This window comes from Acanthopagrus latus, chromosome 8, assembly GCF_904848185.1.
Source record: "Acanthopagrus latus isolate v.2019 chromosome 8, fAcaLat1.1, whole genome shotgun sequence".
Classification (NCBI taxonomy): domain Eukaryota; kingdom Metazoa; phylum Chordata; class Actinopteri; order Spariformes; family Sparidae; genus Acanthopagrus; species Acanthopagrus latus.
The window spans coordinates 17,379,134-17,493,804 of record NC_051046.1 but is presented as its reverse complement, the minus strand read 5'-3'; the positions used below and the strand labels follow the sequence as shown (position 1 = coordinate 17,493,804).

The 114,671-nt window shown below is 41.4% G+C and overlaps 1 protein-coding gene and 1 long non-coding RNA gene across 14 annotated transcripts; both read right to left on the bottom strand.

The window, feature by feature from the left end:
- Positions 1-4,133: 4,133 nt before the first annotated feature.
- On the bottom strand, positions 4,134-77,400 carry cspg4 (chondroitin sulfate proteoglycan 4). 13 transcript variants are annotated; one of them, XM_037107884.1, is made up of 13 exons: positions 38,449-38,554; positions 37,604-37,770; positions 35,589-36,982; positions 29,561-33,115; positions 28,305-28,322; positions 27,358-27,546; positions 26,952-27,227; positions 22,125-22,301; positions 12,661-12,859; positions 11,985-12,116; positions 10,602-10,762; positions 8,234-8,417; positions 4,134-7,461 (listed from the first exon to the last, which is right to left on the bottom strand). In XM_037107884.1, the coding sequence occupies exons 3-13, from the start codon at positions 35,631-35,633 to the stop codon at positions 5,639-5,641; spliced, it is 6,759 nt and encodes a 2,252-aa protein (XP_036963779.1). In that variant the 5' UTR covers positions 35,634-36,982; positions 37,604-37,770; positions 38,449-38,554; the 3' UTR covers positions 4,134-5,638. The 13 variants fall into 13 exon arrangements, with proteins under 13 accessions (XP_036963779.1, XP_036963773.1, XP_036963771.1 ...); XM_037107878.1 differs by having other exon boundaries at positions 38,018-38,525; XM_037107876.1 differs by lacking the exons at positions 37,604-37,770; positions 38,449-38,554 and adding an exon at positions 77,310-77,400 and having other exon boundaries at positions 35,589-35,752.
- A 3,769-nt stretch (positions 77,401-81,169) lies between these two features.
- On the bottom strand, positions 81,170-88,799 carry LOC119024803. Its single transcript, XR_005076607.1, has 3 exons — positions 88,573-88,799; positions 85,852-85,974; positions 81,170-81,399 (listed from the first exon to the last, which is right to left on the bottom strand). It is a non-coding gene; the product is annotated as an uncharacterized LOC119024803 (long non-coding RNA).
- Between the last annotated feature and the right edge of the window lie 25,872 nt (positions 88,800-114,671).

Here is a 114,671-nt window from a genome sequence, read left to right as displayed (position 1 = left end):
GGAGCCTGCCTTTGAGAGCCGAAGCCAATGTCAACACAACGCGGCTCAGACCCATATTGAAGGTTAACAAGCAAGCTGATGCTCTGGGGCTGGGAATAATGCTGACTTAATTGCCCGGTGCTTTGCTCATGAAATAAGTTTGTTACAGATGAGTTCAAACATCTGTCAGATTTGGTACATTTCGAGCAAACACACTGACATATTTTGTGATCCTGGCAGCCTCCGTTGGCGCTGTATCTGAAACTTTAAAAGCAGTTTAATACAAAACAAGACAATCAGATGTAACACTTTGTCTTGTCCTGGATTTCCGCAGTTTAAGAGTTCAAGCGTCTATCTTCATGGCATCTCAGAAATGCTTCCGCCTCCCTGCTTTGTGTGTTTTCATTCCTTCTGGTCTTTTGGGAGAAAAGGAGGAGTCAGTTTGCTCCAAAGTGATGTTGGAAAACATCCGCCAATCAGCGGCTCATTCTCTCTTGACAGGCCAAATGCGTACAAAAGGGGGTGTCCTGCATTAAGTAACACGTTTCCATTCCAAAACAAGAATCTGGAGCAGAAATTGGTGATCCGGCGAAAAGACCTGTGGTTGCAAGGGAACATCCAAGCATGTCTGTGGCAGAGGACGGAGTCGTGTCAAGTTAGTATCAGGAGAAGGAAATCATGTCTTCTGTGTCTCTACAGGGTTTTGCATTTTTGGTAGTGAAGCTCACATTTAGAACTCCACAAGCAATCCTTCAACGTCAGAACATGACGTCCATCTCCAAGTTGCAAAAAACTCCTCCGACTACAAGCTTATAAAGGCATGACAGCTACACAATTTGCCTGCAGCTTTTGTTTTGACCTTATAAATGATTTGTTTTAGTTTAAATGTAGGTTTCCGAATCAGTCAGAAATGAGGCAATCAGCATTATTGTGAAGGAGTTTTATTCGCGTTCTTCGGAATATTTACTTTTTTGGTCCCATTTTGAATCAGGTTTGGTGTCAGCAGCAGTGACGTACACTGCCCTTATTGTCTTCCCTTCAACTTGAGAGTTGACATCCACTGCAGCACGGTGACATAAGCAGACACATGTGGAGGAACAGCTGTGCCAAGCAGCTTATGAAACCTGCAGGCTGGGCCGAGATGGACCAGCGGCGAGCCAGCGGCACCAGCAGACGACACAGGAGAGCAGGAAAGCTGAGAGAAACACTGAAAGTAAAAGGGCATTCATTGGAAAGAATGACGGATGGAGAGAACCTTGTAAATGCTGACGAGTGGCTGCAAGAACTTTTCTGGTCTGCTCGAGGGCCAGTTTGCACCCGGACGCCACCTGGTGGTCAAACACACTTAAAACATCTATTTAAAAGCAGATGACAAAAGATTGAGATAAAGTTGTTTCTCTGGGAGAAATGGGGAGCTTTCTTCACAATTAATAACCAAATATAGGATAGACGATGTTGTGTCTTTTACTTGGAAACTTTATTCTTATAGATATCTTTTGCTTAAAGGAACAGTCTCTTGTTTCTATTGTCCTCTCTTTGCCTGCATTTATCTCCGCCCTTCACTGTAGATAAAAGTGTTAAAACTAGTTACTACATTTACAATATGACTATTTATATTCCCTTATTCTGGAGTTTGGTTTTTGCATCCATTTCCATTACATTTCAACACAACAAACATGTACATAATACCAGCTTGAAGGTATACCATGGAATGAAAACTGATGGTTATCAGGTATCATATACATTTGCTATTTACCACATATGCTATTCAAAATATGTATAAATATATTCAAGTTTATATCAAGTTTCATTTCTGTCAGGACATAATAGTTTGTGTAATCATGACAAAGTGTTTGTTCAACTAAATAAGCCCTTCTGTTTTCACTGTTTTTTAGGGGTCATTGTAACTGTGTAATAATGTGGTTGGTGGCATGTTCTGAGATGGTAATCGTACAATAAAAATCTCATACTGTTGCAACCCCGTAAGTAAAATAAAATATAAATACAAATACATAACAGTTAATTCAACCACATGCAGAGTGTCATATTATGCTGATGGGTTTAAACTATATATCATGTAGTAATAATGTAGTAATAACATTTACAGAATGTTCTGCAGCAGTACAAATTGTTACAATTTTCAGGTTAGAATTATAGGAAAGTTTTCTTTTTATGTGGCCCTTTTCAAATCAAAAGACGGTAAGGGCACGATAGCATGCAATATAAAACAGAAAGACACAAGTTCATAAAGAAGAATTCGAACAGAAATAACATGAAACAAAAGAACAAATATGAATAAAATATCAGCTAATAAAAACAAGAGAATATGTTTTATTAATGTCAATTTATTTGAAAGATCTAATGATGAGAGGTAAAGTTAGCCAATTCAAGTCTGTCTGGTTGATCTGACAGATGTTAGAGCAGAAGTTATGAGCAAAACATTTTTTTTTTGTGCCTAAATCAGTGACTAATATTATTAAACAAATGTAAAGTGTCACATTTAACACAAACCTTTTTTCTACCACATTGAGTCAATGTGAATACATTAAATAACATACACTGATTAAATTGAATACAAACATCCATAAATTATTTAAATCATCCACATTAACTCAACATGATTGAACAACTTCACAGTAAATCTGACCCTTTACATTATGCAACAGAATTAGATGGAAAATGTACATGTAACTAAAAATACTTGAAGCCACTGTGTCCGGCAGGAGTGTATATGGACAGAAATATCCAGTTTGATCAGCAACAACTAAAACTCCATGTTACATTTTAAACTGCACTGCAGTGACAGACCAACACTGGAGAAATGTGCTGCCTGCACTTTTCCTGTGTATGCCAATGAGCTCCTGCATATTGATCCAGCTGAAGAGGAAGTTTGCTGCTCTGCTACCTGAGCAAGAGTTACGTTACAGTCATAAAGGCAATAAAACATGAACATCTCTGCACTTTCGAGTGACACAACGTGTCTGATCGTTAAAACATTTCTTAATTGGCCCAAGTCAACAACAGCAGATCAACAATGTCACTGATAAAACAATTTACGCAGGTTTTGTTGCTTGAACAATTTTATTTCTATTAGTGCCGAGAACAAGCTTAGAGGCATCCTGCAGCAACAGACATTGTTCCAGAATCTAAACATTGCTTTGTATTACCATTACTTTTATAGGCACATTACACTTTAATCTCTGGTAAAGCACATGACTCGTATGAAATGATGTATGGGGAGAGACAGAAATAATAAATAATGAAAAATGGGGGATGGAGATGGAACTCAGTCACTCAGATGAGTGACAGAGTGGAGTGATGGGCACCTGCACACACACACACACACACACACACACACACACACACACACACACACACACACACACACACACACACACACAAACAGGCATACTTTGTAGTTGATCAGTCTAATTAAATGTGGTTACATGTACATATACCTTTGACACAACACATGATATATATATATATTTCGAGACGTTAATCAAGGCCAAAAATCTTACTCAGTAACAGAATATCTACAAAAAAAAAAAAACTGTTAACATGTGGATGTGATGGCCTTAAGAGGGAACCAGTATTTTTTTTATTTCATCTATGTGTGAGAGATAATGTCACTGGAAATACACAAGTCTCCCGAAACACATCACTTCCTGAGCTCTGTGCTATCTGTAAAATCTCTACTTACATATTCCTGCTCTTAAAGCACTACAAAAATATTAGATCAATAGAAGATGAATACTGAAAAGAGATTATTGTATATTCAGTATATAACTAATGAAGAATAAGGAGTCATCGATATACAGTATGAGAAAAGAAATGTACAGCAAATAGTCAAACAGTTTTGAGAAAAATGAATGTTTGAGTCTCTCTTTTCTTTAGTGGATCAAAAAGGTTTTCTGACTCTTTCATTGTACACTTTCAACTTGACTTGACTTACTCAACATTCAACAGCCAGATAACCAGCACAGCTCAGACGTCTAAAGAGGACAAAGATGAGTCTGATTTACAGTAACGGTCTTATTAGTTAAACATACAAAACAAGTCTAAACAGTCGGAAAACCATCTGTATATTCAGCTTACATAAGGAATGCTTAAAATCAAAAATAGCTTTAAAAACTTAAAAAACTCTGTTGATGTCTTCATTTTTTAAGTCAATGCAACCTAACCACTGGAGCATTCTATTTACTTTTCCCCTCCCTAACACCAACCATTTTTTTTTTTTTTTTTTTTTTTAATGAATTCTTAATTGCAGACTTGGAAACTGGAAACATCCCAGTTTGTGATGACTTCATCCCTGCCTGTCAGCCAATACGGATGTGTTGAAGTCCAACACTACCGAAATAACGTCCTGCCTGTGGTCTGCAAACTGCGCGGTCAGTGCTGTGCCAGTCCAGTGAATATTTACAAGCACTTTGGAAGCATGCAGAAATAATAACATGACCTGACTCTGGCGAGCTAAATTCAATCAAACCTGTTGCAGCAACAAGTACTTTTTAAAACTGTTTTGAGCAGGCTATTAAACCATCTTCTCTCCACACAAAAGTCAAAATGCTAAAACGTTATTGTGTGACGACGTTAAAATAGTTTGACATTTTGGGAAGCAAGTTTATCCACTATCTTACAGAGAGTTACATGAAGAGATCAAAACTACTCTCATATTAATCGGTTCAATATGAAGCCCTAGCCAAGAGAACGTTAGCTTAACGTAGCATAGAGATCGGTGGCAGACAGAATCAGGAATTCACTGCATCTGGCCGAGAAATCGTCAGGTCAGCATGCAAGCCTCTGTTAAACCAAACATGTTGTTTTTACACTGTGGTTGGATTTTACATAAGAGACACAACATATAATTGTGAGCCTTTCCAGGTGCTAGTAAGTGATTATTTGTTGCCATTGGACAGGACCAAGCCTATCTGTCTCTCCTTAGTCATTATGTTTAGTTTAACTAATGTCTCCTAGCCATAGTTTCATATCTAACAGAGAGATATGAGAGTGGTATCAATTTTCATATCAAACTCTTAGTCAGAGGGAATTAGCTTCGTTTCTAAAATGTTGTACTATTCCTTTAAACTGAATTTAGCCCTGAGAAACATAATACAACGGTAGAACATAGAAAAAACAAAGAGGCAGTTTTTCATCTTCTCGATGATACAGCATATATTTACCTCAGCATCTATTTACAAGGCTTATCAACTTTCCTGATGATCCAAAAACTAAAATCAAACTATCACAAAGACTTTAAATTACCTATCCACTCAAATGAATAATAATGGCCTATGATATCATATGGAGTACAATGACAGAGCACACCCAAAAATACTTTTTGCAAACACATGGCATGTTTATGTCTTCATTTGTGCCCTTTGACAGAGAGGAATGATAAAACTAAAATAAATAGACATGGCATGAGCCTCCTTAGATCAGAAACTGCCTCTATCTTTGCCAATATGTATTCAGTGTTTCATTGCCTGAGAATTTGTCCACAGTTATAATGAGATAAGTAAATAACCAATGGTGTCAAAACATTATTTTCTTTTAAACTGGTGTGGCAAGAGGTCAATAATACTGAGAGGAATGATTTGAGGAGGCTTCCAAACACTTGAGGATCAACCTCCCTTTTGTGTCCAAATCTCCAAGTGTCTCAGACCCAGTATTGGTTCTTTTTCAGGGCCGGGTTCGTTGTCCGACAGTGCTGCAACAACTCCGGATCTGCATCTTTGGAGTCCATGTTGGACATGGGGATGTTATTGGCTGGGTCAGTTTTGCGAAAAGTTTCAGTGCCGGCCACCTCTCCATTCTTGGGCTTGATTGCTGCTGTCTGGACATTGTGCTTGCCTGTCTTGTTTTTACGAATCAGGTAGTAGGCCAAGATGGCTGCCAGCAACAAGAGGAGGAGGATCACCAGGATTGGGATAAGAATAGACCAGATGTTGCTAGGCCGAGAAATCTGTGGTGTCCCAGAAGATGTTGTAGTGGGGACATCTTTGCCCCTCCAGCGAGGGCTAGCTGGAGTGACCCGAGGGATCCCACTCACAACAGGGAGTTCATTACTGTCCTTTGACGGAGTCCTCAACAGAGTTGCGGGGTAGACACCAGAGGCATTGTAGGGACCTGTCTGGAAGGAAAGCACACATTCTGCAGGAGGCACCCCATGGGCTTTGAGAAGGAAGCGGGCCTCATCCTGAGTGACACCACCCCGTGATCCAGAGTTATCTAGAATTTCCATAGCTACACGGCCCTCATCCAGGTCCTTTTGGCTGAATACATCCACTGGCTGGCCTGCACCGGGACTTCCAGACCTCACAAAGCGAGCCCCTTGTGGCTGTTGGATGACAGTGAACGTTGGGGAAGTTCTGGTTTTGTTTGCCAGAGGAGTTGAATCCAGAAGCTTCCTGTCCAGTTGCACAAGCGCACCTTGGGGTAAGAGAGGATCCTGAGCAATGTTGGCCAGAGGTTGGACTGTGATGTTGAGGACCGAGGAGACATTAGCTGCCCGACTGCGGGCTACAAATGAGACACTGTCTCGAGGTGAAGTGGACTTGACAAAGCGGACGCTGACTCTGCCTTCTTTGATCTGCTTCTGGGTGAAGGCGGATGTTGGCTGTCGGTCGACCATGACAGCTGCATATTTAGGAACACTTGTGATCTTGTAAAGGATATCTTCCTCAACAGGGCCTCCAGTAGTGGCCTTCAACATCTCCTCAGTCACCAGGGTCTCATCATCGCCTTGCTTCACCTTGATCTCCGGGGCTTTGTCAAGTAGCAGGGTACGAGCTAAGACCCCAATGTGGAGTGTATGTGGTTCTGTTTGGTGTCCTCCATCTGACACAATAAATTCCACGAAGCCATCCGCAAGGCTGCCATCGCTGTAGAAGCCCACCTGCCCTCGATTGACCATCTCTTGTGTGAACTCAGAAATGGGGTCCATTGTGAGTAAGTTAACCAGTCGACCGTTGCGAGGGGCTTTGGTCACTTTGAAGTGCACCTCATCTGGCGGACTGTCTTCATCTTGAGTGTTAAGATGCTTCTGGGTTAAGATGGTCATTGAGCCTTGAAGAACCTCCAAAAGCATGTCAATAGTGACTAGTTCAGGGGGGTCAGAGCCCCGCCGTTTGACTGAGATGTTAAAGATCTCTTCCAGAACCACAGCCTCAGCAGGTGAAGCCACACCACGATCGTCAGACTTCAGACGGGCCCTAAAAGAGAAGCTATCAAAGGAGGCCCCCGAGTCATCATGGGAATACTCCAGGTTTCCTTGAGCTAGATCTTTCTGCATGAAGAATGGGGCATTACGTGGCAGGTCCTGACCATTCAGGGTGATACGGCCATGGTCAGGGAAACGCTTAATCTCAAATATTACATCTGCATCACCTCGCTGAGCTTCAGGTAGGCTAGCCAGGAGGTTGGAGGCATCAAGAATTGACTCATCAATGACTTTCATCTGGCCCTGCACCATGTCCAGACCTGAGCGGGAAACAAAGAAAACAAACAGAATATTTTAAACGTCGTCAAATTCAGTTTTCAAAAATACTTTTATTCAGTTTTGGCTGTCTCCTTTTGGAAGTTAATGAGGCAACACAGCACATTAAGGCTATTGGCACATTAGGAGAGACAGATGGAGCGGGGGGCTTGTTAGTTTGGAAGCAAAAGAAGCAGGGGTGATAAATCCCTTTATGACATTAGACTGTTCAGGCAATGAAATATTACACTATATTGAACACAAAAAGATATTAAATTAAATTAAATTAAAATGAAAATTCCCACCATAAAACATTCACAACTACACTGTGATTTTGACATGAATGGACATGTTTTCATCATGGAATGATCTGCAGTTATCTTAAGATCAGATTCAATTGTGACCCAGTTGTGACTGCTGGATGGATAAGGATTTTTAGCTAACTAGCTAACAGCAGCTAAAGTTGGCAACAAGTCTCAGTTACCCTGCTGATACGTTGCTCCTATTAGTTTGGATGGTGGCCAGGTGGCCAATTCTTGCATATAACACCGTTAATGGGGTTTTGCAGTAAAATAGCATGTATGCCCAGCCTGTCTACACAAATTAATGACAATTAAATACATTAATAAATGCACAACAGCTTTGTCAATTAACATTAACATCTGTGGAGATGTATATACAATAATTATGGTTTGCGTTTCAGTACTAATGTAGTGGTCATTTATTTAGATTCTCATTTGATTTTAAAAAACTTGTCCATCATTGATATTTTGTTACCTTTGTTCTCCCACAGCTGTGTGGAAATGTTGCTGTGAGCAGCATAGTAAGAGACAGTGATGGGAAGGATGTGACGGACATCTGGGGCTGGTTGGGATGACAGACTGAGTTCTATGGAGTCCCTCGCCACCCAAAAAGGATCCTCAGGTATCTGGTGCTCGTAGAAGACTGCTCCTGACTCCAGCTGCGCATCAGAGGAAACAAAATGTTTTTGCATGTTGAGTTGATCAAAATATATTGTGATATAATATCACAATTTAGAAGTTTTTACCATTTTGGAGTGGTAAAATAGTTACCTAATTCTGTCTTGGCATATGTGTCTTTTGGAATACAACATTTTTGAGTATAAGTATTGAGACACATAATATGAGTATTCTGGATAGAAATCATAATACTGCCAACAGTAGGATTGAATCCATCACTATCGTGTCAATATGAGCTTGATTTCAGACACCTCATTTGCATTCACAGACAGAGTGATTTTGCAGACAAAAACAACAACAAAAATATCTTCTTGCTCTCTTCCCTCTGACTTGTGTGTACCAAAGTAAAATGGGGGCTGAAATGGCCGCAGCAGTGGTTTGGCTCAGCTGGACTGGGATCTGGGTTTGAGAACTGGAATGTGACGGCCTGTGTTCACTCTCTGAGGTCAGTGTGTCCTAAACTCAACCCTCCTCTCTCTCGCTATACACAGGGAAGAGTATATTCATGCATGCATGCACAAACAAACACTGCTGAATAACTCAAATCCTGTTTTCAGCTCAACGTAGTGTAAGATTTACTGTCACACTCTAAACACAGCAGTTCGCAGGGAAAGAATTTGTTCTCATGCTGATCCAAGCAGATGTCAGATGTCAGGAAAAGGAATGAAGAAACAGTCGATAAGATGGAGATGAGAGTGAGAGCACACTGCCACTGTGCATGGCAGACTGGACCTCAAGTGGTACAACACGGTTAAGCAATGTACCCCTTAATATTACACCAAACCCAGTTAAAGCTTAAGATATATTAATGTTTTGATATTCTTAACCCCCCCCCCCCGGTTAAATAATCAGCGTAAACTGAAACAAATGGAAGACTTTTTTTTGCTTTACAGACAAGATAAAAAAACAAATAATAAAAAAACATATTTGATGAACAAAGGAACTGTTGAAAAGCAAAGACTACATCCTGACAACACACTTAAAAAACATTTCTATCATACTCAGGATTCAGAGAACCTTTCATATTCTTTCCTTTTTGCATGTAACCTGATTATCATCTTACTTACTGCCGATTGCGCAGTAACAGTAAAAAATTCTGTAATAATGTCCCTCAAATCAAAAATATTGTTTGCCTGTGCCCGTTGTGTACATTAAAGTACTCTCCACCCTCGTCCAGTATATATAGTGGCTTTGACAGAGACATAGCATAGCATCAGCATATTAGCATGAATGCTCCTGCTAAAGGTGAGCCTTATCCTCACATGGCACTATGGCAGATTCAATGAGGCCCCCTGCTGGTGAAGAGGAGGAACATTCATAAACTGTACAAATGAACAGTGACTACAGACGATCTACTGATGTTTGGTACAAATTCAAGTTTCGGAAAGTCAGTACAGTCCATTTTACAAAGACCTCTGTGTGCACTGTTGCAACATGTTTAAATACATTTCTTAAGTAACAGAAAGAGGCAGATTGTCTGTCAGTCTGCAGAAAATTAAAGGAAAATCCTGTACCAAAATTGTGATATAGTGGGCAGTAATCCAAGAAAGGGCAACTCACCATAATATAAATATGTAATGTAATAATACAATATGAATAAATATATATTTCATTCTGTGTCATTCTGAGCAGGCTTTAAAAGCATTCAGATGAAAGGAGAGAGCTGCAACTGTATGTGACTGTCTTCCTGAAAGAGTAGAGAGTTCTGCAGCAGCAATTTGTGTTAAAAGGAGGATTATCTGCATTTATATGCTTTAAAGAGTCATTACGTCTTCTTATATTTCTGTCTGGTGGTCTTCGCAGCATACAACTGGAGAGCCTTTAACAGCTGTGACTGCTTAGTTACACAAACCTTCTATTAATAGACGTGTGAGAGGATTTATTTGAAAAAGAAGAAAAATGAATAATAGTTGAATTTCCCCCCCAATTTCCCCCAAAATCCCACCAAAAGGTGCCTTTTCCTTTGATTTTTACTCACAAGTCCTTTGAAAAATATGTCTTGATGTATTTTGCTTTTTACTGTTGCTAAAAATGTACTATTATCATTAAAGTTTAATGTAGAACATTAATTTTAAGAGGGGAGGAAAGGTAATTAGTTAAATTCCTCCCTGAAGAAATATGTAGGAGAAACACACACTCGCAGCACACATAGAAAAAGTAATTACCTGTGATTGTGTGAAGCGGGTAATTTCCTCATACTGGTTCTTGTCATTGGCCAGGATGAGTCTTCCCAAACGAGGTGGGCGGATCAGCGAGTAGCTTATCTCATTTCCATCCTCATTGGTTACAGCCCCCAGATTGGCACTCGTAATAGGCTGCCTTGTTCCTGTTGAAACACACACACACACACGCACACACACACACACACACACACACACACACACACACACACACACACACACACAGTCCTCTGAGTGCTGAGATGATTCTGTGGAAAATGGCCTCTTGGAAGTTTAGCTCGTGAAATTAAGCGGAGTCTGGAGCTGCCTCAAACCTTCGCGGTTACAGTAACCGATGCACATCACCGTGCAGAAGAGTTTCCCGATGGTGAGAGTTTCATTCCAACAATTTTCTATCCAAGCGTTCAAACTCATCTCTTATGTCATGCTTAAGAGTGAAGTTTATTATTAATAGAGATGAGGTTATTTCCTGCACTCGCTCAGGAAATGCTTTCACCCTTCAAAACTTTGGGATGTTCAGCAACCACTTGAACAAACTGACATTTCATTTCCACAGTAGAGAAACAAAACAACTTTTTTGTGCTACACACAAACATTTTAAATCAATTGTTGACTGTAAGAAGAAGCTTAAAATGTTTCGTAAGATGCAAAGACACAGTCCTCTTCTTATGAACTATAATGCACACTTATTGAGTTCAAAACACTAAGAGGGTTACGTAGCCACAAGTTTCCCTGGTCTGGTATGACCAGTAGTTTATAGGGACAAATCTGGGCATAGTTTAAGTGTAACTGATATTAATCAGTACATCTTCTAGGTCAATGACTTTTCTTTATTTGTGCCATTGTCAGAAAATGTGCACTACACATAAATCTGCAGAATATTCAGTTTTAATAGAAAGAAACGTTTTGCATAAGGTCATCTTCATTAAAAGTAAGAAGGGAAGCGGGACACTATATCATTGTTTATGGAAATGTCCTGTTATCAAAGATATATTTGATAACAAAAATATCATAAATGTCTTAGTTGTCTTATGTCTTAGATATGTTTATTTGGTTAATTTCCTACTATAGATCACTTGACAATTGAGAAGAAAAAGGGGATCTGTTTTTGTTATAAGCATGCCAAAGATACAATTGTTGGGTTTTGGAAATAAACACTGAAAGCATTTCTAAGTAAGTGGATCATATGATTTTAAATTTGCAAAAATAGGCAATCTTTGGACTATTTCTTAAAGACAAACTGCTTTACAATATTTCATATGTCTGACATAGATAAAAAAAAGAAAAACATTATAAATATACTGGTTAAAGAAAGAACTATCATTGTTTGGCTGTAATGACTGGGTCTGAGGGATATCAGGACCATACCTGGAAATACCATGAGTTCCTCCTGTGTTACCATGGTGATGGTGAGCGGCCTGGCTGTCACAACAAATCGGTAGAGGGGAGACGTGTGCTCTCCGTCTGTCACAGTGAAACTGAAACCTCCAGACTCCTCACCTGGAGGAACAGAGGAGATTCGGATGTGAGTTACAGCTCATTCATTTAGTTACTCAGTCTTCAATTTTCATTCCTGTTTGTTCTTTCCTCTTATATTTTGATTTATATTATGCCACATATTCATATTCATGTATTATATTACTAATTCTAGAAGAAGAATGTAATTTAAAACGTGCCTTACATTTGTAGCCCTGATGGTAACTGCACTTTTATCACAAAAATGTTCTTTTATTACTTTATTATTTTCCACTTTTATTACAGTTTCTACTGTTTCATGACACAAAATGGCCACAATGTATCCGTGGGGTTGATCAGGACCAGTAATTACTATAATTACAATCTGATGACTTTCCCAGGTATTGACAGTTCTGCAGACAAGCGCAGACATTGCAGAAGGTGCTTTCAGAAATGTACTTGTAATGCCCGTAGTGTAAGATAGAGGTCGCTATAGATCACAGATTCATAAACTATAATGGATGAAAAACCTTTCAAAAAGGCAGTTAGAGGCATCACAGTTACTTCCTGTCGTCCTCGTGGTCCTCACCCTCGTGAATGAAGATGACCTCCCCTCTGTTTATGTGAGACTGTGTGAAATTGAAGATGCCCTCCTCGGGCGCCTCTTTCAACGCCACCATCCCGTTGGTGGGCCCCTCGACGTTGTAAACCAGTTCCTCTGCAGGGGTATCCTCATCGTCTGCGTTCAGCATGCTGGAGGTGATATCAGCTTCCTCTCCAGCGAGAACCTGTGAAATATCAAAGACAGTGGGAGAGAGAGAGATGAATAGAGGCCACAGATTACTCAGTCTGAGTTATGTTGGGAGGATTGTGATTCCAGCCAGGAGGGTCAGGAGTTTATTTTGAAAAATATTAGAAGCAGATAAGTGTAAGAAAGACAATACGATGTTGTCTGAACTTCATAATAGATAGAAAGACGGATACAAACGATAGGATTAAAGCACAAACAGATCATACAAACATCCTACCTCCAAAGTAACTAGTGAAAAGGTTAATTATTTCTCAGTGGCAGTCTAGACGCTCCTGTTATCAGAAGATGGAGCACAGCAGCATGGGGCTGAATGACTCTGCCTGGTTGGAGGGGCTTTAATGGACTTCTAATGGTTGGCTGGCTGAAAGGAGCATTAATTGAAAGAAATGGGCCAGATCCCCACAAAGACATTCTTAAATAGCTGGATTCAGTTGGGAGAGTGAGCCGAGGGTGCCTGGCAGTGAGAGGTACATATTGATCTGGAAAGCCATTCGCCTGCTGATGCCTCTGCCGCTCGCCTTCTTTCTCAGGACATGGGATGAGGAAGGAGAAGCCTCCGGCAAAAGGAAGAGGAGGAGGAAGAGCAGAGGCCCCCGGTTGTGAATATTAAAGCTTCAGGTGTCAATCAGTGAGAGGCCGTTATATTTAGGAATTCATTTTGTGGCATATGTGTCAAGTGGTATTCTCAGAGGAGGCACTTGTAGAGTAATTAACTCTTTTTGGTGAGCTAAGTCTCTCTCAACCTGCCGTATCTACATTTGTGCCAGTTACTAATTCCCAAAGCAAACGATAATGGCTGACCGGCCTCAGAGAGTGGGTGTGTGAACCTGTGGCGTTCATCTGTGAGCTGCATTTGTAAGTAATGAGAGAAATAACCGTTGAGAAACAGCAAAGGCTTAAAAAGTCAACCTACCTGCTATGGTAGGCTGGAAACTACCCAGTGAGAAAAAAAAAGATATCTCTACTTCTATGAGGGATTTATCTGTAGGTTAATTCAGCTGCAACGCTAATGTTTATTGTTGATTTCTAAATGGCGGAAAATCACTGTTTTCTTAGCTGTGCTATACAAATCTTTACATGATGTCCGTTTGTCGACAGCACTCCGTGTTTATCTTTTCGTGGGAACCTGAAAATGCACTGCTAAATTGAGCTGAATAGGCATGGTGCATTAACAAAAGCTTATTAACGTACTAAATGCTTTAAGGTGAACTTTCCTCTTGACATGCAGCCTAAATACTTTGTTTCTAATCCAAAGATTGATGAAGTCACTGAAAACAAAATAGACTCGCTCCTGGGCAGAAAGTGCTCAGAGATACCATCATTAACAGAGGTTTTACACAGGCGGACTTGGGATATTTGAGGGGCAAGGGCCAAAACAAAAAAAAAAGAAATAGAACAGCAGATGTGTGAACAACCGACCTGAGAAAGTTGTGTTACATCTCACACAAGAGGGTACTTCACTACGTTTATTCCACTGGAAGGACACCCTTGAGAGCACTTTGTCACGTCAAGTCCAAGAGCCTACAGCCATGCTAGCAGCTCTGTGAGGCTGGATAGGCAGAGCAGCGCTTTTAGCTGAATGCTAATTTCAGCATGGCATGTGAATCAGCTCCCAATAAAAACAACAAGCTGATGCTGAGCATGTTTTAGCAGGCATAATGCTTAACGTGTCCGACAGTTTCATGTGCTAGCATGCTAACTTTTGCGAATTATCACTAAAATAGAGCAAAACCACTGATTTCCTTTATGATACAATGTCAAGTAAAACCAGACTTGTTGCTAATCCGTACAACAATGCAGAAAGCTCCTGTTGCTCGAACATCAACACACAAACTGAAGCTGAGACAAATGAATCATGGCACAGTTACTTTCTGTTATATTGCTGCTGCTGATAAAATAGTGATCTCTTAATATGAAGAGCGATCCTATAACAGAAATATTTGGGATCATTTATCATAAGTATCATTTCTGTATTGATCCACACATCAATAATTGGAATGTCCCTACTATTGGATATATTTTGTCAACAAAGAGAGTATAGGACAACTTTTGACCTGATTTAAGGGATCATCGAAAGTAAGACTCATTCTGAGGGAGGCTGATTCACTGCAATCCAGCGAACGTTTGTTGAGATAAATCTCCTCTAAAATGTTGAGCTCATAGTGCTAGTGGGAAAAGTCAGGGTGTAGCTGTTGAGGTCTTCTGAAGTGACAGCCCACATCTATACTGCCACACTGCTTATGTGGCTAAAAAACATGTGTTCCAGTTCCTCCTTTTATATACTTTCAAAGTCATAGATATTATTCATGTTTTGGAGCCAAACATAGAGACCAAACAAACCGACAAAATTGCTGTCTCTTCCAGTCCTCTGTGTCATTTCTGGTATTTCAGACCCATTTCGACTGGTTCAATATAACAAATATGTTGTGAAGTGTATAATTTGGTTGCCTTCCAGTCCACTTCTCATAACATTCCATTCAGTCCGACACTCCATCAGAGCTTTATCGCCGACATCCGTTCGAAGCTGTAATCCATCATTACAGTCTTTGATTGTGCCTCTGCTCCTCTCAAATGATAACTTTTAGAACTGGCGACGACTTCACAGACAAGTAGGAGTTGAGATTGTCTGTGTTCACGCACAGTTTCTCCTGCTGTACATTAAAGGGATCATTAGAAATCAGGATCTTGTATTCCGCCTGGAAGTTGTGTCTCTGTGTTCCTGCCTTAATGCGACAACAGTGAGAAATGTTGGCCTTAGCCTTTAAATGAATACTCAGGAATTAGACATAAACTTTTAGAAAACATTTAACATGACAAGTATTGTATCATTAAAAGTATATGTGAGGCTTGTTGAAGAAAACTCAATTGTCCACTTTGTGACATCTGGATGGAGGCAGCAGAAATAGAATGATGGTCTTTTAATGTGGCTATTGTTCAAACATTATGAGCACTGACTTGAAGATTAACATGTCACAATATGTCTAGATGTCTGAGACAGGATAAATGAAGATAAAATAAACCTTTATTGATCCCTACAGGGGGAAATTGATTGTTACAACTGCACAAGGACAGAAAATAAGCACAGAGAAATAGAGAAAGAAAATAAAAACAAGTGGAGGTTTATGAAACTAGACAGCGGTGATCAATAGCAGCAGAGTCAGTACGTCTGGGTGAAAACCAGACGAAATCTGGTTGAAACATTTTTAGACGTCTAAGTTACATATTACTATTGTTTCATCAGCATTTAAATGGCTATTTGCGAACATGTACTCAACCATGCCAGCACTGAATATAGTCATTTAGATGCTTCCTGGGCAGCCTTGGGTGTGGGTAAGCGGAGGTGCTGTTGTTTGGAAGTAAGCAGTTGGCTATATTTGGGAAAATCCCTGGACAATCAGGGAACGGACGAGTATGAGGCCTGCTGCTTGCATTCAAATCTGTTTGGGAACCCTAACCCTAACCCTAACCCGCTCCCAGACTTGGATTCTACCAAATAAGCTGTATGGCGTCTTCAGTTTCTTCAGCTGTTTGGAGTTGTGAAGCTCCAGAAATGTTTTGTGGACCACAAGACATCCGTCAGGACAAGTAGATAATGACTGAATTTTCACCTTTGGGTGAACGGTTCCTTTAACATTTGATTCACATTCCAATTTGAATGTGTTAATATTACCAAGAATTAAAAATAGGCCATTTATTGCTCTCTGAAAGGGTGCACTCACCTCATTATCCTAATGTATCATCATTATATTAATGTCATAGCTCTGAAAATGTCACTTATATATTGATGTTATTTTTGGGACAATACATTGCCCAGCAAACGAATGAAAGATGGAAGAATGTCACTTCCTCCCACTGTAAACAATACTCCGAGTCAGTGTTAGGCTGCAAGGATATTTTGATATCATAGGGGCCTACATCAGCATTTTATCCTCTCTGCTGCTGAAGCCTGCGGAGAACCTGTGATTTCAGGCTTTGTCGAGCCTCCACCTCCTCTGGGCTGTTTACATCTCGGGCCTGCAGAAAGCAGAGCTGGAAAGTTTTTCTGGGGGCACAGCCTCTGCTGGGGGTGTGGAGACTGAACCCAAAAACTCAAATCTGGACTATATTAGGAAGGTTAAAGTGGATATGCTTGCCTCGAGGCAGAACACCCACCATCCCCTACACATCAAGGATGAGACAGATGCTCTATGCTTTCCCTTCCCTCTGTTTTATCCCTCCCCTTATCGAGATACATGAGAGGCTGATAGTCCTTTTGGTAGCTCTGGACACGATATGCAGTGATGACTTAGCTGATAACAGTGCCACCCACCTGGCCAATTTTCTTAGCATTAAGGAGCACTGTTGCAGGAAAACTAGTGTTACAATACGTCGCCATTATTCTTCCACCGCAGCTAACAGAGCTGATGTTGTGGAAAGGGTGGGGACAAGATAAAATATAGTCTTAATTTGGAGCCCTTAAAAAGATTCAGAGACCAGATGCATGGGTGCCCCGATACAACCAGGCTTCTAAATGGGACACTCCGGGCTGAAAAACCAATTTCCACTGTTCTCTCCAGCTGAAAGTTTCAAGCGGGTTTCACCTTTTTACCACATGCTGCAGCCCTGATTGGTGTGGTCAGAAGTGTGCTTTGTAGCACCTGTTACCACTTCCAGCAGTGATATCATTTGGTCCAGCAGTGCACCTGTACATTACTGCAGGAGGGCGAGGAGCTGAACTGCAGGAGGTCAGGAGGGTGTGATGTCACTTTTCGAACTTGCAATTTGCTTTAGACATTGAGAGCAAAATTAAATTTGAGGAACCCAAAGCACCAACAAGTTTATGTACAGGATAAGACTTTATCAGGTAAGAAGTATGATATAGAGAAGCCAGTTATTTTACCTCTCTTTTCTTCCTAAAGAAAAATCATCTTTCTAACAAAGGCATTCGTAAAATCTGATTTCCTTAGGTGATAAGCTATATATTTAGTGTTGATATGTCTAAGAATCATTTGGACTATTTTAAATACAAGCTTAATCTTAAGGAATACATAAAAGATTACTAATTACGTGCTTAGTGCCAAACTATGCCACAAGAATTACAGGAAAAATGCCTTGGACTGTTTTTTTGGCTTGTTTCAAGTGTTTTCCATGACTTTCTAAGTCATTTTCAGGGAGTTTGAATTTGAAATGTTCGTTGATTGATAGTTGCTTTACCAATCAATTATGGGTTAATCATTATTAATATATCAAATATAATATGTTGGGCGTAGTTGGATGTATTGAGGCTAATAAACCGTATAATTAGTTTAATGTCTTTTAGGATTCTGGAAATTACAAATCACTTGAATGAGCTTCCCTGATCAACTGATGTGAGACAGTGCTTTAGATATTTTGGCATTAATGATTATTATAGCTTGTGATGTCCATGATGAGGCTGATAATACTTATGTGCTCAAAACTGATTACCTATTGTGCTGAAATGCAACTCTGTACTCTGGACTTTCATGGCAGGAATTATAATAAAAAAGGGCTTCAGTATTCAAAATGAGGTCAGGTCACTGGGTTTGAAATATCGTCTGTACTAGATGTGATGGGCACTCTTTACAGTGCAGAACTCACTCCCTGACACTAGATGGCCACATCAGCCCATGCTGCACTCCAGCGAGGCACCAGGCAATCTAGGGCAGGTAATCTGAAAAATGGCCTTGCAAATTCATGGTTTATATATAAATCAATGCGTTTAGCACCAAAGTAGAAGGGCTGCAAATTTAATTTGATCAGACACAATGGCCGATATTTCATTTGCAGGCAGTAATGAAGGAGCTGCCACGAGCAAATGACTTAGTTTGCTGATGACTCAACAGGATACCAAACCCGGCTCTGAAATCTTGGAGACTCTGAGGGGCGCCAGATGTCTGTATCCCAAGCTGCCAGGCAATCCGAAATCTTGTCTGGTTAAAGTATAGGGGACACAAGGGTGTGTTTCTAACTTTATATTGGGGAGTGGGCCAGTAAAGGTGTACAAACTATTGGAAAAAAACAACAAGGAAAATGATTGTCAACACCTCAGCTGTTGTGTACGTCCATGAAGAAAAGAAGAGAGTGGTGGTGATACATTTCAAGCTCTCCATCTTCAGCAAAGGCATATTACCACCCAAATACTTGGCGTAACGATTTTACATCTCTGTATTCTGATGAAGAATGTACTTCATCCATCACTAGCAAGATAGATCGATAGATAAACAGATAGTTGGAAAAAGAAGATAGGCTGTCAAAAAGTAACACTGACCCAGTGGGACAACTGTTCAGAGATACAGCAAAGTTGAGTAGAACCAGACTGAGACAGAATGTAAACCCTAATCGAGACCAGATGTATCCCACAGACTGGGCCAAATGGGATCAATGGTGAGCTTTAACAGAGGCCGATCACGGCCGTGTTAGTCATCTTGTCTGATCATCTGCTGAAGAGGTCACTACACACACACGCGCTTCCTGCCTTAAATCAATCCAAGTGCCGCTGGGTCAGCCCCGGCTCTGTGCGGAGAGACGTCCATATATTATTGTGTTACATTCTGCAGCCGCAGCAGAGCAGGCACAGGGATCGGATGCCGCCCTCACTCTGCCAGAAAGCCGTGGTCTTGTCGACCATCTTGGTTTTCCAAAAATACGGGTTGCCAGGGAGACGTGGAGCCGCAGGCAGAGCAGGGAGGGCTGAATGACACAGTCGGTTTCCAGTTCTGTGAGCTGATTATTGCTGGCTTTTTCCAACTGCCTGCCTACTCATACAGTAGAATCTACTTCATTGATGCCTCAAAACTTCTCCCTCATGATGGATGTAAATCACTTTCAAAGTGTGTGGCAAAAACTCTCTGAACCTGCTGTGGATTCAGTCAAAAAAAGATGCAGTCACATCAAATCCTTTATAATTACAACAGTTATTATGGTGTAAATGTTATTGAGATAGCATTAGAGAAGAAACATATACCTAAGTTCTGCCTACAATGTAGAAAATGTACATGTAACACTAGAAGGAGAGTAGTTTTATGCACATGTAATAGAGAGATTATTAGAAATCTGAAATACATCTATGTAAAGTTAGATTTTAATCTTATATGCTAGAGTACTTTGACAGAAAGACATTGTATGACATAAAATATGTTTTTAATACATGTTAAATATTTGAATGTTTTTTCAGAGGAATGTACTTCTAAATCATCATGCTGTTATTTATATTTCACCTTTAGTCTCCAAACACATAATAAGAAATTTAAAAGCTGAGTTTAATGAACAAATGTGTTTTACATGACTATGTTAAAAAGGGACTGACAATAATGAAAACCCATGAATTATACTCCTTTAATATAGTTGCATGGTGATAAAACACCCTCAAGCTACTCTATCATGGGTTGAAATCTGTTTCTAAATTACATGTTCCACATTTAAAAATGGCATCCTTTTATGTAAGTCGAGTGTTCAGTATGGGGTGTTGCACCAGGGTTGAATATAGACACTGTGATGATGACATGATGTTCCTTTATTGGCTGAATGCTCTGATGCTCTAATATTGCCATATTTTTAGGCTATATCACGATACACAGCATGTAATTAGCACATTCTCACTTCCAGCATGTCAAATGTGGCAGCCTAATCGGAGGTCCTATATTCTTGTCCTATGGCATCCTATATTTTGATGCTATAGGTCACTTTTTGAAGTGCCCCTCGAGTGCATCAGTATAAAAAAGTGACATTCTAAATGTCATAATGTGACAGTATGTGGACTCTTTGTCTGCTTGCACTATTTTCTTAGTCTAACTGGACACTGCATATGATGTATTAGTGCGAAATGTGACACCCTTAAAGTGGAAAACTAATGGGAGAGGGGTAGATAAAATGTGTAAGAGTCGGAAGCTTAAAGCCACTGACCAAGGTGCTGGGAGTGTGACTATACTGTATGTCTTGATATCCCCTCAAAAGCATTGCATACATGCTAGGATTGGGCAACAAAATCTAATACCACAATACTTTTGACCAACCACCTCAATATCATCTCATCACACATTATGATATTTGATTGAATTATCAGTAATGTGGATATAATGACTAAGAGGGTTGCTTTACTGTAGTGTGGGGAAAAGACAACACTTATGTCATGTCAATGATAACCAAGGTCTAAGCCAAAATATCGTCTCATATCATGTTGAATATATATTAATGTACTGCCCAGCCCTGGGATATCTGCACGTTTGCGACTGTGTTAAAATGTACACATGTATTGTTTAGCTCAAATTCTACTTGTTCACTGCCCTTGTATACTTCTAACACGATTCACTTAATCACCACATTCTGGAGCAGCCAGGTTGAGAATATGCTAATCCACTTCTATTTCATGGCTCTTTACAAAAACAAAAAATATGCTTCGGAGGTCGCTGGTGTACAGATGGAGCCCGCCTCACCGTCTGTGAGGAGGTCAGTGTTGTTCTGTGTCCCAGTGAAAATTCCCTGCATTTATTGTACACACTGCATGAAGTGAATTTAATTCTCAGTTCATACAGGATTCATGGCAGCGGACTGTAAGCGCAGCTAGGTCTATTCAGTATAGATGTGAGAAAGATCAGCAATCAGTTCATGCAGAGTTCAGAGTCCATTAGCTCTAAAAACTAAGATCTTGTCTCAACTTTAACCTCCAGTGGAAGATGTAGACATGAGATTTTATCAGCTGTTATGAAGCCCCTTTTCAGCTGTTTCGTATTTCGTATTTTTGTGTGGCGGCGGTGGGCGTTCGACCAATTGTGCAGTGTCTGGTACAGGTAGAAATGCCCCACGTCCTATCAGTCACAAGCACAGGCTGAACTGGTTCTCATTTCCACATTTCAGGAGAGAAAGCAAAGTTATTCACAAAAGTAACACGGCGGACTGAGCACCAGATCCAACATACAACCGTAGCAAAGTTATCTTTTCCACGGTTTCATCTTTTTAGGTGAAAAAAAATAAATAACAAAAACCCATTCTATTGTTTTGAAAGGTCAGCGAAAAAAGCTATTTCTTTCCTCTTTCACATAAAAAAGTGGCGGCTGTGGTCAGCTTGAATTCTCATCAGTTGCAACAAAACTGAAGGAAAAAAAGGGATCCAATAAACTGAAAGTTTACATTTTATAGGTATGAAAGACTTTTCCTACAGCAACATTTCCATCCAGTTCACCCACAGAGTTTGTTGGAGGAAAAGCTTACACTAACAAATGCACATTCAAAGAGCAAAACATTACCTCCAGTCCCGTGTTACGTGTCAGTTTTGGCGGCTCGTCGTTGACGGGTATGACAGTCACTGAGATGGTGACGGGGAGGCTCCGGCGCCCAATCTCATAAGCCGTGGCTGAGAGTGTAAAACTGTCCTCTGTGCTCTCGGTGCTGTCATGCATGTAGAAGATCTGTCCACGTTTCATCTGGAGGAGACAAAAAAGGGATCCAGGTGTCACTCAATTCTGAATCAGACCTGAATGGTAAGAAACAAAATAGGTGGACGCAAGAAGGTGGAATCCATAATTACAATGTGACTGTGTCTCTTAAAACTCTCATCCAAAGACCATTGCTTTTGAGAGAGCATGAGGCCGTCGCATCGTGTCCAACTTGGACAAACTCCAGTCAGAACTGGAAGAAGACAAACTGCCATGACATAGTTTCCATCTCTCTCTTAATTTCCTAATTTTAGCTGTCTGATTCCCCTTATTTCATAATATTCAGTTTACTAATTGTTCACATCACTTCTCAGCCCATGAAAACATTGTACAATGTCTCCTGTGGCTTCGGGGATCCTGACTGTCTCAGCTTTGGCTTGGAGAAAGTCTGCTTTTCACAAAGTGTCTGAAGAGTTTGAAACATGTGGGCGTTAACAAGACAGGGAATATCTTAGGAAAAGATTATGTCATTGCATCATGGGAAAGGTAGGATCAAGGATTTGGACATTGACTCATACTAGTCAAAAAGTCATGATGTCTTGTTCTCCACTGTTTTGTCTGTCGGGAGTCTGCGGTCTTTATGGGAAGCAGTAAATATTGACACTATTATATTGTTTTGTTTTGTTTTCTGTCTCATATTGTCTCTGTGCACAGTCCAAGAGGGTTGGTTCACTCAGTATGTTAATTTGCTTGATATTCATGAGCTAACGAAATTTCGTCTGTGAAAGAGACAAAGAGACATTTGATCTGGAGGAGCACTGTCACCGCAGAACAAGCATTTTGCATACAACAAATACATTTGCAAATACACTGCACAACTTCACACGGGATTATTTCCACAGCACTTTGTTACTTCTGCTGTTTGACAGTTAGTTTTGATATTTTGCAAGAATAGGCTCTTTTTTCTTTAACTATGTGCCTGAAAAACCTTACAGAGACAATTCCTATAGAGATGGACCTTATTGTTGACTAATAAGATCCGTTTTGTTGCCAGAAACACTGAAATCTTGCCAGAGGTGAGCTGTTGCAGGAGGACGACGAGGAAACATGAGTCAGCCTTAGGGGGAGGAGTCTGGAGTTTATTTCCCAAGTCATGGCTGAACATTTAAAGAATTTAGTCTGTCTAGATGAGGCAATACATGTGCTCACCTCGCAAGAAGAGCTCAGCGCAGACTAACAAAATGGACTTTATTTTCTCAAAAAAGGTCTCTCTCCTTAGGAATTGTTTCCCTAATGTTGTCACATGCTTCCAAAACATCCATAGCATATCAGTGGCCAAAACAGGTACTCTTAGTGGATGTAACTGATAGAAGGACTACATTGCAGCCACTGCAGATGTGTGGTAGCTGCCCGCTAAGGTGACCCACTAGACTGAATCCAAAACTCTTGGTCAGTAGAAATCATTTACACACCCAGACATGTCAACATTTTATCAATTTTATCAATCCAGTTTATCAATACTGGAATTCCAATTTGAAGGTCTTTACATTTTCACAGTCTGTTCTAACTTAGGGAGACTAACATCTCTGTGCACTCCACACAATATCTTTTGTTGTCTTAAGGAGATAATATACAGTATGTTTTCAAAGTTTTAAGATAAAGGCTATAATCAGATCTTGAAGTCTGGGAGCAGCACAGGAGAATGTCCCCTCAGGGACGAAACCTTGAGGGAAACCAGATGCACAAAGGAATCAGTCATCCAGTGTCAAGTGAGCTCAATGGAAAACAGCACCTGCGGCCGGGCCAAGCCAACTCTGTTGACTTTCTGCATACAGAGGAGGAATCTCAGCTCCCACCACCGTGTGTTCCCGTTTCTCGCTCTTGTTGTCCTATCTGAATCAAATAAGCTGCCTACATAATATTGTCAGCGTCCTTCTCTGCACGGAGACAATTGAAACTTTGTCTCGACAAAAGCCACTAAGCTGCTGCGATGACAGGACCTGCCTCAGAGAGCAGGAAGTGCCAAATGGATCCCATATGACTGACAAGCCTCTGGAGTAACAACCCCCATCATCATTACTGATCGGGGAAAGTCAGCGAGACAATCAGTCTGCTCGCTGGGACAATAAACAGTGGGTGGCTGTTGGAGACGCGGCTTTCTGTTTTTTTTTTTTTTCTGTTATACTGGCCACATTATTTAATTCATTTTCAGTTTAGATTGATGTGAAATCTTAGGTTCTGTGCGCCTACTGTTTTGTTTGGAAAATTTGCAACATAAACCTCGGAAAATTGATCACTTTGTCCTGAAAACATTGTGTACTCTGTTGAAAATAAAGATGCCTGTGTGGACTTTATGGAAGACCTAATTGAGACCTGATGGGAGAGCTGAACCTGATTAAAGCAAAGGTGTATCAGAGCAGAGTGACTCAGATTTCCTATATTTCCTTGGTTCCATATGTTACTCAGTGTGCACAGGACTTTATTGTTCAATCCTGGAGTAAATCACAGTTAACGCTATAGCTAGCAGAATGCCATGACTCAGATAGTCATGCGGCACATCTGGGCCACATGGCACGTAGAGTTACTTAACATTCTTGTGGTTGGTGTTCCTTCAGATCTTCTGCATGAGCCACTTTCATTTTTTTTCTCACTGTGCCCCCCCACCCAATGATACTGTACGCTTACATAACCTCTGTGAATCACCACTACAAATGATATTATCACAACATTTCTACACACGCCAGTAAGTCCAGTGTCCGTTCCCGCAGGCGAGGGGAGACTTTCTCAGTCGAGCTTGAAAGTTGAAGGGGGGGCAACAAAACCACATCCGACAATCATTTTGGAACGATTACAGTCTGGTTTAAATGATGCACAGATTTAGGCTTGGACATCATTTCTTCAGTATGGTTCTCATTCAGCTGACTTTTTTTTCCCACTCTCTGAATATAGTACATTAAATGAAACCTGAAAGAGAGTGGACACAGTACACACATAAAAAAAGTCTCAGAGAGGCAGTAAAAAAGAAGAGTTGGTTTTCTTCTTGACATTTCCATAGTGGCAGACGATGATATCTGTGTTCATTTTAGCCTCCCCGCCACCAACGTAATCATGGCTGTGCACTAGACCCATTCGAGGTTACTCACTGGGATCTTTGAGAGACAGCATGAGCGAGTCTGGCAGTAGCAAAGCGCGGGAGTTTTGTGTGCACTCACACATTATTATAGGAATATACCAGGCCAGTTTATTTTGGCTTCAGGCGGTCCAAAGGCATCGTCAGTTTTTCCACAATGGTTCAGCAAAATAGAGAGGAGTAGAGGCAGACCAGGGCTGGATGTAGGAGCTATAAGATGTGTTTCTAACTAGCTCCACTAAACTATGTGGTCTTTTCAGAATGCATGAGGTTTTTCCACCGGTAACTACTCATGCATTTTTGATATTTTCCTGAAGCTGGGGCCCCTGAACCACATGGAAGGAGACCAGACAACTGAGCTGCAGCAGCTCCCAGATTCCCCATCCACTCTCTATCTGGTACAACACAACAAATCCAAAACAGCTCAAAGTAGTAGCTGGGGAAAGTTTTATGGTGACGCTTTGCTGTGGTAATCCTCTTGAAAAAACCCCCATCATGATCTAGTCTTATGCTCCCTGGAGTTATTAAGAGTGGATGAATTATGGATTATTGGGGTTTTGGGTCTTCTGGGAAGGTTTTGCTCCCTGACTGATAAAAGTATAATAATCTTTGTGTGCTTTGTATGGACAATCATATTTATTTAATCCTTAAAGTGTTAGGTATTGGGTCCAGTGTTCTGGTGGATGGACACACATGCTAACCATCTGGCAAAGAAAGAGTTTTAATTTACAAGGCATCTTTCTTTTCAGTAAGCAGGGGCAACGAAAAGAAGATAGATAGATTTCTAGGGGAAACATCAATTGATATGGGACATATTGTGCTAATTTTCTGGGTCATAATTTCATTTTGGCTGCTACTAGAACAGAACATCACCCACTCTTCCTTGATTGGTCAGCTCAAACGTGCCTCACCCAGCACCAACAACAACAGAGCAACGTTGATAAATCAGTTCTTATGTGCAAAACCAGTTGTAAGGCATAAATTATGCAAATGTGTGACATGTAATGTGATAACACAAAGTCAAGGAATTGAAGGCGGAACAACTGATGAGTCATTTCTGTGGGAGAGAGGAGCTTCTGTTGTAACTTTCAAGACCTTTTACATGAAGAACTACATAAAACACTGAAGGAAAGCACAAAAATACCCCCCAAAAAGTACAATAGGTCTCCTTTAAGATGATCATATTTCTCCTGAATGGAGATATAGAAACTGGTACATGAATGCACCAAGAATAATCTATTTCAACTGCATATAGAGGAGAAGAGCTGGATCATTAGGCAAAGGCAAACAGTCAGTCCCCTCAATCATTACCCTGTGGCTAATCAAGCCAATAACAGTATAGCATAGCATAGGGTAACATAGTGGTGAGGAATGAGACTTTATGTGATTGTTGATTAAAAACTCGTTAAGACAGGCGAGAGGATGGATCAATCAAAAGTTAAAACCAATAGTGACGTATAAGGAAAAAGGCAGCATTATTGAATGAGGAGGAAAGGGGATGTGATTGTTCAGAGATCTTTGGTGAGACTTTCAACTCTATATTTTTATTTCATCATATCACTACGTACCTCATCCCATGTAAAGTACGTAAGTTCGTCTCCATCCACGTAGCGGAGGTCTCCGTGCTGTGGTGACTCTTCCACAATGAAGTCAATGTTTGCTGAGCTGTAGAAGGGATGTGAGATGTTAACAATCTGTGCATTAACTGCCCTGCTGAGGCCTTCCTTCACTGTAAAGTTGAGGGTCTGGAGGGGGATGATCCTTGGCACAATGTTCACAGAAAGGCGCAGGTCCTCCACTGTTGTAAAACCATTACTGACATCCACTGTGAAGGCGTCATTACCCTGAAAGAAACAGAGAATGTTATTGAGAAAGACAAACTTTAGCCACACCAGAGGCTGAGGCTGTCTCTCGCTGTGAATATGACAGGGAACACTGATTCACTACACCAGAACACAGCAAATGACAATCAACCTGGACGGATGCCGAAACGTAGAGAATGCGCCCCTGATCAACGTCCTCTTGAGTGAAGGTGTGAATGTAGTCGAGGACAGGCGAGGCTGTGCTGTCGGAGCTGTTTGTCATCTTGACCACATGACCGAGACGAGGGGGCTCTTTAATGGTGAACACCATCTCTGTGGGCACAATATCAGCCTGATCCACCTAAAAGGAAAACGTACGCAGTTGATATATGATGACTTTTATATATAATGATAAACTTGCAAAAGTTGGCTTAATCAACAGCATATGGTACAATGCAGAGATTGAAAATGTGAGAGGGAAATTGTGCTTTTAACACTTTTAACACAAATCTGTTAAGGTCCATATCATAAGCATTGATTAACAGACAATACAGCTCTTATAAGTTCTGACAAGATGTTTGTAAGCATTAATAAGGCTATATCAGTGTTAATAATAGCATGATGTTAATTATTAGATTATGAGACATATATAGACATTATAACGCTTGTAAGGCCAACCATAGTTAACAGTTAATAAGTGCATAGTTAATAGCTTGGTTCATCTTCTTAATCCATCTTAAGCAAGAAATATACTGAGTAAAGGTTCAACAATGACATAATAAGTAAATTAGTTAAACTTAATACATTTGTATTAATAGTAATACTATATATCTTAACCAGTTTATCAACTGTTCAAAAGTTTCTTAAAGTAAACATGATAACGCTATTATTAAAACTCATATAGTCAGTACATAATGTCAGTACTTATAAGGCCCTTATTGCCTATTAATGGACACTTATGACAAGGCTCTATTTATTTAGTGAGCTTGATGAGCTTTCTGACTAATCAGAAGTACCTCTGAATCCAGCACAAATATAAAACTGCCTAATTTTTGCAGACTGGCAAGGAGGAAGTTGTCCTCCAGTGCAATACAACATGAAAATAGAGGAACTACTTACATCTGACAAAAAAGCAGACTGTTGTGCAAATGTTCCAGTGACATTGGGTAAAAACGAAATAAAAAAAATAATGAGCCTTGGAAAAAAAATTGCCAATTTCCATTTAAAACTGGAAGTAGTGTTTCTAGAGTTATATCAGAAACATTAAAGTGCCATTTATCATCTCATTTTAGGACAAAGAGATTATTGTAAGATATGGCAATACACTACATTCATGTGTTGTATGCCTACCAACAGGCCACAGTTCAGTTACATTAAGTGCAGTCCAAACCGAATGGCAAGAGAATAACATATTATCTACTTGGGACACTGACTGTATTGTGAAAACTAAGTAAAAAGACATTTGTTTTATCTGGCAACATTAAAGCCATGTAGGACATTTACACACAAGCAGATTTATGTTCATCCCACTTTGAGAAGATGTAATAAACTCTGGAGCCTGGAGTGTTTAGCAGTCATGCTTGCATCTCACAGTATTTCAAAAGATCGTACTAGTTTTCATTTCATAGTAGGGACACATATTGGAAAAGCTCCCAGAAGCAAAGTCAATATTTTACCTCTTGTAAAGGCCACTCTGTCAAGACTTTGTTCTATACATATTTCAGTGGTATGCGTTTAGGTGTCTAGGTTATTCTCCATCTGGTACTACTGATGTAAAATGTGTGCACTATGGTGAAATTAAAGTTTAAAAGAAAGAGAATTTTACTCTCAGAAATGTTCCTAATCATTTTGAAAATTAAGTTAGATATACAGAGAATGTGTTATGAATAGACCGATAATTTAAACCTCATTAATTGCATTGAAGATGGAGTGCAGGCTGGCTCATCTTATAAATTACAGTGGGCTCCAGGAAGCTCCTCAGGGGATACTTAGTGCACTGTTTTCCACACTTAATAGACTGTAATTTAGTTCATAAACTAGATTAAAACCAGCAACTTTACAGACATATTTAGCTCTGCTTTCATGTGGTTATCATGTAGATTAGAGACAGGGTTCCAAAAAAGAGCAGTGTGATTGAATGAGTCATGTGAAAGATCTGTTTCAGAAAGAGAAAACAAACAAACAAAAAAGACAGTGTTGTGCCACACGATCAGTGCCACGCTGTGTGAATATTGTATTCTGTCTTGTTTAACGAATGCAAATGCAAGCTTCATAGATTAAATGTCCGCATAAATGTTAAATGTACCTTGGAATCACACAAAGAAACCTAAAAATCTTCCCGTTAGTAAAAACATGCTGTGATCAGTTAACAGTACCTTGAGATTATCCTGTGTGATGACGGTGTGCTCTCCCTCATAGGAAATGATGACCTCGTTGGTTATCACCTCGGGCTCAGAGAAGTAACCTTGCTTGAATATTTTAATCCTGAATGTACCCTTCTCAGAGTATCCTCTTGCTTGGACGGTGAAGCCGAAAGAGTCCTTGGACCTCAGACTCTCATAATTATGTTCATAAGACACAACACCTTTTTTCAGGTCCTCTTGGGTGAACGCTGATGCCTCAATGCCACTCACAATTATCCTGCCATCGCTGGGTGGCGACGTTACCTGGAACTTGATCTCACTATCGTCTCTGATGTCCAGGTTAGATTCAGCACTCAACAGAGTGGTGTTGAGTGTCTTGGTGCTACCATGGTCGATGACAATGATTGTGTTGTTCACTACTTGCAGGTAGGGCACACCCGCCTGAATCTGAAGCAGCGCAGTGGTCTTGTGGAAGCCATCTGACACCTGCAGGTGGAAGCGCTCCCGGTCTGCTCCGTGGTGAATGAAAAGGACATTTTTATCACGCAGGTCGGCTTGTGTGAACCGGAAAAGGGACTGGGAAGGATTAGACCTTGAGACGATGTTGCCAGAGAGGATTCCCTCACGAGCGTAGACAATTTGGGTGTCGTTGAAACCTGAGTCTTCATCCTTGAACTGGATGACATCAGTTGTTAGCAGACGCTGACCGTGGCGGACTACATTAAAGACTTTATCCACAACCCTCACAGGTGCATGCTCATTCTTGGATTGGATAGCAATTCTGAAAATGCCATCAACTCTTTCCTGATTGTCTGAATCTTCTGCTGCTTGGTCAAAGGTTGAAAAATGAAATTCATCACTGCTCGTCTTGGAGCCATCGTGCTTGTAAATAAGCCTGTCAAGCTCAAGGTCTTCATTGCTAAATACTCTTATTGCCCCCTCAAATCTAGGCTGCCCTGGTGGAGAGTCCCTTATCAGTCGGCCATGCTTTGGCTGTTGTATGATCTGGTACACATAATCTGTGGAACCTGAAGACTGCATCCAAAGATAGTTCTTGTTAAGAGTTTCTTCACCACCCTGCAAGACCACCAGCCTCTCATTTGTCAAGACAGGTGCATGTGCATTGCCGAGGATGTTGATGGGGAATGTGTACAGAGGGGAATATTGTTCATCAGCGAGGACTCTGAACTGGAACTGGTCTGTACTTTGCACTGCTCTTTGCACACGTACCTTGTAGCTAACAGTGTTGTCCATAATGTCCCTCTGTGTGAAGATGTCACCCTCAGCCATCTCTCTGTCTGACAACTTAAGACTGCCAAGTGTTGGAGGCTTGACAAGAATGTACTTGACAGTTTGTGGATCTGGGTTTTTCCCATTTACTTCGGCTTGAAGCTCTGTGGGTTTGATTGTTTGCTGCTCACCAGCCTGCATCTCCAGCGCAACCAAGTTAGAAACTTTCACTTGTGCAGGATTAATCTTGACTATGAAGGTGTTGTTCCAGAGGGAGAACTGTCCCAAGTGGACGCTGAACTCAATCCGCTCGACCACAATATCTTCTTGGTCACTGGAGTCTGTGCTGACATATCTCAGGCTGTTTCGATCCAGATCGGATTGATGGAAAGTTGTAACCTGCTTGTATGTTCCACCACTTGTCATTACCTGTAGCTCTCCAAACATCAGCGGCTGTGTGATGTTATAAATAATGTCTCCATTACGGGGATGAGCGATGACAGCCAGATTTTGAACACCAATGGATGCGTTGCTTCCTTGAGTCAAGACAAGGCCAATGTTGGTGACAACAGTCATATGTGGCGGTGTCACAGACAACTTAAAACTTGTCGAATGACTTACTGACTGTCCATCCGACACTTCCAAAGTGATTTCAGCAGCACTACCACCTCTGTGTACAAAGTAAATATTTCCATCTTTCAGCTCCCTGCAGGTGAACTCTGAGATGCTGCGTCCTGGATGCTGACCATTTTCCAAGTAACCAACTTCTATGGAAGGCTCTGAGGTTACAGTTACTACTATTTCATCACAACGGGTGTCAGAATCCATGATTTTAATGAGGGTGGGGCTCAAACGGGTCCTTCCGTTTTCAGTGATGGTGATTTCCCCTCCACCAAGTTGTGGTATATCATTGACAGGGAGAATTTCAATTGGGACGACATACTCGCGAGGAATTTTTAAACATTCTGGAAGATTGCTGTTAGTATTAACAACAACATCTAACTGGATCTGATCTGCTTGCCTCTCATTTCCATCATGCATATACTTGATTTTCTTATTGACAACATCGAGAAGGGTGAACTTTTGTGTACGCCTTGTGTTGGTGTTAATATCAACCAAGCCATACCAGGGATCATTCTGGAGAGAAAAGATGATCTCCGACTGACGAATTCCTGCAGCACTGAGGTCAAATGTCGGCTTTATGTGGCTTATATCAAGAAAATCTTCGCCACCTTCCGGCACTAGTAAAGGAGTGATGTCGAGAAGTCTTCCTACGTTTTTGAATATCTCCGGTGTGTCATCTGTTGGGTGGCAGTGCTGTTCATTGAAATCCATATTGACATATCGGATGCGAACAGGTGGAGAAGTTGTGGTTGACTCTGTGTCATAGTAACTTGAGTAGTCATAGTCTTCTCCTTCACATTTGACATGAACATCTTTGGTCACTAAAGCATCCTGCAGGCTTCGATCCTTCTGGTTTACTTTGATTTCCCCCAAGCAACCAATGAAGGATTCGGCTGTCATTTCCTCCTCTGCACGATTTAAGGAACCGCTCTCACGAAAGACATCCTTCATTTTCCCCTGGATACCTCCTAAATACAAGTTCCCAACCAAGTCCAATTTTTGTGACTTGTCCAGAGGCAGGGAGGAGGACTGGCTATCTACATTGATAACAAAAGATTCCTCACTGATTTGAACCTTAACTCTGTGCCACTGATCGTCATCCAGTTGCACTTGGGTATTGTCCAGTACCTCCGCCCCACCGCCTAGGTCCAGCATACCTCTGAGAAAACCTTTCACAACACCAACTGCAATGAAGTCTGACTCTCGGCCAGGGTGGAAAATAAGCAATGCGTCTTCAATGGTGGTTTTCATTAGGAACTCTAAGACCCTTGGAGCACCACTAGCCCCACTCCAGGTTGGGAAGGACACAAAGGAATCAGGGGTGCTGAAACTAGTTGCCTCCCCATCACCAGCCTCAAACTCACTGCTGCAAGATTCCTTTGTGTCTTGGCATTGTTTAAACAACATGCCGAGAATATCAAATTGATGGGACTCGAATTTGACCTGAGTCATGCAGCCACGGAAAGGGGGAATGGCATTGCTGAGGTAGGGAGTATCGAGGTCTCCTGTTCCTCCAAGCCAGATGCCCTGATCAATATTGAGCTCTTCTCCATCATCAACCACAGGAACATATGTTGGGTAGAGCTCGTCAATTGTCATTGTGAGTTTGCCATCTTGGAGCGTGAGTGAGATCTTGTGGTCCAGGAGGTTGTTTAGCTGTACTCCTTGGGATGAGGTCAGAATCACCTCCCCTGATCCCATATTCATCCGGGCCTATGGAGAAACAAAAACATTTAATTTAATTTAGTTTAAAACTCACAATACATTTTGCAAATACATTACATATATTACATGAACTGTAAATAATTTTGGGCTGTTCCAACCAAAAAATGCAAGTTAAACAGCTGCTTTAGCTTGAATAATTAATTCAAGGTCCTTTTTTTCGGTTTATTTACCAGTTATTAAAAAGTATAAACAATTTTGAGTCAACTAAACTTGAGACAGGTTGAATACACTTAAGATGAACCAACAACTGTTCAGTCACACTGATAAATATTACAAACAAATGTTTACTTTTTACATTTTCTAAATTTGAGCACTCAGTTCTTCATTTTGCACAATAAGCAGCTGCTTTTTTTGGAGCTACTTTGTTCCAGCATTGGTACAAAGATAATGTAAACCTGCGCCCAGTCAATTTATAAAAAATATCCAGGTAAGTGGTCATGATTTTCTTCATGACTTTCTGCAAAATATAGCCTTTCAAAGACACATGGAACATTTCTATTTCATATGTTTTCTTCATGCTATGAATAAGAAGTGTGTGTCTGCTAATATATCATGTTTCTTTGGTATCTTACTGCATTTTTTTTTTTCAGTGATTGAACTCTGTAACGTACATCCATCTGACTCATTACTTGAAGTTAAAAGAGAAGAACTAGAATTAGAATCAAATTAGAAGAACTTGTCTTTATAAGTTCCACAGTTGTATGACAAAATAATTGAGAAATTTTGAGTTTGATCAACTTCAACAAATAATCCTAACCCTAAATACAACTTGCATATTTACATGAAGTTAATAAGAAATGATGAGTTAATTTCAATAAGTTCTGACATTTGATGGGTTCAGTTTTTATGGACAGCACATTGATGGGTTTCAGGGCTAAAGGGAATGCTTTCTCTAAATATGAATGAACACTACAAGACCACATCTGTTATACGTAGATGAAAATTCCAATCCAAATACTTGGATCAAAGCTCACGAGGTCACTCTTCTCACTTACCCCTTACCTTTGAGTTAAAGCTTAATTTTACTGTAATATTAACATTTATGGTCTAGGAAGTGTGTCAGTCCCAGACAATTCCTCATATATGCTCAGAGTGTTGACTATGCCATACTTTATAAATTAACTAGTCTGTGTTTTGCTTGAATAAAGGTTAATGACATAATCCTTACCCATACATGACCAACAAGAAAATTTCATTTTTGCTCAGTTCTTCTAATATCACTCAGAGGAACAGAATAAAAAAGAGAGGTAAAAGTCATATTTTCTTTATTAGCCATACCCTGAGAATTCACCTCATTGGACATGTAGAAATGTTGTCCTTTGTGATGAAAATCTGTATGAATCTCTGTGATAGCACCCCTAATGCTAATTCTGCTGCTTTTTGAAGCTGTCAGGTCATTAATTATAGACGTGAAATGTCATGGTTCTCATTCCAGTGAGACAGCTAGAGAAGACAGCAGAAAAATCAAATCAGTTTAGGTTGTTGTCAAAGTGGCACCTATTAAATGTGTCAGAGATGTGTCCCGAAGCTGAGTGGTTGTCAAAACAACATTAAATGTAACACTACTCACAACATAATGTAAGGGATGTTTTGAGGATTATAGACAGAGAATGTAAGTAGGTTATTATCCAAGTGAAATAATAACATTGATATCATTTGTATGCATTTTCTATACTTTAAATGATCTTTCAGCAAAACAAGACAGAACAAGAACGCCTACTCTTTGGAAACTGAGAACATTATAATGGAAATAGTTTACTTTGACATCGAATTTAAATTTTTTTGTAGCACTCCAATTATTTTTGAAGTGTTTTTTCCACTTGCTTCTTCTTCTTGAAGGAAATAAGTAGCAGCATTACTTAACTTCTTCATGTATTAACACCACTTTCCCTATTTCAGGTCATTCTCTCGGGCTTCTTTAGTACAAAGCAGTCATCTTAATGCCTCTTATGAGGCAATTTAGTCATATTTTGCTCCCATATAAATTTTATTCGAGTAATATCCAAGTTCTCTGCTTAGTTTGACAGTATATTAGGTGCAGTCACTAGTTCCTAATAAAACAATAAAACATAAATAAATAAAAAAAATATTGCTACTCTAAGGGCTAATTTAGCTAATTTTGACATATCCACATGTGAAATCTCTTACCCAGATGTGAGCAAAAGGATGTTGCTCATTAATGTTTGAAATTCACATGCAACATTCTATATTGCTTATGTGGAAATTTTCATTCATACATTAAAAAAAAACAAATCACGTGAAAATGTGGAATTGACATGTAAATATGCTCATTATATCCATATATGTATATATACATATATGGGAAATTGTGATTATTTCACATGTGACAGTTTAAGGGAAAACTCTGCTTTACCAAGTAGCTAAACTCAAAGTGATGCAACAAGGCTGTATTGTAGTGTCTCTTAATACTCTAGGCTCCTCCAGTTTTTTAACCATTCACCTGTACTTTCCCGTTCTGGAGCTCTAGGAACAGGTAGTCCTCCATTCCTGCAGCCAGTAACAACAGCCCACTCCGCCGACTAGTCTTGATCTGTAGTGACAAGTGGAAGGTGGAGACATCCTGGACGGCTTGAAAACTGCAGAAGCTGTCCCCAAAATAGGATTCTGTGATAAATGAAATATAAAATACAACGATAAGAATGAGGCATCATGTTAGCCCATAAATCAAAGGCGTATGCAACTGTAACAGTCACTGAAACCCAAACACAAATTTTCTTTCACTGTTCAGTTTTTAAAAAAATGCACCACATTTGTCTTGGAAACAACTGCAAATTATAAGGTTAACTATTTGGGGATTGCGATAACAGAAGAAGACACCTATATATGGTTTTACACTCCTCATACAACTGCCAGATGGTTGCTCTGTGCATTCCAGCTGTGTGGAAGTTTGGAGAAACCAATTAGATGAGCATTTTTCTGCATCTCACGTTACAGTGCAACTTGCTCTGGACTGATTTTTATATTATCAGGTGTCCTCCAGCTGCTCCTGGCTGAAGAGGAGCTCCTCTGGCCTCAAAGGGATGCTCTTACTGAGACATCAGTCATTACCCCTGCAGAGGTTCTCTGGGCATATAGAGTCTTGGGGTGCAGGATTTCCCAGGCTTGAGCTGTCTCGTTTCCAATGATATGCAAATTCAGCCACCTGCCTAGGACCGTGCTCTCCGGGCCCTCGACGAAATGTAAACCACGGAGGAAGTCAATTATTTCCCCCTGCACACGCTCTGAAATTGAACTGGACCAGCTCCAAGACCCTGTTTCCCCAGCATTCGGTTTTCCATGGCCTTAGCCAGGAGATACAGAAAGGGGGCTTTCCATTAGCGACCCACTTGCCCTCAAAAAGCCCTCATGGGCACTGAGAGACAGAAGCGCTTCATCACTATGAAGAAGGCAGTCTTACAATACAATGCTAATGCTTTGAAATACTTGGGATTGTGAGGCAGGGAGCGACTTTTCTGTGTGAAAGTTAGAACATTCCTATGAGATCATGAAGATCCAGTAGCCTAGCAGGACTGTGGGCTCGATGCCATGAGGCAAAAGTCTCATAAAATAACTTCTCAGACACAGCTGAGTCAGAATATAGAAGGGAAAACACAATACTAAACATTCACATTCATAGCTATAAATGGAAAAAGTATTTTCATCCGCTCGAAGATGTCTGTGGGAGAGCCAATGTGTGTGTGTTTATGTGTGTGTATGCCTTTTAAAGGGCAGCTTGTGTCTGTGTTGCATCCACATTAACGCCCTGCTGCCAACTTCAAAAGACTGAAGGGTACTTTTGTCCTTTTGTTTCGCATCCTGTGAATGAACCCCTCCACCTGAGATCTGCACCTGAAACTGGAATGTGAAGACAATCATCTTGATGTCAGTGAAGACAAAAGCAAAGCTTTTTTTGTGTCTATCCTTTTGTGATTCCACTAAGAGGTATTTGTTTTTGGTTCCAAGGCTGCTCTGTCGAGAACAAAGTCAGTGATGAACGGTCTCAGTACCGGGCCAAAGACACAGAGACTATCGATTATGCGCTACACAGCATCTGTCTCCTGCAGCCAAAGAACAGCACGTTGGTGGCTCGGGAAACTGCCTCTAACATTATCACATGTTTAACTTTGTAATCCACATTGTGTGAATAACATGAAGTGAACAAAATTAGAGAAACTGTTAAAACTAAAGCAATGAGATTGTTCCTGGTACTTTAAAACCTATACAGAACTGAACATGCAAATATGGTTTGTATGACTGAACTGTATGGAATTATCACAGTTAGACATCATTCATTTTCAAAATGTCACTTTTCGGAGGCTATTGTCGCTAGCTGCTGCTGACTGTGCCAGAGGCTATTATGATACAGTTCAGAGAGTTTCTGGTAAGGAGAAGGTATTCCAAATGAAAGAATAGTGCTAATTGCACAGGAGCCTTCAGGCTGAAACTGAAAAATGGGGGAACAGAATCTTTTCTTACAGGCAATTGCATTAACAAAGAAAACCGCAATGAGCTCCATGGTTCTTAAACCCAAGCTTTTGTTGGATTGTTCACTGAGCATGGGGATAAAAAGCTGAAGGAGAGAGCGATGCCAAGACAATTCTGCCTGGGGATTTTCTGGTTCAAATTCAGCTTGCTGCTGTTGCCTTCAGGAAAAGAGAGCACATTTTCTAATGATACACACAATAGCTTTACTCTCTGCAGTGTACCTGGACCTGGAATTCATTAGTTCCCGGGCTAAGCTGTGTAAAGCTCAGGCAGAGAATAGGCTTCATGTAGGAAAAGCACATTTTCAATATGCTATCTGTATAAATGCCTGGCTCTGTGACACTTCTTTTGTCTCCGTGCCCTTGCTTGTGTCTAACAGGTATGCAAACAGGGACTCACACCTACAGGATGAAAGAAAAACACGTAAGCCTGAAGGTCTCCTGTTTCCCTGCTGCAACGTAACACTCTGCTGTCTTCTCCATCTTTCACAAACTCAGGGCTGGGTGTAGATGGGATCTTGCTGAGGTGATTTCGCTGACAAGACATCATTATCCGTAAAGGATCATCCCTGCACCTTAAGAGTGTGAGCTGGAGCTGTGAAGCTGCTGCTACACTGGGTGTCAGTCTGTGGGTGGAGGTTTAACCACCTAAGAGGACAGTCTCTGATCCCCTCTAGCTACCACGCCCCTCCTCACACTACTTTATTGTGCGTCAAGCAGAATCCTGGTCTCAGGCCAATGCAGATGGCTATAATTTGATGACTGACTGCGCTTGTATTCATAATGCTCAGAGGAAACCGAGTCTTCCTCTCTTTCACAGAGGACTGAATGAATTACCCCGTTGTCTCTCTTTCCCTTTCCTCCTCCTCCTCCTCCTCTTCTCCATCCTCTTTTTGGTCTCAATCTAGCGACACATGTCCGGAAAAGCTATGGGGAAGAGAGAGGAGCTGACCACAAGTGCAGGAAGATTGGAGACATTCAGATGACTTTGTGTCCTGTGACTTGTCTGCGCCGATGAATCAGAGTCAGCTCAGACTGATTTCAAGTGAGTGCGAAGATGTGCAGGAAAGACACGATTTGAGCCTCTGGGATGCTGATTTCTGTCGTCCTGACTGTCAGGTACTCATATCACGTGCACAGTATTCTTCAAGATGTGTCTAATGCATATTAGTCGGACTGATGTTAGTGTTACGTAAAACAGAGCGACACCCAACGCTGTCATTTCATAAACACGACGATCCACATTTCTTTCAAATGATATGATCTGTGTTCTTTTGCAGAAGTAAGGATACCCAAGTGTGTGTTCCTCTAAAACAATGTTGCCACGGCAACGCTGCCTTCAATCAAAACAAACCACCTACTTGCATAACCCATGGTTAAAACCACAGTTAGCTTGACTATAAATAGTCGTGATGCTGGTCATTTGTTTCCTTAGCTGGGCTGTGCCTACTACAACAGGGTATAATGGCTGCTGTGAGTAATTACATGAAGGATAGGGTGTTGTTAACCATAGATAGAACTGGAGAGCTTTGTAAGGGTCTAACTGTGTTTACCATATGGCAACACGGTCATTACCATAATGAGCAATTACATCTCCCATAAGGGTCAATAGCACTTGTGCTCGTGATAAACATCAGTTTCCTGGTGATGTCTGCTGATAGCAACCCAATGGACTATCAGAGTGGGGACTATAATAGGCAGGAGGAGTTGTGCATCAGCAGACTCAATATGTTTATTAGCAGAAACTGCTCAGCAATTGTGATAAATGGTTAAATGTCATTTATTAAGGAAAAGTGCCAAACAGTTGCTTGTTTCAGCTTCTCAATTTGCTATTTTTTCTCTGTTAAACATACATATCAAATTCCTTTCTGATTCAGGAGTCAGTGTTGGAAAAAAATAAATACCTTTGATAATCACATCAATTGATCAGTCAAACATATCATATTCACAGATCAATCCTCACTCAAAGTAACAATCTCTAAACTTGCACAATTGAATGTGATCCAGAACAACAGCTCGGCCAGACACAGACATTAATGTTCAGATTTGATTTACCTCATGCGGGTTTATTTATGTGTTGTTTATCAATTATGTAGTTTGCAGCGGTTTTGCAAAAGACTGCATTCATATTTAGCATACATACATCAGAAGGGCAGAATGTAAGAAACTGCTGTAGAATATAATGCATTCCAGAAGTAGATCACCATCCACTGTGACTCCAGTAATAACCATGATGCACAATGAACCTGAAAAATTCTCAGCTTTTTCAAAGTAGAAAAGTAAAGTAGACCAGTTTGCATTAAATGGTACAGGTGCACCAAATGAAGTGGCTAGCAAGTGTATCTTGTGTGTTATAAATCATGCACTGCACAGTCATCCAGTTTATTGTGCTGTATTGTGTGGGGACGACCAGAGCCAGAGTGCGTCAAGAAATAGTCTGCTGTATGTAGTAATAATTTGCAACATCAAATACATCTTGAGGATAATGCAATGCCACCAGGGTTGCATTTGTCAGGGTTACATTTGTCAATACATTTGCCTGCATCCATACTGTCACACTGTGAGAGGAAGGAAGTCGACCCAAATGCAAGAGACGGCACGTTGGCAGTCAACATTAATTCAAAATAAACCACGGGAACAGGATAACCGGAGAGCAGGGAAAGAACAGATGACTTGACAGAGACTGAACTAAAACTGGACTTACATACAGATGTAACTAACGAAAGGATGGGGTGTGGGTAGAGAGAGGCAGAGGAACATAGGTTAGGGTGATGAGTAGGGGACACAGGAGAGCAGGGAAGAACACCGGGAACAGGGCTGGGTTGACGAAGGTTATGCAGTGGTGGGAAAGCAGAATGAGGAGGGGCACAGCAACACAAGAGGGAAACTGAACACTGGAAACAGGGTAAGAGACACCACAAAAACCCAGAAAACCCAGAAATGACTGGGACATGACGAATACTTGCCATGCAAAATCTTAAAGCAGAGTGTAATGAATGTCCAGTTCAGCACATGAAAGGCCCTGCGGTCAAGTTAGCAACAATATGTAACACACAATGTGTGGTTATACTTTTAAAAATAAAGCTCGCTGACAAACACTTCACATATTGATGACACATCATGACTTTCGAACTGTTATTAACATTGTCAAACAGTCAGCGTTTGGTTAAGGCTAGGCTCCAGAACTACTTGGTTGGGTTCAGGAAATGATGATGCTTTGGGTTAAAATGACTACGTTTGGTCTCGTGACTCATGTGAGTTGTGGAAGTTGCCGTGACTCATGCAACCGTATTGGACACATAGGGTAATGTGTCAATCAAAGGTTGCTGATAGTAGCTATTGATAATCCTAAGTATTTAGTGAGACACACTTGCCTCTTTTATTGTTGTTTGGTTAACAGATGCAATGCATAGAGATGTACAGCGTACACACTATGAACACGTTTCCACTAATTATATCCCCAGCACTGATCAAAGCACACTGGCAGCTCTTAAAAGGATGCGATCCCGTCGGTGCAACATGTTTACAGACCTGACTCTGAATACAGCAGTCTGTATAGGAAAATACTGCTAACCCCAGCATTGTTAAACAGCAGAGAGCAGAGCCACAACTCTACATACCTTGACAGCGCTGCTTTATGCCAGCCCCCCTCCCCCCTTCCCCGCTGACTTTTCAGAAGTCACCAGGGACACACTTTTACAGGCTTTATAGAGCCATTTCTCAGACCAGACTATGTCAGTGTGAAAGCAAACACATCATCATTTTAGTCCCCTTTCAAATCCCCATCTACCGCTGCATCCCTCTGAGACGCTCCACTGTGCTAGCCGGAGAGAAGAGGTACAATGCATTAAAAAAAACAGGCTTGTGGAGCCACAGCAGGTGGCCTCCTCCCGGGCAATAATTAAAACTTTTCAGACTCTCTCTCGGTAAAACTCGCACTTACACAACAGACAAGAGGTGGCGGCAGCGACGAAAAATTATGACCTTTCCCTGTGAAAGGAGAATGGCGGGTGTAATGTAATTTCAGTTTAGGAAAAATGGACCTGTGAGAAAAGGGAGGGAAAAGTGTGGAATGGACGTGAAAAGACTCAGTGTTGTCTGGGGTTGTGCTGTTAATGCGAAGAGGGGGTCTGAAAGGCTGGGTCTCCATGCAAAATGAATAGGAAAAAGCCCACAAAAGGGTCTTTTTAAATTTTTTTTATGGTAGACTTGTTTTTGTTGAAGACAACTGATGTGTTGCATCTGCTGCCATTCTCCTGCTCCATCAATAGGTCGGGATGAGATGAAAACAGGAAATCAGGAGTTGGTGAAAGGCTTCAGGAGGAGTAGCTTAAAGAGCGCACGCCATCCAATCAGATCACTGGAGATGATCGTTTTATACATGAGAGAAACCCGACATGAACTCTTCTCTGCGGTCTGTACATTCTCTTGCGCGGCTGCCAGTGAAAATATTTTCACAAAATTTTTGGCTGTCTTTCAATTTCATGTTAACTTGGCTATATGTGACTCAAAGCATCAGCAGACAAAGAAATACTGTGCTACTTCAGAAGTCCACAATGGGACATTCTAAGGTTTTTTTCAAGATGGGTTTCAGCGTCAGGGTAAACATCTTTCATCAAACTCAATATGCCAGCCGTATAAGGCTTGTGACGAATCAACACTTTGTTGGCTCATCATGCACAACTAAAAGACTCGTTGCTCAAAATGACTTTGGACCAATGATCTCACTCACCTAACGACACTGTAAGACAAACACAGCCGTGAACAGGAGCATTGTGGTGACTCAGGGCTCTGCTGTAGTTTATGACTGGCTAATACAAAGCGCGCCTGTGTCAGCCCAGCCAAGCTACGGAAGCCATCAACCGCCAAGGTCCCAGTGGGTGGGTCCTGTTAAAATAATCCCCCCGTGACATCAGAGGAGTGACCCCCCCCAATACTATTTCAACCTATATTCCCTCCTCACACCAACTGACCCCCCTCCACGCCCATTCACACAGCTAGAGACGCTCTAACAAGTCATTGTTTATACATATAGCTGTGACTTTCTCTGTTTTCCCTCAGCTAGCGCAAGGCTGTTTATAGGCTGAGCTGAAAGACATTTTAACACACGGGTAATGAATTCCTGTGTGCGAAATCTCCCCATGTGAAAAAAAGTGAGTAGAACAGTGTGTCAAGGGAGAGGACAGGAAGGAAGAGAGTAGCGCCAAATAGCCGAGGAAATCATGTATAGACTATTAAAATAAGAATTTTACTGTGAGCCATTTCTCATCTTGCAGAGCAGAAAGTGTCCTGCGACTTTACACTCGCCTTATCCCTATAAATCTAATTAAAGGTCAATAAAGGATTTTCATTATCCCATCGTACTTTGTTAAAAAAAAGAACCTTAAAGGTGACAGCACAAACCGGGAGCCCTGCATGTAATGCATGACTGGCTAGACTGCTCTGGCTTTGTTCCACAGTACTGAGGGTTCAAGGTAATAGCAGCAGGAAATTAGACAGCAGTTAAGTACTGTACAGCCACTTGAGTTTCTAATATCTGCAATGTCAACACCAAATGGCAGAGTAAAGAGGTTCCGTGTCCTGTTGTTACATCGACTCATTAGCATGGGTAATTAAACTAAATTATTTCAATGGTGGTTATTTTAGGCCACCAGTTCGAGGGCTTGATTTTTCTGTGACACAGTGTGGTTGGAGGACATTTTGTTCACTTGTTATGACCTCTCCCGTTTAGCAAATTGTGTCGGTTTCCAAAATGCTACTAATGGGACTTTGTGTGCATTGTAGCTGATTTAAGGGATCCAGCTACTGAGCAACAAAACAACCCTTAGGTTTGAAAAGCGGCTCTAAAAACGTTTGTGGCTTCCTCCTTTACTCATGGCAACGCTTGTTTGTTTCTCCCTGATATGGCTAAATGCATCACTTCCTCGTGTTGCACCAACGCATAGTTTCAAGATTTCATTGGAAGCAGGACACTCAGCAGTTTTTTTATTTTATTTTGAACATAATGAATGTAAGTATCAGTGGCAACTAGACATTTTAATTTGTTATGACACATTTTGGCTGCGAATGGGATTTCCAAATTGAATCCATACGTGTCTAACAATTGGTGAGCCATCCAAGCAAAATATTAATGGCAGCAACCTCCAGGGCTGAAAAACAGCTACTCGAATGCTCCCTTGAGGCTGCCTCCAAAAGCGAGTCTGTCCCCATAGGCACATCAAAATGCCCAACTTTACAGCAGAAATAACCAGATTCACAGCTTGGCATGAGAAATGGTTTTGGTCTCCAAAGATAATCTCCCTGTTTATGCCAACTGTACATGGGGTGAACATTTTATATGAGCCACTTGTTTAATTTATGTTAAATGCTTTGAGTAACAGCTAGCCGCTAGCCTTTTTGCTAGCTGTCAGCAACTGGGCCTCACTTCCACCCACACTCCACCTCTTTGCCCATTTGTGAATGAGATGGGGGTAAGGCAGATGGCAACTGGTGGAGCCTTAGCACCGAACTTCACACAAGCCCCAAGAAGGAGCGTCAGGCATCGAAGCCAGTTTGAGTTCGAGCCATTTGGTCCAATGAAATTTGGAAAGTCAAGAAGTGTGGTGAGACTGAATCCAGCTGAAGTCTCTACTGTGCACACTCTATGGGACTATTGAAGGAATTATTTGAAATTTTGGGACACACGCAAATTAATTTTCTAGTTTGAAAGTTAAATCAGAATATCTATACCACCACAAGTATATACAGTGGCTCGGCAGAGTAAGCTAAGCTAATGGCCTTCAGGCACAAGCTCCATATTTAACCGAGAGCATGGAAACAAGAGTGCTACTTACCTTCTCACCAAACGCTTGGCATGAAAGCCAATCAGAGTATTTTGTGCTTCCCAAAATAACAAACTCTTCCCTCATATGAACTGAGGAGAGTGGAGAATTCTTTTAGTTCTGAATTTGGGATTTTCCAGCTTTGACGTCAGCAGTCACACATTCGTGGAGCTCGCTTGTGTTCCTTGTGTTGTGACTCAAACATCCCTCTGCAATTCCTGGTACTTCACTTAATGTCAGCACACTGCACTCTCGAGGTTTGTGCGTTCAGTTATTTCTGTGGGGTTTAAGTTTCCATTATAGGCAGCATGTGACTAGGAGGCTGTTACACACTATTGTGAGCGTCTGAGGCATTATTGAGACTGTCACAATTCTTTACGCTTGAGTGAGCAGAGAGTGTTTGACAGCAGTAGGGTTTGGTCCCATAATTTTCCACCATCAAACTCGTTTTTGGGGCATATTGAAATGTCTGCATGTTCCAGGTTCTTTCCAGGTCTGCCTCATTCACCGTTAACAGTCATTTCTGACATATCAATAGCTCCATTCAGCCTCCTCTCAGAGTGCCCTTATGACTGCTGTTATGAGTGCGAGCGCAGGCATCATTCACTCCACCACTAATTATCAGCATGACATTGGCTTTTCAGTGGGCTGGAAAACACTTTGCCGAGTAGCAGCTCACTATCATAAATCATTCCACTTAAACATCAGCGCACAGGGAGAGATTTAGGACCCGGGCCCTGAGAAACCTTGCTCAGCTGGGGTCCTTTGCAGGGGAACACTTGATAGAGATGAGGTTTATGTTGGACTTGGGCAACAGATTTTTCCCAGGCAGATCTCGTAAATTAACTTACTCTCTTTTGCTTTTCTCCCCGTTCTTTGTCCAGTTTATATTTATTACTCATAGGGGTCTCATCTATGTATTTTTTTTAATATATTAATGCTGATGTGGTACTTTACTTTGAGAAATATAAACATGTTTTTTGACAAAACCCTTTGTTTCATGGCTGCTGTGGCTCAGGAAGAAGGGCAGGTTGTCCTATAGCACTGATGCATGGCTTCTTGTATCCTCATGTCAGTGTTTACCAAAACCCCCAACCCCAGTATCCTTCCAACTGGCCAGACATGGCAGCTCCACTATCATTGCTGTTTGTGAGAGGCATTTATTGAAGCAGCTTCTATGCCAAGATAGCAGAGTACCAGATAACTGCAGTTGGATGTAGCCTCTCATACCTATCGCCAGAATAGGTAAGCATATTTCTGCAAAACCACAGATAAGTTAAAAACCGATTGTTTCTTTGTCGTGTTGCCACATTATGATTGTTTAAGTTGGATTTTCTATTTCTATTTTAGGAACCACTTGGTTAGGTTTGTGAAAATATCACGGTTTGGCTCAAAATAACTGATTTGGTTGCCATGATTCCAAATGCAGAGCGTCTGAAATCTTGTGACAAATAATATAATATATATATTGTGACTAAAACGGATAGAAATGCCCCTAGGTGTACTTATAAATAATATAAAAATACCCACTAGTGTTACTCAAACTGTGGTGGGATGTTTGGCAGCCTTGTTGGTTGTAACAACACCACCTACTGATGTGAAAGTCAGCTAATAAGCATTCAATGTAGACGTGATCTGCCACTTTGGCTATGAATGTCAAATTTAGACATATATGTGGTTTGCTAACATTATATCTTGGTGACTGGGCTGAGTCACTTGACCAGTGCTTGATGTTTGTGGACGGTGGATTGACCACACACAACATGGACCGGGACAGGAAAGGAGTATCTTTGTGGGAAAGGGATGGAAAAGGAGTAGAAACCACTCATGTGTCACCCTCTTTTTTGTAATTCAACCAAACATTTGATGCCAAGTTTTAGCCTTTGTAAGTTTTCGGAACTATTTCAGGCAATTTCACAGTAAGTACCACACCTGAAGACTCCCATAGGTTTCATAGCTCCACAGTTTTCCATGACTGAATTTGATAGTAAGGTCTCTCTATAAATGAGGCCCACAGTCTCCCTGTGCTCTAAGAGGGGAGACTGTGATACAGAAGCTCCAGTGAAGGGGCCTCCCAAAAACCCATATCCGGCTTTAACCTGGCTCTGCAAAGTCAGTGTGTGTTTGAGATCAGAGCGTCACATTAGCTCCGTAATGAGAACCAGCTGAAGGCACACACCACCAGACTGACCCTCTCCAGCTCAGACTGCCCCCACCCCAACCTCCCTCGCCATTTTACCCCTCCCCCCAAACCCTAGAGACACCTCTCTCTCGCTTGAGTCTGCTGCATTTAGTCCCAGATAAATGCCTTATCCAGATGTTCGCTCTGAAACCCTTCCATCAACCGGCGCTACTCTAAACCGTTCCAGCGCACACGCCCAAAGACAGAAGTACATGGTGCAAACATAAACACTCAGCCATGCACATATTAGTGGCCAGGAGCGCACACGCATGCACACTTGCTCACTCTCTCCATTACGGGCTAGACGCTCACAACCTAACAGTCAGTCCTCCGTGGCCCGCTGGCTGAGTCAGCCCACCGTCTCCCGCCATTCACACAACTGTTTTCCACCAGGCTACCGTTGAGGAGGCCCGCCCTGCTCCACCCAGCCTGTCCAGCCACTTTTCTCTCTAGAACAGCTCGACTCTCATTCAGGACAAGTCGGGAGCGCTCTCCGACTCCCCCCACCTCTCTTTCCCTCCCCTCCATCTGACTCTTCCTCTACCCGCCACTTTCAACCCAAAATAAACAGGCTCTACTGCCGAACACCCCGGGAACGCTGCAGCGTGACTTAAACAGCTCTCCAATCTTCCAGCTCCAACTTATACGTCCATTTAGTTTTTCCACAATTTGCACTGTTTGGTTTCATTATTGAAGTACTGACTTGAAGATGGATAGCAGTGGTTTCAGTGGAACATTTTGGTAGCTGGTAGATGAGGAGACCCCTTTTGGGATTTGTGCTTCAAGAGTCCTTCTTCCTTCTATTCACCACAAACAAATGCATTTTTAATACAAGCAGATTTGATTTCTGTTTTGGCTTTGAATCAATGTGATTTCGAGTTGCTGATCAGTTTATTTTTGTTTGTTGCAGCGACATGTGAATTATTAAACGCTTATATAAAGTATGACTCAAACCAAAACAGTCTAAACAGTAATGATTATTTGAAAAGGCACTAAGTGGCACAAGTAAGGATGCGGTCCAATGTGAAAGTTTGTACTTTGTTTATTTAACCTTTCTTTAAACAGACTGGAGTGTAACCACCTTTTTCCAAGGGACGCCCTGCTCCACAGGATTACATACACACACCTGGAGGCTAACAATGCAGTGGGCGCCGAGTTCCTTGCTCAAGAGCTCCTTAACAGTGGCGATGAGGAAGGAATGAGCACTCCCAGCAGAGAACCGGTTCAAACCGGCAGACTTCTGGTCACAAGCCAGCTTCTTTTTCACATCTCAATTTTCTCAATTGTGCCATCTGCCTTGTGAAGTCATTCCTGCCTACACACAACATATACAATGTACATTTAACGTAAACACTGGTTTTGTTAGGCCTGAACACTCATGCCACATCTGTAGTAATGGTTTAAACATGTGGTGACAAAAGTGCCCCAGGGGTGAAACAAACTGTGTCCTTGCCAAATCATTCACTGACAGTGGCCACTCTGCACACCGCAGTGGGCCTGGAGGGGCGTTGTGGCGACATGCGTCCTCCAACACAGGCCTCTGTTTACTGCACATAACTCACGCCCTGTAGCAGCAGTGCTGTGTACAGATGTAGCAACAGTTAAAGTCCAACCGTGTAATCTATGATGGCTGCACCAACCTTCACCTTGCTGGTGCAAAAAAATTAAACACATTCTTTACGGCCATCTGTCAAAGTTTTCAAAACACAGGCTCTGCAGTCGCTGATAAATTTACCAGTTTTTGTTGCCCTTCAAAGACCACACAAAAGCACCTAGATCAGCTGCTCACAGCTACTTTTACCCAACGTCTAAATAACTTCAATATGGCTGCCAGCCATTTCTTCACCTGGAAGCAGTTTATTAACATGTGAGACAGAGTTATCAATCTTGGCCAGTACCGTGCTGGGTGGGAAAATTCTATTTTTGCTGCTGCTGGGTCCTGTCGAAAATCCAAAGGTGTTATTGGATACAGAAAGGTGCAGATGCTGAGTAAGAAAGGCCTTATTCTTGTATAGGCTCTTAATGAGATAATGCAGTGTTGTCAGTGTTGTAAATGGGAGAGATGGGAGAGAAAAGTAGGTCAGACACCTGTATGGTTAGAGTTTGGTCGTGTGGTGACTATTGATGCTAAACCACTTTCTTTGATATTAAAGTTGGTTCAGATGCCAAATTGTCCACATCAACCAACAAAAGGTCATTTAATCAGGAAAATGCGGACATAAAATGATATGATAATCATTTTACAGAAAAAAAAAACAATGCTGTCTTTTTCTGGTGGACAGAGTCTTCTTGTCATTACGTGTGAATGTCCTGATAGAAGGGGTAACTTGTGACGAGGGTCATGAGTCACATCCAAAAGCCACAGTGCCACGAGTTCATGCGCATCACAGCTTGCTGAACCTCAGGGATGCCTCGAAGACAGAGAGCACAAGAAACCTCACAAAAATTTAGCAAGACAAAATGTTCAGACAGAAAGAGATATGATGAAAAAAGACGTAGAGAATCTTGGAACCATGCTTCTGGGAGGCTGAGAAAAAAAATCTTCAGAAATATAAAGAGTGAGTGCGTAAAAAAAAAAAAACTCAAAAAAACAGAGAGCTGCATCAGACAAGCCTTTTTTCTTCTTGCTGTTCCTGTAAATTGGCACAGAACAACAGCAGATAGACTGACAAGGTCCTTATTACATCCAATTTGCATTTAGATGATAACAAGAGCAGGGAGTTTGAATGGGCTGTTGTTCCAACAACTTCTCTGTGACTCCAACAGATGTAATTACGAGTAATGCACCTCATTGCCTCTGACTGATTACAGTGTTATTTCTTCATTTCATCTGAGAGAAGTTGCTCATAATCTTCTTTTGTGTAACCCCCCCCCAAATGTGCATGGCTGATTCAACTAAATGCTCATCGCTGTGTTTGAAATGACCGTATGCATTGCAGACGACAGTGGAGAAACCAAACTCCCTCCCCATGGTGTACCACCCACCTCGAGGATGACAACAGCTCAGCGCAGCTTTTGTTGGAGGATGACTGCTTCTCAACTACAGGACTGATCTATGGAGGTGTGTTAGTCCTGAAAGGGAAACTGTTGTACCGCAGTCAAAGATCTGTCAACATTGCCCGAACACTGGATCCAGGGGCTAATCGTCTGTGACAGCTGAATGTAGTCCTGAGGAATGCTCAGAGGCCGTGAAGCATATATACATGGTCTTAAATGGCAGACGACAACTGCTGTGTTGGTTGTAATGCACAGTGGGGTTGTTTAATCGGCACAAGTTGTTTAAATATTGCACCTTGCGCAAGTTCAACGAGATTTTGAAACGTGATAATTCCAGGGTCCAGGTTTCCAAGACGCACTTCAAAGGCTTGGATGGACATGAAACTATGAAAATATCTGGCAAAGTCAAAGGTACTGTTCAAACCTGCACACTCGAAACATATGGGCAGAGGTCAAGTTCCAACTCACCAACAGCATTTTGGTACGACGTCCATCAAAAATCTTTCACTTTCAGATATAGAAGAAGAGTTAAATCAACTACCTGTTATCAACAACATATTCCGTAAGTCTGTGCCCAAACAACAGCCAGTGCTGTGCAAGAACAGACCAACAGAGCGCAATAACTCAATGGGGTCATTTAAAAGAAAAAAAATGAAAAAGAAATGAACATGAAGTAGTTCATTTTAATATATATGAACCAAACTTTAAACCAGTTCTCATGAGTGTGTCATTTACATTTGTTTCTGTATATCAGCTGAGGTGATGCTGTCTGCTTTGTCTCTGCCGATCTTAATAATGGCCACTGTCTTGGATATGACTCACACTGATTCTGAATTGCCCGTGGGAAGAATGATCATGTAACAGTGTCCGTTCTTGATTAAATGCTCTGCCTCCTTTTCAATTTTCGGAGCATGGCATGTTAAATTCCTTTTCTCTGACTCAGTACTTCTCAGACTGTCTTCCCTCGTCTTGTCTCCACTTCTGTGTGTGTGTGCGTATGCAGAGAAGCTGTGAGAAAAGAAATTGTTCGGCTAGAATTGAATGATTCTCAGTAATTAATAAGTAAAAGGTCAGTGTGTTCGGGAAAGGAAGACATCGGCATCCAGACCCCAATCGCAATCCATCTGTTAGTGTCCTCGGGGTGGATGGAGAGGGGTGGCTGATTAACAGTTTATTTAAAATGATGATCATCATATAGTCATCATATACTGTTTGACCACAGTGAAATGAAAAAATAAAAAAACAACAACAACAACACAAAACAAACAGAGCTGTGTTTAAAGAGCCAGTGGAGCAGAAGCTAACTGGGATCTGTAGCCCTTGACATCTGCTTTCAGTGGACATGATTTACCATTCTGCACAATCCATTTCCCAACTGTCTCGATGCTTTTGTGTCTTAAGGCTGCTTCATCAATAAACTACCAAAGCATCCATTAAGATTCACCTGGGCTATATTTCAGAGCACATTTGCCTCAGACTTGTGTAACACTGTGTTGGAATGAATCTGCTAATCCAGATCTGCTGCATTCTGTGAGCTTTGTCATCCATCATCAGGTAGACTAATCTCGCCATGGCACAATTACGTGTACTGATGAAAGTGCCACACATGGGTGAGTAATTTGATGGTATAAGACATGCCATGGGCACAGATGGCTTGCACAGATTTTGTGCATAATTCCCACATCGGTACACATAGTTTTACATACAATGCTGACAGCTCCTCGGCTATATTTAGATTTATGAACACATTTGTTCATCTCATTCAGGGGCTAGATGGCTTTCTGCCCACTTTGCTTGGTGAATATTGACAAGGCTGTCAGATGTTGATGAATCCAGGAGTTGGAGGAGCGTTATGTTTGCAAACCCAGCATCACTGAGAGGGAGATCATCAACAGGGGTCAGTAACTGAGAAGCAGTCAGAGGCAAAATTGAGGAATGTCTTTTTTAGTCACTGCTGGGGGCGAAAGCTCAGTTCAGACAGAGTCACTGTCTCGACTGAAGACTAAAACAAAGCCCTGGACTAAAATCGATGCTTGCCGTCACAAAACTCTGCCGCCGAAAACAGAACAGAGCCTGATAGAGACAGCCATTGTAAACTTTGTGATGGAAAGAAGAAAAGAAACAAATAGAAAACCCCGGAGGATTTAAAAGTCTGTCCTGACAGCTGATAAGTCCTGTAGGCGTATTGATTCCATGAAAGCTTTTACTTGTTAAGTATGAGTCTGTTATTGAAATCTGTTGCTTCTTTAACGCAGATACAGAGATACAGAAACAGACAAAAACAGGCTTCTCAGTTCTAGCTGGTGACCATCTGGATGTATGAAAACTGTTGTTAGCCGTATTGAATAGGAATGTAACAATGTCAAAAACTCACAGTACGTATATATGTGTGTGTGTGTGTGTGTGTATATGTATGTATGTATGTATATATATATATATATATATATATATATATATATATATATATATATTTGATATATATATTATACATTTATTTGATTTTAGTATTGTTTCTTATATGAGGCTCCTTTTTCAACATCAAGGTCAATATTGTTTGTTTGCTAACAACAAAACAATGAATTATCCATGCATTTATATGGAACTAAGCTTTAGGAACGGTCCACCAACTGTCCTCCATGTTGCGTCGCATTCAGAGATCGATACGATCGATATGTTTACAACGGCTAGTGGAGGAAACATCTGCTAATGCGAGCTGTCCAAAAACTCTCTTTTTAGTAAACTCTGTGTACACAAAAAATGTTTTCAATGCTCGTGTTCATGTGTAGAGACCCTGGTGATACTGCGAGCAAAGTTTCATATTGTGTTGAGCCTTCTTAGTGTTTTGAAAATAGCGATTTTGATGCTATTGCTAATTTGCCCCAAGCACTCACACTGAAAATGAGCTTGACCCGAAAACAAAAATACGGTCAATGTTAAAAGTGTCTTTTTCGTTCAAATTATGACTCATATACATTCACAAAAATACCCTAGGTTGCATTTTGGTGAGAGTTTCACTTTTACAGTGACAGTATGTTAGCAGGTGGTCGAACTTTCAGCATACTGTGACACTGCATTACCTATTCTGTTTGCTAATTGCAAATTAAATCATAAAATAGGTCTACAGTATATTAGCATGAGGCATACTAAGAACAAATAGTGTACCTTGTTTAAAATATGGAAATGAATTCATTAAAAAGTCTACCTCTGTGCCCCTACTCCCTGTGGATGAGTGAAAGTATGTCATCATGGCACTATTACAGATAATGGGCCGCTCCGTCCTTCACCTTCTTCTCCATTTCCCTTCTAATTTTTTATGATCATGTGCGCAACATAATGTCATCTGGCAGACAATGGCACCCTGACAGGTCCGTCATACAGTATTTTGTGTGCACTTGATCACCGTTGGGGGTATAAAGCAGACTTGTACTCTCTGCTGTAAGATTTCTATAAGATTTAAAAGCTACAGACTTGTTGTCATATGCTGACTAGCTTAAAAACGGAAGCCAAGCCTGCTTCAAACTTAAAGATCTGAGTTTCGAGCTCTTTACCAATTACTCTGTGATCACTTCACATCAAATATGATTAGTTTAGCAAAAGTTATTTATTGTTCAGACTGCTCAGGAAACCTGATTTAACTTCAATCAAGCAAAAAACGCCATAGCTGAATTTCCAAGTGTCTTGAGAAGCAGAACATTAATGAGCAAACTTCTATGGAAATACAGTCAATACATGTTCTCCCACAAGAACTGATGGGACCAGTTGCAAATTCCATGCCTCCTAGCACGTGTCAAGATGCCAATTTTGACAATTTCTGTTTCATTAAGATGCTGTCCGGATGTGCAGAGGGTATCTTTGCGGGTTGTGTTGACTTAATTGACAGGTCTTCCAGGACTCAAGAACAAGACTTGTTAAGGGAAAAAAAAAGCTCCAACAGGGTTCATTTGCTGTGTGCCAAATTTGAATCTTATGACTAATAATAACTTTAGAATGTCCCTTTGTCACTTGGCAGAGCTACAATTTCTTGCATTCCTTTCTGTAACAGTTCCACTTTGGTTGCTTTACTTCAATAAGTAATTGATATATTAGCACACAATAACACCTAATTTAGCTTATGCAGATTTCACAGTGATTCACTTTAATCAATGTCTATTGACGTGTGACTTCTTAACTTCCTCGGCTCATCTGTAATCACACTGTGAGTGTTGAAATAAACTCAAGTGCCTTTAAATTCCTTCTCCCAGCAGACACAAAGGAGCACTTCAATCTGTGTAGAAAAAAGGAACAAAAAAACAAACCCTTGATCTCAATCACGGAGCCAAACATCCAAAAGTCAGGAAAACGGCTATAATCCCCTTTTAAGGTTAGATTTTTTGGGGCTTACAAGGCTTCAGGCAGGCTTCCACCGTTACACTCGCTTTTCTTTTGACCCGCTGCAGAAATCCCCCCCTGCACACCTGTATTCGGGACGTTCATTGCGATTCATTAGTTGTTACTTGAATGTTGGCCGCATAAAAACTATTTGAAATTTAGCCAAATCAAAAAAAACAAAATGCGAGGGGAATTATCATGCATTATCTTCCATGTGTCTCGTTTGCAGGGAGAGAGAGTTTGTGAAAATTGCACTTTTCCATCCTCTTTTCTGATTATATACTTTCACCTGTAAAACATGGGGGGAAAATGAAACAGGAGGCTTCCTACAGTACAAACCATCCACAGATGTGTTCACTGGTCCTTGTACACGCTAAGTAAGCAAACCCCGCAGAATGTCAATACGTGTGAGAAGTGATGCGCCACATGGTCTTGACATGCATATACTACATTCTCATACCTCACAGGGAGATCAGATTCCAAGCCAGCGGATATGGTAATCATAAATCTGAGGATTAGCTTTTTGTGTATTTCACAGATCTGGATGATCTGTCAAGCTGGCAACAAGCTTTCTGTAAAAAGTCTCTCACAGCGAGTTTCGAGCGTCAGACATACAAATGATAAAATCCAGGTTACTTCACGGTGTTAAATTTATCCGTCGCAACTTTTCGAACCTTTGATGAATGGAGAAATTGTAATTAGATTCTTCTTGTTTTTTAATCCAGTGAGTAAAAATAAAACATTGCGCCCATTTTCTCAAAGATGAATCTGTCAAACACAAGATTTGAAAAACAGAAATATACAGTGACATAAGACCTTTAAACACACTTTAATATGTCAAATGAAATTAACTGTAAGTTCTATGTCTGTCTAATATAACACATGACATATGCTCAAATGTTTTTTATTGACTTAAAGCATTCACTGACATCACCTGTGAAGTTGCTGTGCGCTTGTTTACTCCTGTCTGAGATTGCGGATGAAATGAAAACAGCTTAAGAAAACCATTAATTCACCATCCACACAACACAAGCTAACCCAGTTGAAAGCTATCTGAGTGTAATTAAAATTCCTCTGGATTTAAATACATTCTCGAGTGTGCACACTAACGGCTCTTTTGGGAGCTTCTTGGACTAATCGGAGAGACTGAGAAGTGTGTTCCTTTTGCTAATGGGTGAACACATGATTTCACAGCTCCCAATGCGATTATACTCTTATTAGGGTCAGACATTCATAAAGACTCATTAGCAATTTTTCCCATCGTGTGTGTGGGTGATATCATTTCTATCTCTTTTGGTGTGTGCAGCTGTCTTTGCTTTGATTCGGCTGCCTCGCTCCCTTTGAACCAATTTGTAAGCCAGCGAGTGCCTGCACTCAAAGTTAACCCAGACTTAATAACAAGCACAAAAAGACAAAAAGGCTAAGAGCCTCTCTTGGCTGGTTTGATGTCGCGAATGTTCAGACGGATGAGTTTTGAGCAGACTTTGAGTGGTCATGCGATGGATAGTTTTCTGACAAATTAAAAACTGTTAATTTTTGGACGGACAGCTTGTACACACTTCTGTTTCAGGCACAGAACATCCTGAAAAAACATATGTTGGTCATGTTGAGTAGGAGGGGAAAAGGTGCAAAAGCCAAGTTACCAGGCTCAATCAGAGAAAACTTGGCTTCGTACTGAAAGTACTTTTAATTATTTGTGACAAAAACATCTCGCAGGCAATTCGCAGCCGCTCTGTGCTCTCCTTTTCTGCTAGAAAATAAAGAGCCACACTTGTCTGAATATTGGCAGCACACCTGCAGAGATAGTTTACATTCGAGTTAATTGAACAATGTGCAAGTACTCAACGATGGCAGCGTAATTAACGGTTAACAAGCTATCGCTGCAAGTAGTTGGCTGTGTATGTGGCAGCCTTTCTCAGACAAACGAGCCCCGTTATTTCAGTTTTATGCAGTTTGATCAGCAGTGTTTTAAAAAGCTGCATTACATTTTGCTTCCCTTTATTTTGAGTCATACAAATGGTGGTGGTGCTGGATCCGGCACAGATTTTGCCCCTAAATTGACTGTATTTATTCGGTCAGTGTTTTTTTTTTTTTTTTTTTTAACTTTTAATGTGAACCTTGACAAAACAATAGTTGACATATTGAACGATGAGTTTTCTGGTGTAGATTAGCTAAACTTGGTTAAAAAAACAGAGAAAAAAAAATGCTTTCACCAAGCGTGTCATTATTCCAAGAAATAGTTTTAATTTAATTCTAAACCATCTTTTTGGCAATTGTTGTTGTTAAAAAAGTTTTTTCATAGAACAACAAAAGGATATGAATGTGGATAAAAATAAAACGACGGAACTGAACTTACTGGCAGCAACATAAGTGAAAAGCTTCAAATGTATGACTCATCCATCTGTTTCCATGCGTCGCATGGCCACACACGACAACTCTCTCTCTCTCTCTCTCTCTCTCTCACACACACACACACACACACACACACACACATAAACACAAGAGGATCCCCATTTCCTACTCTCACAGAATCATCTCAATGAGCCACAGACACGCTCAATTCAATCCACTCAGGCAAAACAGTCACAAACACACAGCCCTCCATGCAGATAAAGCACCTCCTGATCAACGAATGCATAAGCGTGCGCTGGTGGCATGAAGGTTAAAGAGGAGGGTTTTATGACTGCAGGGGTGCCAGTTTGAATCCCCAACTGAGCTGGGGGTTGAAGTAATGTCGTATCCTCCCACTATAAATGAGCTGCCTATGAGCAAGACACACAAGCTGCAGTTGACGCTGGTGGCGCCCCGTTGTGAAGGTGCCTAATGACATGAATGCAGGGGCTGCTGAGCACTGAAGAATTCCTTATCTCTGAAGTGCTCATCACCGATGCGTGCGTACCATATGGAGAGCGGATCGACATTTACAGTTCTGCGGCATGAAAAGCAAACACTTGGTGTGTGATGAGCAAACATTAAACTTTGAGACTTGTAGTGAGCCGACAGAACTTTGGAAAATTAAAGTGCACCACATGCACATACGAAAACCTCGCAGGCACAAGAGGCACTGTTTTGCGCCGCTGATGACATGGAATGTGTTTGCTACGTTTTACTGCATTTGTCCTTTAGCTCTGCCAAGCTTTGAGGTGGTTTTGGATTGAGGAGAAGGAGGCTCTTTTTTTAAACATTTATAAGTTGCAGGGCGACTCCGTTGCAAAAGGGAGGGGCCATCCAATCCAGGCCGCGGAGGAAACTGCCTCCCCAAAAAAAGCAAACCAAACAAATGGCACAAAAAGTTATTTTTCAGGAGGCTACTGTAAAAGGGAGCCTTTGTGTCCTCAAAAGTCTGCTCCAACACTTGACTACGCTTGACTCAGAAGCTGAAAAGGGAAAGGACAAATGGAAAGAAAGACTCAAAGAGAAAAGTACGCAATGTACCAAGTGGGAGGAGGGGATTTTCTGGTGAGCAGGGAAAGATGTATTTTGGGGGAAAAGAGCTCCTTCTGGAAGCTTCTGATCTGCTGTTTCACCAGAAGGCCCTGGCCTGGTGTCAGGGCGTTGGTCTTGTTTCCAATCGCGTCACTTTCTGTGCGACAGCATATTCATAAGGCCTTAATAATGTGTTTTATTTTTAACTGCTTCAGTTTTGTGATGTGGCAGCACTAACCGCGACAGTCATGTTCAATGAGAAGTTGCAGTTAAACTCAGGCACATTAAAAACTACAAGTGTGGATTTATTTTGACAGGAAACTCAGTGGAGACGCGTTGTACTGTGTGTCCACGGGGAAGAACTTCGTGTGCACCGAGCACCTCTCCTTCAGCTGCAGTGACGGATGATTGCTAATGGACATTAATGCTCTAGGCTGTTGCCACGCGACTGCAGAACATCCATTTCATGCAAAGAAAATTATATTATAGACATGCTACTTAAGCCTTCGTGTCCCTTGACACTTCACAACAGGAACATGCAGCATGCTATCCTCCCAACTAACAATACTGAATAAAAGATGCCTGCTGTGAATAAAGGCTCCTTATAAGAAACTATACTACACTGCTAAATCACATGATATCCATATGAGAATGAATGTACAGTTCGGTGAGAGGTCTCATATTACTTCTTCACATGCTTGTGGAATCAAAAGTAGCCAAGTTAAGCCATTACCTGCCACAGTATGGCAGTGTAATGTCCTGGATATTATAATGGCTTTGAGACATGTCTGTAACACAGCACATGTCCTGTTTCAACATTCATAACACTAGTCATGTGAATCCGACGTAAATGAGTCCCGGCCTTTAGTTATGAATACATTCACAGTTGTTTATTGGAATATAAATGAGGTTGAGGAATTGAATTCCACGGGCCAAACGAAGCCTGTATATTTCTGACTACTAATGAAAGCTGTTCCGAAAATGCACTGATTCTCGATAATCCTGCCAAAGGCATCCAATACCATCCAGCTGGCATTCAGATGTTCTGCAGATGCGCCTTGATTCTCCAAGAATAAGGGCCCGTGGAAATAAATGCATCCAGAACACTGCAGTGCGGAAGTATGGAATGCGTGAATGATGCATTTTCGTAAACATGCTTAGCCGGTGTGACTTTCTAGGCCAACGGAGTTAACACTGTGGAGACACAGCAGTCCATTTGATGTCGAGTGTTTTGGTTCGACAGGATGCTTGTGGATTAAGCTTTGCACCAGTATGGTCAAATGAGGTGACAGTGTTATCTCATACACACATTTGTTATATTGTGATACACTGTTAATATCAAAGCGAAACTGTAAAACACCCACTAGAATATTGTCATCCCTCTGGAAACATGCATACATTGCTTGGGCACAATTGATGCTATACGAGGAATTAGATGTAATTTTATTTTTGATGCTTACTCTTTGCAAAGTATTATAAACACCAGTTACATCTTTGCTACCAGCAATTCCTTAATGAATGGTTCATGAAGCCATGTATTGTTTGTTAACAATGAAATCCCAACCCAGTCTCACACCAAAACATGTAACAGTTACGTGCTCCACAGCGTCACAATTATTAGTTCCACAATAATGGCTCTAAAACTGTGAGATCCTTTCTTTTTAGCTGCCTATTCTTTTCTATTGTCCTGCATCCTTGTTCGGAGGCTATCAAGTCCCTGTCTGTTAGAATGAAAAAAATGGCCAAGGTTTCTTTCTGTTTCACAGACAGTTGCTAAACTACTGAAAAATGAAGGCCATAACATTGTTTCATATTTTTGAATTAGCAAGGACATTTTAGACTTTTGGAAAAACCGAAGAAGACAAAACACATCATCACGCTACAATTTAAGCTCTAAAATCTTTGTTTTTATGGAAAAAGTAATATCAAAGAGTTCCATACACAAATCAGACAAAAGATAAGAAGAGAACGTGATATAAAGACAGAGATTCAAGCAATATGGATCCTGTGATAAAGAGTCAAAGCAACCACCATGGCAACAATAGGAAGTGTTGCCTGTTGACTATTTAATGGCCAAATCTGGATAAATCTTCATAATAACTAATAAACTAGGGATCATACACAGTCACCGAAGGGGGGAAATAAAACACACCATCCTATCTAAAAACAAAACAAAAAATCTAAACGCTTTATAATGTGGAAACTGTTAGAATATAGCATTTCACACAGAGAATGAAAAACATGTCTACCATGTTTCCCAGAGAAAAAACTTTAAAGTTGCATGAAAAGGAAGCAGGGGGATTAGAAAAAGAATAGGCAGAATAAAAAGCAAGTATATCACCACTTTAGAGCCATTACTGTGAAACTAATACTTTCTGCGCTCTGGACCAGTGTAGCTACTACACAGTTCACTGTCAGACTGGGTTGGGAATCACTATTAACTAAAGTTTAATTAAGTATAAATGCATGAAAGGTTATTACAAAGTGTTACCATAATTTTAAATGTGACCGATGCAAACATGGGCAGAAGTCATTTTCAATTAGTTTAGTTGCATGTCATTGGTTGAGGGCACAAAACTACAGAATGAGGTCAAAGTTAGACGAACTGAAGTGTAAAGTGTAAAGAGAGAGCTCTGCCTCTTTGAATGAAAAAAAAAAACAAAAAAAAACTGCAACCCAAAGCTGTCCCTCTTATCTGAAGTCATTTCATCATGGCTGCCATTGCTATTAATATGTATGAAAAAAGACTCTGCATTTATATTTTCCACATACGTGCCCATCCTGATCCTTCTCTTGGCGTGCGAGAAAGAGACTGAAGAGAAATGACACAGGAGGGCGAGGCCGGGTGGAGCCGGCCAGCGTGGGACAGGTCCTGTTGGACTTGGCAATAAAATGTCCAGCTCTGCACCACCACCACATCCTTCTCACACAATGCGTGTTTCATGTCTTCACAGTGAGTCACTAAAACATGCCATATGCCCAATATAAGTCTTCTCTACGCTTGAAGTTCAGTGGTTTAACATTATTTATCTGTATTTCGCTCAACAATGCTGTGGAGCCCCTTGTCTTCCACACAATATACTTTATTCTTGCCCGACAATTCTGACTGGAAGGAGCTAGATTATATCTGTAACAGGCGACACCTGCTCAGAATTAGAGCCCCATTCATAAATCCAGTGCAGCAGCCTGTAGCAGTTATCCAACTCCAGTATTTCTCGACAGACAGACTGTTTCAGGGCCACTAACTTTGTTTCCAAATGACCTCACTCTGAAACGATGTGATTCAGGAGTCAGCAGTGAGTTCACGCGGAGACCGCCATCAATAGTTTATGACTTGCATTTAAAAGAGGCCAGAGGAGGTCTGTTCTGGTCAAGGTAAAACCATTATGGTCCGTGGATGAATCATACATTTGATCGTCAGACTTCACATAACCCACCCAAAGGACTGAAAACACAAGCTCTGGAAAAAAGCCGTCTGATAATCGCAGGGTCATTAGATCAGAAAATAAAGGGGCTCGAATGGAAAATTTGACAAGATGTAGGTGCTGCAGTAACACTCTTAGGTGAAAATATGAGACTAAAAATCTCAGTCCATGCTAGCTTTCGTATCGTCAGCAATGTTTTTCAGACTCAACGCCATGAAGATATGAAGGTCAGAAGGCCACAGTTTTGACTTGTAAATATCTCGACTGAATGGATCAGCACACATCTTGACAATATTCAAGGTTCCCAGAGAGTGAATCCGACCAACTTCTGTGATCCCCTGACTTTTTGTTGAAGGAACCATGAGGTTGACTTTTGTAGTTTGGAGTGAAATGACCTGTACATGCAATAGTGCCCTTCAAATTGAACTTTATTCAAACTCTCTTCTTTCCAAACTTTCCAAACTAGACGGGCACTCAGTAGAGCACGTACGTACCTCAGCCAAGGGTCAACAGTCTCCTTTTATTCAATCAAGCCCAATCCAATATCAATGTAACATATTGAAATCTGCTGGATTCAGTTTACATTTATTTCCTTTTATCTGGATCTGTGTCAAATTGTACTCAGTCATAGATAACAGTCATAAGAAATAGGCCTACTTTTCACATCAAGATGCATTATGCATGCATTATTCCCTGAGAAATTAACAAAAATGCTGAACAACGCCGTCTATCAATCTCACGATCTTAAAGAAAGTCACTAAAGAAATCCAAGATCCTCTCCAAAAGTTAATTGGGGTCTATTTTGGGCAGAGACCCATGATGTTCAGATTTAGCTGAAAGTGGCGCACTGCCCAGGTAAAGCCTGACAAAGTATGGCTGACTCTGAGTCTTGTTTGATACTAATGTCTAGCGGAGTGGAAATTTTGACCCGAATGTGGCACTAAAGAAAAGGTCAGGGATTCACTGTAATAGAAAAAAAGAACTTCTCTTTTGGACTGCTGAATATTTATTCAAGGTTTCATGGCAGTCTAACGATTATTCATAGAGATGTCTCGCTTTCGACAGGCTGACCCGACGGCCCAGTTAGATTTTAGCACAGGAACATAATCGAATTAGAAATTATTTTGATTATTAGAATTAGCTGAACTTCAGATCTTTGCATTTCATTCCCCAATAGACTCACTTTATTTCCTCTAAATTTTGGCGACTAATGACTCTTGCAGTGTACCCAGGAGTACATATCGATCTTAAATTAGTTTTTGTCACTTGTCTTTTGTGTTTCTGTAACAGCAGCTTAAGTGTTGTGTGCTACCTTCACTCCTGGTGCAGCTGTTTTACATTTTCATTTCCACTTGATGGTACTGCTGATCTAATTCCCTGCATCAGCTCCCAAAACTGTATCCACTCAGCCCAACAAAGGGGCTCAGAGAATGCTAACCTGCATACATCAAGACAGATGTCAGGTAACGGCTGAACATTCCCTGGCAGTAATGCACAAGTTCAAATTTCCAGAGACCGCTGGAACATGTTTTATTGGAATGCGGAACTGGATTTCACCTTTCAGCAGAGCACTAGAGGTGTCGTGTTGGAAAAAGGCTCCTCTGGCGGCGATCATTACCAGTAAAGCATTTTTTGGCGAGATAGAGTTGGCTGCTCAGCAGAGCTCGGTCAAAAAGTCAGTCTATTACGAGAGGTATCGAAGGTTTCACATTAGAGGAGAAGGGAAAGTTACAGCCATGTGTTAAACAACATTTGTTCTAGGCTGCAAACAGAAGTGGTACCCTGAAGTAGGCTTGTTTAAGGTTTGTGATTGTGCCGCCTCTAATGAGGACGTTCATAATTACACATAATCAGTGGTCTATTATTCAGGGCTACTCTTGATTGTGTACAATTTCAATCATTGCCATGAAACTGATTAATTGTAGTGGCATGAGAGGTTTACATTGTTTCAGTTATCAACATAATTGCACACCCTGCTATTGACTAGACGTGTGAATGCGTCAGGGAAGCAGACACAACTACACATACAAGTTCTCAGATAACACGACAGTCGTCTCTACCTTTGACAACCATGTTCAAGTTTGGAGACGAACTCCACAATTTGGCACCACAGTGAATCCAGCGAATTTATTCCACTGTCAGCTGCCAGGAAAATATTTGTGCTCCGAAGTAGCTTGGTTGTTGGACGACTCCGCCATTTCTCTGCTACAGCAGCTGCTGAGCGAGTTAGTGTTGAGGCTCCCACCAAAATACACAGCGTGACAAATGACCGAAGGCAAATCTTTACTTTTGCAGGAACAGGAAAAACATCTTGGTGATAATTTCTGGAACTCGGCGTATTTCTCTGTCTCTGATTGATTGTATCAATCTCTATTTCTGTGCTATCACTTCACCGCTCAACAAACCGGTGTGTTATCTGGCTCGATAATGTCGGGTGGCAAAGTGGAAAACATGAATTCTGTTTAGAGGAAGTTTGGCGAGGCTGTAAAACTGTCTTTTTTTTCGTTTTTTAGATATTCCTATTTGGAGTTAAATTCAGGCCGCACTTTCCGCTATCAGATCTTTCTATTTTAGACTGCTGACATCTCTTCTGGTGGTAGTAGAAGCTTGTGTGTGTAAAACTCTCGACTCACCATCCTTAAACTCACTTCCCCGTCCGTGATGTCTCAATTGACTCATGGCTTAAACCTGATTAAAGTGTCTCCTCCTCCTCCTCACCTACATCTCCCATTTGAGCCTGAACTTGAGCTAATTAGTCAACGCAATAAAGGATCATAGCTTTCCGCTGGATTTACCTGCTGATGTGGAAGAGCAGATGGTCTTAACATCAGTACATGGATTTTCACAGATGGAAACCAGTGAGTTAATAGTGTTAGCTCATCACCTCAGTGATCTTAACCATTTGAAAGGAGAGAGGACGGCCCAACGCCAGACATTCCCCTCGGTCAACTTTGACGAAAAGGCTTTCAGCGTGACACAGTATGTCTCTCCATACCTCTGTAAGATTTATTTACTCATTTAATGAACAAAGGAAAATAAACACCGGGAGTGTTTTTTTTTTTTTTTTCCTAATAAATTAAAGTCCATTAGAGAATCAGGCACCCAGAAAGAGAGGGTTCAATGTTTCACCCTCAGGCAGGCCTTAAGCTAATTGCCATCCAATGGTTATGTGTAGCAGAGTGCTCCTTCACACTGTAAATTAGCTACATAGCCTGCGGAGGTTATTAAAAAAAGGATTTGACCACATCGCTGTGAGATTGGAATACCTTAACGGGTCATGTGTGTCATTATTTTGCATTGAAGGAGGAAATGGAAGCTCGAAGCCTCGATGGTGTTTCAGCGCACGCGCGCTCCTGTGACCATCAAAACAAAATGTACCTGAGAGAATTGCAATTAAGGTCACCGAATATAAGCTGAACTCAATGATGTTTAAAACATCCAGAGCATCTCCTCTGTGGTCACCTGTACAATTGAGACTTGTCTTGAAGACACGTTCAGGAATGTGTTTCTGGCTGTAAAGTGACAGGATGCTCTGGGGTCACACACGGTCAGCTTCCCTATCCTGTGCCTTTTCATTCCCCAAGGGCCTATTCCCGCGGCCCAGTCTGGCACTATCCGGCACATCAGGCCACAAAAACACTGGTTGTTCTTGGTTTGCACACATCCCTCCTGTCATCTGCATTTCTTCTGGTTTGGCCGATTGGTTTGTTGACCTTGGTGCATTCAGATGCTGCCGTCAGTCACTCAAAGATTCTATTTACTTTTTTTCATTTCTCTCAATCTTTGTTCTCTTCCACAAGATAAAGTTGCTTTAAGGAACATGTTTTCCTTTTCTTTGTTTGTTCAATCGAGCATGTAATCGTTTTTTGGGCTCGGTCTCCCCAAATTTCATGAAACGCATGAAAATGCAAATATGTGCTCGGAGAAACGCAAGAAAAGCGAGAAGCATGTCTTGTTTTGTTGTTGTTGTTGTTTTTTTATATCAAGGAAGAATATAAGAGGGAGACTCAAACTAGTCAGCTTCACACATTCAGGTAAGAATTTGATGATGAAACAGCAGCGACTGCATTTGTCATGATGTGAGTTTTATGTTATATATTTAAGAAAAGCGGGACACCGATGATCCGATTGCTTTCATGATCTTTTACTTAATTTCTTTGGTTTAGCTTTACAGCACATGTTTTCCATCAGTCAGTAAATGTCTGACTGATATTTACACTTACATTTTATACAGCTGAGTTTTAAGTCACGGTAATTACAGTGCGGTCAACATGAACTGGACAAAGAGTCCATGATAGAGCTGCTTCATCCTTGTTGATTGGGGCAGCCCCTGGGGATGATGAGCACGACCTATTCCTGTGTTAAAGATATGAATCTTTGTGCATTTGCTTTGAAAGCGAGTAAAAGGAAAGAGGCATTTAAACGTCATGCATTTTTCTTCTTTTGCAGGATGCACGCCATGAGGTCATGGATATTTGTGGCTGTGCAAAATCAATAACCGTAATATGATGACTGTGAAACTAAATGATCTTCCTTTTAGTCCCTTACTCTTCCACCAGACAACAGAGAATCTTCTTTCCTCGGGATGTGAGACTTCATAATTCATCCTCAGCAATCTGCCAGAAAAACTAGTTTTAATTTCCATGACTTATCCAACCAGGTTAAATAACCCAAACCCTTTGTGAAAATAGTTCTCAGTGATGGTCTTGTTTGCTTTTGTAGGTCACAAACAATTGTAAGTAGTAATGCCAAAACATCACAATGTTCACCTTCTAAGAACCAGCAAAAGTAGGAAAACGTGTACACTAACTTTTATACCAACAAAGTGAGACTACAAAATACTTGCATATTCTGCCCGATGCACAATCTACGTCAGAGAGATGATGACTGGCTTCTGTCTGAGGAGTATTAAGGAAATACACTTCATCAGAATGATGCATGTGCAGCATTCTCCTCCTTTCTTACGTAGTTCTACATTGTGGAAGGGTTTCCTTGCCAAGCGTCTGATGAGAAGATGACACTGGACAATAAATATAAAGCTATACAGCCAGCAGCCGCTTAACGGAAAGCTCAACACAAAGACCGGATTTTGCTTAATCGATTCAACAAATGAAATATGAGCTTTGGAAGTGTGGGGAGGCAAATTATGACACCTTCGGGTGGAGCCAGACTGTTTCTCCCTCTTTATCGCACCGGTCTGCTAATCTAACTCTCGGCAGGAAAGCAAATAAAGGTATTTCTTCAAATATGTCTCATGAGCAAGTGCCTCACTCAATTTCCCTGGTTACGCTGTTTCACCAGACACTGTCTTCAAATTTTCACCTGCGTAACAAATTCAGCTGTTTGAAGGCAAATCCTAAAACGTAATGATGATCAACACTTAATTCTAACACATACAACAGATTTAGATTGGCTTCATTTTATATGTGATAACCCAAGTAAATTAATGAAGCAAACGCAATTTTCATATAACGGACGCCTACAAGAGTTTGTTCTCACTTCACTATGAAGACTTGCTGATCTTTTTCAGCATCTGTTCTGCCACAACTGAGTGAAAGATCCAACACATGATTGCACAAGATGTTGGGCTGTCTGGCTTTGCAAACCAGTGACGTGTGCTTCGACTTCACTGTGCAGCTGTTACGTGCCTCATGCTGCTGCAGGCGGCTGTATGGTCAGTCGGACCAAACTTCATGGGACACATCGCTTCCTCTGGTTATTTTAAGCCTCCATAACCGGCGGGATGACGGCATTCTCCGCTCTGGCCTCCTAACACTGGGATCTGTGTGAACCGCAGCACGTACAGAATACACGCCCTCACACGCTCACAGAAAATCCCCACCCTGGATCCCCCTTCCTCCCCCTCCGAGCTTTCGTCAACCTCATGTGAAGCAACAAGCTCTTTTGTTAGTTCACCCGTCTAGCTATATTTATCTGGTGCAAGCCATTCCAGACTGTCATCTACCCGATCCCAGGCCTAGTGCTATCCCCGGCCCCCTTGATTCAGTCTGAACCCAGCCTGTAATGAGGCCGTCTGGCGTCAAATTACTCAGAACACTTCATGGTCCCTCGGTGGTGCTGATGAAGATTTTCAACAGGACGGGAGCTGGCGCTGATCTGCCTTCATGTCAGCACGCTGTGAAAAGTGGCCCTCCTAACTGTAGCCTCCCACCGCCATGTTGTGGGATTGATAGAGCAGGAGAATAGCTATTTGGATGAAGATGTTCTTGTTTATTTTATGTAGGTCGGAATCTTCCCCACGGAAAATGAAGACAATTGAGTCACATTCTTGACAGAATTGCCAGAATCTGCAAAAAACAGAGCCTGGATCCTCATCAGAGGATCCATGTCGTTTCAGTTTTCTGAGAATACACAGTAACATGCACCCAGCATAGTATTGGCAGAGATAGACAAATAGATGCAGCTAATGCTGCAAATGCTGCTGACTTTGCAGCTACATCATGGGTTAAGTGCAAAGACAGAAAACCCAAGAATATTCCAAACAGTTCACTTATTATGGCATGTTTTGGAATGCTATTAACGTTGACAAGCAGTCACCATGTTGTTAAATTTAGGCAAAAAGGCAAACAAAAAACAACTAAATGGTCAATGTTTGGAAAAGATATTCTGGGTCAAATTTACTAATGTAAGTTACAAAGACGATGAAACGAACACAATGCAATATAATGTAACATAACGTATATAATGTGACTCCTGACCCACCCGACCACCCCAGCCACCCTCTGACCACCCCAGCCACCCTCTGACTCTTTCATGCTCTTCATTCTACTAGACTAAGGGTTGGGGGGGCGGTCCAGGAAGGGATGCTAGACATTTGCCCACAGCTTTAAACTTAGAAGCATACAGCAATATTTGGGGATTGGAAGTGAGAGCCAGCTGCAAATTTGGATTTAACTTCAGGGAGACTGAGGCCCGTTGAATTGCCGGCATGTGTCATCTGCTCCCCGTGCTGTCAAAGAAATCTATGAAGCCGTCGAGGCTGAGGCATCACTTTTAGACAATTGTCGAAAACATCTTTAAAATCAAAACATGCATATTTAATCAGTCAATGATAATCATCTCAGTAACTTACTGTAAGCACTATAACACCTTTATAAATGACCCAATAGGCAGGGGTACTCATTATTGTGGGCTCAGTTTAATATGCAACACCATTTTCTATAATGGGGTCCTTGGCTGATAAAAAGTTGAAGACCCTTGAACTGTCATCACAACACTTTGGGACCAAATTATTACAATTATTTTGTAACATGCCATAGCATCCCGCGGCTAAAGGTTGAGCTCCGAGTCTCGGAGCAAAGGGCTAATAACATCTCGAGTCGAGAACTAATTAGAGCCACAAAAAACAATTCGTTTGGAGTCTGATGTCTCATGATTAAGCACTGTGGCCTCGTGCTTGTGAGTCATACACCCGCTGGGCTGGAGGGAGTCCCTGCACTCACAGTGGATTTCTCTATATTTAAGAGAGTGAGTCATATTCATGTGCGAGCTACTGTCCCTGCTGGACACGTAAAAATAGCAGACTCGTGTCGCTAAGGGACAGAGCTACAGTATGTAGAATGAAACTCATTGAATATGAAATGCAATATACAACACATGAATGTTTTACCATGTCTCTTTTAATTTGATGCGTTCGAGTCATTACTACTGTGTGTGTCTGACTGTACATATGACTAAAAAGATCCAGGTTCCCAGGAGCAGGAGAGAGCAAACATAAAACACATCTGATAACAAACTGGTCCCTGTTTGAAGAACAACTTTCGGGTCCAAGCGAGCCTTCAAAACTTGGCTAATTGCAGCACACTTGCATTCTTTCACCGCAGTTGTTTTGTCTATATTAGGTAAGAGAAGCGGAGGGACAATTTGATTAAAGCCTCCAGCTTTGGGTGCCTAACTGACCAAGCCGACTCCAGATGTTGGAGTGGAAACCTCAGGCTTTTACTGACGGATGAATCAGCCCAAAGATCGAAAACTCTTCCCATGATTCACGCTCCTTTTCCAGTCCCTTTGCTGCCTTTTGTTACCCACATTGGACCGATTCCACCGATCGGAGCATGTGAGTTACACGCGATGCAGAGTGCTCAACAAAGTGTGCACTGTCCTTAAATCTAAGGACAGTAATTTATGTCATCTGATGTCGCCAGATAACAGCATCTGATGATATTACCAGATGATAACATTCACCATGAACAGGAAGAAAAGCTGATGAGAGTGGATCTTGGGAGGTAAACCGTCATAAGTAATTCCATAAAGCCTTTTGGGGGTAAAAAGACACTTTGCATTTCTGTTTTTCCCTTTAATTTATTTTCAGTAGATAAGAGAAACAATGGCAGCCAGGGTAGAGGTGATTTCTCTTTATTCAACCTAACATGATAAAACTATTCTCCAAAAAAAATAAAAAATAATTAAAAAAAAAAAAAACCCATAGAGGCCGTAGAGGAGACATCTGGTCATGCATAATTCCTGCTTATTGAAAACTTGGCAGTTCTGTGATGATGAGGATTTTCTCTGGAGTTTTCATTTTGGGCACTAAACTCCCCAACAGCTCTTATCAAAAATAAACATGCAGAGTTCAGCTGCTGCAGTGGGGGAGGGGGGATATAAGCCTGTCTGTCTCAGGGTCATAACACACATTTTGATTTGAAATGTTCCATTTCAGGACTTGGCCCCTTTGTGGACTTGCAGGTAACCTCGCGTGCATTATTGACAATTTAGGATGTCAGGGTAGGTTGTATTTCACTCGTTCATTTTTTGCAGTGCTGTTGGTTTGTTTTATTTATGACTCTCTTGTATTTTATAGTTTTGACTCTTTATTATGTCCAGTAATCGACTCTGACATTATTATTATCCATATCCTGTATCCTGTCTGCCACTACGACTCCATATCAACAAAAATATCATAAAATCTGATCTAATGTTCCAGATTTCCAGTTTGGGTGAGGACATAGAGTTACTGAAACATTTTTGCTGTGTCCACTGCTGGATTTGTCTGTGACTGAAAACACTTCATTGTCCACCACTTCAGTTCTGACTGAAAAAAGTTAACAACCGTGGGATAGACTGGCCAGAGGATGAATACTGTTGACTTTGTTAATCTCCTGTCTTTACATCGAACACCAAAATTCAAGGTAATCAAGTTCATCTGTCCATTATTTATGCCAAGATTTATGAGCATATGCCTGCAGAATGAATGGTAATCCCATCAGCCTCAGCTAAACCTTGTGTTCCGTGCTCATTGGCAAATGTTAGTATGCTAATGCTTCAAACTAATATGGTGATCATGGTAAATGTTATTCCTGTTAAACATATACATAACAACATAACAAAAGTTGGGACATTCTGGAAATAAAAAATGAAGAATAACATATTTCATGTTGTACATCTCAAAAGCACTTAATATAAGCACATCCTGATAGAGCTTCTAGCATTACTGTTGAATCTTAGACTCATTGTTATTGTAACTGGCAAGTGAGTGCAAAGATAATCAAGGATCTTGAGTATAATAGGCATAATAAGCATAATGTATTATTGTTACATGTCTGTAAAATCAATCAGTAATAATCAATCATCAATAATCAGCAAGACACAAAAACATGTATGAAAGTGTAAAATGTGTTATGTGGTGCAGTCCTTTGGAGTAAATCTGGATTTTCCTCCCTCACCCAGGCAGCTCTGACCCAAAGTTTCTGCTGCCGAGTAGGACTTTCTCCCTCTCCTTAGATTTGCCTAAATTGCATGGCGACAAGCTAATCACAGTTCAACAACAATTTCAACTCCCACATTGCCGTTTCCAGACCTGAAATCTGGGTGTAGACCATCCGTCACTTATGCGCTGAGAAACCCCCTCCCCGCCGACTTATCTGATTGACACGGAAAGGGTTAAAACAACACAGGGGCTCACCATGAGCCGGCTTTTGACCTTCCACCTAGGGACAGAATCTGGGCCTGTGTTTATGTACAGAAACTCTTTTGTGTACACACCCAGGGCTAAATAAGGTCTGTGTGTGGGCCGTCTGCCCGCTCTAAGCAGATCACGGCCCTAAAATATAATCCGAGCAGCCTGCCGTTGACAGCCAGCAACCTCAAAGAGAGCAATGTGGGAAAGATCATCTGCCAGGGGAGTATAGAGTCCTCAAGGCGAGGGACAAGTCTTATTTTTTTCCAGTGTTCTTGCATCACAATGAGAATAAACTGAGCTGTTATATGTGCTTTTGAAGTCACTGAGCCCTCTGCTTCAAGTGTGCCAACAATGATGGTGATGCAGAGGGAAAAGGAGCATTTTAGTGTGGAGGGGCTGTGCATCTGGCACATCTGTGGAGCTGTGAGGGACAACTTGATCGCTTCATCTAACATTTCTCCCGCTGTAAATGATTATTCTGATTTATTACAACTTGAGCCTCATATTAGTGTCACGGCCATCATTCCTGTCAGTAATTATAGAGTTGTTCTCACCAAGTTAAACGCTTCGATCAGACTGACTTTAAAGAAACCCGCCGGCACAGGCCTCCAGATCTCCCTTTCACTATGCATGTGGGAGTTTGTATTAGCAATTCGTTTGGTGAGTTCATTCAGCAAAACATTTGTTAAGAATGTGATAGTGCAGTATAACTTGTACTGATGACTTGACCCCATCTACAAGGCAAGGTAGATGCAGTGTTCCCAAATCACCAAATTACCACAGAATAATAATCACACAGTGAACCTGACGTCTTTGGAATTCCAAAGAGTCTGAGGCCCGAGGGCAGTTTTCCAGTCGGCAGTCTAGCCTCGCCCCAAGGTTAGCCAGCTTCTTTGGTAGAGAAACCAAATTTGAAGAGTAAAATTATCAGCCAGACCATGGTTTGTAAACATCCACCACAGTTTCAAGATCCGTATACTGATCTACCATACTGGCCTCATCTCCGCACAAAGTGATTTCGGCCAAGTTTACATGGCAACAGTTTTGCTAAAAATGACAATGTTGAGAAAAAGGCCCACGAGCACACGGTGCAGCCAAAAAAACTATTTGAGACTGTGGGCCAGGCCAGTAGGTGCTGGTGTAACTTAGCAGTTAAACACCACAGGATAACACCATGCGCCTGCACAGACACGCCTTCTCTCAGAGTGGTGAACCATCACATCGCAGTGATGGTGCAGCAAATCCACACTTCGCTGGAGGAGCACTTGTAACCTCAGTGGAGTCAGCAGCAGAAAAAAAAGCTGAAAAGTCCACTGCTGCTCATGTCGTCCTCCTGACGGTTTTTAGGCCGTTGTCATGTGAATGCAGGGCCAAAACGCAACAGAGGTTTAACGTTTTATGCAAAAACCGTCCTCGTGTAAACATCCCCTTAGATAATCTGTCTACAAATGTTGGCTTGTTTACTCCCTGTCTGGTAGTTAGGGAACTAACTTTTCTGGCCTTGTTGGACTTTTTGATGAAGGGGATCTCCTTGTAACAAAATTAGAATTAGAATTATGCTTTGAATGGCTTTAAAAGTGCAGTGAAATAAATAATGAATCAATCGTCAGTCCTGCCTATTCTCAGGCATTATTTTTCTGTCTTTTAGCCTGCAGGCTTATCTGACCACAGCACCTCACTGTGAGCAGCATTGGCACAGCGTCTCGCGCAGGGACAGGAGGTTTTTCTGGTACAGAAGTCGAGCCTCTAACATTTCCATTATGGGGCCGACACTGTAATCACCGGGCAGACATGCCGCCCACCCTGTTGCTGCAGGTCAGATATAAAATTCTACCTGTAGTAACAAGATGAAGTTATAGAGAGAAAAGTAGTGGGTCGAGGCAGGTTGCCCACAGAGCTAACTTTGGATTCTTGCAATGATGTTTGCCTCGGGCCAGAATCCCCGAAAAATAGTTAATAAACCATGACTCACTGAAACTTTCTCTCTGAAGTGCCGGATAAAACATCAGGCAGGCAGAAGTAGGGGAGGTTATATCATATTAGAAACGTTATCAATATTGATTGTGTCCCATGCTCAGAGATGTTATGAGGGTCTCATAAAGTACAGGAATGTTTTTTAAAGAAGTGCACTTGTTTTACAGCCGACAAAACCTCCAGAATGTGTTCTTAAAAAAAAAAGACACATGTTAAAGACATTTGTGAGTGCATTTCGTGCACTTCTATGAAACTATTCTGACTCTCCTCAAAATTCTTCCTCTTGCACCTCTTTTCAACCATGGAATTTGTAGTGACGTATTTTGTTACAGACTACAGCTTATATTTTGTTTACAGCGCCCGTAAATCTCATGGCTCTGACATTTCTCATAAGGTTTAAGTGACCACATTTTGGGACCCCGAGTCCTCTTGTTACATGTGGAGCAGAAGGATCTGTGCATTCTTCTCTGCATTTCTAAACACTCTGATTTTCTGTTTGGATTTACTCCAAACGCCCCATTTCTATTCTGTCCCAACACTGCCTTGTGTTTCAAGTTTGAAGAGTTGAGGGAAGGGTCACAAAGTGCGCCTGTCTGTGGGACCAGCACAACGCTAATCTCATCAATTTCCCAATGCAAATATTGGACTTATTAATCTTCTGCACAGACACTTGTAGTCACACCGTTCTCCCTGCCAACCCTCAAGGAACACATGGAGGCCTTGTATACAGACACTTCACAAAGCCCCGGCAAATTTTGTGTTTATTTCTCCTTGTTACCATGGAGACATTATACTCTGGGGGAGATAGCAGGCTCATACGCAGTCTTGGGATGCAAATCCCCTTGTTAAGCTTCGCAATTGAAAATGCAAACAGATTCAGGAGCAACGCGTCGCTGAAACACTCGAAAAATGTGCACAGACCATTAGACAGTGTTTGTGGTAGATGTTGTTGTCCTTTATGTATGTTATTAAAGCAATTCAAGACAAGCATCCACAATTAGACAAGTGATAATTCAATAGATGATCTTACAATGTGATCTAGGCTTTTTCCCATCGCACATATTGGTAGTGTTTTTACACAGACCGTCATCCGTTCTGCCAACAGAGTTGGACAGGAGTATTATTTTCCTCCCTGTCTGTGTCTTCATCTGTCAGGTCATATTTGTATTTTTTAGAAAACGCCAATATTTTTATAAATGAGTTCTCCCAAAACTAAACAAGACAAAACAAAAGACAACACACGGAAGCCTTTGTGGGGAAAAAAGGTTGGTAATGGGGCAAGAAAGAAGTCATTAGCTTTTCACACAGAGGGGAGTGACAGCGGACGTGGCTTCCTCAGGAGCGCACAAAACTTTCAAACAGACTCACATCACCACACCAGACTTAATGTTGCTATCAACAGAAAAACAAACAAACAAACAAACAAAAAAACAGCACAAAAACAAGCTCTCTATTACCAGGCCGACCAAACAACATGTGAGCACTGGAGAGCAAGTTACGGTTTGGTAATAACTACCCTGGCAATTTTTCCAAACTTTGGTAAAGCAGTGGTTAAAGAGCAGCAGTCCAGGCCACTGCAGAGAGACAGAGCTGCAGGCTGTTTCAAAAGACTTGGAACAGGAACATGTCATGTCCAATTTCAGATAGAGCCACGATAAAGTATCAAGCTTCCTTTGATTCGAGGAAAAAGGAAAAAGTGCTGTCACATGGCTGCCGAGTACAGAACCCTGCTGGTCGTCTGCTTTCAATGTCAAAGGAGATGTGACTCTTTTAAATCCGATGGTGAAATGATAGTCACTGATACACAGGGTCTGACAGGGTTGGCAGGTATTTATCAAGCTCGGGTAGGTGAGAGACAGTGTTATCAATCACAGGTGCAGCGTTGAATCGAGGGCCATGACATCACCAGGAGGCTAAACCGGCAGGTCCTCGAGCGTGAATGCTAAAACGTACTGACCGTGAAAGACTTCATCTTACATCTTAGTGCGCTCACATTTCCTTCATATATTCTATGTGAAGAGGAGATTATGGAATTGATTTGGCGAGCTCCTGCTCATGCTCGCACTGTGTCATAATTGTTCCTGAGGCTGACATGGGGGCGGAATAAACGCGATGGTGTAATACTATGGAAAAGTGCAGCACGGGGGAAAACTCACGGAAACGGCTCTTGGTGCTGCAAATTCACTTCTGCTACTAAGCAAGATATTCCTGAAGGTACGCAGATACAGCCATAATGGATGCAGGTAGAACACTTCCACGCTCGGTGACCGCATGGGGCCTCCGTATGGAAAGTCGCCAATGACATGAAGAATGCTGAGGCAGAAGAAATGAAACCTTCCGTAAGCCATCTTAGTGGTTGGTAGAAGGGTCCCCCCCCCCCCCGACAGCTTGTGGCAAGCATTTTGTGGAGCAAAGGGGGGGCCACAATCTAATCAGTGACTCCGTACATCTGGTCAGCATTAGCATTCGGTTCTCCAGGGTCAGTGGGTGAGCACTGTTCACACTGAGGCAGCGAAGATTCAGCCAGCTGATGATTAGATTAGATGGACAGCTTTACTTCTGCTATACTGGTTTTGCACGTTTCTGCAAACCATGGACATGTTGCATGAGAACGCATCCTCATGGCCATTGCAGTTTAACAGTGACACATTTACCTCACATTTGTTGTACAGTCGCTGTTTGGTTAGGTTCAGGAAAGCATTGTGTTTTGGGTTAAACTCACTAGATTACTACGTACGTGACATCACTTCACTACTTTATTAAGTCGGAGGAACTCATCATGGACTACTGGTTTCACACTCAAAGCAACATTATGTCCCTGAACCCCTCCCTTACAGACTTTTCTTTCTTTACACTAATCCAGGGTCTTCATGTTTAGTGATGTGTACATGTCATACACCACATTGACAGTTCTCAAGTCTAAAGCAAGTTCAAAGTCTTTGGCAAGTTGTGTTGAATTAAGTCAAGTCCTTAGATAAGACAAGTCAAGTCCCATGTCAAGTAACTTTGTCCCTATCCAAGACACAATATGACAATATAAATGATAATTTCCTAACCCTGACCTGAAAGCATTTTGGGCCTAATCCTAATCAGACTATTAGCAGAACTTTGTCACAACATAAAACAGATAATTGAATGTCAATATATGTAAAGTTTCAGCGCACCCGTGGTTCGCAGATATGTACTTTGCCAACTTTTATTCTGGGGTGATCTAACTACTGTAAGTAGTATGTATGTCTGCATTAGGCTATGCACACTGTTATGCTCAAGGTTTCTGTGACTGTGACTACACTCCATCAGCAGTCGCCACTTGTTCAGTGTACAGCTAATTCTTCAGCGGAGGCGTCGCCGTCACGCCGGTCGGTGGGGTTTATCTATAAATGAGCACACAGAAGGGCGAATGACTCTTTTAATGCTTGTGGTGAACAGATCACAGTGCAGAAGGACTGACTCCAACTCTCCAGCTGAGCTTTGATTCAGTGCCACCGAAACAAAGTGATACTCCTCCATTCAGAGATCAAGAGCCACTTTTTCACTTTATCTGCCAGTGCTCATGGAGAGGTTTGCCCGTACTTAATTGGAAGTGGAATTTGCTGTGAGAGCTGGAAGATCTGACAGCCGGCAGAAGACAATGGGCTCAACAGCTGTTCTAAGTCCAAGGCTGATCCTGCCAACTCACCATATGTACAATTTTGCGCGGAGGTGAGTTTGTTGAGCTGTTGGACGACGCTGTTTAAGCCTCCCATCCGCATACCGGATTCGCCTCAGCCAAACACTGTACGTCCCCCAACCTGCTCCCTCTCAGGAGAAGAGCGCCTGCATCATATCACACTGAGAAGGGTACATCTGTAGCTGACTTTACTTATGCACTGTGGGGCCATTGTATGGGCCTCCCAGCATCCCCCTCCCCAACGTGAACACACACACACACGCAGCTCCTCTCACTCCCTTACTAGCCCCTCGCTCACTTTCATCTCTCCTCTCTGGGTGGATAAGGAGCAGCTCTGCCTGCCACCGTGCACTTTTCTCTGAAAGAGCCATTCATTGCTGCCGGCAGAGGGACCTCGGCTCACCTCCTAACCACAGAGGGATTCAACTTCACTACCTCCTGCCTGCTGGCAACATGCCTTCAATGCAAACATTCTCAAGATAAATGCACTCACACAGTCAGCGGGGCACAGACTGAAAGGCGAAGGAAAAAATTATGAGAAATTGACAGAAATCGTCTCAGTCCTTGGACCGGGGTCAGAACCCTTGCCACATCTTTCCCCTTGTGTATTGCGTTTCATCCCAGAAAAGTGAGTTTTTACCGTTGGACAAGAAAAAAAAGCAAAATGAGTCAAAAATTGAAAACAGAAAACCCGTTCTGGAGTTTACTTAGAAACAAACATGCATGTGCAGGTAAAAGTCAAAAGTTTAGAGTACACTTATGAAGTATAGTTTTCATCAGCGTGTCATGCTTTGATTTATGCGTTGGGGAAGCCTCAGACAGGGACAGTGATCTGATCTCCTCCCGTGCATCTCTGACAGAGGGCAGCTGAAGGAGGGAACAGGACACTTACAGAGTGATTTGCAGTGGCACTTACCTCCATGAGCGGGGCTGGGGAGGCACGGCAGCAGGGTCAGGAAGGCACCGACCAGGACCGAATGTAGGGCTCTCATATTTGCGTGCTGAAAGTTAAGTCCTCCACTCTCACGTTAATGACACTCCATTCAGAAGGGACTGAATGAGTTTCCAGTTTTGGGACCTGCTACAGGATACTTCTCTATGAAGGGGCAGGGCTGGGGAGGGACCATGAGAGGGACGCCCTCTTTCAACTCCCACCCCCCTCCAGCATGCATACACACACTCCAAGATTGGAAAATCATATCCCGTCTCCTGCCTCTCCCTCCTGCCCCTGCACTTACTCATTCATCCAAGTTCAACCTACTTACCTAAGTTGCTCAGACTTCCCCCCGATGAGGTGTTGCTGTCTATCTTTTTTGTCTCTATAGACGTGTTTTCAAAAGCTGCAGTCAACTGACACGTTGTTACTGTGGTATCTGTCAGTCATGTTAACCATCAAGGTCAGCATTTAACAAGGCAACAATCCACAGTATGCTTCCTACACGCTTGGATCAATTTAGTAAAGGCATTTCTTCGAATTGCCACAAATATAATCTACAGGATTCGTGTACAACACACACATACATGAGCTTTAAAATGTTTTCACGACTCTCAGCACAACCATCTTTCGTGCCTGCACCATGTGTCTTTCATTGAATTAAACACTATATTTATGATCCACACTGGAGGCACAGGGAGGTGGTCGGAGTGGATGGCGGGCGTACGGAATCCAGGGCTGTCGCGTCAGAATCCATGTTTTGCATCCAGTGTGTGGATTAGTTTCAGACAATAAAATAATGTTTGGGAAAATATGTTTTCCATGTCTTCAATTCCTGAAATGGTCTCGAAATGTAATCCTGAGGATACATTTTGGTGAATGATGGAGTTATGATTTGAGTTATACTGTATGTTATTAGAAATCAGCTTGTGAAATAGTAAGGACATTTTAACATTATTATTTGTGCACACAGACAGGGTACAACTCACCTGTCACAAACAAAAGTGGGCAGTTAGTCCCGTGTACATGAATCCCATAGATACGGCCATGATACCATTATACTGGCTTGTTCAGCATATATTTTGTAGAGATTGTTTTAAGGAAAACTTGGGTTAAGCATCATGGAGCAGCCAGTACTGTAGATAGTTGTGGCAATCAGAAAACCTGACACTGTCTCGTCTATGGGAGATGGCAGTAATGAAACACATCTGTTTTTGTCTCTAGTCCAGTGAGATTTTTTGTGCCTTGTTGCAAAAAAGAGTCCCCCCTTGCTCACACAGGACAGTCAACGTAAAAGGGCGACTACACTGGATTTATGTACTGTGTGACAAACAATTCACCACAAGTCATTTTTTTTTACGGTGTTGTTCCTTATAAAGGCACAATCATTTTTGAGGTGAAGAAGTCACGTACATGTCTATCTTACCTATCTTCATACACACGTCCTTCGAGAGTCGTAGCTGACTGACATGTTGGGCAACACTTACCAATAACCCTCATTAATTAATGGCAAATTTATAGTGAAATTAACTTTTGTTGACATTTGTGTAACTGTAAACACTGAAATGCTTAATTAATCATCTATTTTGCAATCGTAAATGTTGATAAACATCAGCTGCAAGTCATAATGTCCATTTAGATATTGCTTTAAAAGGACCTACACAGCAATTATCAAACATTATATCTATCATATAATAATAATGTTGCAAGCATCAGTTCCAACTTAATAAACAATCGCTTAATGAATGGTCTGTAAGGCATTTAATTGTTTAACAATGAAATAATTATTGACTAAAAGGTTAACTACATATAAATGTGACAGCTTTTAATGATGGATATACGACTGCTCAAAATGAGTTAGGGATATTGGGATACGGGTGCATACGTGCATGTGCATGGATATGCAGTTAAAGTCAAATCAAATGGAATGTGTCTCATTTTTTTCGGGGACCAAAATTATTCACCAAGCACAAAATAGAAAATCAGAAATGTCACAGAATAAACAATCAACTGTCACTTATTTTGAGTAGTGTGAAGTGTTAGTTCTTATACACGGTGGCACAAGATATAGACGGTCACTCACCCGCTAACCCTGAAGGCTTCACAGAGATTATCATGCAGTACTATGCAAAGGGATCACATGACACAACAACCCATCTCAGACTGTGTTTCTTGGCCTTTACAGTCCACGAGCATGTGAACATTTTAGCACAGCAGTTTCAGTAACGAAACACATTCTCACACACATATACATTCACATATACAGTATCAGTTCACAAACATGCTCTGTGTACAGCCCCACAAGTCAAACACCCCCACATCAGCACTGCCTCACAGACTCTTTGTCAGTCTGGCTGATCCAGGATTCGAAGAACTCCCTCCTTTTGTCTCCCTCAGTAATTGAAGTGGCCTCTGGAGACGATCCGCTGCCTTCTGCAAGGATAACCCTTTTAGTTTTAATTAAAGACAAATCAGGTTGCCCAACTCTCAATGCATTTTATCTTCCTTGCCTTTCCCTTGATCAATGTCTCATTCTTTATGTTTTTGTTCAACAAACCTCCTCCCGAAGCTAATTAAGCTCACACTTTAGCGCGGAGTAGAGGTGGGCTGTGTTGGATTTGCGTTTTCTATCTCCCCTCCATTGATAGGGCTGGGACAATGGAAAGGTTTTCCTGCACAAGTTATCGAAAGCACTCACAGAACAACTTTAATCGTGGTGAGCACTGTCGCTGACTGTTCTCCACTTGGCTTTAACTTTCATTTTTTTGGTAATGAACATGCACACACTCTTCCCAAGGATTAGTATTTTCTGGCTGGATGCTTAGATTAAACCTCCAGTTCACTCTCAAAGCCTGAGCATTCAATTTCACCTGTCTCACAGTCAACTGGTTGGCAAATTATTCCCCATACTTTCTGACAGCTGAAATGGGAATACAATTACAATTTTCTAAACACTTCCTCTCAGGTGTGGAAGAACTTTACAACATTTATTCACTCTCGAGTGCAGCCCGCACAGTTCAATTAGAGTTTTTTTTTCTTTTCAACAAACGACTCCTCAGAAATCATCCTAAAATTAACTAGCATGTAAAATATGCCAAACCATTCCAAATCATGATAACAAGAGGGAGGTTTTGCATAGAAATTGATGAGTTTTCTCACGTTAACTTGCTCTTGAATACAAATTATAACAGAGACACACCCGAAATATTAACTTTTGATATTAACTCCCATTCAGAGACCGATATTCACACAGGAGTATAGCTTTTCATCTGATCCCTCTGATCTATGCAGAAAAGAAACAAATTCTCCTCCAAATGAAATGGTAATACGTCTTTTCATTGGAACAACAGCACCTCGACAAGATGAAGTGGACTTCTCATCTGATTCCTCCAAAGCATGTGAGTAGTTGTAGCAACAAGAAAACCTGTAAACTAACACATGGCACCTGTAACACGACACTCTTTATTGCAGGCAAACCTTTTTCTGACATCACGGCCTCCCTGATTATTTCAGCATGACATGAGCTACAATTAAAAACGCTCCCTCTGAGCCTAAGCCAACCGTTTGTACCGATGACACACTCTCACCTCCCTTGGGAGGCATAATTTGTCCTGGAGGGGATGTCACCCACTGATATGAGTGGGCTGATGCAGTATGTGAGAGCGCAGGCAGTCTTATGTAATCCTTAACACCAGCGGCCCCTTTAGCACACGATCACTTCAGCTGATGCAAGTAGATGCGTGTGTGAACCTGCCGCTGATGCAGTTCTTGGTTGTTTTTTGTTTCTTGGCTTAATAATTCATGGACAGGCTTTGATTAAAGGTGTCCTGTGGAGTCTTTATTGTAAACAGTCATGGGTTGTTGAAGTGCAAGGTACATTGTATGTATCCTCAAGGCCTTAAAAACATGTTGAATATATTTTCAACCCCATAAAACATCTCAAAAAAAACAAACAATCTTTTGAAACCTGTACTGTTTACAGCAGCCTGTGCTCCTCTTGTATCCTCCTTTATTGCTGCGTGCCAGTGTTTTATGGTGGACAGTGTGTCGTGTTAACCCCTTGCTCGTGTTGCTGTGGAGCAGAAGATGAGAACAACATGAAAAAACACTTACGGAACAGATCAATCTCACATCAAGGTGTATCATGGCCCCGCTGATCCACAAGAGGACAGCTGGGAGTGTCGTTGTTTGCCTACGAAGGTGCAGCAGGGGGGCGGAAATGATGGGAGCACATCACAAAGTATAAAGAACCAGAAAGTCCAAGGGGGGGTTTGTGGTTGTCTTCAGTCACGAGGCTTTTATCCATTGTTTAAGGGAAGTCATTATTTTGAACCAACTTACAGTGAGGATCTTTATATGCTGAAAACAGCTGCCTTTGGTGTCTAGATGTTGAGTTTGAGCTGAGCTGAAAGAGGCTAAAAGTCTTGGTGTTGGTGATCACTGTGTTTTGGCTCGTAACCCTTGGCGTCACCTGGTCATTGACAGAATAACCACGTGCCCATGTGTACATTAAAGTGAAACTCTCGCCAAAAAGCAACCAAGGCTTTATTTGTGATTGAATATAAGTCAAACTTTCCTGTAAAAGCATAATTACGACGAAAGAGGCACTTTCAAGATTTACCATAGTTTCGTTTTTGGGCAAGCCAATTTTCAATGGGAGTGCCGAGGACACTTTAGTGCTGGCATCAAAATCGTTATTTTTAAAACACTAAGAAGGCTCGACACAACATGAAACTTTGCTCGCAGTATCACCAGGGTTTCTACACATGAACACGAGCATTGAGAATATTGTTTGTGTACAGAGAGTTTACTAAAAAGAAGGTTTGTGAACTAGTCACCGTAGTGCGATCCCAGAGTGCGACCTAACAGGGAGAAGAGTAATGGTGGACCTTCTGCCTACCTACCGCACTCGGGGATCAACACTTTTTGTCTGCCATAATGGCGGCGCGCCGGAGGTGCTACTGCTAACGTGAGTTGTCCAAAAACTTTCTTTTTTAGTAATCTCTGTATACACAAACAAGGTTCTCAATGCTCGTGTTCATGTGCTGAGACCCTTGTGATACTACGAGCAAAGATTCATGTTGTGTCGAGCCTTCTTAGTGTTTTAAAAACAGTGATGCTAGTGCTAAAGTGCCCCTGCACTCCATTGAAAATTAGCTTGCCCGAAACTATGATAAATCTTAGTGCCTCTTTCATCATAATTATGCTTTTACCTGAAGGTTTGATTCAAATTCAATCGCAAATAAAGCCTAGGTTGCTTTTTGGCGAGAGTTTCACTTTAAAGAGCTGCTGAGCGTCGTAATCATCGCTGCTCTCCATACTGACCGTGAAGCGATGCCTTCACTGCCATAGGTACCAATGTGAGAGATAGAGAGCAAAATATTCTGAGTCCTGTTGGAAAAAATAGCTTCTAAAATTAAGCTTGAGCTAAACAAGGCTTCAGGAGTCTGTCTCTGACAAGTCAAATTGATGTCTTCCAAAATAACTGGTATTTTAGTATGAAAATCCGTCTTGGTCCCTCCCTTGCAGCTCAGCGAGGAAAGATGAGGAAAGTTTTCTTGGGTGAAGACTGTAACTTCAAATCCCCACATGATGCGACTCACACGGACAGACGAAGCCTCACATTAACTTTGGATACATGTTTGAATGCAGTTTTATACCAGTTTTTTTTTTTTTTTTTTTTTTTTTTTATCCCTGCATTTCTTACAGACAATCTGAACCTCTTCTCTAAACAGAGATATTTGTGCTCCTCTTCAACGACGCTGTTTGACTCCACCATCCCACCGCAGCTCACGTCTCAGGAAATTTCATGAGCGTAGAGGCAGGTCAGACAATCTTATCAGATCTCGTTTTCTCCGCAAGCCGATGTAATTTTCGCACAGAGCAGTAACTTGGGACATTTTGCCAAAATATCACCTCTCAAGTCATCTTGGGCATATAGCAGAGGAGCTCAGCTTTCACCACACAGTCTCAAATATCATCTTTGTGTGTTGCTGCAGCCGTCTGGCCAGACCGCTGCTATGCTCTCAGAGCTCCAGACTTGATTAAACCGCAGCAAGTATGTCAATGTTATTCCAAGCTCTTTTTTTTTTTCTTTCCACTGTCAGGATACGAACGTGAGCCAAATGCCAGATAATTACAGCGGTCTGTTTTGATCAGTTTTTAAAGTACACTGCAATAAAGAACAAAGAGCTCTGGTGGCACTGGCAGCAGCGAGGACCCAGCTGTGGGAAAATAGAACATTTTCATGATAAGAGATTTGTCATTTTGTCCCGGAGATAGCTCTTTTTATGATTTTAAGCTTTTTTTGGTCTCTTTATAATGGCCCCCTTTTCATTCTCTAAAAGTCCATAATATTAATTCATGAGCCCTTAGATATTTAATCCTTTTCCATGACGACCTAGACTGAGAATAAACTGAAACCACCTGCGTGACACCAGTGCCCCCCGCGCTGTATGCGCCTCAAGCGTGAGTCGCTGAATAGGATTTTAAGAGTGGAAAAGTTTGTTAAGGAGGTTGCAGGTTGCAACCCCTGTCATTTAACAGCACAGGTAAACGCTTTGATGAGCAGCTGTGAGAGAACGCAGCGCAGCGAGAGGCAAAGTTCAAGCTGACATTCATTCCGTACAGGGTAAGGAGGTTACTCTCAGAGAGGGGTCTGTTGTAGATCAGTGATTATCTTTGAACGGCCTTAAAGGTGCTTCACCTCGCTTTTGGGAAAAGAATTTAGTCAGAAGAGAAAAAGCCTAAATAAACAAACTGTCTTTATTTTCGTGACTGAATAAACAAGCTGACCTGAGGGGACAACACAATTTCATTATGTTTTACTTTGTTTATATTTGGCAGACCCTGCCACCTATCGAGGATCTTCATTTCCTCTGAGGAAGGCTATTTATTCAGTAACGGAAATAATAAATATGAGTTTGTTCATCACCTTAATATTGTAAACCTCACATTATTTTTTTCCCTTTTTCTTCTTCTTCTTCTTCATCATCTTACATTCTTCTTCTTATTATTATTATATCAATATTACTGTTATCTTTCTGAGTTTCTGAATTTCTTTCCCAATACTACATAGTTCCCCTTTAACAGATGAAAAGAAACAACATGTGGGAAGAAGTATGTAATCATAAAAAATATAGCTACTTAAAAAATATCAATAGGATCAGTAAAAGATGAACAGCTAACTTGTTTCACTAAACAATTAAGTATTAAGTTATTTAGCAGGAGAGGTGACTAAATATTGATCTGCATGTGTGTCCATGGTCTGGTGTTTCATACATTAAACCACTGATTTATTAATGGAAAAAGTAATCAGCAGACTGATTCACAATAAAAACAATTGTTAGTCCCAGCTCTGTTACCAAACGTACCAGATGATGATAGAGTCCCCTCATCAATGAATCATCTCAATTCATAACTTCTCCTTTAGATTTATGTGATCCCTGGAACTGAATCCATATTTGTAAACTAACTTAATACTCTCATGACTTGTGACCTGATGCATGGCAGAGACTTTTTTTTTTTTTAATGAATTTTAAGTGTTTCCGCCCAGGAACAAGCTCTGGAGTCCAGAGGGGAATTTATCACCTACAGTCTGAAGATAAGATTAGGATTGCAGCCTCTGTATATAATTCTGTATGTGGGCTCACTGCCAAACAGCTGAATACACCCTGCACTGTAGACATTAACAGGCTTATATGGATAGATTGTGGTGAACTATTAATTCAGACAAATCTATTTTAGGTTTGTGAAAATCTGTGTCAGCCCGACTTTCATAGGTAGAGGTGTGACAGTGTGATTAACAAACCTAACACCACAGAAAGGTGTTGATTGAACTTTGATTTTCGAGGCAGGCAGGACGACGCTCTAAGAATAACTGGGATGATAATGAATCGCAAATAAATATTAAGGGGTCTCGATCAATAAATGATCCAGTACCTGAAGTCAATCCAGCCCTGACACATTTTCAGCTTTCAAAAGCGCTCCCAGTGACCAACAGCCAACATTCTCACAGCATGACAAATATCATTTTTCAGACTTTTTTTGTGCCGCGACGTTAGCAGACACTAGTTGTCAGAGCTACTTTCTCCCCACCGTAAGCCTATTAGCATCCTTTTTTGACAGTCCATCGTTGGTGTCAACTTAATTCCCCTTTTCTCACCTCAGCTAATGCACGACACCACTGGAAAACTGGCTGACTCATCTGCAGCGTATACACATGTGATGTTGTTTCGCCCACGTTTATTAATGTTGCTAATTCCCATGACGATATTTTTGTCATCCTCAATTTTTTTCCTTTTTTTTTTTCCGACTCCGGTAATTCGCTCGTCTAGATATGTTTGCTCACGGAGAGGAGAGGATTAGGCCTGCCACTCAAAATGGCGGCACAGCCTATAAAAAGATATAGCTTGATAGCGAGTGTTTGCGGCCTGAACTGTGTTTTAGCGTTCGCTTTTAACTTCATTCCAGGGTCTTAATCTCTATTAGCAAGTCGTTTTCAAAAAGGCACAGAGATCCTCACCACATCCAGCTTGTTTATCTTTACCCTGACAGCTTTGTGACTTTGAATATCCATCCCTAATGTGATGCTCGGGGGTGCATTGTCTGTAGATAGATGGGGATCCTCAGGTATTGAATTCTGCTTCTGGGAAAAAAAAAAAACAAACAACTACATGAATAAATAAAACAAAAAGATGCCTGAGAAATGGAGAATGAAGAAGCAAAGGTGTTTCTGCACATAGCAAAATGGGTGACAGTAAACATGCAAAGAATTGCGAATTATTAATCTCGTCTATCTATTAACCTAATAATCTATTGCTGAATTTGCAAGGATGTCAAGGTTAAATTCTAACACGTACGCCTGCTCTGTTAACAGCAGAACTTCTCCAGCCTTCTTTCTTGACTCACGACTCCGTACTGTGAGGCAGAACATCACAGCTGATCGTCTAAAACTGGATTTTCCCTCCATCAGAGCCAACAGATCATCAGTGTGACAGTGGGACAAAAATCTTTCTAACAATCAATTGCGGTGCCGGAGTCAGCGTGTACACAGAGCTAAATTCGGAATTTCATGCGCCGTTTCACTTGATAAAGGGAGGAATGTCAGCCGTTCAGCTGCTCGCATATGAACTCGCTAAGTGGAAGGAGGGATGGGAGGGTGGCAAACGTTGTTACTGTAACACTGAGCCCCCCCGCTGTGCTCTGTGCAGCAAATATGCAACACGAAGTGGCGTATGAAGGTGCTAGTTCTCCTTGCCGGAGAGCCGCGGTGATTGCAGCTTTCAGAAAAGACAACTGTCGAGGCCCGTGAGAGGGTTTTTTTTTTATCACTCGAAGTGAAAAGAGAACACCGTTTGGTTTGTGGTCTGAAATCAATAAGTAATGTATGGCACCATTTTCTTGCAAGAGCACAAACAAGAGGGGGACTGCAAGCCGAGCGTGAAACCCTGGTCTCTACTGTACAAGACTGAATCTATACAACTCCTAAATAACCTACTGAAACTAATTCATGAACCTCATTTCGGTAAGGAGATAGCAGGAGAGTTAAATTTTCCATACAGATGTGAGTAGGGTATCAATTCCACATATATCTCTACCATTCTTCTAAAAAGAGTTACAAAGTTGAATGTAAACTTGCAGTCAGATAAGTAATGATAAGTTGAGCTTTTTGAAGCGCAATAAAGATACTTTGTCATTGAAATAAAGAAAACTGCAGTATTTAGAATTAGTGTATAGAAGTTTTGAAGCACTGCAGCAGCAGCGAATGTGGGAAACAAAGAAGAAAAGTCTTCATGCCGGTAATAGAATTCGCGTAGGCTAGAGAAACAGATGTTCAGCAGGTGCTAACTTTATTCAGATCCATATATTTACCGCCTGGCAGGATCCATGATCTTGCACTCCGTACTTCAGATTATATATCCTCACCGTTATCTTTTTTATCGCGGCAGAACACGTGTCTCTCACTATGCACACATGCAGCCACTAAACGGGACGTCGTTCTCGCTTTGCAGAGCACAGAGAGAGACCGTATTAGTTACTGAATCGGAAACATATATTTATATCCCATAATGTGAAGCGACTGGCGTGGTTTGAATGCCGAGGTGTGGGTGGTGAGACGCTCGTCTTCTCAGAGGTCAGCGCGCAGCCTTGGCCGCGCCGGTGAATAACACAGGCAGAGAAAAGACTTGGCTGGCAGTTATAGGATTCAAAAGAAACTATTGACAGATGCGTTGTGCTGAAATGCTGAAGTACAACATGGAATATGTTTATGGGAGTATTCTTTTCTACTGTTCTTACAGTAATAGTCGTATCATTTTAACAGCTTGTCGTCGGTCCAAGCTTCTCTGTCCGAAGCAGAATTTAGCTCCATGTTAAACACTGGAGACTCGAATGACGTAATTACCTCTTATTCCGTGACCTTGACTGAGGAGAGGCCATGAGGAGACCCAGTGTCATGTTTTGTAACATTTAAAGAAACCTGCCGGGAGCCTCGAAGCCTCAAACGAATGTTTCACTGCCTTTTTGTGTTTGCGCCCGACTTGTTCAGACACAAAGGACACACTCAGATACAAAGCTTCGAACATTGCGACAAGGCGATTATTAAGAAAAAAAAAAAAAAAAGAACAAAAAAAGAAAGAAAAAAAGAAGAAGCTCAATTTCAACGCTCTCAGTAATTCCCTGCATTCTCTGTTCTTGTATTCTTCTTTGAGAGGTGCTGGCACAGATCCAAAGCACATCCCATCTACGCTTTGAGAAACGAGAATAAGGGTTTATACGGTGTGGAGTGGAGGCAAGAAAAGTTTCATCCCACATTGTCTGAAAGTTAAAGCCACGCAATGCCTACCAAATAGTACGGAACGTCGCAAGAATACAGATAATAATATCAATCTAACAGGCAGCATTATACATGAGTTGTTTTTTTTTTTTAATTTTTATTTGATCTTAACATGTAGAGTGTTGTGCGTGTGCCAGGCACAGATAAAGACAGCTCTGAGGTACAACAGTAGGCTGCATGCAGCCTTTGCACCACCAGGGAGTCATGCAGAGCTCTGAGGTCAAGAGAGCATTTAGCACTGCCCTCTGGTGGAGGATCAAACGAGCTTTGATGACGACCCATCAGGCCTTTTTGCCTGCGCTCACTTGAATGTGTAATTACAGTAATTATAATGAATAGACAGTTGCACGGGGCAACAATCTGCTGCTTTTTTGCTCATTAGAGGAGTCTGACAGAGGCATGACTCACCAGAATCTGTTCCATGGGAAAGGATCTCACATGAAATGTTTCGGGGTCACGTAGTCGATACATCGAGCGCTGCTGAGTGACATGGAACCACTGGAATGCATCCGCCGTGTCAACAAACATCGTGGCGGATAATAAACAGTCATTTCCGGTGTGGCGTTGTATTCTCACGCCGGTCAAACTGAGATGGACAAAAATGCAAGGTCACCCTCCAGGTCCCTGGGAACAAGACAGCGCAGCGTGCTTGTGAAATTAATTCATGCACGTGAATGCAGTTTCATTAGTTAGCCCTGGTCAAAGGTTGCCATCACCAAATGGCAACTGAATGAGTCAGAGACAACAATCTTGTCCCCGCGGATTACGCAAGTGTGTGTTCCCGTGCTAAATGTAATATTTCAGAGCCGGTGCTGATTTTCAATATTTGCAAAAGGACAGCTGGTTCCATCCCTGAAATCCTTCAGTTTCATTAATAAAAAATCTCACCACACAGCTCATAATTCCAGTGACATTTAAGGGCGAATTGTCTTTTCACGGCAGCAATCAATCCGCAAAAGGTTTTCCTATTTTGCACAAGCCACGGCTCTTATTTTTATGAGCTGTGTAAAACCGTGTGGCAACCGTGTGGATTCACATCTTATCAACACAACATCCCAGAGTGACAGAGGAGGTCCAGAGCGAGATTATGCAAAGTGGAGCCTGAATGGTCTCCAAATCACTGTTTTAAAACGAACTAGATGGCCTCACGTGAGCTCCTGTCAGACTCCGACGCCTTGATTGATATTGACTGTGAAGTTTGAAAGGCTGAAAGCTTCTGCTCACAAAAATGGTCCCCAGACACAAATGCACAGACACACATATACGCGGAGATGTTTATATTTGTGGGCTGGTGTTGTGCGCAGTCAACGCCCACTCCTGTGTGCTGTCAGCCTTGCAAACACTGCTCTATGAACACACCAGTGTTGAGCCAATTTTTCATGTGTTTGTGAGTTACGGTGTTTTTTCCCCTGCAGACCTTGGCTCTCTCTTTCTCTCTCTCTCTCTCTCTCTCTCTCTCTGTCGCCACATCTGCTGTCTCTCCTTCCGTCCTCTCCTCTCCTCTTACTCCCTCTCCCTGTCTCTCCCTGTCCTTCTCCTCAGTGCACTGGGGCCATTGTAAAACACTGGCCTGAGTCCCAAGCCCTCAGGAGGCTCAGGGGCTCAGGGTTGACTGATCGCTGGATTTCACCACAGGCTCCAAGAACGGGGATTGTTCGAGAAGCTTTTCCTTCCCACTGAGACCCCTGTGGATTAGGGATTCCTGGCTTCTGTTGCAATAATAAGGCCTCACACACAGCCAAAGGAAAACACTGCAGCAAAGCTCAGCGCTGCCTCAACTGCAGATGCTGTGCGCTGTCACATTGTGCCCCTTCACAGTTTATTTTTTATTTTCTGAAATTATTTCTTTCTTTTTTTTTTTTTTACCCTCAGCAGTGATATGATACCTCAGATTGGAATCTATTGTCCATGTTTTGCAAATGCAAATGCAAATGCAAAAAAATCATACTGTATGTTTATTATTTACATCAATAAAAAGTGTGTGCGATGAATTATTAAATCAATGTAAATGAAACAAATGGCTTGGATCGAAGATCGCCCGAACTGTACTGCAAGTTCAAAACAAACTCCCTTTAATCAGTTCAACATGCATGCAAAGTATAGCATCCTTGCTTCGTGAACATCAAGACATTTTCGTTTTTATATTACAGCTTGCACCACAAAAAATGAAACAACACAAAAAAACAAACAAACAAAAAACAGCATATGTTATAATGGCAATGTATGTAGCTTAAGCAGTATTTCCACTTGAAGGTGAGACACCTTGACTAAGTCGATGCAGTACGGGAAAGGTTGTGGCTGAGATGATTCCCCTCCACATGCTGACACCAGCACACATTTATATAATAACACACCCATGCCTGTGCAGTGTACATTACATATGCAGACGCCAACAGCAGCTCTGCAGCAGCTAACTCCCCCAGAAAGATACATATGTTTCCCACGTCCCTGCTCACCAGCGCTTTATTACTCACTTAGCACTCTCAGCTGCATGCCAGTAGGTTGAATCAGAGAGAGGGAGCGAGCCAAATGCAATAAAAAGAGACACAAATCCTGATGCCAATAACGACAGTAGCATGAAGGGAACGAGGTTAGATCTAAAGAAGGAAAGACAGATCGATAGAAACCATCTTCAGACGCGATCACAGGCTCAGACTCCTGTCAGCATGTTCACGGCCTGACCAGTGACTAGACTGTAGTGATTACAACGTTATTACATCTTACTACATGAGACCACACCCATCTTCCAACTGGACCTTCATTTTTAATCTCAAAGAAACACCTGTAAAGTTTCACGACTGCATCGAAGACTGTTGGGATGTAAACTCTATCTACAGACTGATGAAGGGCCAAAGAATGATTAATGTCAGGCTCAACAAAAACAACAACAAAAAAAGGAAAAAAAAAAACAAAAAAACAAACTTAATTCACGTCATATGATAAATATAATCTTTTATGACTGATGGGAAGAAAAAACCTTTGTAGATACATCATAGTTCTTTCCAAAACTGAGTTGACACATGATGTGAACAAAGGTTAGCTGTTAAAACAACATTATGTAGAAATGGGCATTTTGCACGATTTGGCGCCCCCTGCAGCTCCTGAGTGAAGTACCACAGTCATAAGTGCAAACCTCAGGTCTGTGACAGTTAGTTAGATGTAATATAGGTGCTAACTGTAAACAAAACTCATGACAACACACCAATGTTATGTGTTGAAGACATCTTGAAGTAACAATGTATGTAACAGAGTGTTTATTAGCAGTGGTGCTGAAATATAAGAGCCGTTCACATTTCCAGGTAAGTTTTTAAGCAGCTCAGTGTGTGCCACACACACACACACACACACAAACGTTACCAGACCACCTGTGGAGGATTTGCCAGTAACTTAAGTGTGAGTAGTTGCAGTTTGACGTCATAGCCTGAGACATTCACCGGTTGCCTTAAACCCCCTTCTTTCGACACCAATGTTACCCTGAATACCTGAATGATATATTCTAATGGCACTCTGACACTAATCACACCCTTTGAAAATTCAGAGTGCGCTTGGTGTGGGATATAATTCTACGTCTGTGGCTCTTCTTGGGATTCGTCGCAGCAGTTGAGTGTCTGTTTGTTGAGTGTCGCCCTCAGCAGATGATGGATGATGATGGTAGTTACTGCTCTAAGCAAGTTTAAATTGAAATGGTCTGATTGGCTGTGCGAGAAGAATGGCGCTGCCAACCTACACAGGAAATGAAAAGCATTCTGCATGGACACGGGGCCGTCTTGATAATATAAAGTTCTCCCTTTTACATAAACTGATTTTTATACAGCATGTACTTGACCGTGCAGATGTTGGAGCAGAAGAAAAAAAAACACACAACGTAGATGTGACACAGGGTTAGAAGAGAACCAAGACTGAGATTGAGACCGAGACAACGCCATCCGCCCCCACGCGGTGGCCTCCGTATGTGACGTTGACTGGCTCGGGTACAGTAACTGTACTCACTGCTGATGGCATATACAGGCTGCTGCCATTGGGGCTGCAGTTCCAGATGGCTCTCTGCGGTGTTTTTGATGCTGCAGCCTTCCCCATGCAAATTAGTGGCAAAGGCTGACCAACATTAGCTCTTTATTGAAGTCAGATTCCATTAACGCCATTGATTATGTTAGCACAGAGAGCCCGCAACAGCAATTGGCCCCTCATCATCATGCCGTCCTTTCTCGCCCCACAATAAGGACGAAAAAAAAAAAAAAAGATATGCATCTTGGGCACGGTTGTGAAATGCACAAATGAAACTTTCTGCGGCTGACATTTCAGGCCTGAAATAACTAGTCAAGAAAACGAGATGTAATTTAATGTAGATAAAGAATAAGGTCAATGGATGGTAATGACAATGTGGGACCGGAATACCAGTCCAATAGCACCAGATGTTAAACCCCTTCAGACTCTGGAGAACTGACATACTGCCAGTTAATTAAATGAAACCCTTGATGGCTAAATAATGCCAATACAGCCACTGAGATTCTCTGTGCCGAGGCTTTCAGAATGGATTGATCTCACTGGCCTTCATCAACATGAGCAGTGAATTCTAATGTAAGCCAGTGTGAATATAAGGAGACGCCACTTCCATCGCACAATTGCAAGGATTACAGAGGCCCACTTTCTGGATCTCCCAGAGGTCAGGGGAAAAGTAATTGCTGGACTTTTGCGCTTGATAAAACCAAGCCAGAGACAAATGGACGGCCTCCGTGGTTTCGCCTCAAAGTAGAACTAGTCAATAATTCCTCTGTTAATCCTTTCTCTTTGCTTTGAGATCTCTGAAGAAAGACAATTAAAAGGAGGTGGACGGGGGAAAAAGGGATGGATCTCCGTTGTTCTCTCGAGAACCGTCAGGCAGAAAACACACACCAGAGATGATACACATTATTCTTCCATTTGGATTGTCAGTTTTTAGGCAGCTCCACTTTTCTGCCGTCGAACATCACGCAACCCGACAAACAGGTTGACTTTTTCAGTAGCTAGTGGTGAGGCTGTGAGCCGCAGTAGAGAACTCGTTTTTTTTTTTTTTTTACTTTCTAATGGCTGCAAAGTAGTATTGATTGCTTAGTTTTGCTTTAAGTACCGCCATATTGACTTGACTTATTTAACCATCCCTCAAAAGCAGATCTTGTTTGCAGATGGAGATTAAACAACTGCATTGTGTGAATATTTGCTACTTCTGCGCAAGTACACACACATACATACCAGGGCAGCCATTAAAGCAAACCGAATGCCAATGGGTGCATGAGAATTAAAGGACAAATGATGTAAATGAGGTTTGTGACTCATGTCTAGTGTATCTGGACCATTCTCACTCCACCTAACTTGTCATATAACGTGTCCTGACACATTGGAGTCAACACCACATTAGCACAGTGTGCTCGCAGGACTCATAGCTTTACAAGTGGCTTTACAGCTCCATCCTTGACAGTTTGCACCCACAATCCATTACTGTACAATAAACGCTGCATTGTTGTAGTCACCGCAGTGCAGTCACGTCCATTATGGAGTTGTGGAAACGCAATTTCACAAGTGGCAAGTGGCACGAGCATACAAAGGAGGCAGGATGCTCGGTGTCGTGTCTGATTCCATGGCATCATTCTTTCATTTCACACATGAACACTGCGGCAACAGCAGAGTAGAATAGAAATAAATACAGGTGAATTGATGTAGGTGACCTCAACAAATATTCTTTCACGCTTCATTAAACGCTTTAGGGAATCTTCATGTAAACAACACACAAACAATAGTTATAATAAGTCACAAAAAAAAAAAAAAAATCATTATGTGTCTGACAAATGTGGTGAACCCAATTCCTTCCTCATGAAAAATATGCAAAGCGGATTTTTTAAATATTGTTTCCTAGCGATCGGTCTTCTTCCTAGCTTTTGTCGGTGCATTGCCACCTTAGCCCAATTTATTGCAAGCGAAATAACTTAAAACTGGTGGAAGTAATGAGAATGAGTTGAAAACTGATCTCATCCAAGAACATTTAATTTAATCATCAATGAACGTGTGTATAGGCCTGCTCAACACCAGTACAGCAAATTTTCCCCTCACACTTCTTATGTAAGTTTAACCAAGGGATCATTTTGTGTGTATTTGTGTTATTTGCATGTGCTTCTTTGCCCAAAACAGCCCGATTTATGACTGATGACAGAGCGCCACCAGACCACCATACCAAACACACCTCACCTCCCGAAAATAAGACACACACCGGCACACAGAAAGAAGAGAACCAAGCCAAACAAAAGAATATGGGGTTTCGAAGTTGACCCATGAAATATCTATGAGTGAACGACTGGTGAGAACCTCACAGGAGTGAAAAGCGAAGTCAGTGTTTCAGCTTGCCAGAGGCTCTCCTGTACATGGGGTATGCGCTCCATGACAGGTTCAGCCTTGACTCTGGCTGTGAGCTTTCACCTGCAACATGAGCAAGTAAGAAGCACACTGACTCCTCATGTCTGCACATATGAAGTGGATTAGACACTGGCAACTGGCTGCATCATGAGAACATGTTGTGGGAAAATAAACACTTATAACACAGATACCATGGCAGAGTCATCTCGGCTTTGGGGACAGCGATTAGTCATTTTAAGTATGCTGGCAACAACTGTAGTGATTTTCTGTTTTGTACAGTAGTGGTAGAAAGTCAGTATCAACTCAAGGATGAAAGATGATTTAATCCACAGCATTTAATTAACTGCTAGAATTAGCCAGTTGCAGAGATTTAATACACAAAAACATATTATAAGAATGCATACGATGAAAGAAAGGAGGTGGTTTTATTAATGTGTCATGCATACAGTGGCTTACAGTTTAAGCCAGCCACATGTGCAGCACACATTGGCTCAACCCAGTGAAATGACAATTTCTTCCTAACGTCATTTGAACTCACTTATATCATCAGAATTTTTGGTACAAAACAAAATGGGACTGTATTGATATAAATCTCGTTGTCCTGCGTAATGGACACTGTGGTTGTGCGTGAATGGACGGATCACCTATTGAGCAGGTTTGCACAATACCAGAACACTGGAGCTAGCTCAGCTGAATGCAGCCGCTATTACGTCTGCCCTTTTGCCGCTACGACTTGCCAGAATGTTTGCTGCGAGAGGGTTTGTTGCTGTAAAGTCTGCTAATAATACATCAAAAGCAGGGCTTAATGTAATCAGTTGATTTGAAAGAGGGTGAATTTTGCTTACTCTGTTCTACTTTTACAAAAGAAAAGGACATGCAAACTTTCTCCACCCCTGTCACACATTTGTGGACACATCATCATCTTCACCTCTCCTCAGCCCCCCGCGTTGCATGAGCAGTTAACAGCAGCAAATGAGCAGATATAACATTATCGGCTTACGTTTATCATGCAAGAGGTAAAAGTGAGAGTATGCCTTTCATAGGCAGTGCACTTGTAGAGTAGGTAGCTATGGCGGATAAATCCATTTGTGTTACGGTGGGCCAGGAGTGAATAAATACCAATCTCCCAAAAGGACACTCTACTCTGAAGCTCTGAATGAGATTCTGATATTCAGGGCCAAGGTGTCTACATTTCAATCTCGAATGAAAAGCAAAAGAACAAACTCACTTTGGGAGAATTATGTTTGAGAGGTGTTCAGAGAGATAGACAAAACATTCCCTTGCTTTAAGCCGGAGCGCGAGAGAGAGAGAAAGAGGAAGAGAGGAAGCGAGACACAAAGAGACAGAGGGTATAAGAGGACATATGAGGGCAGGCAGCGCTGGCAGACTGAGCATAACAAGTATCTCAGGAGGAGCGGCACATGTCTCTGAACCGCTCTGATATTAGGAGCTGAAACGCTGGTTTGATAATTGCAGCTGGTGGGACGTATAATCCATTCGGAGTCCTCCTTGGCTCATTACTTATGAAAACAATGACGATTTACTGAACGCTTAACTGTGTGTTTTTTACATGTGTAGTGTATTACAGAACAAATGCTCATTTTTTTTTATTGTACCTTAATGTGTAAGTGATTTTTCTGATATCTAAAAAAAAAATAAGAAATGCTACTTTGCTACTTTCATCTTAAGGGTATTGCATTCAGCTCTGTGAGCACTTGAAAGCATACTCCTGAGGTAATGACATTTCAACATTTTTGTGGTTTGGCACTCTAATGTGTGTTAAGGGATTGTACACACACAAAACACACATTACTTCTACAAAATGAATCTGAACACAAAAACCAGTCCCACAATAAGTAAAAGGCTGCAGACTCAGAGTCTGCTCCCGGACTTAGCCTCCCGGCTGTCTCACGCAGTGCGGTCAGTATGAAGATGTATGCGTTCAGATCTCCACGGCTGTCCGCTCTGCTTCAGGAGGGAGAGAAGAAAGTGGAGACAGTCCAAAATTCCCCCTCAGGGAAGATCTGGACGGTGTAGTTCAATACACGCAACACTAATTGGCCTCGCTTCCTCCAACATTCTTTGTGACACAAATTTCGGCGCTGACCATGGTCTAAAGGGGGAGCTGTTGCTTTAAGTTCAACATCTGCCAGCCCTCGTGATCAGCGGATGACAAGGCCGCAGTGTGAGTCTGCTGAGAGACAGCTCGTCACACCGCAGCTCATGGGAGCTCACAGACCTCATTTGCAATCAGACTGTCAAGAGTTTAAGCACTTAACCTGATGGAGATGGTTCAACAGCTTGCCTTTGGCTTCCTTCCCTCCCTTCTTTCCCAACCCCTTCTCTGTCACCTCTTGGAGGCTGCAGGCCTTCCAATTTCATTTGTTGCTGTCTCTTACAATAATAGTAATTGTTTTAATCTCCAGGGCTCACTGTTTCCACTCGTTATCTTCATTTGCATGATAATAAAACAGACAGGCATTCTTCCAAATCATTCCAAATTCTTCTGAAAATGATTTCTTAGTGAAATGAAAAGGTTGGGCACTGTCATTATAATGGAGTCTATATACAGCATAAGATCCACGCCCCCATGTGAGACCTCGTGGCAATTCAGAATCTACATTTAAAGCTGTGTCGCTCCAACAACTGACAACTGTGACATTTTCTGAACTTTCAGAGAAATATGTATTTCATTGTCTAGAATGAAATTAATCTGTGGATGTAGGGCAAGTCATGAAGAATAGCGATTTGGCATAGTGGACAGAATGACAGCTTTCCTACATACAGTTATTACAAAGACAGAAGAAGTTTGTCAAACAAAGACAGAAAACATTTGACTGTCACAAATAGAGTGAAATATCCCTGGATATCGTCTTAATTAGAGCCAATAAGAGCCATGGAAGAGACTTTCGTCTGGAGAGCTAATTCAATATGGGCAATTATGTGAGAGTCTGAAGAACCCTTTCAACGTATACACCCAGAAAGCAACTTTTATAAAATGAATTGGACAGTATCTTCAGCTGGTTGCAGCGTCAGTTCAAACTTAGCCTCATACCTGCCAACACTCTTTTAACCACTTTCTCCCACTGTGCTCCCGATTCCATAAAAATGAAATGCACATTTCTCAGTTTCTGTGTGGGACATTTGTCATCTACTGTACCTGGCAACCCTTTCTCCAAACGCAGACGACCCTGCCTTATGTGTGTCACTTGTTCCTGGGCTGTTTGGCTCTGAAAATGCTTTGTGCCACTAAATATTTATCAAACCAAACTGAACATTACTGAAGACTTCTCAAGCCTAGGACACTAGGACTCTAAGTTATACTGATACAAACTGGTTTAGTTTGTTAATCACTACCAAAAGTTTAGCAGGGACCATTCTCACAAAAGATTTACAAATAGCTAGTGCAAAAAGTCCATGACGTGCAGTAGCTAAGGTGACTGCATCTTTTATTTTTGGCCACCAGAAGGAGGAACTCCAGAACAAGCTGACAGACCATAGGTTGAGATATTTTCAAGTCAATGGCTAAAACATCAGCACAAAATTGAACAATACTTCAGTGTTAACATATGAAATACTGATAAATGCAGATTTCAGCTTACCTTTCAGTTCAGTGCAAACATTATTAGGAATATTAAATTCTAATTAATATTTTTTTTTTTTTTTTTTTTTTTTTTTAAGATGAACCACAAGAATACATCATTTACTGGGTGTTCACAATGCTGGAACAACTGACACACCTGCTTAAAAGCCCCACTCCAGCCAGTTTTTCTTCCATTTTAACAGCTGACATTCATTTTCAGTGAGTGGGGCTTTGATTCTGACACTTTCCCAGGATGTAGCCTGAGTCAAGACAAGCACCACCCCGCTGAAGTGTCCTTGACAATGAAATTGAATCCATACCAACTCCCCCGGGCGCTGCTCTGCAGCTGACTTTGACCTCCGACCTCCGTGTGAAAGTTAAGACAACATTTTTTTAAATGGGGTAAATTCTGAAAAAATACTGATGGATGAAAGAACAACACAACACTAAACCAGATGAATGGGTCAACATTGCTCCTGAAGTGAGCCAATGTTGAAAAACACATTTTGCAATGATCCGTCCAACAGGCGGTGACATTCACATCGAGCAATGTATGCAGAGACACCAGAGACACTGCAGCCTCACAAAATCACACTGAAACAGATCTGCTGTGACATGCAAATGAATATGTGAATGACAGATCACATCCGCTCAGTGAATTTAAATATGTGGTCCATAAGCATGACTTGTGACTTTTTCCACATGGATCTAGGACTTTCTCTGAGGAGACGAGAACAGATGCTTTTCTGAATTGAAATATCTGTTGTTTTCTTAAGGTGGAGCACATTAAACCTGCTGCACTCGGTTCAACAGTAGCTGCTGGGGTTATTTTCTAAGGCACAAACTCTTCTAAGTTGTCAGCATGATGTGTTTGATCCGGAGGCTGTAAAAAATACAGGGAAGTCATTTTAGCTACATTTAAATTCATACATTCGGGCTTCGAGGACGCATGTGTATGGAGACACATGTTTGCCATTTCGCTGACATGACAGGTGGTTTCACAAGCATTTTATCGGCCCATAAGGTATCTCATCCCTGCAGCTCATGTAAACATTATCAAGCAGTTTCATGGAGCGGAGATTAGTTGAGTATTTCACTGCTATCTTTATGTACTGTAATAGACAAAAAAGTCACAAAACAGGCCAGGGCTGACTCACAAGTGTTTCTTTTTATTTTGTTGAAAGATGCCACCAGAGAAATGGCTCCTGTAAAATGGAGGTAAGACACCAGCAGCACTTCAGTGCTTGTTGTGAGTCAGCCAGTAATCACTGAAACAGATTGCACTCTTCTTTCACAACTCAAAGAGACTGAGAGAACGAGCGAAAAACGGCAGCTGCTGTCTTTTAGTCTCGAGGAGATTGTCCTTCTGACTCACAGCATGATTTTAGTCAGAAAACAACTGTGTGAACAACAATAACACGGTTCATCTCCATATCCAGCTCTGCAGAAAACAGAAGTAAACAATTTTCAACACATTTCCATCATAACACTTCTCCACGATGGGAAGTGAATGTGCGATAACCAGAAAAGAAAGAAAAGAAAAAGAAAACAGCCTTTGGACCTGACATGGGAAACTCCTGAATAATATTAATAGCTGAATGAAAGGGCAGTAATGATAAGACATAAAGACCTCAATGTCAGAGTGTCAGAGCAATGATAATATTTCTGTTGATGTTTGAAAACTCTTGATCAAACTGTTCAGTATGTGAATAACGGAAATTGAAAAAGATTTAAAGGGAAATTTCCAATTTATTGCAACTTTGGTCTAATTTCTTTAGTTTTTAGCTGCATTTGAATGATTGATTCAAGAATACAACAACAAAGTCCAAACAAGCCTGAGCAGTCAAACGCTATAAGATCCCACAATCTGTTGTCATAAGGTTGTAAATGCACCAACTCTAGTAAGATTAATTTCTTTATTTACTTAGAAAATGCTAGTGAGCACATCTAAAATGCCAAAGGACAACTAATTGCATGCAGTGTGTACTGTAACTGCAGTAAATCACAATGCACAGTTTACGAGGAAAGTCTGCTTGCTAATCGTAATGTTCATCGTCATTATTTCTACGAAAATCAATCAGACGAATCCTTTTTGATTTGAATATGCTGCAACTAGATGGGACAGCTCGAAAAGCCTTTTCTCCAAAAGTGATGTAATGGGATCTAGAATGCCAAAGAACCTGAGAGGTTAGCGTTCAGCGTTTTTTTTTGTTTGTTTTTTTTTTAACCAATATTTATGAAATCTCAACATAAGGCCGAACACTTTTATCAGCAGACATCAATGCTAGCAGGGGATCCTTACACACAGAGTTGAGCGGCATGTGACTTAGCTAATCGACCGTAATGTGAGCACGATCATGGCTAATCCTATTTTATATCCAGGGTTCCAATATGAGACAGTGTTTTGGCTGTTGTAGTACATACAGTCTTGTTTATGACTGACAGCGCTGCTGTCATTGTATACACAGGCGGCAATTTAAGTGTCTTCACACTGGGGAGAATGGTCATAAAATCCAGCTGCATGAAGGCTTTTGCTGAATGTCTGTATTTATTGTTCGACACAGATTACAAACCCCGTTCATCTTACATCTCTTGCAACGTCACACTAGTGGGGAGAACTGTTTAGTTTGGCATCCATTAAGAGCCGTCTCTTGGCATTTGTTTATATACAGTTTTCAGGAGAGGTATTGATTCATGCCACAATTTGTATGGATGCACTCTACACTGATCTGGGGTCGGGATAATTGTATGCAGTTTATTTGAAACTGATAAACTGTTCTCCCGAATGCAATTCAATACAACAGTAGATATAGCAATATATTAATTCATTTATAATATTTAATAAGCTCCAAAGCCCCAACAGAAGCCTTGAGAGGCTGTAATTTTTATGTCACACTACAATAGAAAAGAATGCATGACAAATTGATCCTTTTGCTGTTCTTACCAGTAAGGTTAAAAGTTTAAACAATGAATATTTCATGGTAGGTTGAGTATTGGTCAAGTATCATACAACCAGCATTTTTCAGTGCAACACAGCTGTCTTCCTCAGAAGAATGACCACTTGGGTCGACTGTGAAAGCAGCTCGTTACAACCCATTGAGGTTTATTGTTATTTGTTGACCTTCAGTGGACATGGTAACCATTCCGGCAGAAAAGGAGGAAATCAGTTGACGCAGTAGAAAGGCTGACGAAGTCCTCTGAGGTAGGAGGTCGGTTATGGATGGTTCGTGTGAAAGCAAAATTCAACAGTAGGTACTACTACATTAGTAACGTATTTAAGTGACATAACTTACAGTTACAAGGTTACACACATATCTTCACTTAAGTAAGTTAATTAAACCAAAACCACTATGTTTTCTCTCAGCTTAAGGACTTTTTTTCTAAACCTAACCAAACCATGACTGCACAACCAAAGTCTGGTGTGCCTCATTTTCAGAGTGGTGATATATGTTATATATGTCATTGATCTATTCATTTGTTTTAAGTACGTGGAAGTGTTGTCTTAGCCAACAGATACATAGCATGGGTTAAAGAGCTACTCAAAATGACTGGCTGAGAATAGAACCTTGAATGTGATGTGATTTGTGATTGATGCAGTCCGTGCAGACAGCTGGTGCTTAGTTGTTTCAACAGAAAACTTGAATCCGCCAAGGGGGTTGTGTTGTTTGACATACTAATGCTCTGTGTTATCCCAGCAGAGTATCAGCCAGTGGCGGGATGTCCATTTACTTAAGTACAAGTTTGGGGTAGATACTTGACTAGTCTATTAGCATTTTATGTGTTGTTATTTTTATGTTTATGAGGCAATAAGAATATATTATTAGTGGTTACAGGTGGAACACGTTGCTGTCATTGGTCTGAATTATATATCAAATAATTCCCTTCATCCTCCCTTAGGTTCATTTGGCTTGTACGCTCATACCTTGCATGCTATTGCACTTCCTATATTTTTTATGATATGTTGTTGAACCAGTGTTGTACAAATGCCTGTGTTAATCTTGTATAGTATTTAGATGCTTATTTACTTGTTTTCTATGGGGACAAAAGGCCATCTTGCAGTATTCCTTTGGCGTATGAACTGCTGGTTTTACACCTCACTCCGTCCCTAGATCTACCTTCTGTGAGGCTACCATGAACAATTCCTGTTTGCGATCGCTGCTCTTCTGTGCAGTCACTGAGAACACTGCGGGTCTGTTCTCAGCAGTGTTAGGAAACCTCGATTCAATGAAATATGTACAGACATGGTAAAACTCGAGGGATGGCATTACTCAGTATTACCACTTCAAGAATGAATTTGTTTGCACAATGGAATAATATTAGTTTGCACACCCATATACAGATTACATTTTTTTTTTATCCTATTTGATAATTTATCCTGTGTATAGGTCAGCATTATATGCAGTGCCAAATTGTATTATTTCCCTTTATTATATACTATACATGCTATACTATATATACATATTACATTATTACTACTAGGTTTGCGAGCAGCAGCTTCTGTCCTTACTCTTCCTGTTGTCTGCATATATTCAGCTAATTGTGTCAGAGCTTGTTTTTCCCCATTTGCTGCCGTACAGTACGAACAGTAACAAAAACAACTTTGAGCCTAATTTTGGGTTTGTCACTGTGTAAAAGTGTTATTCTATTCTGCTCAAGTGTTTTTTTACATCAGTGCTTGCAATATGTTGTGCTCTTCTTCCTGTCAATCACCTGATACCCACAAGAAGAAATGGAAGTCTCTCTAAGCAAGTGGACTTAACGTACTTCATAACCACATTCACATGTTTCTTATCTGGGCCACAGTCATTAGAAGCGGCAGCAGATTATTTTTAAGTAGGTGAAACAAAATTAAGTTTGTGGTTTGATGTTTACAAACATGAGAAAAAGTTATATAAGAAAAAAAAAACCCACATAGTAACTTTTGTCTTTCGCTATGTAAGTTGCTATAAATTCACTGGATGTCAAATATTAATATTTGCTGTTAACAGTCCCTTTGTTGAGTATTTTGAATACCTTTAGGCTTTGGGCTTGACAAATAAAATATTCAAAGATGGGACTCTAGGTTATTTGATGGGCATTATCTGCTCTTCTCCTACACCATATTGTCAGAAAAACAATGTACAGTATAAACCTTGATGACCATGAGTTTGGGCTCTGAACAATTTCAGTATCTATTTAACGGGAGAATAAATACAGCCACAAAGCAAGAAACAACTGTGAAGAGAATACAGTACACTGCACATAACTGAGTAGAAACAATGTCATAGGTGAAGCCTTCAGGGTGACGACAGCTGCAGAAATGCTCAAGCTGATGTGAAAAAAAGACAGCATTAGCTAAAAACTGTATGTTAACATCTACAATGTACCTCGGGTTATTATGACTTTGGCTGCTGTAGTTATTCCCGCGATGCCTAAAGCAGCTCCACTGACAATGAAGAGCAGACTGACTTTTGGGATACACAGAGGGTTTATTTGAGGTTTTTTTTTTTTACACTTGAAGGACCTTTATTTCCTTTTTCCACACTGTATGCCATGCTACCTCAGTACACACAGCGGCGGCATTGAGGTGACTATTGTCCATTGTAAGTCAGATGTCGTCCCCTTGCACCTCATGTGAGGCCCCGATGGCTCTGCAGTGTGTCATACATATTATAATTTATGTATTCATATATTTATATGTAAAATATGACAATGTTTCTCATTTTTTGGAGGTAATGCACAAGCCTGAGGACATATATATGTACTTGTAATATATTCATGTTCATGGCAAATAAACAACCCACACATAATTGAACATAACTACTTTATTATGCTGCATACTGTCTATGTGATTCACGAGAAAACTGATCTGGTACGTTTCAAAGTAATATTTCAAACAGGACTTCATCATGATGTCAAGAGATGTGATTAAACCAGCTGTCAAAATGAAATGTATCCTTGAGACGGTTGGATAATGCCGTTCTGCGGTCAAAAGTTGCTGAATGGTGACTGATCAGAGTGATTGGCACCTGGCTCCCCCTTCAATCAGAGTCATTCTGAAGGGATGGCAAGCCAGCCAGAATATAAGACAGAGCAGGTAAGTACTGTAAGGTAGAAGTGAGCAGGAGAGATGTGGCCGATGCCTCAAGGAGAGAGACAGATAGAGCGACGGTCAGAACGTCGGGGAGAGATTGAGAAAGCAGAGTCGACACGGAGCCAGAGGAAACCAATTAGGACAGTGATGGGCACTTAAATCAGGCTGTTATTCAATACTGCACAGTCTGTGTGGGAGTATTACAATTCCCTGAAGCTTGATGGAGTATTTCTTGTCTCTAGTTGACAACGGCTTAAAAGGGGGATAATACTGATTTTTAGCTTTGTGTGTTGCTCTTACACTGAGAAAACTGTCTGTATTAGTGAACATTTTTCTGCAGCCTCTTACATCCAGAGACAAGAACAAAGCTCGCCCTGCCTTCTAAAGCTGCGACGTGACACTTTCTCTATGTATCTACTGTGTGCAACACATTTTATAGAAGATTAGCTCAACAATAAAACATGTTTTGAATTGTGAACTGCTTCTCTTGAGCACCATTTAGTCATAAAACACAACAATGGTGGTAATATTGTCGGCATTTGAGGACAAAATGTGTCCGGTGCTCCATTCGTCTGAACAATTACTTCCAGCAAAGCCTCCAGTATTTAATGATGAATTAATTCATTTTTGGCCACTTCAGGGTGTTGAAAGAAGGTGAAAATATAACATTTGAAATATTATCACCTTATAGAATTAGAATCTCAGCAAGCTACTGCCTATCAACATACATTAACCAAATGTGGCCTTGACAACCAAAACAATGAGCTAAATTTGGCTAAAAGGTGCTACAGAACTGATGGTAACTACGGACTTTGGTCATAAAGCACACAGTCACTTGATCTGTTATTAATATAGTAATATTAATTTGTATAACTTATGTGTTGAAATATTATACTGCTTCAGTTCATGTTTATGGACAGTTTTTATCCATATGGTTCATGTAGATTGCTTTCCTTTTTGCACACCCTCAAAGCTTTCTCAAAGTAGTTACACTTCACTGGAAGAAGCTCAAACTTGTTGAAAAACTAACTTTTCAACATGCAAGTTGTGACCTTAAAGCTGTGCTTATGTATTTTTTTTTTCAGTCTCTTGGAGGCAGTGGAATAAGCTACAAACAAAACATGGATATATCATCACTTAATAAAATTCTGGCAAACAGTCTCCTGAAAACACATCCAGCAGACGTGGGAGCACTGGTGGGGGGAAATGTTGGGACAATTCTAAGAGCCTGTGACTGACATGGGTCCCTAAATTAAGGTTTAGGTAAATATTAAAGTATTAACCCATCATTATAGTTATATTCGATTCAGAATATAAAGACAATTTGCAGTCTCTTTGGCTATACTTGTGTTTGGTGAAAATTAAACATTAACATTGAGGTACCCCTGTATCTGTATGAAATGGTACGGTCCTGCCTGAGCACAATGGTGAGTGCCAGTGTTTGCTAGCAGATAGGAGTTGCGCAGTGAGCCCCAAGGACATAATAATTATACCTGCACACAGCCAGGGAGGCAAAGTCCCATTCATTTCTATGAAAGCTGCTCAGTGGTACATGGAGCCAAAATTACTTGACTGTTTTCCAATAGCTTCAGCATTGTGGGCCTATAGAAACTTTGCAGTGGAGACTTCTGCCAACTGAGCTGACTAACTTCCATTTTAGCGTGTGACAGTTTAACTGGTGTTCAAATTAACTGGTGGTGGTCCCAGATGTGCCTTGGGTGTGGCCGGATGTTTTATATATTTGTGAAGTCATCGGAAACTCAGTCAACTGATTAAAAAAGGATCTTACATGGGTTGAAGCAATTACTGACATACTGTAATCAATAAGTGTTGTTTGTGTAAAGCAATGGTCCACAGACACCGCCCAGCCCTTGGAAAGTGGGCGTGCTTAACAGTGGAAGATCTGAAGCAGCAGGACTCCATATAACATGGCGTATTTGTATGCAAGGTAACTATGTGATTATTTCTGTGGACATCCATGATTAAGGCAAGTCACCACAAATTTACTCAACAGACACATTTTAGCTTGTGGAGCAAATCCTCCAGAAGAAAACTCTGGAGTACCCCGCTGACCAGCAGGGTGATGGTGAAAATAGACTTGGCATGTCAGTGACCTTGCTGAATGACACAAGAGTGCAGCACCCTACTAGGTAGACATAAATGTTGCGTCGACTGCCTTTATTTGTCATTCTCTCACAGGTGACAGTTCACAGCTATGGTGAGTTTGTGGGGATGAGATTTCAAATCAAATAGGAATCAATGTTTGGCTTGGAGACGGCTCCACCTGGGACGGGTTATGTCGACACACAATTTTAGATTTCTGTTAAAACAATCACATAACAAGGCAACCCAAAACATCTGGGTTCATTTAATTCCCACAGTAGTCAGAAAAATTGGGAGGAGGCGGGCCTATGGGCACTGCAGCTGTGCATGTGTGTCAACTTGTTGTCGGAGAGAGAAGATGGCGAGTTAGCGCAGCTGGTAGGGGTGTATGGACACTGTCGGAAATTAATATTGAAACAGTTTAACATATTCAGAATGGATATGTATCAATATTTGGATATTTATGTCAAGACTAGTAACTACAACCATCCCCTTTCACATAAACATATCAATATGTTACAACTGTGAGTAGAAAAATATGAAATGGTGTAGCTTTACATGAACTATTCATCTGACATCCAGGCTCAATTTGAACTCCAAGCCATAATAACACAAATCCATGAGTAAACAGATTCGCGGCTACAACGCCAGTGAGATATTTCTGTGTATTTGAGAACAGCAAATGCAGTATTTTGATACCCAATATACCTATTACAGTAAGCTCTCTTTTCAGCTGGATTCAGACATAATGAATTCACTCAGATCTGATAATGATTTGAGATAAGATTTACTTCATTGCTCCCTGCAGGGAGGTTTCCTTGTCGTACACAATAAAAAGCACCCACACACACTGAGAGGGAAACACCACAACAAATATGATCCACCCAAAAAGCTAGCAATTTAACCGCCTGAGCTTGTTATCCATTTATTATACAAAGCATGGAGGAGTTGTAGTCTGTAAACTGATGTTAGTTGATATGAGAACTGAGTCTTTTCTAATGATAAGTAAGGTGTTTTTTTTGTTCGCGCTCGCAACAAACTGATCACACTGTCCGATCCAAACAGCAACTTACATTCCTTTAAGAATAGAGCTGTTCCCTCTCTAATCGGCATACTTTGAATGATAATTGAACAACATTTCACCGAACCAAACAATGAAATGCTATAAATTAACTGCCAGCTCTGTAGTTTTCGCCGCTCGCAGAATAAACTCTGTGATGTTGCACTTGTAATTACCTCGAACACTGATTTTTCCCATTGATTACTGCTCTGCTCCCTCTCATGATAATACGTCTAATCCAAACTCAAACTGATATCAGCTTTAATATTTGCTGCCATTAAAGCTGATGCACCTAATTAAACGTGTGCGGCATTTAGTCTTTGTTTGTTCTAGTGGCACTTAAATCCCCTCACACAAACACATCAGCTCACACAAACAACCCCCCCACCGACAGCCACCACCCCCCTCCCAACCCACCCCTGGAGATCCAGTAGAATTACTGAGTGTAAATAACAAGGTATAAAGAGGGAAGGCTTTATGTCCAATCACACAGGGTCTGCGAGGGAGGGCGCTATGAAATGGACAAAACTGTGAGATGGAACGCGGCCAGCGTCCGTTTTTATGCTTAAGTGACTTGTGTTTGTGGACCTGCCTCGCACACGACCCCGTCAAATTGATCTGCTAGGTGAGCCAGAACAGGAAGAAGCAAAGGCCCCACTGCCCTATTTCAAAAAGACATCTTCATCTGTATTGATTTGAAAGCAGAGTCTGCCAAGAGCCCTCTGTACCCCCCCCCCCCCCGTCATGCACTCCAAGTCCTGTCCTCAGCAGACCTATGTTTGGGCGCTGGCCGCTTTATTGCATGCTTAGCATACACTTTTCAGCAATCAGCAGTTGGGGAACAGGAGAAATTGATGCAGGATGTCATCCGTCTTGCCACTCAAATGCACAGTGGTTGCTTTGTTAACAGATGGCTCCACACACACACACACACACACACACATGCACACACACACACAGATCATCAGCCTCAGTTTCCATAATCCACGTCGAAAAACGGCCTGTCAGTAGCAGAACAAGTAGCATTAGCTCGAGCACCACTACAGCTTCAGTTATGGACTGACGGACATAAGGTGAGGCAGGAGAATGATGAGCAAATGTTAGGAGTTTTTATAAGACCTGCAGGTTTCTCCTCGCTGCCAGTCACAGCTCTTTAAACGTTCCCCATTTTCTCCAGCCGTCAGCTTCTGTAGTCCAAAAATGTCAAAACTGCCAGAAAACCCAATTTCCAGAATAGATGTTGGCTCACTATGTTTCTTCAAAACCACTGATAACTTAAAGCTTTACGTTTCTTCAGGTCCACATTTCCATGTTTCCATGTTCCATGCAATGCTGCACTTTAAAACACTTGGTCAGGGTTGAGAAAAGTTCATCGTCCACAAATGTTGCTGGAATTGTCCCCTCCAACAAATGTTGAAACGCTGCTGTCCCTCGTCAAAAATAGCCAGTGCTTTCACACTTGCCGGAACATGGACTCCAACTGCGGTCACCCGTTTTGCAGTCTTCCCACCTGTAACTCTGCCATCATCCCCCTCCATGTGAAAGTCGGGTTATTAATAAGTAAAATGACATGTTTTCTACACATCTCAACATGGTGTGCATTCTGGTTGGCACGAGACCCTCGCGACGGAGTGATGTCACTTTGGCCATGCAGATGCTCGCGACCTGGATATGTTACGCCCCTGAAACAGGGGAGAAATAATCACTACAGTGATAGAGCGTCTTTTCCTCTGCTCATTGTTTACTGCAATTCTTCTGTACATAAGCACAAATACAAAAATATAAACACGTTCAACATAATAATGTACATTCTGTCTGAATCACAATATTACAGTAGATTATTAGTGTCCTTCTGAAACAATCATCTCACTTTGAAGCACAAAATATTCCTACAGTCCACCAAGCTAACTTGCAATCACTTTAGTTTAATTTAAGACTGCATAACATACTGCAAAATTTAACAGGAAGGGAACACAACGCTAGACGTGAACAACGTGCGGCGCACAATAGCGGCAGCGTAGCGGCTCGGCACAGCTTCCTTGTGTTGTTAAATATAACAATATACCTGAAACAGGGGAGAAATAATCACTACAGTGATAGAGCATCTTTTCCTCTGCTCATTGTTTACTGCAATGAGGAAGAATACCGCGAATCCCCCAGATATGTGGATGGAGCCAAAAACAATCGATCTCAGAGTCTCAGATCAAGATCACTCTATAGATCACAGATCAAAACTACTTAAGCTTAAATTTAACAATACAAAATGAATGTAAACAATATCAAATAAACATTCTTATAGCATTTTAACCCATTTTCAACATTTTCAATGTTTCTTACCTCAACAGATTTTAATATTATTACAGACCATGAATTTATGTCCTTTTAATCCGTAACAATGTATAAGTGTATTAGCTTTTCAACCTGTCACAGATACATCATGCATTAATCAAGGTGAATACATTGAAAATACAGTGAAGAAGTTAAGCTAAATACTGACAACATTTAAATAGTATTACAATAATTTAAACTGCAGCTACTTTGAATTGATCCTTGCTTGTAGACGAATGTTGGCGCAGGCGTTTTTGGTTTGATAGCCAAGCCTGCCAAGGACTTTTGACTAGGGACATTTGAAGATTGACCCAGCTACCTCACGGCACAAATGAAAAACACACTGAACATCTCATGAGATGAAAAAATAAATGGCCAACTTCACAATAAAGTAATGTAGATTTGTGTAATACGGTGGTTGGGGATGCGAGGAGTATATAACATTGAGAATAACACATCCTTAGCTACACCTTCATGGTAATATGTTTGGTATAATTACTTTACTCTGCCCGCCCCACAAGTTGAATGTGATTGTAATGGTATAGCTAATGATATATTGTAAAGAAAATAACTATGGCTTCCATGTGGATAAACCAACTAAAGCAACAAGGTAATCCTGCTCTGAATGGAGTTTTTATGTTGGTTCAGGTATTGTTCAGAACCTAGTGTTAACATGGTTAGCCTTTGTTGAAACTGAGTATGACACTCTGTAAACTATGTTTACGAGGTGATCAATCACAGGATGCAGTATAGGGTTATGATCACACTATAACAGGGTTTATGATTCCATCTACTGATGACTCCAATAGCGTTGCACTGACAGATCAGACATGGTAATCCCGCAGGGTAAAGCCGTCATTATTTCCATTTTAATAGCCATTATTGTCATTGTCAAGGTTACAGCTGCAGCTATGCTTGCTGACATTTTGTGTTTGTGAGGTGCAGATGATGCATATTCTCCCTTCACTGCACATGGTTATTGGATTCCCCGACCATATTTATGTTTTTAATCCCTGCAACAAAAGTCACCAGAGGGAAACGTGCGCGTATTACCAGCCATACCTGCTGCTCACAACCGAGTCTGGTGAGAATCTACATCATTTTTACCCTCAGATGTATGGAGCATTACCGCTGGAGGCCTTGAGATGAATAGCCGTATCAGCTTGTTTTGACTTTATGGTAAGTAGAGGTACTCGCTGATAATTTCTAAATGGCCCCGAGTCTGGCCGGTTCACATCACATTGGTTAAACTGACAACCATTGACAACTGACAAGCAATAATCACTCATCTAGAAATTGAAAGCCTATAATTTTTCTCACCGGGGCTTCACTTGTTCCTCACCTGCGAAGCTTTGTCGCTCATGATGTGTGGATAATGATAAGTTCAGGAAGAGATGAAGATATTCAGCACCTTGATTCTAAATCTGACATTCGAGCGGATGAAGTATTCATGATGTAGTTCAGAAAATACACACTTAAAGCTAAACCAGGCAAATTCAAATGAGGGTTGTTCAAGCATCAAGTAATAACATACACTTCTAGAGAAAGGCGGAGGTCCAGCTCTCTTTCTCGAAGGAATCAGTTTTCCTCTCTGCTTTTGAGTTACCACTTCCTGTGAAAGGAATTGATTTCCTGCCAGGGTCCATGGAATGAAAATTGGAAAAATTGAGTCAATCTACTTAGTTTGAATCAATACAGATAAAAACACTATTTTCTGTTGCAGTGTTTCTTATGATTTGTGCCGATAAGATGGGTCTGTTCCTTCTTTCCTTGCACAGCATTCAGCCTTCATTTAACTCAGTCGTAAAAGGAAACACAATGATTTCATGTTTTAGGTGCTCAAGTATATAAGGTAAAAATGGATTAACAAATGCAAATACATTACACAGTCTATATTCCTCTGCATCTGTTCAATGTGCCATGTATTTACAAAAGACAACCCGAATGCAGGGCCAGGTGAGCTTTATTAATAAAGCCAACATCCAAAAATTTGAAAAAAATGCAGGCAACAAAAAGTCTGACAACAAAAGGCCAGGAAATGAAACCAGGCTAAAGAGAATCCAACAAAAAAATACATTAAAAAAAGGAAAATACATAAACGCAAAATAGAAACAGAAGCCACAGGGAATAAAAGCAGGAACACAGAGTACCCCCATGAGCCAACGCAAGGTACAGGAAACAAAAAAGAGACGCGAGGAATGAAACAGATGAACTGAAGAATGAAAAGAAGAATGAAAGAAGAACATGGACTTAGATAAATGAATAAATACACAGAGAAAACAGGTGGGGAAAAGACAAAGACAGGAAATGTAAAGTAAAACACAACACACAAGGAGACGCTTTCAAGATAAAACAGGAAAAGGCTTAACTAAACCTCAGGACCATGACACTGTGAGCTGAAGCCCTACACGTTTACATCATGTTAGCTTTGCTCTATGTCATGTGAACTTCTAAAAGTCTGTATAACAGAACTTGCCTGCACATACTCAGAAGGTCAGTGTTGTTGACAGACTGGCAGATTAATCATTCTGCAGTCTGGCCCTGTGACGGTCTGCTGGGATGGGGTGTATGGAGATATTTTATGGATAATCATCAATCATCAATTTCATGAATCATCAAGTTCACTGAAGCATTGCAGTGACGAGCACCAACACTTCAGAGTGACACTACACTGATACCTTCTTATCATTGCTTTTATGCTCATATCGTGCTCTAATGTAAAGTATTTGTTGTGCTCAGGTGCATGCAATATAATACGATAAGAGACGTGTTGTCATGCTCTTAGATGTTGAGCTTTTAATAGTGTGCCTGTGGCCCTCAGCCAATGGGCAGCTGGCAGACGAAGGAGTTGTGTGGCTGATGAGGTCCAAGTGGGTACAAAACAGATGGTAAACTGAGCGCCGTGACTCATACCTGCAACATTTTAAAGGTGTGTGTGGTAAAGATTGTTATTAGAACGAGCATATGTCATTTCCTACTGGGAATGCAAATGCTTAGGAAAATGAAGAATTTTTCTTAAAAAGTGTATTAAATGCAGAATAAGCACAGACCTCCTGAGTGGTGTAAATATACAGCATCTACCCTCCTTTAATACCCAAACAGATGTTTTTCCCTTCACGTTTACCACCCGGGTCAGGATTGATTCCACCAGCCTCTGGTGCCTGATTAAAGATCCGCCGCAGTGCATCTGCAATCTATATGACAATTCTGTGCCTGGATATAAAGCCAAACTCGCCAACTCCCATGTCTTTCGCGCAATTCCCTTTTGTATGTGTTGGCTCGTACGCCTCACTGGGTACCTGTTTCAACTGCACCAGCGAGAGAAACCCCTTCCACACTGCTGCATCCTCCTCCTCCCAGGCGCTGCTAGCAAAATGAAAGTAAAACTACTTTCTTTGATGTAGATGTTGAGGCCTGTGATCTTACTTGGACTAATTAATTAATGACATTCAAAGCCTTTCAGTCATCGTCCTGGAAGGTTTACTTACAGCCGTACCACGCTGGGTGTGTAATGATCAGCAGCTCTGGTCTTCACTTGACATTGGCTGCCTGACCTTAATTTTTTTTCCCCCCTCCCTTTTTTCTCCCAGTCTCACTGTCTCGCCGTCAGTTTTCCAGCAGCTTAACAGCATTTTATCCAGTGAGCTGCGGCTTCTTCCTACAGCGTTGGTGGCTTTCAAGGCCTGTCTGAATTTTCCTAGTAGACTTATCATACTTCAGAGTATATACACATCACTTTTCTGAGCCCCCCCACCCCCACCCCATGCCTAGTTTTTCCTTACACGGGGGGTTTTTGAAGGTAAAGACAGGGCAGCTGTTGTTGATTGGGTGGAGGAGACCTAGATTCGATGTGGCTCTACTCTGTCAAACCTGCCAGGAGAGGGGAGATGGACTCTCACTGAGGCAGAAGTTGCAACCGGCGGGGGTGACGAGGTGGAGCGGATAGCAGACTGACAGCTGTCATCAATCACTTGCCCCACCAGCCAGATGCGGGTTGACAGGAAAGGGGCACGATGGCTGGAATGGCGATTCGTACACAGTTTACCGGAGATGTCTTTTTGCCAGCCGGTCCCAGGTGGAATGCTGTCCGTCATTAATCCGTCCGAGCATCTATCAATCAATTCCTTTTCCAGGGTCAAGCCTGTATGTGACATGCTCCATTTAACAGCGATGCTATGGAGCTGTGGCCCTGCTTCATTGATATTTTCGGCGTCAACAGGCTGTATTTGCCTGAGGGGGGAAAATTACAAAAGAAACTGTAGATATCCAACACACGTCACATCAGAGTCTTCATCCAAAAAACAAATCATAATCATTATTATGAGTACACTTAAGATGGGGAATTTTTTTAAAAACTTTGTCTATGTATAAGCCCATACCTTGTGAATTCAGGGAGAATGGATTACAAAAGGCCAGCGAAGAGCTGAGAGAGGGAGGCTGAGATGACCAGGAGCTAAATAATGCCACTCCGGGGCAGTTGGATAGACAGGAGCGAGATACTGCTTTGTCTCTGAGGAGTTTCCATTGGTTGAAGCTCACTGATGCTGAACACTCCAGACAGCTTGAGCTAACTCTCAGCAAATCTCGTTTTCGCAAGCTCCACCATATAGGTAATTCTTCCATTTCCCCAGACAATACGCATTCATGTTTACAGTCTGGTAAACACAGCAATGAAATGAATGCATTCAGAGCATAAGAACGGAACATGCGAAGGCCTGCAATGTGCAGCATAATGCAGAGTCGGAGAGCAACCGTTTGCGACAGAACATTTCAATACTATAGAATAGAGAATATTCAGAAAACAGCATTTAAATAATTAATCAGAGAAATGAGACCTACTTAGCTTCAGTGTGTGGTATATCAGAGCCTCGTTCCCTCGGCACTGTATCTGCACACTTGTTTGTTTGAACCAACAGAATAAACACCAGGTCAGTCACAAGATGAGTGCTGGAGCAGGGTGGAGGTGGAGCTATGAC

Excerpts from the sequence above, each read along its gene's own strand:
- cspg4 (XM_037107876.1), bottom strand. The coding sequence starts at position 77,385 with ATGAGAGCCCTACATTCGGTCCTGGTCGGTGCCTTCCTGACCCTGCTG. Across the intron at positions 33,116-35,588 it reads TCCAGAACGGGAAAGTACAG|GCCCGGATGAATATGGGATC; the intron begins GTGAATGGTTAA and ends GTTTCTCCATAG. Across the intron at positions 8,418-10,601 it reads CCCGCTTCACACAATCACAG|CTGGAGTCAGGAGCAGTCTT; the intron begins GTAATTACTTTT and ends TCTGATGCGCAG.